Consider the following 121896-nt stretch of genomic DNA (forward strand, 5'->3'; position numbering starts at 1 on the left):
CAACAGTAAAGTGATGTCATTTTCTGAATTCACCAGACTGTTCTACTTGTTGGTATACTTGTCTTTATCCACTCCGCCATTATATTCACATTACCGATGATGATAAGTAGTGCCAATATTTATTCCTTCAATACTGAATACGTAACCCTAACCCATCTCCTCACTTATAGTTTGAGGCAAGTAGAACTCACCGCTGTCTGAATCAGCTGGTTGTTGTTGTCGAGGACAGCAGAAAAGAATGCCACAGCGCCGTTGTTGTTGGCACAGATGTAGGTTGTGTCGCTGCCACCCTGCAATGCAAAGCCAGAAATGGTAAATAAAACCCGCTTAGACATACGTCTTCAAAACAAATTGTGCGACTGACTCTGGGTTAGACTTCATGGTACTTTGATCTGTGCCAGAACTTGACATACCAACGTGCTGTCACTTGACAGGGTGACTGCGATGTAGCCATCTGACTGTCCCGAGAGCCCACAGTCAAAATTTCGACCGCTCGTCTGCCTAGCAGAAAGGAAGAGGCATGATCCTGCAACAGCGGGGTTGCACGAAGAAGGCTCAGCTGCACACAGCTGCACGGTCCCACATCCTGTGTTATCAATAGGTGTCTGCAAGGGAGACGAGAAATATTTCAATAGCATTAATAAAAGAGACCATACTTGAACCTATTCTGTTCTGTTGTATTCCACTATCCCTATCCCTCACCTGGAGATTTTGCACTGTAATGTTGGGTGTCAGTGGGGGAGCCGTTGTTGTCGGTACTACGGTCGTTGCCGGTGGTGTGGTCATGTTGTTTCCTGGTGGTGTGGTCATGTTGGTAGGGGAAACGGTGGTGGTGTTGGTTGTGTTGGCTGTGGAGACCTGATTGACGATGGTGGTGTTAGGGTTGGCCAGGTTTACAGCAGGACTCACTAGTCCGGGGGCTGGGGCTCCCAGAGTACCGGTAGCTGAGAGCGCAAGTGAAAGACAAAAAGATCATTTTTTTAAAAATGGCGACACATTATCTAGCATGGTGTTTGTTACAGGAGTCTTATGTAAATGTGTATCTGTGGGATGTTAGCTTACTGCTGTTGAAAGGTCCAGTGGAGATTGCGAGTGTAACACCTGATGATCCAGAAGTTCCACTAGCAGAATCTGGCACGGTGGCAGCAAATGTACACTGGATTCTATTTCCATCGACCCTGCCCCTCACGTTGTTCACATTCAGCTGGAGAGAAAGGACAAATAACAGATGACAAAGAAGACAATGAGTTTTCAATGTTGTATGATTACAGCAAATGTTCTTTGTCATGCAGATAGTGACTTGAATTCACGTTTGCTGTGATATTGCTTGTGCAGCAGGTTCTCAAAGGCTGTGTGAAGCATTCTGTGCATACAAATAAAGTGTAGACATAAAAAATAGGTTTGTAACCACACTAGATTGGCTGTATCTTGAGCCGGCTAATGTATGGATATTATATTGTTATGGTGATATGAGACCTAGCTCCTCAAAATCTGGATATTGTTATGTGGTGACATGTCTTTTCCTGCTTTTAAAGGCTGCACAACAGTAAAGTGATGTCATTTTCTGAATTCACCAGACTGTTCTACTTGTTGGTATACTTGTCTTTATCCACTCCGCCATTATATTCACATTACCGATGATGATAAGTAGTGCCAATATTTATTCCTTCAATACTGAATACGTAACCCTAACCCATCTCCTCACTTATAGTTTGAGGCAAGTAGAACTCACCGCTGTCTGAATCAGCTGGTTGTTGTTGTCGAGGACAGCAGAAAAGAATGCCACAGCGCCGTTGTTGTTGGCACAGATGTAGGTTGTGTCGCTGCCACCCTGCAATGCAAAGCCAGAAATGGTAAATAAAACCCGCTTAGACATACGTCTTCAAAACAAATTGTGCGACTGACTCTGGGTTAGACTTCATGGTACTTTGATCTGTGCCAGAACTTGACATACCAACGTGCTGTCACTTGACAGGGTGACTGCGATGTAGCCATCTGACTGTCCCGAGAGCCCACAGTCAAAATTTCGACCGCTCGTCTGCCTAGCAGAAAGGAAGAGGCATGATCCTGCAACAGCGGGGTTGCACGAAGAAGGCTCAGCTGCACACAGCTGCACGGTCCCACATCCTGTGTTATCAATAGGTGTCTGCAAGGGAGACGAGAAATATTTCAATAGCATTAATAAAAGAGACCATACTTGAACCTATTCTGTTCTGTTGTATTCCACTATCCCTATCCCTCACCTGGAGATTTTGCACTGTAATGTTGGGTGTCAGTGGGGGAGCCGTTGTTGTCGGTACTACGGTCGTTGCCGGTGGTGTGGTCATGTTGTTTCCTGGTGGTGTGGTCATGTTGGTAGGGGAAACGGTGGTGGTGTTGGTTGTGTTGGCTGTGGAGACCTGATTGACGATGGTGGTGTTAGGGTTGGCCAGGTTTACAGCAGGACTCACTAGTTGGGGGGCTGGGGCTCCCAGAGTACCGGTAGCTGAGAGCGCAAGTGAAAGACAAAAAGATCATTTTTTTAAAAATGTCGACACATTATCTAGCATGGTGTTTGTTACAGGAGTCTTATGTAAATGTGTATCTGTGGGATGTTAGCTTACTGCTGTTGAAAGGTCCAGTGGAGATTGCGAGTGTAACACCTGATGATCCAGAAGTTCCACTAGCAGAATCTGGCACGGTGGCAGCAAATGTACACTGGATTCTATTTCCATCGACCCTGCCCCTCACGTTGTTCACATTCAGCTGGAGAGAAAGGACAAATAACAGATGACAAAGAAGACAATGAGTTTTCAATGTTGTATGATTACAGCAAATGTTCTTTGTCATGCAGATAGTGACTTGAATTCACGTTTGCTGTGATATTGCTTGTGCAGCAGGTTCTCAAAGGCTGTGTGAGGCATTCTGTGCATACAAATAAAGTGTAGACATAAAAAATAGGTTTGTAACCACACTAGATTGGCTGTATCTTGAGCCGGCTAATGTATGGATATTATATTGTTATGGTGATATGAGACCTAGCTCCTCAAAATCTGGATATTGTTATGTGGTGACATGTCTTTTCCTGCTTTTAAAGGCTGCACAACAGTAAAGTGATGTCATTTTCTGAATTCACCAGACTGTTCTACTTGTTGGTATACTTGTCTTTATCCACTCCGCCATTATATTCACATTACCGATGATGATAAGTAGTGCCAATATTTATTCCTTCAATACTGAATACGTAACCCTAACCCATCTCCTCACTTATAGTTTGAGGCAAGTAGAACTCACCGCTGTCTGAATCAGCTGGTTGTTGTTGTCGAGGACAGCAGAAAAGAATGCCACAGCGCCGTTGTTGTTGGCACAGATGTAGGTTGTGTCGCTGCCACCCTGCAATGCAAAGCCAGAAATGGTAAATAAAACCCGCTTAGACATACGTCTTCAAAACAAATTGTGCGACTGACTCTGGGTTAGACTTCATGGTACTTTGATCTGTGCCAGAACTTGACATACCAACGTGCTGTCACTTGACAGGGTGACTGCGATGTAGCCATCTGACTGTCCCGAGAGCCCACAGTCAAAATTTCGACCGCTCGTCTGCCTAGCAGAAAGGAAGAGGCATGATCCTGCAACAGCGGGGTTGCACGAAGAAGGCTCAGCTGCACACAGCTGCACGGTCCCACATCCTGTGTTATCAATAGGTGTCTGCAAGGGAGACGAGAAATATTTCAATAGCATTAATAAAAGAGACCATACTTGAACCTATTCTGTTCTGTTGTATTCCACTATCCCTATCCCTCACCTGGAGATTTTGCACTGTAATGTTGGGTGTCAGTGGGGGAGCCGTTGTTGTCGGTACTACGGTCGTTGCCGGTGGTGTGGTCATGTTGTTTCCTGGTGGTGTGGTCATGTTGGTAGGGGAAACGGTGGTGGTGTTGGTTGTGTTGGCTGTGGAGACCTGATTGACGATGGTGGTGTTAGGGTTGGCCAGGTTTACAGCAGGACTCACTAGTCCGGGGGCTGGGGCTCCCAGAGTACCGGTAGCTGAGAGCGCAAGTGAAAGACAAAAAGATCATTTTTTTAAAAATGTCGACACATTATCTAGCATGGTGTTTGTTACAGGAGTCTTATGTAAATGTGTATCTGTGGGATGTTAGCTTACTGCTGTTGAAAGGTCCAGTGGAGATTGCGAGTGTAACACCTGATGATCCAGAAGTTCCACTAGCAGAATCTGGCACGGTGGCAGCAAATGTACACTGGATTCTATTTCCATCGACCCTGCCCCTCACGTTGTTCACATTCAGCTGGAGAGAAAGGACAAATAACAGATGACAAAGAAGACAATGAGTTTTCAATGTTGTATGATTACAGCAAATGTTCTTTGTCATGCAGATAGTGACTTGAATTCACGTTTGCTGTGATATTGCTTGTGCAGCAGGTTCTCAAAGGCTGTGTGAAGCATTCTGTGCATACAAATAAAGTGTAGACATAAAAAATAGGTTTGTAACCACACTAGATTGGCTGTATCTTGAGCCGGCTAATGTATGGATATTATATTGTTATGGTGATATGAGACCTAGCTCCTCAAAATCTGGATATTGTTATGTGGTGACATGTCTTTTCCTGCTTTTAAAGGCTGCACAACAGTAAAGTGATGTCATTTTCTGAATTCACCAGACTGTTCTACTTGTTCGTATATTTGTCTTTATCCACTCCGCCATTATATTCACATTACCGATGATGATAAGTAGTGCCAATATTTATTCCTTCAATACTGAATACGTAACCCTAACCCATCTCCTCACTTATAGTTTGAGGCAAGTAGAACTCACCGCTGTCTGAATCAGCTGGTTGTTGTTGTCGAGGACAGCAGAAAAGAATGCCACAGCGCCGTTGTTGTTGGCACAGATGTAGGTTGTGTCGCTGCCACCCTGCAATGCAAAGCCAGAAATGGTAAATAAAACCCGCTTAGACATACGTCTTCAAAACAAATTGTGCGACTGACTCTGGGTTAGACTTCATGGTACTTTGATCTGTGCCAGAACTTGACATACCAACGTGCTGTCACTTGACAGGGTGACTGCGATGTAGCCATCTGACTGTCCCGAGAGCCCACAGTCAAAATTTCGACCGCTCGTCTGCCTAGCAGAAAGGAAGAGGCATGATCCTGCAACAGCGGGGTTGCACGAAGAAGGCTCAGCTGCACACAGCTGCACGGTCCCACATCCTGTGTTATCAATAGGTGTCTGCAAGGGAGACGAGAAATATTTCAATAGCATTAATAAAAGAGACCATACTTGAACCTATTCTGTTCTGTTGTATTCCACTATCCCTATCCCTCACCTGGAGATTTTGCACTGTAATGTTGGGTGTCAGTGGGGGAGCCGTTGTTGTCGGTACTACGGTCGTTGCCGGTGGTGTGGTCATGTTGTTTCCTGGTGGTGTGGTCATGTTGGTAGGGGAAACGGTGGTGGTGTTGGTTGTGTTGGCTGTGGAGACCTGATTGACGATGGTGGTGTTAGGGTTGGCCAGGTTTACAGCAGGACTCACTAGTCCGGGGGCTGGGGCTCCCAGAGTACCGGTAGCTGAGAGCGCAAGTGAAAGACAAAAAGATCATTTTTTTAAAAATGTCGACACATTATCTAGCATGGTGTTTGTTACAGGAGTCTTATGTAAATGTGTATCTGTGGGATGTTAGCTTACTGCTGTTGAAAGGTCCAGTGGAGATTGCGAGTGTAACACCTGATGATCCAGAAGTTCCACTAGCAGAATCTGGCACGGTGGCAGCAAATGTACACTGGATTCTATTTCCATCGACCCTGCCCCTCACGTTGTTCACATTCAGCTGGAGAGAAAGGACAAATAACAGATGACAAAGAAGACAATGAGTTTTCAATGTTGTATGATTACAGCAAATGTTCTTTGTCATGCAGATAGTGACTTGAATTCACGTTTGCTGTGATATTGCTTGTGCAGCAGGTTCTCAAAGGCTGTGTGAAGCATTCTGTGCATACAAATAAAGTGTAGACATAAAAAATAGGTTTGTAACCACACTAGATTGGCTGTATCTTGAGCCGGCTAATGTATGGATATTATATTGTTATGGTGATATGAGACCTAGCTCCTCAAAATCTGGATATTGTTATGTGGTGACATGTCTTTTCCTGCTTTTAAAGGCTGCACAACAGTAAAGTGATGTCATTTTCTGAATTCACCAGACTGTTCTACTTGTTGGTATACTTGTCTTTATCCACTCCGCCATTATATTCACATTACCGATGATGATAAGTAGTGCCAATATTTATTCCTTCAATACTGAATACGTAACCCTAACCCATCTCCTCACTTATAGTTTGAGGCAAGTAGAACTCACCGCTGTCTGAATCAGCTGGTTGTTGTTGTCGAGGACAGCAGAAAAGAATGCCACAGCGCCGTTGTTGTTGGCACAGATGTAGGTTGTGTCGCTGCCACCCTGCAATGCAAAGCCAGAAATGGTAAATAAAACCCGCTTAGACATACGTCTTCAAAACAAATTGTGCGACTGACTCTGGGTTAGACTTCATGGTACTTTGATCTGTGCCAGAACTTGACATACCAACGTGCTGTCACTTGACAGGGTGACTGCGATGTAGCCATCTGACTGTCCCGAGAGCCCACAGTCAAAATTTCGACCGCTCGTCTGCCTAGCAGAAAGGAAGAGGCATGATCCTGCAACAGCGGGGTTGCACGAAGAAGGCTCAGCTGCACACAGCTGCACGGTCCCACATCCTGTGTTATCAATAGGTGTCTGCAAGGGAGACGAGAAATATTTCAATAGCATTAATAAAAGAGACCAAACTTGAACCTATTCTGTTCTGTTGTATTCCACTATCCCTATCCCTCACCTGGAGATTTTGCACTGTAATGTTGGGTGTCAGTGGGGGAGCCGTTGTTGTCGGTACTACGGTCGTTGCCGGTGGGGTGGTCATGTTGTTTCCTGGTGGTGTGGTCATGTTGGTAGGGGAAACGGTGGTGGTGTTGGTTGTGTTGGCTGTGGAGACCTGATTGACGATGGTGGTGTTAGGGTTGGCCAGGTTTACAGCAGGACTCACTAGTCCGGGGGCTGGGGCTCCCAGAGTACCGGTAGCTGAGAGCGCAAGTGAAAGACAAAAAGATCATTTTTTTAAAAATGTCGACACATTATCTAGCATGGTGTTTGTTACAGGAGTCTTATGTAAATGTGTATCTGTGGGATGTTAGCTTACTGCTGTTGAAAGGTCCAGTGGAGATTGCGAGTGTAACACCTGATGATCCAGAAGTTCCACTAGCAGAATCTGGCACGGTGGCAGCAAATGTACACTGGATTCTATTTCCATCGACCCTGCCCCTCACGTTGTTCACATTCAGCTGGAGAGAAAGGACAAATAACAGATGACAAAGAAGACAATGAGTTTTCAATGTTGTATGATTACAGCAAATGTTCTTTGTCATGCAGAGAGTGACTTGAATTCACGTTTGCTGTGATATTGCTTGTGCAGCAGGTTCTCAAAGGCTGTGTGAAGCATTCTGTGCATACAAATAAAGTGTAGACATAAAAAATAGGTTTGTAACCACACTAGATTGGCTGTATCTTGAGCCGGCTAATGTATGGATATTATATTGTTATGGTGATATGAGACCTAGCTCCTCAAAATCTGGATATTGTTATGTGGTGACATGTCTTTTCCTGCTTTTAAAGGCTGCACAACAGTAAAGTGATGTCATTTTCTGAATTCACCAGACTGTTCTACTTGTTGGTATACTTGTCTTTATCCACTCCGCCATTATATTCACATTACCGATGATGATAAGTAGTGCCAATATTTATTCCTTCAATACTGAATACGTAACCCTAACCCATCTCCTCACTTATAGTTTGAGGCAAGTAGAACTCACCGCTGTCTGAATCAGCTGGTTGTTGTTGTCGAGGACAGCAGAAAAGAATGCCACAGCGCCGTTGTTGTTGGCACAGATGTAGGTTGTGTCGCTGCCACCCTGCAATGCAAAGCCAGAAATGGTAAATAAAACCCGCTTAGACATACGTCTTCAAAACAAATTGTGCGACTGACTCTGGGTTAGACTTCATGGTACTTTGATCTGTGCCAGAACTTGACATACCAACGTGCTGTCACTTGACAGGGTGACTGCGATGTAGCCATCTGACTGTCCCGAGAGCCCACAGTCAAAATTTCGACCGCTCGTCTGCCTAGCAGAAAGGAAGAGGCATGATCCTGCAACAGCGGGGTTGCACGAAGAAGGCTCAGCTGCACACAGCTGCACGGTCCCACATCCTGTGTTATCAATAGGTGTCTGCAAGGGAGACGAGAAATATTTCAATAGCATTAATAAAAGAGACCAAACTTGAACCTATTCTGTTCTGTTGTATTCCACTATCCCTATCCCTCACCTGGAGATTTTGCACTGTAATGTTGGGTGTCAGTGGGGGAGCCGTTGTTGTCGGTACTACGGTCGTTGCCGGTGGTGTGGTCATGTTGTTTCCTGGTGGTGTGGTCATGTTGGTAGGGGAAACGGTGGTGGTGTTGGTTGTGTTGGCTGTGGAGACCTGATTGACGATGGTGGTGTTAGGGTTGGCCAGGTTTACAGCAGGACTCACTAGTCCGGGGGCTGGGGCTCCCAGAGTACCGGTAGCTGAGAGCGCAAGTGAAAGACAAAAAGATCATTTTTTTAAAAATGTCGACACATTATCTAGCATGGTGTTTGTTACAGGAGTCTTATGTAAATGTGTATCTGTGGGATGTTAGCTTACTGCTGTTGAAAGGTCCAGTGGAGATTGCGAGTGTAACACCTGATGATCCAGAAGTTCCACTAGCAGAATCTGGCACGGTGGCAGCAAATGTACACTGGATTCTATTTCCATCGACCCTGCCCCTCACGTTGTTCACATTCAGCTGGAGAGAAAGGACAAATAACAGATGACAAAGAAGACAATGAGTTTTCAATGTTGTATGATTACAGCAAATGTTCTTTGTCATGCAGAGAGTGACTTGAATTCACGTTTGCTGTGATATTGCTTGTGCAGCAGGTTCTCAAAGGCTGTGTGAGGCATTCTGTGCATACAAATAAAGTGTAGACATAAAAAATAGGTTTGTAACCACACTAGATTGGCTGTATCTTGAGCCGGCTAATGTATGGATATTATATTGTTATGGTGATATGAGACCTAGCTCCTCAAAATCTGGATATTGTTATGTGGTGACATGTCTTTTCCTGCTTTTAAAGGCTGCACAACAGTAAAGTGATGTCATTTTCTGAATTCACCAGACTGTTCTACTTGTTGGTATACTTGTCTTTATCCACTCCGCCATTATATTCACATTACCGATGATGATAAGTAGTGCCAATATTTATTCCTTCAATACTGAATACGTAACCCTAACCCATCTCCTCACTTATAGTTTGAGGCAAGTAGAACTCACCGCTGTCTGAATCAGCTGGTTGTTGTTGTCGAGGACAGCAGAAAAGAATGCCACAGCGCCGTTGTTGTTGGCACAGATGTAGGTTGTGTCGCTGCCACCCTGCAATGCAAAGCCAGAAATGGTAAATAAAACCCGCTTAGACATACGTCTTCAAAACAAATTGTGCGACTGACTCTGGGTTAGACTTCATGGTACTTTGATCTGTGCCAGAACTTGACATACCAACGTGCTGTCACTTGACAGGGTGACTGCGATGTAGCCATCTGACTGTCCCGAGAGCCCACAGTCAAAATTTCGACCGCTCGTCTGCCTAGCAGAAAGGAAGAGGCATGATCCTGCAACAGCGGGGTTGCACGAAGAAGGCTCAGCTGCACACAGCTGCACGGTCCCACATCCTGTGTTATCAATAGGTGTCTGCAAGGGAGACGAGAAATATTTCAATAGCATTAATAAAAGAGACCATACTTGAACCTATTCTGTTCTGTTGTATTCCACTATCCCTATCCCTCACCTGGAGATTTTGCACTGTAATGTTGGGTGTCAGTGGGGGAGCCGTTGTTGTCGGTACTACGGTCGTTGCCGGTGGTGTGGTCATGTTGTTTCCTGGTGGTGTGGTCATGTTGGTAGGGGAAACGGTGGTGGTGTTGGTTGTGTTGGCTGTGGAGACCTGATTGACGATGGTGGTGTTAGGGTTGGCCAGGTTTACAGCAGGACTCACTAGTTGGGGGGCTGGGGCTCCCAGAGTACCGGTAGCTGAGAGCGCAAGTGAAAGACAAAAAGATCATTTTTTAAAAAATGTCGACACATTATCTAGCATGGTGTTTGTTACAGGAGTCTTATGTAAATGTGTATCTGTGGGATGTTAGCTTACTGCTGTTGAAAGGTCCAGTGGAGATTGCGAGTGTAACACCTGATGATCCAGAAGTTCCACTAGCAGAATCTGGCACGGTGGCAGCAAATGTACACTGGATTCTATTTCCATCGACCCTGCCCCTCACGTTGTTCACATTCAGCTGGAGAGAAAGGACAAATAACAGATGACAAAGAAGACAATGAGTTTTCAATGTTGTATGATTACAGCAAATGTTCTTTGTCATGCAGATAGTGACTTGAATTCACGTTTGCTGTGATATTGCTTGTGCAGCAGGTTCTCAAAGGCTGTGTGAGGCATTCTGTGCATACAAATAAAGTGTAGACATAAAAAATAGGTTTGTAACCACACTAGATTGGCTGTATCTTGAGCCGGCTAATGTATGGATATTATATTGTTATGGTGATATGAGACCTAGCTCCTCAAAATCTGGATATTGTTATGTGGTGACATGTCTTTTCCTGCTTTTAAAGGCTGCACAACAGTAAAGTGATGTCATTTTCTGAATTCACCAGACTGTTCTACTTGTTGGTATACTTGTCTTTATCCACTCCGCCATTATATTCACATTACCGATGATGATAAGTAGTGCCAATATTTATTCCTTCAATACTGAATACGTAACCCTAACCCATCTCCTCACTTATAGTTTGAGGCAAGTAGAACTCACCGCTGTCTGAATCAGCTGGTTGTTGTTGTCGAGGACAGCAGAAAAGAATGCCACAGCGCCGTTGTTGTTGGCACAGATGTAGGTTGTGTCGCTGCCACCCTGCAATGCAAAGCCAGAAATGGTAAATAAAACCCGCTTAGACATACGTCTTCAAAACAAATTGTGCGACTGACTCTGGGTTAGACTTCATGGTACTTTGATCTGTGCCAGAACTTGACATACCAACGTGCTGTCACTTGACAGGGTGACTGCGATGTAGCCATCTGACTGTCCCGAGAGCCCACAGTCAAAATTTCGACCGCTCGTCTGCCTAGCAGAAAGGAAGAGGCATGATCCTGCAACAGCGGGGTTGCACGAAGAAGGCTCAGCTGCACACAGCTGCACGGTCCCACATCCTGTGTTATCAATAGGTGTCTGCAAGGGAGACGAGAAATATTTCAATAGCATTAATAAAAGAGACCAAACTTGAACCTATTCTGTTCTGTTGTATTCCACTATCCCTATCCCTCACCTGGAGATTTTGCACTGTAATGTTGGGTGTCAGTGGGGGAGCCGTTGTTGTCGGTACTACGGTCGTTGCCGGTGGTGTGGTCATGTTGTTTCCTGGTGGTGTGGTCATGTTGGTAGGGGAAACGGTGGTGGTGTTGGTTGTGTTGGCTGTGGAGACCTGATTGACGATGGTGGTGTTAGGGTTGGCCAGGTTTACAGCAGGACTCACTAGTCCGGGGGCTGGGGCTCCCAGAGTACCGGTAGCTGAGAGCGCAAGTGAAAGACAAAAAGATCATTTTTTTAAAAATGTCGACACATTATCTAGCATGGTGTTTGTTACAGGAGTCTTATGTAAATGTGTATCTGTGGGATGTTAGCTTACTGCTGTTGAAAGGTCCAGTGGAGATTGCGAGTGTAACACCTGATGATCCAGAAGTTCCACTAGCAGAATCTGGCACGGTGGCAGCAAATGTACACTGGATTCTATTTCCATCGACCCTGCCCCTCACGTTGTTCACATTCAGCTGGAGAGAAAGGACAAATAACAGATGACAAAGAAGACAATGAGTTTTCAATGTTGTATGATTACAGCAAATGTTCTTTGTCATGCAGATAGTGACTTGAATTCACGTTTGCTGTGATATTGCTTGTGCAGCAGGTTCTCAAAGGCTGTGTGAGGCATTCTGTGCATACAAATAAAGTGTAGACATAAAAAATAGGTTTGTAACCACACTAGATTGGCTGTATCTTGAGCCGGCTAATGTATGGATATTATATTGTTATGGTGATATGAGACCTAGCTCCTCAAAATCTGGATATTGTTATGTGGTGACATGTCTTTTCCTGCTTTTAAAGGCTGCACAACAGTAAAGTGATGTCATTTTCTGAATTCACCAGACTGTTCTACTTGTTGGTATACTTGTCTTTATCCACTCCGCCATTATATTCACATTACCGATGATGATAAGTAGTGCCAATATTTATTCCTTCAATACTGAATACGTAACCCTAACCCATCTCCTCACTTATAGTTTGAGGCAAGTAGAACTCACCGCTGTCTGAATCAGCTGGTTGTTGTTGTCGAGGACAGCAGAAAAGAATGCCACAGCGCCGTTGTTGTTGGCACAGATGTAGGTTGTGTCGCTGCCACCCTGCAATGCAAAGCCAGAAATGGTAAATAAAACCCGCTTAGACATACGTCTTCAAAACAAATTGTGCGACTGACTCTGGGTTAGACTTCATGGTACTTTGATCTGTGCCAGAACTTGACATACCAACGTGCTGTCACTTGACAGGGTGACTGCGATGTAGCCATCTGACTGTCCCGAGAGCCCACAGTCAAAATTTCGACCGCTCGTCTGCCTAGCAGAAAGGAAGAGGCATGATCCTGCAACAGCGGGGTTGCACGAAGAAGGCTCAGCTGCACACAGCTGCACGGTCCCACATCCTGTGTTATCAATAGGTGTCTGCAAGGGAGACGAGAAATATTTCAATAGCATTAATAAAAGAGACCATACTTGAACCTATTCTGTTCTGTTGTATTCCACTATCCCTATCCCTCACCTGGAGATTTTGCACTGTAATGTTGGGTGTCAGTGGGGGAGCCGTTGTTGTCGGTACTACGGTCGTTGCCGGTGGTGTGGTCATGTTGTTTCCTGGTGGTGTGGTCATGTTGGTAGGGGAAACGGTGGTGGTGTTGGTTGTGTTGGCTGTGGAGACCTGATTGACGATGGTGGTGTTAGGGTTGGCCAGGTTTACAGCAGGACTCACTAGTCCGGGGGCTGGGGCTCCCAGAGTACCGGTAGCTGAGAGCGCAAGTGAAAGACAAAAAGATCATTTTTTTAAAAATGTCGACACATTATCTAGCATGGTGTTTGTTACAGGAGTCTTATGTAAATGTGTATCTGTGGGATGTTAGCTTACTGCTGTTGAAAGGTCCAGTGGAGATTGCGAGTGTAACACCTGATGATCCAGAAGTTCCACTAGCAGAATCTGGCACGGTGGCAGCAAATGTACACTGGATTCTATTTCCATCGACCCTGCCCCTCACGTTGTTCACATTCAGCTGGAGAGAAAGGACAAATAACAGATGACAAAGAAGACAATGAGTTTTCAATGTTGTATGATTACAGCAAATGTTCTTTGTCATGCAGATAGTGACTTGAATTCACGTTTGCTGTGATATTGCTTGTGCAGCAGGTTCTCAAAGGCTGTGTGAGGCATTCTGTGCATACAAATAAAGTGTAGACATAAAAAATAGGTTTGTAACCACACTAGATTGGCTGTATCTTGAGCCGGCTAATGTATGGATATTATATTGTTATGGTGATATGAGACCTAGCTCCTCAAAATCTGGATATTGTTATGTGGTGACATGTCTTTTCCTGCTTTTAAAGGCTGCACAACAGTAAAGTGATGTCATTTTCTGAATTCACCAGACTGTTCTACTTGTTGGTATACTTGTCTTTATCCACTCCGCCATTATATTCACATTACCGATGATGATAAGTAGTGCCAATATTTATTCCTTCAATACTGAATACGTAACCCTAACCCATCTCCTCACTTATAGTTTGAGGCAAGTAGAACTCACCGCTGTCTGAATCAGCTGGTTGTTGTTGTCGAGGACAGCAGAAAAGAATGCCACAGCGCCGTTGTTGTTGGCACAGATGTAGGTTGTGTCGCTGCCACCCTGCAATGCAAAGCCAGAAATGGTAAATAAAACCCGCTTAGACATACGTCTTCAAAACAAATTGTGCGACTGACTCTGGGTTAGACTTCATGGTACTTTGATCTGTGCCAGAACTTGACATACCAACGTGCTGTCACTTGACAGGGTGACTGCGATGTAGCCATCTGACTGTCCCGAGAGCCCACAGTCAAAATTTCGACCGCTCGTCTGCCTAGCAGAAAGGAAGAGGCATGATCCTGCAACAGCGGGGTTGCACGAAGAAGGCTCAGCTGCACACAGCTGCACGGTCCCACATCCTGTGTTATCAATAGGTGTCTGCAAGGGAGACGAGAAATATTTCAATAGCATTAATAAAAGAGACCATACTTGAACCTATTCTGTTCTGTTGTATTCCACTATCCCTATCCCTCACCTGGAGATTTTGCACTGTAATGTTGGGTGTCAGTGGGGGAGCCGTTGTTGTCGGTACTACGGTCGTTGCCGGTGGTGTGGTCATGTTGTTTCCTGGTGGTGTGGTCATGTTGGTAGGGGAAACGGTGGTGGTGTTGGTTGTGTTGGCTGTGGAGACCTGATTGACGATGGTGGTGTTAGGGTTGGCCAGGTTTACAGCAGGACTCACTAGTCCGGGGGCTGGGGCTCCCAGAGTACCGGTAGCTGAGAGCGCAAGTGAAAGACAAAAAGATCATTTTTTAAAAAATGTCGACACATTATCTAGCATGGTGTTTGTTACAGGAGTCTTATGTAAATGTGTATCTGTGGGATGTTAGCTTACTGCTGTTGAAAGGTCCAGTGGAGATTGCGAGTGTAACACCTGATGATCCAGAAGTTCCACTAGCAGAATCTGGCACGGTGGCAGCAAATGTACACTGGATTCTATTTCCATCGACCCTGCCCCTCACGTTGTTCACATTCAGCTGGAGAGAAAGGACAAATAACAGATGACAAAGAAGACAATGAGTTTTCAATGTTGTATGATTACAGCAAATGTTCTTTGTCATGCAGAGAGTGACTTGAATTCACGTTTGCTGTGATATTGCTTGTGCAGCAGGTTCTCAAAGGCTGTGTGAGGCATTCTGTGCATACAAATAAAGTGTAGACATAAAAAATAGGTTTGTAACCACACTAGATTGGCTGTATCTTGAGCCGGCTAATGTATGGATATTATATTGTTATGGTGATATGAGACCTAGCTCCTCAAAATCTGGATATTGTTATGTGGTGACATGTCTTTTCCTGCTTTTAAAGGCTGCACAACAGTAAAGTGATGTCATTTTCTGAATTCACCAGACTGTTCTACTTGTTGGTATACTTGTCTTTATCCACTCCGCCATTATATTCACATTACCGATGATGATAAGTAGTGCCAATATTTATTCCTTCAATACTGAATACGTAACCCTAACCCATCTCCTCACTTATAGTTTGAGGCAAGTAGAACTCACCGCTGTCTGAATCAGCTGGTTGTTGTTGTCGAGGACAGCAGAAAAGAATGCCACAGCGCCGTTGTTGTTGGCACAGATGTAGGTTGTGTCGCTGCCACCCTGCAATGCAAAGCCAGAAATGGTAAATAAAACCCGCTTAGACATACGTCTTCAAAACAAATTGTGCGACTGACTCTGGGTTAGACTTCATGGTACTTTGATCTGTGCCAGAACTTGACATACCAACGTGCTGTCACTTGACAGGGTGACTGCGATGTAGCCATCTGACTGTCCCGAGAGCCCACAGTCAAAATTTCGACCGCTCGTCTGCCTAGCAGAAAGGAAGAGGCATGATCCTGCAACAGCGGGGTTGCACGAAGAAGGCTCAGCTGCACACAGCTGCACGGTCCCACATCCTGTGTTATCAATAGGTGTCTGCAAGGGAGACGAGAAATATTTCAATAGCATTAATAAAAGAGACCATACTTGAACCTATTCTGTTCTGTTGTATTCCACTATCCCTATCCCTCACCTGGAGATTTTGCACTGTAATGTTGGGTGTCAGTGGGGGAGCCGTTGTTGTCGGTACTACGGTCGTTGCCGGTGGTGTGGTCATGTTGTTTCCTGGTGGTGTGGTCATGTTGGTAGGGGAAACGGTGGTGGTGTTGGTTGTGTTGGCTGTGGAGACCTGATTGACGATGGTGGTGTTAGGGTTGGCCAGGTTTACAGCAGGACTCACTAGTTGGGGGGCTGGGGCTCCCAGAGTACCGGTAGCTGAGAGCGCAAGTGAAAGACAAAAAGATCATTTTTTAAAAAATGTCGACACATTATCTAGCATGGTGTTTGTTACAGGAGTCTTATGTAAATGTGTATCTGTGGGATGTTAGCTTACTGCTGTTGAAAGGTCCAGTGGAGATTGCGAGTGTAACACCTGATGATCCAGAAGTTCCACTAGCAGAATCTGGCACGGTGGCAGCAAATGTACACTGGATTCTATTTCCATCGACCCTGCCCCTCACGTTGTTCACATTCAGCTGGAGAGAAAGGACAAATAACAGATGACAAAGAAGACAATGAGTTTTCAATGTTGTATGATTACAGCAAATGTTCTTTGTCATGCAGATAGTGACTTGAATTCACGTTTGCTGTGATATTGCTTGTGCAGCAGGTTCTCAAAGGCTGTGTGAGGCATTCTGTGCATACAAATAAAGTGTAGACATAAAAAATAGGTTTGTAACCACACTAGATTGGCTGTATCTTGAGCCGGCTAATGTATGGATATTATATTGTTATGGTGATATGAGACCTAGCTCCTCAAAATCTGGATATTGTTATGTGGTGACATGTCTTTTCCTGCTTTTAAAGGCTGCACAACAGTAAAGTGATGTCATTTTCTGAATTCACCAGACTGTTCTACTTGTTGGTATACTTGTCTTTATCCACTCCGCCATTATATTCACATTACCGATGATGATAAGTAGTGCCAATATTTATTCCTTCAATACTGAATACGTAACCCTAACCCATCTCCTCACTTATAGTTTGAGGCAAGTAGAACTCACCGCTGTCTGAATCAGCTGGTTGTTGTTGTCGAGGACAGCAGAAAAGAATGCCACAGCGCCGTTGTTGTTGGCACAGATGTAGGTTGTGTCGCTGCCACCCTGCAATGCAAAGCCAGAAATGGTAAATAAAACCCGCTTAGACATACGTCTTCAAAACAAATTGTGCGACTGACTCTGGGTTAGACTTCATGGTACTTTGATCTGTGCCAGAACTTGACATACCAACGTGCTGTCACTTGACAGGGTGACTGCGATGTAGCCATCTGACTGTCCCGAGAGCCCACAGTCAAAATTTCGACCGCTCGTCTGCCTAGCAGAAAGGAAGAGGCATGATCCTGCAACAGCGGGGTTGCACGAAGAAGGCTCAGCTGCACACAGCTGCACGGTCCCACATCCTGTGTTATCAATAGGTGTCTGCAAGGGAGACGAGAAATATTTCAATAGCATTAATAAAAGAGACCATACTTGAACCTATTCTGTTCTGTTGTATTCCACTATCCCTATCCCTCACCTGGAGATTTTGCACTGTAATGTTGGGTGTCAGTGGGGGAGCCGTTGTTGTCGGTACTACGGTCGTTGCCGGTGGTGTGGTCATGTTGTTTCCTGGTGGTGTGGTCATGTTGGTAGGGGAAACGGTGGTGGTGTTGGTTGTGTTGGCTGTGGAGACCTGATTGACGATGGTGGTGTTAGGGTTGGCCAGGTTTACAGCAGGACTCACTAGTTGGGGGGCTGGGGCTCCCAGAGTACCGGTAGCTGAGAGCGCAAGTGAAAGACAAAAAGATCATTTTTTAAAAAATGTCGACACATTATCTAGCATGGTGTTTGTTACAGGAGTCTTATGTAAATGTGTATCTGTGGGATGTTAGCTTACTGCTGTTGAAAGGTCCAGTGGAGATTGCGAGTGTAACACCTGATGATCCAGAAGTTCCACTAGCAGAATCTGGCACGGTGGCAGCAAATGTACACTGGATTCTATTTCCATCGACCCTGCCCCTCACGTTGTTCACATTCAGCTGGAGAGAAAGGACAAATAACAGATGACAAAGAAGACAATGAGTTTTCAATGTTGTATGATTACAGCAAATGTTCTTTGTCATGCAGATAGTGACTTGAATTCACGTTTGCTGTGATATTGCTTGTGCAGCAGGTTCTCAAAGGCTGTGTGAGGCATTCTGTGCATACAAATAAAGTGTAGACATAAAAAATAGGTTTGTAACCACACTAGATTGGCTGTATCTTGAGCCGGCTAATGTATGGATATTATATTGTTATGGTGATATGAGACCTAGCTCCTCAAAATCTGGATATTGTTATGTGGTGACATGTCTTTTCCTGCTTTTAAAGGCTGCACAACAGTAAAGTGATGTCATTTTCTGAATTCACCAGACTGTTCTACTTGTTGGTATACTTGTCTTTATCCACTCCGCCATTATATTCACATTACCGATGATGATAAGTAGTGCCAATATTTATTCCTTCAATACTGAATACGTAACCCTAACCCATCTCCTCACTTATAGTTTGAGGCAAGTAGAACTCACCGCTGTCTGAATCAGCTGGTTGTTGTTGTCGAGGACAGCAGAAAAGAATGCCACAGCGCCGTTGTTGTTGGCACAGATGTAGGTTGTGTCGCTGCCACCCTGCAATGCAAAGCCAGAAATGGTAAATAAAACCCGCTTAGACATACGTCTTCAAAACAAATTGTGCGACTGACTCTGGGTTAGACTTCATGGTACTTTGATCTGTGCCAGAACTTGACATACCAACGTGCTGTCACTTGACAGGGTGACTGCGATGTAGCCATCTGACTGTCCCGAGAGCCCACAGTCAAAATTTCGACCGCTCGTCTGCCTAGCAGAAAGGAAGAGGCATGATCCTGCAACAGCGGGGTTGCACGAAGAAGGCTCAGCTGCACACAGCTGCACGGTCCCACATCCTGTGTTATCAATAGGTGTCTGCAAGGGAGACGAGAAATATTTCAATAGCATTAATAAAAGAGACCATACTTGAACCTATTCTGTTCTGTTGTATTCCACTATCCCTATCCCTCACCTGGAGATTTTGCACTGTAATGTTGGGTGTCAGTGGGGGAGCCGTTGTTGTCGGTACTACGGTCGTTGCCGGTGGTGTGGTCATGTTGTTTCCTGGTGGTGTGGTCATGTTGGTAGGGGAAACGGTGGTGGTGTTGGTTGTGTTGGCTGTGGAGACCTGATTGACGATGGTGGTGTTAGGGTTGGCCAGGTTTACAGCAGGACTCACTAGTTGGGGGGCTGGGGCTCCCAGAGTACCGGTAGCTGAGAGCGCAAGTGAAAGACAAAAAGATCATTTTTTTAAAAATGTCGACACATTATCTAGCATGGTGTTTGTTACAGGAGTCTTATGTAAATGTGTATCTGTGGGATGTTAGCTTACTGCTGTTGAAAGGTCCAGTGGAGATTGCGAGTGTAACACCTGATGATCCAGAAGTTCCACTAGCAGAATCTGGCACGGTGGCAGCAAATGTACACTGGATTCTATTTCCATCGACCCTGCCCCTCACGTTGTTCACATTCAGCTGGAGAGAAAGGACAAATAACAGATGACAAAGAAGACAATGAGTTTTCAATGTTGTATGATTACAGCAAATGTTCTTTGTCATGCAGAGAGTGACTTGAATTCACGTTTGCTGTGATATTGCTTGTGCAGCAGGTTCTCAAAGGCTGTGTGAGGCATTCTGTGCATACAAATAAAGTGTAGACATAAAAAATAGGTTTGTAACCACACTAGATTGGCTGTATCTTGAGCCGGCTAATGTATGGATATTATATTGTTATGGTGATATGAGACCTAGCTCCTCAAAATCTGGATATTGTTATGTGGTGACATGTCTTTTCCTGCTTTTAAAGGCTGCACAACAGTAAAGTGATGTCATTTTCTGAATTCACCAGACTGTTCTACTTGTTGGTATACTTGTCTTTATCCACTCCGCCATTATATTCACATTACCGATGATGATAAGTAGTGCCAATATTTATTCCTTCAATACTGAATACGTAACCCTAACCCATCTCCTCACTTATAGTTTGAGGCAAGTAGAACTCACCGCTGTCTGAATCAGCTGGTTGTTGTTGTCGAGGACAGCAGAAAAGAATGCCACAGCGCCGTTGTTGTTGGCACAGATGTAGGTTGTGTCGCTGCCACCCTGCAATGCAAAGCCAGAAATGGTAAATAAAACCCGCTTAGACATACGTCTTCAAAACAAATTGTGCGACTGACTCTGGGTTAGACTTCATGGTACTTTGATCTGTGCCAGAACTTGACATACCAACGTGCTGTCACTTGACAGGGTGACTGCGATGTAGCCATCTGACTGTCCCGAGAGCCCACAGTCAAAATTTCGACCGCTCGTCTGCCTAGCAGAAAGGAAGAGGCATGATCCTGCAACAGCGGGGTTGCACGAAGAAGGCTCAGCTGCACACAGCTGCACGGTCCCACATCCTGTGTTATCAATAGGTGTCTGCAAGGGAGACGAGAAATATTTCAATAGCATTAATAAAAGAGACCATACTTGAACCTATTCTGTTCTGTTGTATTCCACTATCCCTATCCCTCACCTGGAGATTTTGCACTGTAATGTTGGGTGTCAGTGGGGGAGCCGTTGTTGTCGGTACTACGGTCGTTGCCGGTGGTGTGGTCATGTTGTTTCCTGGTGGTGTGGTCATGTTGGTAGGGGAAACGGTGGTGGTGTTGGTTGTGTTGGCTGTGGAGACCTGATTGACGATGGTGGTGTTAGGGTTGGCCAGGTTTACAGCAGGACTCACTAGTCCGGGGGCTGGGGCTCCCAGAGTACCGGTAGCTGAGAGCGCAAGTGAAAGACAAAAAGATCATTTTTTTAAAAATGTCGACACATTATCTAGCATGGTGTTTGTTACAGGAGTCTTATGTAAATGTGTATCTGTGGGATGTTAGCTTACTGCTGTTGAAAGGTCCAGTGGAGATTGCGAGTGTAACACCTGATGATCCAGAAGTTCCACTAGCAGAATCTGGCACGGTGGCAGCAAATGTACACTGGATTCTATTTCCATCGACCCTGCCCCTCACGTTGTTCACATTCAGCTGGAGAGAAAGGACAAATAACAGATGACAAAGAAGACAATGAGTTCTCAATGTTGTATGATTACAGCAAATGTTCTTTGTCATGCAGATAGTGACTTGAATTCACGTTTGCTGTGATATTGCTTGTGCAGCAGGTTCTCAAAGGCTGTGTGAAGCATTCTGTGCATACAAATAAAGTGTAGACATAAAAAATAGGTTTGTAACCACACTAGATTGGCTGTATCTTGAGCCGGCTAATGTATGGATGTTATATTGCTATGGTGATATGAGACCTAGCTCCTCAAAATCTGGATATTGTTATGTGGTGACATGTCTTTTCCTGCTTTTAAAGGCTGCACAACAGTAAAGTGATGTCATTTTCTGAATTCACCAGACTGTTCTACTTGTTGGTATACTTGTCTTTATCCACTCCGCCATTATATTCACATTACCGATGATGATAAGTAGTGCCAATATTTATTCCTTCAATACTGAATACGTAACCCTAACCCATCTCCTCACTTATAGTTTGAGGCAAGTAGAACTCACCGCTGTCTGAATCAGCTGGTTGTTGTTGTCGAGGACAGCAGAAAAGAATGCCACAGCGCCGTTGTTGTTGGCACAGATGTAGGTTGTGTCGCTGCCACCCTGCAATGCAAAGCCAGAAATGGTAAATAAAACCCGCTTAGACATACGTCTTCAAAACAAATTGTGCGACTGACTCTGGGTTAGACTTCATGGTACTTTGATCTGTGCCAGAACTTGACATACCAACGTGCTGTCACTTGACAGGGTGACTGCGATGTAGCCATCTGACTGTCCCGAGAGCCCACAGTCAAAATTTCGACCGCTCGTCTGCCTAGCAGAAAGGAAGAGGCATGATCCTGCAACAGCGGGGTTGCACGAAGAAGGCTCAGCTGCACACAGCTGCACGGTCCCACATCCTGTGTTATCAATAGGTGTCTGCAAGGGAGACGAGAAATATTTCAATAGCATTAATAAAAGAGACCATACTTGAACCTATTCTGTTCTGTTGTATTCCACTATCCCTATCCCTCACCTGGAGATTTTGCACTGTAATGTTGGGTGTCAGTGGGGGAGCCGTTGTTGTCGGTACTACGGTCGTTGCCGGTGGTGTGGTCATGTTGTTTCCTGGTGGTGTGGTCATGTTGGTAGGGGAAACGGTGGTGGCGTTGGTTGCGTTGGCTGTGGAGACCTGATTGACGATGGTGGTGTTAGGGTTGGCCAGGTTTACAGCAGGACTCACTAGTCGGGGGGCTGGGGCTCCCAGAGTACCGGTAGCTGAGAGCGCAAGTGAAAGACAAAAAGATCATTTTTTTAAAAATGTCGACACATTATCTAGCATGGTGTTTGTTACAGGAGTCTTATGTAAATGTGTATCTGTGGGATGTTAGCTTACTGCTGTTGAAAGGTCCAGTGGAGATTGCGAGTGTAACACCTGATGATCCAGAAGTTCCACTAGCAGAATCTGGCACGGTGGCAGCAAATGTACACTGGATTCTCTTTCCATCGACCCTGCCCCTCACGTTGTTCACATTCAGCTGGAGAGAAAGGACAAATAACAGATGACAAAGAAGACAATGAGTTTTCAATGTTGTATGATTACAGCAAATGTTCTTTGTCATGCAGATAGTGACTTGAATTCACGTTTGCTGTGATATTGCTTGTGCAGCAGGTTCTCAAAGGCTGTGTGAGGCATTCTGTGCATACAAATAAAGTGTAGACATAAAAAATAGGTTTGTAACCACACTAGATTGGCTGTATCTTGAGCCGGCTAATGTATGGATATTATATTGTTATGGTGATATGAGACCTAGCTCCTCAAAATCTGGATATTGTTATGTGGTGACATGTCTTTTCCTGCTTTTAAAGGCTGCACAACAGTAAAGTGATGTCATTTTCTGAATTCACCAGACTGTTCTACTTGTTGGTATACTTGTCTTTATCCACTCCGCCATTATATTCACATTACCGATGATGATAAGTAGTGCCAATATTTATTCCTTCAATACTGAATACGTAACCCTAACCCATCTCCTCACTTATAGTTTGAGGCAAGTAGAACTCACCGCTGTCTGAATCAGCTGGTTGTTGTTGTCGAGGACAGCAGAAAAGAATGCCACAGCGCCGTTGTTGTTGGCACAGATGTAGGTTGTGTCGCTGCCACCCTGCAATGCAAAGCCAGAAATGGTAAATAAAACCCGCTTAGACATACGTCTTCAAAACAAATTGTGCGACTGACTCTGGGTTAGACTTCATGGTACTTTGATCTGTGCCAGAACTTGACATACCAACGTGCTGTCACTTGACAGGGTGACTGCGATGTAGCCATCTGACTGTCCCGAGAGCCCACAGTCAAAATTTCGACCGCTCGTCTGCCTAGCAGAAAGGAAGAGGCATGATCCTGCAACAGCGGGGTTGCACGAAGAAGGCTCAGCTGCACACAGCTGCACGGTCCCACATCCTGTGTTATCAATAGGTGTCTGCAAGGGAGACGAGAAATATTTCAATAGCATTAATAAAAGAGACCATACTTGAACCTATTCTGTTCTGTTGTATTCCACTATCCCTATCCCTCACCTGGAGATTTTGCACTGTAATGTTGGGTGTCAGTGGGGGAGCCGTTGTTGTCGGTACTACGGTCGTTGCCGGTGGTGTGGTCATGTTGTTTCCTGGTGGTGTGGTCATGTTGGTAGGGGAAACGGTGGTGGTGTTGGTTGTGTTGGCTGTGGAGACCTGATTGACGATGGTGGTGTTAGGGTTGGCCAGGTTTACAGCAGGACTCACTAGTCCGGGGGCTGGGGCTCCCAGAGTACCGGTAGCTGAGAGCGCAAGTGAAAGACAAAAAGATCATTTTTTAAAAAATGTCGACACATTATCTAGCATGGTGTTTGTTACAGGAGTCTTATGTAAATGTGTATCTGTGGGATGTTAGCTTACTGCTGTTGAAAGGTCCAGTGGAGATTGCGAGTGTAACACCTGATGATCCAGAAGTTCCACTAGCAGAATCTGGCACGGTGGCAGCAAATGTACACTGGATTCTATTTCCATCGACCCTGCCCCTCACGTTGTTCACATTCAGCTGGAGAGAAAGGACAAATAACAGATGACAAAGAAGACAATGAGTTTTCAATGTTGTATGATTACAGCAAATGTTCTTTGTCATGCAGATAGTGACTTGAATTCACGTTTGCTGTGATATTGCTTGTGCAGCAGGTTCTCAAAGGCTGTGTGAGGCATTCTGTGCATACAAATAAAGTGTAGACATAAAAAATAGGTTTGTAACCACACTAGATTGGCTGTATCTTGAGCCGGCTAATGTATGGATATTATATTGTTATGGTGATATGAGACCTAGCTCCTCAAAATCTGGATATTGTTATGTGGTGACATGTCTTTTCCTGCTTTTAAAGGCTGCACAACAGTAAAGTGATGTCATTTTCTGAATTCACCAGACTGTTCTACTTGTTGGTATACTTGTCTTTATCCACTCCGCCATTATATTCACATTACCGATGATGATAAGTAGTGCCAATATTTATTCCTTCAATACTGAATACGTAACCCTAACCCATCTCCTCACTTATAGTTTGAGGCAAGTAGAACTCACCGCTGTCTGAATCAGCTGGTTGTTGTTGTCGAGGACAGCAGAAAAGAATGCCACAGCGCCGTTGTTGTTGGCACAGATGTAGGTTGTGTCGCTGCCACCCTGCAATGCAAAGCCAGAAATGGTAAATAAAACCCGCTTAGACATACGTCTTCAAAACAAATTGTGCGACTGACTCTGGGTTAGACTTCATGGTACTTTGATCTGTGCCAGAACTTGACATACCAACGTGCTGTCACTTGACAGGGTGGCTGCGATGTAGCCATCTGACTGTCCCGAGAGCCCACAGTCAAAATTTCGACCGCTCGTCTGCCTAGCAGAAAGGAAGAGGCATGATCCTGCAACAGCGGGGTTGCACGAAGAAGGCTCAGCTGCACACAGCTGCACGGTCCCACATCCTGTGTTATCAATAGGTGTCTGCAAGGGAGACGAGAAATATTTCAATAGCATTAATAAAAGAGACCATACTTGAACCTATTCTGTTCTGTTGTATTCCACTATCCCTATCCCTCACCTGGAGATTTTGCACTGTAATGTTGGGTGTCAGTGGGGGAGCCGTTGTTGTCGGTACTACGGTCGTTGCCGGTGGTGTGGTCATGTTGTTTCCTGGTGGTGTGGTCATGTTGGTAGGGGAAACGGTGGTGGTGTTGGTTGTGTTGGCTGTGGAGACCTGATTGACGATGGTGGTGTTAGGGTTGGCCAGGTTTGCAGCAGGACTCACTAGTCCGGGGGCTGGGGCTCCCAGAGTACCGGTAGCTGAGAGCGCAAGTGAAAGACAAAAAGATCATTTTTTAAAAAATGTCGACACATTATCTAGCATGGTGTTTGTTACAGGAGTCTTATGTAAATGTGTATCTGTGGGATGTTAGCTTACTGCTGTTGAAAGGTCCAGTGGAGATTGCGAGTGTAACACCTGATGATCCAGAAGTTCCACTAGCAGAATCTGGCACGGTGGCAGCAAATGTACACTGGATTCTATTTCCATCGACCCTGCCCCTCACGTTGTTCACATTCAGCTGGAGAGAAAGGACAAATAACAGATGACAAAGAAGACAATGAGTTTTCAATGTTGTATGATTACAGCAAATGTTCTTTGTCATGCAGATAGTGACTTGAATTCACGTTTGCTGTGATATTGCTTGTGCAGCAGGTTCTCAAAGGCTGTGTGAGGCATTCTGTGCATACAAATAAAGTGTAGACATAAAAAATAGGTTTGTAACCACACTAGATTGGCTGTATCTTGAGCCGGCTAATATATGGATATTATATTGTTATGGTGATATGAGACCTAGCTCCTCAAAATCTGGATATTGTTATGTGGTGACATGTCTTTTCCTGGTTTTAAAGGCTGCACAACAGTAAAGTGATGTCATTTTCTGAATTCACCAGACTGTTCTACTTGTTCGTATACTTGTCTTTATCCACTCCGCCATTATATTCACATTACCGATGATGATAAGTAGTGCCAATATTTATTCCTTCAATACTGAATACGTAACCCTAACCCATCTCCTCACTTATAGTTTGAGGCAAGTAGAACTCACCGCTGTCTGAATCAGCTGGTTATTGTTGTCGAGGACAGCAGAAAAGAATGCCACAGCGCCGTTGTTGTTGGCACAGATGTAGGTTGTGTCGCTGCCACCCTGCAATGCAAAGCCAGAAATGGTAAATAAAACCCGCTTAGACATACGTCTTCAAAACAAATTGTGCGACTGACTCTGGGTTCGACTTCATGGTACTTTGATCTGTGCCAGAACTTGACATACCAACGTGCTGTCACTTGACAGGGTGACTGCGATGTAGCCATCTGACTGTCCCGAGAGCCCACAGTCAAAATTTCGACCGCTCGTCTGCCTAGCAGAAAGGAAGAGGCATGATCCTGCAACAGCGGGGTTGCACGAAGAAGGCTCAGCTGCACACAGCTGCACGGTCCCACATCCTGTGTTATCAATAGGTGTCTGCAAGGGAGACGAGAAATATTTCAATAGCATTAATAAAAGAGACCATACTTGAACCTATTCTGTTCTGTTGTATTCCACTATCCCTATCCCTCACCTGGAGATTTTGCACTGTAATGTTGGGTGTCAGTGGGGGAGCCGTTGTTGTCGGTACTACGGTCGTTGCCGGTGGTGTGGTCATGTTGTTTCCTGGTGGTGTGGTCATGTTGGTAGGGGAAACGGTGGTGGCGTTGGTTGCGTTGGCTGTGGAGACCTGATTGACGATGGTGGTGTTAGGGTTGGCCAGGTTTACAGCAGGACTCACTAGTCGGGGGGCTGGGGCTCCCAGAGTACCGGTAGCTGAGAGCGCAAGTGAAAGACAAAAAGATCATTTTTTTAAAAATGTCGACACATTATCTAGCATGGTGTTTGTTACAGGAGTCTTATGTAAATGTGTATCTGTGGGATGTTAGCTTACTGCTGTTGAAAGGTCCAGTGGAGATTGCGAGTGTAACACCTGATGATCCAGAAGTTCCACTAGCAGAATCTGGCACGGTGGCAGCAAATGTACACTGGATTCTCTTTCCATCGACCCTGCCCCTCACGTTGTTCACATTCAGCTGGAGAGAAAGGACAAATAACAGATGACAAAGAAGACAATGAGTTTTCAATGTTGTATGATTACAGCAAATGTTCTTTGTCATGCAGATAGTGACTTGAATTCACGTTGGCTGTGATATTGCTTGTGCAGCAGGTTCTCAAAGGCTGTGTGAGGCACTCTGTGCATACAAATAAAGTGTAGACATAAAAAATAGGTTTGTAACCACACTAGATTGGCTGTATCTTGAGCCGGCTAATGTATGGATATTATATTGTTATGGTGATATGAGACCTAGCTCCTCAAAATCTGGATATTGTTATGTGGTGACATGTCTTTTCCTGGTTTTAAAGGCTGCACAACAGTAAAGTGATGTCATTTTCTGAATTTACCAGACTGTTCTACTTGTTCGTATACTTGTCTTTATCCACTCCGCCATTATATTCACATTACTGATGATGATAAGTAGTGCCAATATTTATTCCTTCAATACTGAATACGTAACCCTAACCCATCTCCTCACTTATAGTTTGAGGCAAGTAGAACTCACCGCTGTCTGAATCAGCTGGTTATTGTTGTCGAGGACAGCAGAAAAGAATGCCACAGCGCCGTTGTTGTTGGCACAGATGTAGGTTGTGTCGCTGCCACCCTGCAATGCAAAGCCAGAAATGGTAAATAAAACCCGCTTAGACATACGTCTTCAAAACAAATTGTGCGACTGACTCTGGGTTCGACTTCATGGTACTTTGATCTGTGCCAGAACTTGACATACCAACGTGCTGTCACTTGACAGGGTGACTGCGATGTAGCCATCTGACTGTCCCGAGAGCCCACAGTCAAAATTTCGACCGCTCGTCTGCCTAGCAGAAAGGAAGAGGCATGATCCTGCAACAGCGGGGTTGCACGAAGAAGGCTCAGCTGCACACAGCTGCACGGTCCCACATCCTGTGTTATCAATAGGTGTCTGCAAGGGAGACGAGAAATATTTCAATAGCATTAATAAAAGAGACCATACTTGAACCTATTCTGTTCTGTTGTATTCCACTATCCCTATCCCTCACCTGGAGATTTTGCACTGTAATGTTGGGTGTCAGTGGGGGAGCCGTTGTTGTCGGTACTACGGTCGTTGCCGGTGGTGTGGTCATGTTGTTTCCTGGTGGTGTGGTCATGTTGGTAGGGGAAACGGTGGTGGCGTTGGTTGCGTTGGCTGTGGAGACCTGATTGACGATGGTGGTGTTAGGGTTGGCCAGGTTTACAGCAGGACTCACTAGTCGGGGGGCTGGGGCTCCCAGAGTACCGGTAGCTGAGAGCGCAAGTGAAAGACAAAAACATCATTTTTAAAAAAATGTTCTAGCATGTGTAAAAATGTCGACACATTATCTAGCATGGTGTTTGTTACAGGAGTCTTATGTAAATGTGTATCTGTGGGATGTTAGCTTACTGCTGTTGAAAGGTCCAGTGGAGATTGCGAGTGTAACACCTGATGATCCAGAAGTTCCACTAGCAGAATCTGGCACGGTGGCAGCAAATGTACACTGGATTCTATTTCCATCGACCCTGCCCCTCACGTTGTTCACATTCAGCTGGAGAGAAAGGACAAATAACAGATGACAAAGAAGACAATGAGTTTTCAATGTTGTATGATTACAGCAAATGTTCTTTGTCATGCAGATAGTGACTTGAATTCATGTTGGCTGTGATATTGCTTGTGCAGCAAGTTCTCAAAGGCTGTGTGAGGCATTCTGTGCATACAAATAAAGTGTAGACATAAAAAATAGGTTTGTAACCACACTAGATTGGCTGTATCTTGAGCCGGCTAATATATGGATATTATATTGTTATGGTGATATGAGACCTAGCTCCTCAAAATCTGGATATTGTTATGTGGTGACATGTCTTTTCCTGCTTTTAAAGGCTGCACAACAGTAAAGTGATGTCATTTTCTGAATTTACCAGACTGTTCTACTTGTTCGTATACTTGTCTTTATCCACTCCGCCATTATATTCACATTACTGATGATGATAAGTAGTGCCAATATTTATTCCTTCAATACTGAATACGTAACCCTAACCCATCTCCTCACTTATAGTTTGAGGCAATTAGAACTCACCGCTGTCTGAATCAGCTGGTTATTGTTGTCGAGGACAGCAGAAAAGAATGCCACAGCGCCGTTGTTGTTGGCACAGATGTAGGTTGTGTCGCTGCCACCCTGCAATGCAAAGCCAGAAATGGTAAATAAAACCCGCTTAGACATACGTCTTCAAAACAAATTGTGCGACTGACTCTGGGTTAGACTTCATGGTACTTTGATCTGTGCCAGAACTTGACATACCAACGTGCTGTCACTTGACAGGGTGACTGCGATGTAGCCATCTGACTGTCCTGAGAGCCCACAGTCAAAATTTCGACCGCTCGTCTGCCTAGCAGAAAGGAAGAGGCATGATCCTGCAACAGCGGGGTTGCACGAAGAAGGCTCAGCTGCACACAGCTGCTCGGTCCCACATCCTGTGTTATCAATAGGTGTCTGCAAGGGAGACGAGAAATATTTCAATAGCATTAATAAAAGAGACCATACTTGAACCTATTCTGTTCTGTTGTATTCCACTATCCCTATCCCTCACCTGGAGATTTTGCACTGTAATGTTGGGTGTCAGTGGGGGAGCCGTTGTCGGTACTACGGTCGTTGCCGGTGGTGTGGTCATGTTGGTAGGGGAAGCGGTGGTGGTGTTGGTTGTGTTGGTTGTCGAAACCTGATTGACGATGGTGGTGTTAGGATTGGTCAGGTTTACAGCAGGACACATTAGTTTGGGGGCTGGGGCTCCCAGAGTACCAGTAGCTGAGAGCGCAAGTGAAAGACAAAAAGATCATTTTTTTAAAAATTTTAGCATGTGTAAAAATTTTGACACATTATCTAGCATGGTGTTTGTGACAGGAGTCTTATGTACTGTAAATGTGTATCTGTGGGATGTTAGCTTACTGCTGTTGAAAGGTCCAGTGTAGATTGCGAGTGTAACACCTAATGTTCTAGATGATCCATAAGTTCCACTAGCAGAATCTGACACTGTGGCAGTAAATGTACACTGGATTCTATTTCCAGTGACACTGCCCCTCACGTTCACATTCAGCTGGAGAGAAAGGACAAGTAACAGATGACAAAGAAGACAATGAGTTTTCAATGTTTTATGATTTCAGCAAATGTTTCTTTGTCATGCAGATAGTGACTTGAATTCATGTTTGCTGCGATATTGATTGAGCAGCAGGTTTCCGAAGGCTGTATGAGGCATTCTGTGCATACAAATAAAGTGTAGACATGAAAAATAGGTTTGTAACCACACTAGATTAGCTGTATCTTGAGCTAGCTAATATATGGATATTATATTATTTTGGTGATATGAGACCTATCTTTTCAAAATCTGGATATTGTTATGTGGTGACATGTCTTTTCCTGGTTTTAAAGGCTGCACAATAGTAAAGTGATGTCATTTTCTGAATTTACCAGACTGTTCTACTTGTTGGTATACTTGTCTTTATCCACTCTGTCATTATATTCACATTACTGATGATGATAAGTAGTGCCAATATTTATTCCTTCAATACTGAATACGTAACCCTAACCCATCTCCTCACTTATAGTTTGAGGCAAGTAGAACTCACCACTGTCTGAATCAGCTGGTTATTGTTGTTGAGGACAGCAGAAAAGAATACCACAGCGCCGTTGTCGTTCGCACAGATGTAGGTTATGTTGTTGCCACCCTGCAGTGCAAAACCAGAAATGATAAATTAAACCTGTTTAGACATACGTCTTCAAAACAAATTGTGCGACTGAGTCTGGGTTAGACTTATTGGTACCAGAACTTGACATACCAATGTGCTGTCACTTGACAGGGTGACTGCGATGTAGCCATCTGACTGTCCTGAGAGCCCACAGTCAAAATTTCGACCGCTCGTCTGCCTAGCAGAAAGAAAGAAGCATGATCCTGCAACAGCGGGGTTGCATGAAGAAGGCTCAGCTGCACACAGCTGCTCGGTCCCACATCCTGTGTTATCAATAGGTGTCTGCAAGGGAGACGAGAAATATTTCAATAGCATTAATAAAAGAGACCATACTTGAACCTATTCTGTTCTCTTGTATTCCACTACCCCTATCCCTCACCTGAAGATTTTGCACTGTAATGTTGGGTCTCAGTGGGGGAGCCATTGTTGTCGGTACTACAGTCGTTGCTGGTGCTGTGGTCGTCATGTTTCCTGGTGGTGTGGTCATGTTTCCGGCTGGTCCGGTCATGTTGTTTCCTGGTGATGTGGTTATGTTTCCTGCTGGTGTGGTCATGCTTTGAGCGTAGGTGCCCACAGATATCCACGACAGTGTCACGAGCAGGACTTTGAGGACCAGTCTGTTGTCCATAGCTAGAGAAGGTCGGGTAAAATCCTGTTATGGTTAAATAATGTAATAGGACACTTCATCTGAATTCTGTGGCAACAAAGATTGTATCAGATGTGCTCTTCGAAAATATTTAAAGGTGAATTATTTCAGTAAACATAATAACTAATTAAAACTGTAAGCAGTGATGAACGGGCCCTCGCAGGGTATGCTGCCGTCGGGGCATGCTGCTGTCGGGGTGTGGCCTACATCACACAATGCAGCTGAATTCAGGGAACACGTAGATATAAGATTTAAAACTGTGCAACATATTATGTGGGAGTTATTGGGCCTATACGCTTTTGTCTTGATAATAGCGCCACCTGCTGGTCATTTTTGGTGTGTGAGTTACAGGGGCCAGTCTATACCACCCCTATGAATTTTGTTGACATAATTGTTAGGGTTAGGAGTTTTCAATTCACCGCTTAAGTAATCTGGTATGATTCCATAATACCACATTCTGTAGAATGGGATCGATGAGATTCCAGAACTCCACATTCCACATTTTGCTTCCAAGATTCCAAAATGCAGTCACATATCATGATCGACCACTAGATGGCGGCACCGTCTCATAAATCAAAATTTGGAAGCCAAATTCCAAATTCCAAGTCTCACTTGAGCCTATGGGAAAATTACTAATATACGTAATTTTGTCAATTTTATGCCAATTAAACCCAGATTTTGGCTGAAATACTGCACTTTTCATGGGCTTTTTTGTCATACTCATTTACATTGCATATTTTACTCTTGTTTTACTCTTGTTTATTGTATGGCACACGGACCTTGGAGACCAAAACAAATTGCTTGTATGTGGAAACCTACTATTCAATAAAGCTCTTGTGAGTGTCAGTAAGAGCTCGGGGAGCTGAACAAGCAGGCGCTTCAACCGAAGCTCTACGTCGCTACCGGGGGGTGCTAGAGGCCTCCAAAGTTTGCGCATTCCTACCTGGTTAAGGGTCGTATCTCGGCAACGCAAGCGCTCAGAGATGCGGTATGACCACCGGTGGAAAGCCCTTGCCGAGACCTACTGCATAGATCCGTCCCCAGTCAGCGGCACCTTCCTGGAGCAAACTCCGCAACGGAGGGGGCTAGTGATAAGAGATTAAGTGTGATTGTAAAGCACCCCAGACACTCCAACATATGTCAGCCTTGTGCAGAAAGGGTCACCTTTGGGACCAAAGTTTGTCGAAATGCCATGCCATGCCATGCCTCGTAGCCCCCACTTTGCTGAACACAACCATGTCCTCGTTTTCCTCCTACACCCTTTAGTTCAGGAGTTATGAAGGCCAAAGCTCCTTCCATATTTCCATCTACACTATCTACACTTCCATATTTCCATCTACTATATTGGGCCTGTCATAGATGGAAATGTGGAAGTCATAGATGGAAATGTGGAAGTCATAGATGGAAATCTGGAAGCCATAGATGGATAATGTGGAAGTCCATAGATGGAAATGTGGAAGTCATAGATGGATGATGGGTAAGTCCATAGATGGAAATCTGGAAGCCATGGAAATGTGGAAGTCATAGATGGAAATGTGGAAGTCATAGATTGATAATGGGTAAGTCCGTAGATGGAAATGTGGAAGTCATAGATGGATAATGGGTAAGTCCGTAGATGGAAATGTGGAAGTCATAGATGGATAATGGGTAAGTCCATAGATGGAAATGTGGAAGTCATAGATGGATAATGGTTAAGTCCATAGATGGAAATGTGGAAGTCATAGATGGATAATGGGTAAGTCCATAGATGGAAATCTGGAAAAAATTTCAGGTGCTTGTAACTCAGCAACAGGAGCTTGTAGGAACCTGGGAACACACTTTTCTGGCAGGCCAGGTCTTGTGTCTGTAGGTGCTTCCTGCAAGGAGTTATGAGGAAATTCCAGAATTCCATCTATGACAGGCCCATATGGTAGATGGAAATATGGAAATCCATAGATGGAAATCTGGAAGCCAAGTTCAGTAGCCATCTGACTGTCCTGAGAGCCTACAGTCAAAATTTTGACCGCTCGTCTGCCTAGCAGAAAGAAAGAAGCATGATCCTGCAACAGCGGGGTTGCATGAAGAAGGCTCAGCTGCACACAGCTGCCAGTGATGCAGAGACTCCGAATATGCAAACGCCAAGTCTCTATGATGCTCCTTCCAGAAGATATGACTGAGGAAATTTTTTGGAACTTGAATTTGGACTTTGGAATTTTGGAATTTGGAAGTTGGAATTTGCCAAATGCCACCTGGTGGCCGATGTTGAGAATGCAAGCAAATGAGCATTGACGGATTGGGACGAAAGTGGGATGGTTGAAGTCAGAAAAATCGGGAGAACACATTGGTGGAGTGTTTTTTTCACATGGTTTTTGTCTGGGACCCTTATTTGCAAATTTCAAATCATTTTTAAAATTGACCAGGACAGATTTCTGGGGTCAGCGTATCGAGACGAACATTTTGCACCTACTCCCGTCGTTCTACAACCTTCGGATCCAAATTAGCCTTCCCCTAATTATGGTGTTGGCACAGTGCCAAATATCAAATTAGACTGCCACCAAAGCGCCACCTAGTGGCGGATCGGTAACACCATGGTCAGCTATCCTCAGGGGGGCATTGGCAATGAGTGCACCAAGTTTTGTGTTAATCCGACCAACCGATGTCAAGATATAAAATACTTGAATTTAAAGAGCGCCACCTCGTGGTCATCTGTCAAAATTTTGTACAGAGCATTAGGGGCTCATGGTGAAGTAGTAACCTGAGTTTCAAGTCATTTGGACACACTAATGTGGAGATATGCTACACTTTCCGTTTTGACCCAAATCTACAGGAAGTTGTTATTTAATAACTTGAGTATTGTTCGGAATATCAAAAGTTTTTGTCAGAAGGGTCTACAGATGCTGTGTGCAAAGCTTCGTGCAAATTGGTGAAATTGCCTGGGAGGAGTTTGAAAGTAGGTTTGCAACATTTCGCGAGATTCAGCACAATTCACTGAACGCGTGGATATAAGGTTTTTGCATGTGCAACAAAGTATATGGGAGTTCTAAGCCAAAACTCACTCTCCGTGATTATAGCGCCATCTTGTGGTGGAACTTCATGTCGACCATAGATTATCAAATTTTTCGCCAGATGCGACATTCCTGCCGAGTTTCGTGAGTTTTGGGGCATGTTCAAGCCTCCAAAAAGCCTCCCAAGATGAATCCGAGCAAATACAATAGGTCCTCGCACAAGATTCGTGCTCAGGCCCTAATAAACCTAATCTTTAAGTTAATGTTATCGGGTCTCCAGCTTCTTAAGTGTAAGGAATTTATCCTAGTAAATGAAGAATCTTTGGCAGGATTTCTCACCAAGTTTTTACATGTTTCACTGGTGTGGCTGCCGTTTTCATTTAGGTGCACGAGTATATAATTTAGGTGCATTTCTAAGCACATTCTGTAAATGATTGTAAACAGGAATAAACGTGCAGGTAAATGTTTTTCATCATTTAAAGCAACATTATATAGAAGTTGTGTGATTTGGCGCCCCCTACAGTTTCCGAGTGCAACACTACTATGGTAAATACAAATCCCAGGTTTGTAACACTCGTCAGAGCAGGTAGGTACTAACTACACTACTGAAAATTAGTTAGGGACATTGGGATAAGGGTGCATATATGCATATGCATGGATATGCAATAAAATAGCATTATTTTAGAGGATCAAATATATATATATATTTGATCCTCTAAAATAAATAATGAAGCCAAACACTAAAATATCCCAATATCGCTCACAAATTTTGAATTGTGTGCAAACAAAACTTATAACCTCATAACATTATGTCTTGATAACTTGTATCTTGAAGTAAAAATGTATGTAATGCTGCGATCCTACACTCTCACTGAAGTTTAAAGCACAGCACACGCAACAAGTAATTGTGATAACCTCAATTGTTTAAAAGAGTCAAAAAAATAAATCCACCTCAAATGAGGTTGATATAGAAATGTAGAAAATAATCCACAGAAAATATGTTCATAGACTAATATTTGTTCAGAAGTAACTGTCTGCACACCCAGTTGGGTGTGTCGCACTTTTGGCACACTTGATTGTCTTATTGAGTCTCATGCGTGAACAAAGCTGTTGCACAATGGATTCCTGAGTATTTTGGTTTTGGACTGTTGGTTTGGTCAAAAGAAGCATTTGGAAAACGTTGCTTTGGGAAATTGTGACAAGCTTTTTCCACCATATGTGGACATTTTACAATCTAAGTGATTAAGCATAAAAATAATGCGATAATGAAAATAATCGCACTAGGCTTGGGCGGTTGGACGAATATATCGGCAATCGACATGAGGTGGCGTTCATGTGAATTATCCCATTCATAAAGTCATTTTTAGATTTTTATCGAATATATCGGCAATCCCCAATTGATGGGCTGACGATGGCCGTTTGGAAATTTTTAACATATTGCCCAACCCTAAATCGCACCGCAAGTGAAAACCAAATCTCCTCTTTTTTATTTAAAAAAAAAAAAAAATGAACCATTAATATATCATTTTGTAGTAAAAAAAAAAAGGTAAAGGTAATCATAACATATAATCTAACTCACTGTGGTTTGGGGAACAGTGTAAACTGAAAAAAAAATCTAATTTTAGTCAAACTTATTAACTGGAATTAAAGTATAATATAGGATATAAAATATACACATACCATTATTAAAAAGCTCACAAATATCAATTATATGTCATTAATTGTCGTTGACATAAATTATGCTTTAGTTCTTTTATTTTAAGTCTTACAATAGTTGGCATTTAAGAATTGCAAAAGAAAACCTTTCAGAAAAGTTAAATACTTGATTTGAGACTATGATTTGAAGAAAAACCCATATTCCATTGATTACATGCACACCATATGGTATCCCTCCATGCGTAGTTAATGAATAGACAATAATGTCTAACGTATAGATTGTTTTAGCCTACCTGTAGAGCTTGTCTGCAGTTCCAGTGATGGGTGAAATGAGGATCCTGTCAGGTGTGGCGTACAGGTGGATTGCTTGCAAGTGAGATGTTCTTAACAGGATCCCAGGTAGAGATGTGACACCTGTGTACTCTGTCTCACTTTTTAAACTAATGGGTTGAATCAAGACATCACAGCAAAAAAAACAAAAAAAAAACTTCTGACATCATGGATGAGGGGAGAGGTAAAGACTTTGTGCCTCTGTGTACGTGTCTAACTTGGCACTGGTTGGTATATTAGTGAGCCCGTTGATACAATGCCAAGAACTGGTTTGTCAGTGATTTATATTTGTTTCAGTATCACCATTGTGTTCAGCCGCCTCTTATAAACACGAACGCTCCCTAATAATCAAGCAGTAATTATAGTAGTAATAATTCGATTTTATTTATTGGTTTATTTGACAGGGAACACGGATCAACAGAATTTAAAAGAAACTGCAAGTGAGCCAGAGTTAGCAATTAAGGCTAATTTTCATCCATTGCTCTCAAATGAAGGGAGCGGTGGGTATTACACCCCTGGCACACCCGAGAATATGCATCCAAGTTAGTATGCGAAGACGTCAGATGTTGCGTCTGCTGCAAAACATTTATATATGAATTTCAATATTTTTTTAAATTTTCTTTTTTTTCAGGGCTGATACCAAATATTAGTAGTCAAGGAGGCCGATAACTGATATTTGGAGCCTTTATTAATTTGCAGTAAAAGGGAAAATATTGGCGTCAAAATTTTGAATAATACAAACTCCAACACTTAACTTTGTTTAAGTGCCTTTAAGCATATGTTTATTAAACAGCTTATCAGATTTTCAACATGTTAAAAGTCTAACAAAAAGTGCAGGGAGCTCCCAGGGTCAGCAGCTTGTCTTAGAAAGTTAAATGAAAACTTAAACAAATAAATAGCTCCCTAAAATTTTCTACAGTAAATAAAGTTTTTCAAAATATCAATATAACTGAAATGTTAATCTTTCACTTATCTTTGTTTTAAGTTCAAACAAAAACAAAAAGTGCAGGGTGTTCCCAGTGTCAGCAGCATCTCTTATAAAGTTAACTGAAATTTTAAATAAATAAATAAATAGTTCCCTGAAGTTTTATAAAGTAAATAAAACAGAGTTAAATAAAATTTGCACAGAAATGTGCACGCTCACTTGGGACTGATGAGGGTGGCGCACAAAGAAACTTTCTTGCTTGTTTTGCAAGTAGCTTGAAGCACCCTTTATTCTGTCTCCACCACTGGAGTGGGTCCATTTTACGCCTGTCGATCACTGGCTCTTTGAGGTACAGATGTAGCTCATCCTCAATGTAGCTACTGGCCAGCAGGTCACCAGTGTGAGGTGCCAGCAGAGAACTGAACATCTCATCAACACGGCTGCGGAAGGATGTGTGTTCTCTGCGTTGCCTTTTGTGGGTGTTTCCGTCATTCTCGTGTGTCCCATATGCAGCTGCATGCTCCTCCATACTGGCTCCTTCTGTGGCAGCATGCTCCTCTCGAGTGGTCTGTTGTGTGGCAGCGACCTCTTGCTCTTTCAACCATCCTTTGGCCTTGCTCAATGTCGTGGCAGAGGAGAATGCATGACTCTTATAATGAGGATCTAAGAGACAGGCCAGCACCACAGTTTTTGTGTCTTCTACTTTTGAGAAACGCTTGTCGAGGCTCTCCCTCATGGCTTACCTGAGCATTCTGATGCCTTTTGTGGATGGCCCCTCATCATCTTGAAGAAGCATCTTCAGCACAGTCAGGCATGGAATGATGCAGGATGCTGATGAGTTGCTGTGGCTCACCTGAAGTGTCACTTCCTCTATTGGGAGAAGAGCTTCAATTAAATTGGACACAAGGTCCCACTGGTGAGCAGTGGGACCTGCAAATCCTCCATGTTCACCACAGTAGATGGTAAGCGCACGCTTTTGCTCCAGCATTCTTTGCAGCATGTGGAGCGTTGAGTTCCACCTCGTTGGAACAGCCTGGATTATGTTGTGCTCTGGCAGGCCAAGTTCCCTCTGAATGTCTCGCAAACGCTGTTTGGCCAGAATGGAGTTGTGGAAATGTGTGGCACACTTCTTAAGTATTGCAATGACATCTGTGAAGGCTCTTTGACTTGCCAGACCGTCATTCACTACAAGTTGCAAGGTGTGCGCCGTGCTCACACACAAACACTTACTTTTATCACTGACTATTTCCCTATCAATATTATCAGCAACCTTGTTTCAAGTGATTAAACCGTTAAAAACACTAAATAGCCTGCAGCATCTTCACTTTAATAATCAGAGTTTATCATAGAAACAGACAGCTGCTGCTAACGTATTGGGCCTCACAATAACGTTAGTAGTCGTGAGTTGTAGAGTTTCGCTACAGTCTGCTGAGCGTCTAGAGCCAGAGAAGGAGAAAGCGGACCGGTTGGCTAACGTTACGCTAAAAGCTAATCAGCCTTCACCTCAACGTGCTTCCCTGCAATAAAACTGGACTGAATTGAGTTCATTAGGTTTTTACTCTCTCACTTACACACACACAGACTTCTACTATCACAGACTATTTCCATATCGATATTATCAGGAACCTTGTTTCGAGTGATTAACAAGCACGTCTGAAGGGACTGCGAGCGAGCAGAGCTGCCGCTTATGTTTATATAATGTTAATGGGCTCACAGTAATGTTAGTAGTAGTTGTTGAGTATAGAGGACTGGGATGTTTATTACAATTTTGGGAGAGTCTGCTGCCTTAACTTACCTTTGAAACCAAGTTTGGTAACGATTTGATTATTTTGTCTTAGTTAGGAAAGTAATGTTTAGTTAGGAAAGTCTGGTTCCTTTAGTCTCTTCCACATGGTGGAAGGAAGGTATAACGTGGAAGGTATACAGTTTATTATTAATTTAACAGCGGTATCGGATCGGTATCAGGTATCGACAGGTATCGGGACTGAAAAAGTCGGATCGGTGCATCCCTAGTAACACTGACAGGGAAGCGGAGCAATTGACTGCTTTAAACATGTTTGGTGCTTAACATTGCCTTCTTTTAGGTGGCTAAAATACACCTTGCTGTTAGTGCTACGCGGTGAGCTGACGGTCATCTACTGCAGGTAATACACTGATGATGAGGGATAAGTACCTCACACATGCCCACATCGAAAGACCCCATCTATCACTTCCATGTCGTTTGCAGTTTTGGTCAGGTCTCTCGTGTAAAGCAGACTATCTTTCTAAACTGTTAGTTGAAAGTTAGGCCATGGATATTTAAGGTTAGGTTTCATTTTAGGTTGAGCATCAAGAGTTATTTACCTTTCACATCACTTACATACCACACACAGGTTGGGCATGATGAATAACTGATAGGAGTCTGTTGCCAGGCTTTGCATAAAAATGTTGTTTAGATTCATTGAGGCATTCCTTTGACCTGTTGTGAGAACATTTTAAACTGCTTTGTTTTTTTAATGTTCTTGCACTCTCAATCGGCTTGTCTGTATTTGACACCCTGACAATCATTGCTCACTCCACCTTTAATACAAATAACCAACCGGTGGTTGAACGCCATTTCACTGACAGTGTATTGTTAGTGTGACAGTGAAATGGACGGCTGAGATTAGTGGTTTGTTTTCTTTCATGAAAAAAGAGGCCACAAAAATCCAGCTCCACTTGTTCATCTGCTACATGCTGAGGACTCTTTCTCATTTTGGTTAAGCACGATAAGTGTCTACGTGTCTTAACTAGGGGTGTCACCAAAAATTCAGTAGTCGGTGCCAATACCAGTAAAATTACAGGATTCTCGATGCCAATTTCGATACCACGGTAAAGAAAATGGATTTTCTAAGATTCCATGTACTTGAACTGAAACACACACACCTAATAGTAGATGCAGTCATTTGAAGTCACAGACAGGTGGTGGCAGGTAGTTCATTTTAAAACATTAACATAAAAATCAGGGCTGTCAAACGATTTTTTTTTTTTAAAAGCCAGGAATGGGACAGCAACACAGCACTTGTTTCCAATTGCAAATTTAACTCCAAATGTACTATCCAATTAGCAATTAGGAAGCAATGTTCAGTGTGGTCGCGGCGAAATTGCGGCTCTGTCACTCGCAAATCGTCTTTTACATCGAGTTCTGTTGGCATCGATACACGTTACATGATGTTTGGGATGGTGGGCACATTTGTTATGGCTTATGTTATGTACGTAGCTTATGCTGAAGTTTTAACATTAGCCTAACACTATAGCACTAGCTACCTCGTAGTAATGCAGCCTCAGTTAGAAGGTGAGAGAGAAAGAGAGCATGTCTCTTGCAAGTATCTTGTCAAAACTAGCGAAATTCACTGAATATCTCAAATGAATATGCAATTGGTTTGTCAAAACATGATTACCCCCCCCAAAAAACACATTTTTTACGATGCCAACAGAACTTGATGTAAAAGACGATTTGCGAGTGACAGAGCTGCAATTTCGCCGCGACCACACTGAACATTGCTTCCTAATTGCTAATTGGATAGTACATTTGGAGTTAAATTTGCAATTGAAAACAAGTGCTGCGTTGCTGTCCCATTCCTGGCTTTTTAAAAAAAAAAATCGTTTGACAGCCCTGATTTTTATGTTAATGTTTTAAAATGAACTACCTGCCACCACCAGTCTGTGACTTCAAATGACTGCATCTACTATTAGGTGTGTGTGTGTGCCCGCGGGCTGGAGCCAAAGGGCAGGGCAGGGCAGGCAGGTGCTTGTGCTTTATACCTGTGCTCTTTCTTTAGTCAATTAACTATATTAACTGAAATGTCAATTTTCCTTTTCCAGTTTTAACCAGGGGAAGACGTCCAGGACCAGGAGACAACTCGGCCAACTATAACCGAGGCTCTAGAGAAGCAAAGGAAATATGAGAAAAATTCAAATGAGGCCAGGAGATTGGATACAAGTGTAGCAGAGTTTATATGTATGCTCTGTTGCGCTGTTTTATATGTCTTGTTATGACATTTTGATATTTTTATCAAGAAGTTCATGTTTCAGTTCAAGTACATGGAATCTTAGAAAATCCTTTTTCTTTTTCTTTACCGTGGTATCGAAATTGGCATCAAGAATCGTGTAATTTTACTGGAATTTGGCTGGTACCTGTCAGAAGTTGTAAACAGCCTCTGAAACACAGGAGTTCATGTAAAAGGGACTTTCAAAGCCAGACAGGCAGGGTTTTCAACATTTTCTGTCCTCCTGCCAGCGCTGCCTGATCACAAGGCGAGGTCCACCTCTGAATCATCAGCTTAAAAAAAATATTTTCTTTTAATGACCAGTTTCAGGTTACTACATTTCACAACTGATACAAAACACAGGCAAGTAAGCAGGAAACTACTTTTTATTAAAGAAAGTCACATTAATTCAACAAATGACAAACAGACAATACAACAATTTTTGGTTTCGTACATTCACTTAAAATGTCTACTTTAAATAATATAAATATGTAAAATATATTTCTAAGAAAAGCTTTTGGAAGAAACGGTTACAGTAATAATTGATTTAACCAAAAACTACAATCACATTTCTGCTAAAACCAACATTTTGAATGAACCCAAAGTAGTTTTTGTGCTGGTAGGATTAAGACAATGAGGCTTTGGTTTGGTCTTCTAACAGTTATCCTTCATTCTTCAAGCTCGATAAGCTTCTTCAATTCAGACTTCAACAGCTCTTCATCCTCTTCCTCCTCTACCTCCACTTCTATCCCATCCATGGTTTTCTGCAGCTCTTCCTTAATGCGGTTCAGCTCCAGCAGCCCGTCCTGCAGGTCTTTGCAAACTTCTCGGATCTTGGTGGCGAAGTCTGTCTTTGCGCCCTTTTTGAGCTCCATGGAGTCTTTGGCCAGGAAGAAGACATCGAGAGCCAGGAAGAGCCCCGACATAACTCCAGTGGTAACGCTCATCACCTGGGCGGCCTTAGCAGCGCCTCCTGCGACACTGAGGACCTGAACGGTACTAATCAGGCTCTCGGTGTTGATCAGTAAGGCCTTGCCAGCCCGGCCGCCCTCCTTCATGACGTGTTTGACGTTCTGGTTGAGGTGCTTCTTTGAGATGCTGTCAGTGTACTGCTCAAAGTTCCACTCCTCAAGCGTCTCCATCCCCGCCTGTCAGGAAAATAAGAGGTAGAAGATTTTACTTTAGGATTCAACCCCATAGGATTTTGAAATTCAAGACGTTTTTCTTTAAAACTGCAGATAAGAAGTATTTTAAATTTACCAAAACATTTCACACTACATATCAGTAATCCTGGGCTAACTTGGCCCCTTTTCGCACTGAGATTGTTAACACGGCGTTAACCTGAGCCCATGGCTAAACTATTCACACCGCACTTCCTCTAGCCCTGGCTTATTAAGCAAACAAGTGCTTTGAAAATAAGCTGAACATTTTAAAGTGCTCTGGGGCAGGGCCAGCAAAGCCCTAGGTTAAAGTTGGAGTTAGCCCACTTTGAAATGAGAGTGTCAATGCTTTCTTAGCCCGGGGCTAAGATAAGCTAGTTTTTCCAACCATGCATCATCTGTAAGGAACATAAACATGACGCAGTGATGCACACCTTTTACATCAGTTATGTTTCACCATAGTGAAAGTGGTTCAGCTGTAAGAAACATACAGCCCAGTTTTACATAATTGTTACAGGTGATTCTAATGATGAGGATTTGGTTTTACAGTAAGAGATTTACTTTTCTGCATTCAAGAGATGATCCCCATGCATCTACAAATCCCCACCCGACTGCTAGTGTTGTGGCACTAGCTAAAATGATCATGATGTTATGTTTCAGCATTTGGTTTTTGAAGCTTTGCATGCAACTGAAACAAAATGGCTTAAAAACCCATCTTCTGTCTTCTCACCTGCAAAAACTCCAGGCACTCCTTGATGTCCTTTATCTCCTCCTGGTAGTCTTGGATCATCTTCTCCACCTTCTTCCGGTCCGTCTTCGAATGGACCGTGTCCGTGATGTTGGCCGAAGCAGATGCCAGCCCACCTGCCGTAGCCACGCCAATGCCCACGGCAGTGACGATGAGCGACGTCCCTGCGGTGAAGGGCGCCAGAATGAGGCCGGTGATGGTGGTGATGGACCCTGCGACACTGGCTACTCCGCCTCCAACACTGGCGGTGACGGTTTTCTTGTGGAACGTGTCAGCTGAGTCGGCCAGAGAGAGCAGCTCCAGGATATGCTGCTGGAGCGAGGCGCCACGCTGGTTGAAAAAGCGGACGAAAAGACGAGCCGCCATGAAGACGCGATCGGCCGCGTCTCCCACCACACTGAGACAATGGAACAAGGGAGAGAAACATTGGATTGGAATGCAACTTTCAGTTCAATATAAGTATTAAGTAACAGGTAATATGTCAACCTTACTTGTAAAGGAAGGGAAAAAAATCTTTTTTTTTTAATTTTTTTTTTTTAAAAAGGCATCAACCTAACCCTAACCCTCTATGGCTGCAACAAAAGACCCCGAAAGCAAATGTATAATGTAAACATGCTACTTACTCTTCAGCGTCATCATCCTGGTTTGCCTCGTTCCACTCGTCCCAGCCTAACACACAGAAAAGAAACAATTACAACTACAAGTTTAGTAACGCTAAATGATCATCACTAGTAGATGTTCAACTTTAAGTTAATTGTTATTTCACTGTTAACAATGAGATGCTTTATAAACCATTAAACAATTGTGTATTGTAAAGTTGCAACCGTTTATAAACCTTTACAATTGCTTGAAAAAATGTATGAAGTATTTCATTGTTTACCATGAAATAACTATAACAACCAACATTCATGAATGGTAAATTTTAAGTGTTGCCAAAATTTCAACAGAAATAAACAAGATCACCAATAAAAAAAAAAGTTAAAAAAATACCCTCTACGGATTTCCACCACGCTAAAAGGCCGTCCTCGTCCTGAAAGTGAACAAATTTAAACTCTTTGGAGTGATTCTGCATGTACACGCACATTAAATAAGGCAACATACGATGTAATAGTATAATAATACATAAAATAAAAATAAGCTTACATCTAGAGGGTCCAGGAGTGTTCCTTCACCGGGCACTGGCACTTCAGCCATCTCTAGGGTCTGAACTTCCACCGTTTCCTGGATCAGAAAAATGCAGAACACTTTTTACACAGACAGATTTGTGTCAGAGTAGTTAAATGCTACCAGTTACATTTGGAAAAATCCTTTCACCTCGCATCATCCTTTGTTTGCATTTCAAGATGGCTAAAGAACCCAGCGAGTTTTAATGCAGCAAGGACTGCAACTGCAGCGAACTGGCTACTCTAAGGCATGTGTCAAAATAACATTGTATTATACTGGTGTCCTGGTGTTTTCAACTAAAATTAACATTTTCTTCACTTTGTTTTATTCTTCTATATGCTTATCTAAACTTTAGGATTTTAATCCTATGGTCTGTTTTAAGGTGACTTTGTAACATAAAATATAAAACTCCTAATGTAAAACATTAATGGCTTTCTACATGAGAATTTGGAGAAAAAACAGCAACATAATAAATTGTAATAACGTTGGTAGCAATAAGTAAACCATTTGTAATATTGACAATAAAATTATGTCCTTGTCAACAAGTGGTTTTCAAAATGTAGTTCCAGGAACATGAGTAACGCCCCGTGTTGATGCTTACTGGCAGTGAAGCCACAGGTGGTTAAAAGAAAAATGCCTCAAGCTAGGAAGAGCATGCTGGCCTCAAACCAACTGCCTATTCAAGACCAACCCTTTTCCAAAAGCAGTTAGTACTTGTGGTTTGTTCATACCTGTCCAATAAATAACCATAATATGGGATGTTGTGTGAGATGTCTGCTATCTGGTAGTTTACCACACGTGGTCTGTCTTTTTGATCACCACCACCACTAATCACTTGTTTCATGATTAAATGACAATTCCATTGTTAAAAATAAATTTCTTTCCCTCTTAGAAGTCACTGTTTTTTGTTGTTTTTTTTTACTTCCAAAAGCACCATTCGATATGAAAAAGACGAAAGATGTTAAACTGGTTGGCCCGACATTTAAGCTCAGAGCTGCCAGGTGATGAAGGGATCGCCCTAGCAACATGAAATGAAAGACAGTCATGGGAAAAACACGACACAAACGTCACCTGAAAACCACAAATGGCTGTGCTATGGTGAAGTTACAGGACATAAAATATTCCAACAAAGGGAATAGAAATACTTTGGGCAAACACGCCCTTTCATGAGATAATATTCACTGTCTGGTTAATTGAAGCAGCCATGTTGAGCTGTGAATGGTTTTATTTGCAAAGCTTTCCACTGCAGAATGATTTGCATGCGAGTGTATGTGTGCTTGAAAAGCACCAACTGTAATTATCGACGTGGAAAAAAGCTATACTGCAGCTCAGCTGGGTCAGATCTTGATTTAAAAAAATAATAATAATACGGCTGGTATGTATGAGTGAGTACGATTTGATGCAGATAAAGGGATCTGGCGGAGGTTCTAGATGATGATTTAAATAGTTTTGTTTTTTAGTGATGCAAAAATTATCATTCCCACTAATCGTGAATCATATCACAGCCGTAATATCCATCTAATTAATCGCAGCATTATTTTTTTTATTTTTTTGTACAATAACCTGCAGCCCCAACTTGCTTGTATTATGTGTATTAAAGGTGCTTTACACATGAAAGCTGCCTTACTCACTCACCTGGGGAGCTGCTGCTGCTGCTGCAGAGTCCTGTGGAGCAAAACATTCACAAATGTTCAAAAAACAAAAACTGAAATATGACTCCATGAAGGAAACGTTCCCATTTTAAACTAGAAATTAAAAAAAGACAAAATAAATAAGACTTTTCATTAATTGTCATTTGTGTTTTTACACAATACCAGTGGATGGAAATGTGTTCAACGGTACCTTTGATCCGGACCCAAAAAGTGCACCGGGCAGAATCCTCTTTATTCTGAAAGTCTAGAGAAGAAATAAATAAATGTTACTCTCATGCCTTTACACCCCTTCAGTCAAAAGGAGAAACTGAAGGAGAAATAATAGACTTCAAATTAAGTCTGTTTAACAAAGATCTCTTTTACAAACCATCGTTCTTTTCTTCGGGGCCTCTGTTGGTTGGCTCTTCACCTCGCAGCTCGTGTCATCGACATCAGTGTACCAAATGGACTGGAGAGATTGAGGATACAGAGGGTTACGTGGTTCAATAACGCCTCACGTAAAGCATCAGGGAAAATAAACATCGGCTCTTATGTGGCTGCAACTTTGAGACGTAAGCACGAGCCATCATCTCGCTCTCCAATCAATCACACTGTCGAACCAAGTAGCAGATAGTTTATTTCAGCGTTACTCCACAGACTGCTCTGGATGCACTTCTGTCTCTGGACTTGATGTCACATTGCATTTCCTGTGGGGTTTTTTTATATGTCAAAAACAGTTTAAGGCTGGTACATCTGAACACAAAGGACAATATAAAAAAGTCTTACATGTCTCTCTATGGTGTTGTCGTCCAAGCTTTCAGAGCTGGTGGAGTGCTCTCTTTGAATAGTTTTGTTTTCCTAAAAGAAATAAGAAAAAAAACAATTGCGCTGACGTGTTATGGCAACGATAAAAAGGGGCACTTGAATGATAATTTACATGACGAGGAGTTAAGGAACAGATGAAAGGAAGACATTAAAAATGGGCTCAAGAATCTTCAACGTGGTTTATGATTAATGGGATATCACCATGCATGTGGATAACCCCTGAAATCATTTTACCCCTTTAAAAACACTAAAGCAAACACCTCCTTCCAAAGAAAAGTGACCTTGACCCCACCTGTGACTTGAATGAGGAAGCTGAATCTGTCTGACATTCCTCTTCTGTCATCTGCATTAACAAAACAAAGGGATAAAATTCCACTGAAGCTGTCATCTGATCAAACAAAAGAGCTCAATGTTCTGTTCAGTACCTGTGTGTACGACCGGAAGGGGTTAACTTTCTGCATCATCCCTTTGAACACGCCAGGGGTCTAAAACAAATGCAAAAAATTACACAAACACAGAAAAAGGCTGTGAAGTAAGACAAGTTTTCATCGTATTCTGATATCTGTGAGGCAGCAGAGGAAAGATACGACTCGAGATGTGGTCAAAACAAAAGTTGTAATCACTCTGAGGCCTGAAGTTGTTTTCTTTGACACCATCTAGTGGTAGGAGCAAGAACAACACTGGTATAAACACTTACTAGAGCCGTGCACAGATGAGAAAAAGGATGTAAATGCACAGTAACCGGATTACTGGTTTTCCAGCTGATCCAAACACGACCGCACGAGGCTAAACTAAAGCTCGAGTGACGGATCTACCTGCTTCTCCAGCCGGTTGTTATTGTCCTCCAGGCTTCCGCTGCTGGAGGAGAGGTCATCGTGTAGAGGCTGTGTGAACAGTAGCACAGACGATCAGAAAAGGTTTTCTCTCCCAAAACATCCGTTCAGTGTCAGAATCAGTATTCGGGCCAGTACCTTTGGCTGTGAGGATTTGAATGGGTTGACTTTCTGCATCATTCCCGCCATCATCCCTGGTTGCTGAAGAAGAAGTACTTTAGTCCGACTGTTGAAGTCTCAGCATGACAAATTGCTCTGCTGTACGTAATCTGTGGATCTACAAGTCTTATTAGCTCAAATCGTGTTTACCTGTTTGCCTGTTTGAAGTTCTTTGTCCGTCTCAGATGGATCTGCAGAATCATTTTGAGGATCGCTCTTTGGCACCTATAAGAAATTAGTTTACTGATTTTATGACCACTGTACACCATTGATCCTCGTCTTTTATCGTCCTTTATTGATTCTGTTCTTTTATTTATTTTCGCATTATATTTCTCTCTCTTCTGTGATTTTGCCTGTTTTATCACTTTTATTCCTTTGACTTGTAAAGACTCATATGGACTTTTTGTGTTTTTATATTTTCTGTTCTGCCGTGTTGTTTTAAAGAGGTCATATTATGCTCATTCTCAGGTTCATACTTTTATTTGGAGGTCCTAGTAGAATAAATTTACACACTTTTATAAATAAATGCCAAGCAAGGTAGTGTGATCCAAAATAACACCGCTACAGCAGTAGCCCTTAGACGAGGCCTCATTGTGTTTGGCGTGATTATCGAGTTTGTTCTGTAATATTGTCTTCCTGAGTTTCCTGCTTTTGCTCGACTGTCAAAGCATTTTGTAAACTGTTTTTAAAACGGTGCTTTAAAAATAAAGTTATTATTTTACATTGTATTCTTGTGTTTTAACATACTGTAGCATTGAAGGAAGGATGAGAACAAGAATTGTGTTGTGTGCTGAAACCGTTTTGAATTAAAGAGACAAATGGGAAATCAAAAAAGCAGAACTCATGTTTTTGTTTTTAAACTCTGGCTTAAAATCCTTTTGAGTCCGTTTCAGAAAAGTGTAGTAGTGTAGTGACGTGATGTCATGTAGACGTCATCGTGAGTCAATAAAAGGTGGTACTGATCACATTCAGCCACTTAAAGAAAGGCTGCCATTTTAAAAGTTAAACCACCTCAAGTGTAAGTTCACAGGGCCTACAGTTAAAACTAAACTGTGGTTCACAGAGGGGTTTAACTCTAATCTTTTGTTTTAAAGTTTGATGCAACTTCATTTAAAGTTAACTGGGTTTAAAAATAATCAATCCAGCCTTTAATTGGATTTTTCTGATACTTTGCAGGTCGTTGGTTAAATCATGTTAAAAGTACATAGAAGTCCGACACAGGTCGTCTTCTATGACTCGCATAGAAACAATGTTGAAGTTACCTGGGAGGTGGACTTGAACGGGTTGACCTTCTGCATGACTCCTTTCAACACGCCAGGGTTCTGAAAACACAACACCACCATTGTCCACCATTTCTGCATGCCGTTACTTTTTCTATTCTTGAATGAAACAACTGTAACACGAGCCAGTTCCTTCCCTTGGATCAATAGAAGGAGCCCATTGTGAGATGGCAACTCACAATCACTCTTCTTTTGTTAAGACATTTTCTCGTTTGTAACCAAATGAAACCAATTATAGCCCTGAAATAAGGAAAAGTAACTGCACATATGTTAAATCTGAGTTCCTCTCACCTGTGTGGAGTCTGATCCTCGCTCCAGTGACTCTGACGAAGGAGCTTTGCTGACTGTAGAGGAGGCCTGAACACAGAACCAAAGTTCAAATCATGATTTTACATCAAGTAGTCAGAATCAGAACAGTTACTCTTTAAATTTGTCATGTTTTACCTGCGAGGTGGACTTGAAGGGGTTGACCTTCTGCATAACGCCCATCACCCCGGTCCTCTGATGTTGATACGACACACACAACATACATCAAACAGCCCTTGTTAATGCATTTTTTAATCTGATTAAGACATTTTGTCAATTATCCTCAGGAAATGACAACACAGGACTCAACACAGAGCGATGCTGCACCTGAGGGGAGTGTTTTTTGTAAGCCTGCATTGATGCCGACACTGTTTGAGGGCTTTATAACCCAAGAAAGTGTAGGGGGAGTGTGTAGGGGCCGGTCTGTAATTGTGGATCAGGGAAACAAATCAGCTTTCACCCACCTGATTAGAGTCGGCGCCTCTTCCCTGCTCCAGTGACTCTGATGATGGAGCTTTAGAGACCTGCAGGAGAAACGCAGCAGACAGGGCGTCCTCATTGTCTGACATATCATTACAATCGCTACGTTACCTCTGTAACATGCAGAGAATGTCGTGGCTACCTGGGAGGTGGACTTGAACGGGTTGACCTTCTGCATGACTCCTTTCAGCATTCCTGGGTTCTGAAACACGAGATTCAAATTATTCGTCAACTGTTGCATTTCTAGTTCAAGTCCTCCAGTCTGCAGCTGGGACACTGACTGGAGGCAGTAAACCACCTTGTATAATAAAAATATACATCTGTTTAAAATTTCTTCCCCAAAACTACATAATGCACCTTTAAATCTCTTCTGGATTTTAATCAGAAGAGACTGACTGATGTTTTAATGCCTAAGCAGACTTAATAAACAGACAGTCTTTGTTTTCATGACTGAATAAAGTGAATAAACAAACCCACCTTAAAAAGGACAACAGAATTGTTGATATGTGGCGGACCCTGCCACCTTTCTAGCTTCAAACATTTCTTCTCATTAATATTGTAGATTAAAACAATTTATGAGTTTAGATTTCTTCTCCAAAACTACATAATGTCCCTTTAATGGTGCTTTCACAGTGCAGCTAAAGGAATAGGTCTTGGCTTTTTGCTATTTTATATCAATAGATAATGAGGACATTTTTATTTCTGTTGTATGCCAGGTTGATATAGCAAATCATGGCGCTCAGGTTACAACTTCGGACGATATTCAAGTCTTGTATTTGTTTAACTATGTCACGTTTGTCAGGAGAAAATAAAAGTTAAATGGCAAAATAACAAGAACAACTAAATATTCAATCTGATACTAAATGTTTAGTACGAGTCAGGTAAGAGTTTACTTGAGTTTTTAATAAAAAAGAAACCAAATATAACCCTGATGAGGCAAAAAAATACTTTGTCATGTACAGTAACGTTAAATGTGAGTTCCTCTCACCTGTGTGGAGTCTGATCCTCGCTCCAGTGACTCTGACGAAGGAGCTTTGCTGACTGAAGAGGAGGCCTGCACACCGAACCAAAGTTCAAATCATGATTTTACATTCAGTAGTCTGAATTTTAACCTTTAAATTTGTCATGTTTTACCTGCGAGGTGGACTTGAAGGGGTTGACCTTCTGCATGACTCCCATCACCCCGGTCCTCTGCTGTTGATACAACACACACAGATTAAGAAACATCAAACAGCCATTGTTGAGATATACCTGAGGGGTGTACATAAGGCGAGGTGTGTTGGGCCTAAAGCCTAAAGAGTTTTCTGTGTTGTGACAGTGGCCATCTTTTCACCTGGCTGGTAACTCATGCTGCAGACCTTACCTTGCCCGGTCCGGTCGATATTCTTTGTATTTTGTGCTCCTCAATTAGATTTTTTAGCTTTACGTCTGTCTTTTTTCACGGCAGTTTTATTTCTATGCTGACAGTTTGAGCGTTTTAATGTTCCGTCACTTGTTTTAGTGCCAATACAACCTTTTCCAGTACAAATGTTTCTAATGTTGTCGTTTTCAGCTCAGGTTTTGCTTTCAATGCCAAAAAAAGTCACTGTTTTAGGCAAATTGGTCTGATCAAGTGTGTCAAAGTGGTGGAGAAGATGAAAAAGTCTTAACTCGTACTTGTACCTTGGTCTTTGGGTTGAGCTCACTCGTGATCTCACTGTTGTTTTCCTATGAGATGTAATTACATTCAACAAACAGGGCGGCAACTTTTGTTGCTGGGTGTGACCGTGTGAACGCTCACCTGCGAGTCCGTGGTCACATCTGAATCCCGGCTGTGCGTGACGGGATTGTCAAGTTCCTGGTGATAGACGACAGCCTGGTTTTAGAGAACAATACATGTGAACTGAAATGACTTTCACTGCTCCTTTACATACCTCCTTGCTGGGTCGAGGTGGGACCACTGGAGCTGGAGCTGTCGAGCCTTTATCTCTTCTGAACATATTCATGCTGAGGAAGTGTACATGGTTCAGATATCAGGAAGTGATGAAATAATTCAATACAACCTGACAGCCACACAGGCCGTGCTACTTTTTTTAATAAAAAAAACAAACAAAACAAACATTTTTAAAGCTTTCATTTGCCAAGGTCATCCTTGCCCTCTTTTTCTGGACAACACTCCATACCAGATTACATTCAAATATTTCACAATTGAACGTGCACTGTATAAAATTAAAACTTACAAATGTTTTTTAGTGGAAGTTGAGCACTTTTGTGAAAACACACATTTCACTGAAAAATTCGGCTTGTATCAGATCCCTCATACTGCGCATTTCCAGTAGTATTTGCACTTTTATTAGGCCACATCGCCTGCTAGCGCACACCCACAGGTTTGGAAGTTCGTGAGCCAGAAATCAATGCAAGCTAGTTTTAAAAGTTACAATACGTTGGTTAAAGTGATGCTTTGGTGAACGGGATTAGGCCGAATTAAAACATGAGCCCAAGTAAGTGGGAATACGTCTTAAAAGTCGGTTTTTATAACAGGAAATTAGCAATCAGGCAACAAATGTTTAAATTGGCAGACTTTTGAACGGAGTCCGGCGCGTGTCGTTCTCAACGCAAAACAAAAGTCACATGATGTTCCGGACAGTAGCGTGCATTGTGTGAGCCTCTACAGAGGAATGTTTGACAACACAACACGCCGATAACAACACAATGACAAGTGCAGGGTGCCTACCTACCTCAGTGCGGCCGCAGTCAACACAAATGGGCAGAAAACGCCGAGTTACAGAGCAACAGCAGCAGATTGACACAGTTTCACAGTCACAGCTGGGTCCTTCACTTCCCCTTCATCCCGCAGAGACGTCGAACCGGTTGAGGCAGACCGCACAGAGCTGGGTTACTGACACCTGCTGCTGCCTGCTCTGATTTCAGGGCAACTTTTTAAGTTTTAAGGCGAACAATGACCGAGTATGAATGGGAGAGGGATCCACTCCCTCACAGGAATGTTTGGGAAAATGACCTCAGTTAGATCACCTGTGTCACCTGGACAGGGGCGTGGCCTCTGTCCTGCAGGAGTTTAGTACTGGTGCCAGTGCAAAAAAATCCATGGGACAAAAGAAATAAATTAAATACAGTGTTCAGGAGCTAATTCATGTCATTTAGTGCTCCTGTTGAACCATTTCTCTTTTTATTAACAATACTCAAAATTACTTATATTAGATATTGGGATTGTATGTACAAGTTGAGTTAAACTAAAATTCCTACATATTGCACCTTCAACTTTGACATCATGTTTGACATATGCTTTAAGAAGACCGGCCGTATCGATTATAATATTTTTCAGATGTTAAATAGTGTTTATTCATTCAGACCTTTATTCAAACAAAGATTATCTTATTGTGAAATTACTATTAAATACTTAGTGAGGGAGTTTTTGTTCGCTTCAGCTTGAAAATAATGCAATAAATTCTGTTGGCATTCAAAGTACACATTCTCGTTATTGCAGCTTGTATTAGTTTTCATAAAAGAGCCTTTACAATTCCTTTATATAGATATATTCAGATCTCTGAGTAGTTTGAATTACATGGTAATCAAAACACTCTGCTCTGTTTTCTCTTTGACGCATGGAGGAAGGCTGAAGAGCAAAACCTGCACTCGGGACACATTGACAAACAGTTTTTATTCACAGAATCAGTTCCATTAAAATGTCTGAATATATTAAAGTGGAATATCTATTACAGGTACATTATGTTCAGGTTAAAATAATGCAGCGACAAAGTACAAACATACAGAAACAGGAATCTTTCTGTATTCAGAATATACTAACACATGAATAGTTAGCTTTGTGTTTGGCAGATACAGGCTTATCAGAACAGCATCTACACATTTATACGTATGCAGCATGGCGACACCGACAATGTCTCCAAATCTTGTATAAAACAACACACATATAGCTCACATACATGTGCACACAGAAGCTGGTTTATAAGCATGGATATATCTTCTGTGCAATTACTTTACATGGTGACGTGTGTCGCTTAAAGTGCAGAAATAAAACACTCCTCGTCATTACCCAGATGTAAATTAGTGTTTGCAAGCGATGTCATAGTGATATAATTAAAAATAAATTACCTTATGTACAACACTCATTGTCACATTTTTCTCTTCAAAGATGAAACACTGCAAATATTATATCTTGACTAGATAATGTGAGCAGAAGAATAACTTTACTGAGCCTCACTGTGGAGTCTACAGACAGTGCCCCTGTTATTAATTTATGTACAGTGCGTGGATACATTTTAGCTGAAAATCAGTTCAGTGTTGAACTTCAAGCCCTCTGTGACCAAAGTTTCATTTTGATTCACCTTATATTTAAACCTTTTACCCATATATCTCAATATATACTGTACAGTGTCTGTTTTCCTGTTACTCTGACCAATAACATCTTACAATATAATACAAATGCAACAGGAATAATCAAGGGCCCTGTGACAAAATTACTACATAAATAAATAAGTCCACCTTGTAATGTCTGAATCAAACAAACAGTTCTCCCATTTAGCCACTAGAGGGGGCTGGTGTTCCTCACATGCTCCCAGTAGCATCCTGCAGCTCCTCTCTGATGGTGTTGAGCTCCACTATGCCGTCATTGAGCACATTGGCCAGCTCCTTTATCTGACCCACGATCTCCTTCTTGCAGCCCTTCTTCAGCTCCCGGGAGTCCTTGATGAAGTACTTGTCCATGCCTTTGAAGAGTCCTTGGACCGAGGCAAGCGCTGCGTCTGTTATGTCGGCCGCTCGCATCACCGGTGTGTCCACCAGGCTGATCATCTGGACGGCCCTGCGGATCTCCCAGTCCTCTGAGTAGTGTTGGGTTCCCGACCTGAGGAAGGGATGGCCGCGGAGTTTGTACAAGCCCTGATTGATAAAGTGGAGGATCTTGCCGATGTCGATCAGGTGGACCTCGTAGTCCTGTAGCACTACCTCCACCTTGGGAAGGAGAGGGAAAGAGCACGAGTATGAAAAGGTCAAAGGTTAAGTTCAAGCATGAAATGTGATCGCGTGTCAAAGTCAAGTGGACACATATTTATTTACCTTCTTCCGGTCGTGCATGTTGTTGACGTTATCCGAGATGGCCGCAGAGGCCGAAGCGATTCCGCCTGCCGTTGCCACACCCACACCGACAGCGGTGATTACGAGAGAGGCCCCGAAGGTGAAGGGCGCCAGAGCCAAACCGGCGATGGCCGTCACACCGCCCACAGCTGTGGTGGTGCCGCCGGTGATGCCGGCGATCTTGGCCTTGTGGTGGAAATTGCTGATGTCGTCGGCGATGGCGTGGAGCCTGATGATGGCGTGCCAGAGGACCTCGGCCCGCTCGGTGAAGACTTTGTTGAAGACGCGCAGGCCGCGGTGGACCTTGTCCGCCAAGATGGTGAAAGACCTGGGATTCATTAAGGAGGGAAAGGGACAGTGTGGTGTGAGAAGGCAGCACCTTAAAATGATGTTCACTGTATTTACACGAGCAGATAATCAGTGAATAGTTTCATCATTTTTCTATCAAAAATGCTGAATATTAACTGATTCTAACCACTGAAATGTGAGGATTTGATTCTTTTCTTTGTCATATTTGGTGCTAAACTGAATATCCTTTGGTTTTGGGTCATTGGACCCCTGATTAATGGTCCAATACCAAAGAATATTCAGTTCAGTATCTTATACGACAAAGAAAAGCATCAAACCCTCACATCTGAGAAGCTAGAATCAGGTCCCTTCTGGCATTATTGCTTGAAAACTGACAGCTAAATTCATACACACAGACGTACTTGGACTCATCCTCTTTTATGACTTTGTCCTCATCGTCTGACGGCACCTCATCCCATTCTGAAAAATCAATCGAGCAGCAAACTTAATGACGTATAATGTTCAAGTTGTCGGAGTCACTAAAAAATATGTGTGATTGTGACTCACGCTCCACAGTGTTCCACCACTCCATCAAACTGTCGGTGTCCTGTGACAAAAGAAAACAAAAAGGATGATGGGTCACACCTGCTATAACAGCAGAAACATTATGCAGTTGTATAAACAGGAACTGCAGGTGGTAAGGCGTCTGTTTAACCAGTTTTGAAGAGAAACTGACCCCGTCCTCGTCGTCATCCTCCAGACCCTCCAGAGCTCGCTCATCCATCTGAGCAGCCAGCCACTCCGCCTGCATGAGGGAGGGTTATATATAATCCAGTGAACACATAAATAGGTTTTGGCAACATACTTCACCGTTTTCACACAGATTAGTCATCAAAGCCTTTGTACATTTAGGCTCTTGTTGCACCGGCTGGTGTGTCGCTGTGAGTAACAACGGTATGCTGCTGAGCCGGTCCGGTCACATGTCAGAGGAATGCGTCCCATCAGGAACACAGAAATCAAGATAAAGTAAAGGGAAACAGCAACATGTCATAATGTTCCCAACTGTCAGTTCAGGTAAACAAAGCGCAGCTTGTAAAAGATTCAGGATCGTCTTTCAGTGTGCAGCAGTGAAACAGGTGTTCACTTGGGTTTCCTCAGGTTCATGTGAAAGTTTGAGGACACGTGAGAGCGTTCAGTTACACAAACTGGAGGATGTATGACTCCACCAGCCACGTCCGTCCAGAGCAGAGGTGGCAAAACTACACTCATTATTTACTCAAGTAGAAGTAGAAGTACTGATTGAACATCTTTACTCAAGTACAAGTGATAAAATAGAGGCTCTGAAATGTTCTCAAAGTATAAAAGTAAAACGTTTCCCTCTGAAGGACATTTCTGTTCAATTCTAACTGAACCTCACATCATAGTTATATAATTCAAAGAGGGAATGTCTTCCTTCTCATTGTCTGCCTTTGTCACCAACATACAAGTCATTTACGTTTACCATACACACTGATAGAAATTTGAAATCAGTCTTGTGATGTTGGGACGGCGGCACGCAGTGACGCAAAATAAAAAATAATGGATAACTCTCTTCAAATGCATTAAAACTGAAGTAACGAGCCTGTTGTCAAACACATATTTGTGTGAAATCCAGTCACAATTAGGGTATGAAGTCTTGAGTTACTGCTAAAAACACATTTTATGACGTCATTGTGTTCTCTGACTCCACGTGGATGTTTGTGCCAAATTTGAAGACATTCCTTCAAGATATCACGTTTACAGGAATGGGATGCACAACTCAAAAAACACAACGCCGGTGTGGAGGCATAAAAACTGCCACACCAAGCTCAACATTATCTTTAATAACTGCAACATATTCTTGCTGGACTTGACTGAAGGTTTGGCTTACGTGAAGGAAGTCTCACAGTTACTGAGAACAGGGACATTCATGCAAACCGGATAGAGACGTGTAAAGGATTAAAGACATTCTGTAACTAATCTGTCAGAAGAATTGCAGTTTGATGCCAACGATGGCGGATTGTTTAAATATCTTGCACTATTTTCCAAACTTACCCGAGCGGCCTCTGACAGGAAGTCACTGGACGTGGCTCCGGGCAGATCGTCAGACTCCAGATACATGGATTTATTCTGGCACGACAAAGAGGTGATACAACGTGAGCAGCGTAAAAAATAGCAATAAGAGCAAAATCCCTTATGTTTTTAGAAGGAAGTGAGACCGCACTGACTCACCTTGGACTTGAGTTTTTTGAGGCCTTTAAGTTTTGATCCCTTCTTCTGTTAAAACGAAAAAAAAAAACAACATGTATGAGAATCAGATATTAAATAACCCGAAAGTGAAGCAGTGAAAGTCAACGTGAGAGCGTCAGAAATACCGGTTTGCAGATTCCCAGCTCGTCTTCTTCGTAGTCGTACGTCCCGGGACTCGTGACATCATCGTCAGCGAACACATCCTGACAAAAAAAAAATGCCACAAGTACAATGAATACCACAGCAAACAATTCAACTGTATCCTTGTAGCTTGATTAAACGTACACTGGATGCTTGCTGAGGGATCTGGTGGCTGAATCCGATCACTTCACTTTGTCCGTAGGCGGAGTTGGATTTGCGTGGGACGAGAAGAGGGCGTTTGTGTTTGGATTTTTTCTGACAGAAGAAACAAAAAATATTGTATGTTTCGTAAAGCTTATGATGACATCTAGCTGGAAAAGACTCTTCAAAATAATGAAGGCTCGACACTTTTATTCACAGAGAGACATTTAACTCGACGATGCATCTGACAGCACGAGCACTTATGATAATTTTCTCTATTGTTGCTACTCTACTCTGTCAAAATGATCCGTGCCCTGGTTGCTCTTTTCATTGCATCCCACTGTGTTTCCCCAGAAAAGTCCCTGTTACTGGTACCACTGGTTTCAAATAGAAACACATACCGGTTCGCTGTCACCCATCCAATTCAGTTCATCATCGTCCAACTCCTCTGCTGAGAAGCTGCTCTTCTTCTTCTGAAGACCGGGATCACCCAGCATGCCCTCCTTGGAGCTTCGACGGCCAATGTGCCGCATCTTCATCTTTGTTGGTTTCTTCTGTTGATGGAGGAGAAAACGCCCATTAAGTGAGAACAGGTGACAAAGAATTAAAAACAAAAAGAAAAACTGAGTGTTGAAAGAAAGTTACAGGTTTGCAGTCCTCCATTCCATACAGAGCTTCGTCTCCGTTGAATCCAGCAGACGTATGGAGGGCTTTCTGGAAGTGCTCATCATCCATGAAAGCAGCCTGAGTAACACATTCAAAACAGATGGGAGAGTTGGATGCTGCATATTTGTTATTGCTCAAGTAAAGCCAACAAATAACTATCACGATCACATTAAAATATACATAGATGTAAAGTCAAACAACAAATATAATAGCAACAAAAGATAAAAAAGTACCTTGCTGGTTGACTGAAGTCTTTGGCTCTTCAGCTCCTCTACATCCTCAAAAGCCTCCTCCTGAGAGTGAGAGAAGTAATACTGTATAACTTGCGTGTATTAAACCATATTGTTCGAAGTCATTTCATGTTATCGAAGTGGATTTTCTACTAAATTAAAAACAATCGCCTTCATATTAAACAAGGGGATGAATTAAGCCACGTTTCTTCCCAATGTACCTGGAACCTACAGACCCAGGAACTGTTCCTTCAGCCTGTTGTTGTCTGCGCTTCCTGCTAATATTACGTATACTCCGCTAATGTATGAAAAGCGATGGCTGTTTTTACGTAGAATTTCTGCACATGACAAGCGATCAGGAAGTTTCTGGACAAAGCACAATGAACCAAAACAACCTGGTTTGCAGCTGCAGATGTTTCAAAATGGTGGCTGGGATATTCACGCGAGTACTCGAATAATCAGAAATTATAATGGGTGCAAAGTTTATGTACTTTTAGAACGTACTACCCCCAAAGCATGGACCTATTTTGGGAAAAGTTAAGTAATGTCCCTGGAACTTCAATTAGACCCAAATCCTTGCAGAGTAAAAGTCCGTTTTCCACATTTAGATGTCGTCTTGTGAGATGAAGTTTGTTGTTGTTCACATGTTGAGTAAACTGAACCGAATGCGACTGTTACCTGGTACTTCTTATGAGGTGTGTAGCCGTGTGCCCCGAAAACTTCTTCTTGTGATTTTTCCTGCAGGAAAAACAAAAGTCCAACTATGTAACGCCACCTAAACCATCACCGAAAATACATATGAACATAGAACAACCCTACTAAATTCAAATGTATTTCGTCGTACCTTTGAGCCTTTGCGAGGTGTGTATCCGTGTGCTCCCTTCGGCTCATCATGAGTCTGGAGAGGAAGTTTCAAAATGATGGTCCGACATCGAGGTCTCAACAAATATGCAGTGAAATAGTGAAGGTACAGCAGAGGGTTGTTACCTTTTCTACAGTGATGGCAAATCCTCTGTGTGGCACAAACTTGATTTTCATCTTCTTTTTTTTCTTCTTCTGGAGAGACAAAAGATTCAATTAGCCAAATCAAGAAAATTCACAGTTGTCGCTTTAAATTAAGTCTAAAATATCTAAAAGTCTGTGGACCTCATCGTGCTGGGCTTCCCCTCTGTCCTCCTCCTCCTCACCACCAGTGCTGCCATCCAAAACGGTCCCCTGTCGAGAAATGAAAATCAGTTACTTATCCTGCACCCTTTGCTTTCTTTCCAGCACTTTCAATTGTAAAAAAAAAAGAATTTGAGCGACTCAAGATAATCTGATAAATCGTGGTAGACTCCATGTACGTTACCTCTGACCATCGGCGTATCGAGTCCTTCTTGCCGATGTCACCATGCTGTTGTGGAATTAAGACAAAGTCATCACAACACGGTGTTGATGTAAGACGTCATGTGTTTGTTTGTTTTCACACACACACAATAAAATATGTCTGTTTGCTTGGATGAAACCTTAAATGTCCTTCAGCATTAACTCACCTTTGATTCTTGAGGTAAATGTCTGTTCACGTGTTTCCCGTCTGGCATGAAGGAATTAGTGGATGCTCTCCTGAGCAGCTGGTTGACTTTGGTCTTCAGCGGTTTCTTCTGCAGACAAAAGAAGACATTATTAAACTGCTCACAATTCCAAAACAAGATAATTTACACCAAAACAAACGAAAAAACACATACTTTGTAGTCCAACTCATTCTGCTCCCCATCTTCATTTTCTCCTGCAGACTCTGAAAAATACTCCTGAAAAACAGGATATAACCGTCATCACACAGTAAACACACCAGGTTGTTAGGATATCGCATAACAATTATTTTTGTCCCAATTTATTAGAGCAGATTTGACTTCTTGATCAACAGCAAGCAACTGGTGACTTGTTTTTAAATGTTTGTTAAGCTTCAGTCCAGCTGACCGACTTTCTGGCATCACAGATGTGGAGTCAAGATAGACACGACTACAGGTTTGTCCTCCATGTCTCAAAGTTATTCAAAACTGATAAGAGTGAGGCTCAAACCTTTAAGATTCTCACACACAAGACAAAGTTGCCTTTGTTTGCTGCCTCCTCTATTTACTTCAGTTTACTCCTCTAGTAGTGCAATATGTAGAGGGAATGTGAAGACTAGGCTTATACTGAGACATGCTAATGCTTTTTTAAAAAAAATTCAGGGTTCCCACGCCTTTGTAAAACTTCAATTTAAGAGTTTTTTCAAGCCCCGTTCCCTCAGATTCAAGGACCCAACATGACATAGTGTAATAGTGTCATGCGCACATGTGACTGTGGCACTTTGTCGAGGCAGGTGGCACATGAAACAATGACAACTATGGGCGATACACGTGCAGACGGTGGAATGTGGCCTGTTTACTAACAAAATCAAAGGAACTTCCATTTTTATTTCTTTAAATAACCTGTGGGAAACTTGTCTATTTGATTTTGAGACACCTTTGTTGTTACCTTTGATGATTTACGTGTGGTGGGTAGCGTCCTACTCCTCGCCTCCTTTGTGTCATCGCCAAACTTTTCCTACAACGTGACAATCACCGTTACAAAGGACACACAAACACAACACAAAGTGGTGAAAATGTTATTTTGAATTGTTTTTTCTTGTAAATTCACCTTTGATCCTCGTCTGGAGAGAATGGACATTCTGAACTTTTTGTCCTTTTTCTGTAAACAAACAAACAAACAAACAAACAAAAAAAGGATGTTAACTATATGCTGGAAAATATATTGATAACTACTACATTATGCCAATTATGGCTGAGGAATGAGACTGTCACATTTGTACCTTGCTGTGACTCCCAGAGCCGTCCTGATCCTCGCCACTTCCTCCATCAGAGTCCCCCTTCATCTACAAGGAAATGTTAGCTTTTTTAGCATCTTTAGCTTAAAAACAAACAATGTGAGCTAGAGACATAGCTAGTCTCTTACCTTTATTGATTCTCGTCGCAGTCTAAATGTTCCAGACTTGTAGAGAAAACATAAACATGAATCATTAACGGAAACATCTTTGACATTCATTTTGCATACTGAGCACTGCTGAGAGTTTGAGGTAGTGTGTTAACATATTTTGAGACAACATGATGACAGAACTGCAGTAAGATTAAAAAATGTGTCCTCACTGGTTTGAAGTCGGGCTCAAGCTCAGGACTGTCTTCAGGCCAGTCTTCAACACACCTTTCCTATTTAGAAAAGAAAATATTCAGACAATTTTACCTCTTCTGAAATGTTTTCATAAGAATCCAACATATTTTTGCCTGAATAGCAGCATTGGTAAGGGTAAAGGCCTACTTTTTTCTAACTTCTAACTTGATTTCTTTTTCCTTGATTGCTATTTTTTGCTGGGTTGTGTCCACTGATCTAAATCATTTGCCACAAGTTTGTCATAAAGCTGGAGGATGGACAAGTTGATGGACAAATTATTTACCTTATACGTAACAAAAACAAACCGTTTTCTCCAAATAACTTCATGACATTGTCTGCATGTTAATTAACATCCTTATCAACCATAAACCAATATTTGGTAACCTCAGGCCAATATGTCAGTATTCATATTTGTAGTCCAACCATTACTGAATCTCAGAGAAGTGCAAATTTGGTACCATCCAACTTGTTCATACTATTGGTTGTAATGAGCACTATAGTCTCTACAGCCACAATGAGCTCAATGCTGACCATCTTTTTGTGGCTTTTTTTCCTCTAATAAATTTGCTGATACAGTAAAAACTACGAATTTTTGACTTAAAAACACACCTGTCCAATAAGCAAGATGTCCTGATAGACGATATGGTCCTCAGCTTCCAATGGTTTACTCTCCTGTAAAGAAAAATACTTGAAACATGCCGACAGAAAGATAATGTTCTGACCTCAGTGTATCACAATCAATCCATGCATGACCTGTAATTGGAGATATCTGGAGCGATGTCCTCGAATACTCCCTTGCCTAAGCTAATCGAGGTAGCTAATTAGGTCAAATTCAACAGCTTGCATACCGGAGTTTTTGGTTTGTGGGGAAGAACTGGTTTTGGGAGCGGTCTGAGGGCTGGTTTGGGAAGAGTTTTTGGCACAGTTGGTCCAGTTTCAATCTAAATACAGTCCAAAGGAGACAAGAGGTGAATTAACAGCACGGCAGTTACAGTAGCAAGGAAATTAAACAAGCAGAGAAATAATAATGTTATGCTAAACTGTGTTCATTGCATACAGGTTTTGCTGGTGGGGGTGGCCTTTCTGGTTTTGGTGGCTTTTCTGGGGTCGGAGGCTTTTCTTTCCTTGGTGGTCTGGTCCGAGGAAGTGGCTTTGGCGGACGTTTGAAGGTTGACACCTGAAGTGTACATAATATTAATCACAATATATCTCAGAGTACAATATTTAAGCATTTAAAATTAATATAATGGTTGTCCAAATATCAAAAGGCACTCGTTACATACATGAGTCATTTCAGCTGGAGATCGGCCTGGTGTCATGGACAGATTCCTGGCCCGCCTGAAGGGAGTCGGCTGCAGAATATCATGTTCAGTTCCCTGAGGAGTCGTCAAGATAACATCATGTTGCCAGGTGGAAGACCTTGGTTGGGTGGCTGGATGAGATTCTGATGGCATTGCATTGAAGAGATCTGGTGACGATGACATGTCAAACTTCCTTTCTGACGAACTGTTGAGTGAAGACGTAGAGTTTGTGGCCTTGGAAGCTGTATTGTCGGGGATTATGTCAAACACATCCTTGCTGTTCGTCTTGGAGGGAAGTGGTTGGAAGATGTCTGGAGTCCCATTTGAAAGATCCTGGAATGGGTCAAACTGCTTTGAGGGAGTGGTACCAAATGGGTCATCCAAACTGGAAACGTCTTGGAATAAATCCCTTGTAATCGGACTTGGGAACGGGTCGACTGTATTTGCAGATGACGATGAAAATACATCCAGATTTTTCTGGAAAGACATGCCAAAAAGGTCCTCTTTCGTAGAGGGATCTTGTTTTGGGAAAGTTTCCCCACTTTCAGTTGGAACTGCTTGAAACAAATCTCCATTGGTCGTAGCAGTACGAAACGGGTTCCCCACTGTAGGCTGTGGAGACAGGAACAGATCATCCTCCTTGTTTGAAGGAGATTTGAACGGGTCTACAAAAATACTGGGAGATTTCTCCAAGAGGTTCACCTCCCTAGGGCGCCCAGCGTTGAGTGAATCCTCTCCTTTAGCAGCTTGGAAAAGATTGACCCCTTCATCTTTAAACAGGTCAGAGCTTTCTGATTGCAGGTTTTCAGAGAAGTTCTGTCTTTGAGCAGGAACTGGCTTAAATAAGTCTGGTGAGTTCAGAGTCACATCATGAAAATGGCTATTGGCAGATTTGTTTTGGGCCAGTGTTGATGCCTGGAAGTGGCCCTGCACACTGGGTGTGAGGACCTGGAATAGATCCTTCTGAGGTTCAGAAAATTTTGCTCCATTTTCCACAGTCTTAATTTCAGTCTGAAGATCCAGAGGTGAGCTCTGAAATTCAGGTGGAGGGACAAAGATGGTACTGAAGTTGACTTCTGAGCTTTTCCTCCCTACCTCCTCTTGACTTTTGCTGCCTGATTCCTGACAACAGAGCAAAAAATCATTACGGATGTGTTCAGTGAAAATGATGGCACTTAAAGTAATGTTGTGATCTGATTTTAAAAAACATAAATCCTTGTATGTACCAAGTAATGCGTATAAAAAGGGTTAGTTCTGGCCAAACCCCCGTTGAATCCATTCTGTTAAACAAAGAAAGGGAAAACAGAGTGGTTAGATTTCACTTGGACTGCTGACAGATGGCTCAAACAGAGTGGAGCTGGCATCAAAAAACATACCTGAGTACTTGAATGTAGCTGTTCTGGCACTCCATTCTGAAACAATTAGACAATGACAAAGCAGAAATGCTCAGCAGCGATGCTAATATCGGGGATTGTGAACTATAGTTTTCCCAGTAAACATATCTGACTCTTCAGCCGTGCAACCATCAATAGATAAGTAGCCATCCATGACAACAGCACACTAAATCCTCTTTCCTGTTGGGATTTGTACAGAGTATCATTCATTCATGAAGATCTAAGTTAGCAACTTTGTTGAGTGAATACTACAAACACTACTATTGTTGCTAAGCCCACTAAGCTAACACCTCTAAAGCCTAACCCTAACCTGCCAGTGCTTTAGTTATTATAACACTCTGTTGAGCACCTGAGGTATCACCCAATCATTTCTCCAGTGACTTCCCTTGGAAACTTCTGGATAGGAACCACAACTTTCTATCTATGAGGCTGAAATTTGCCATCGAGGTCGAGTGTTTGTGACACGTAAATGCCTGTGCATAATCGGTCACAGCTCTTGCAATTTTGTGATTGTTGTCTTAAGGACAACTTGATCTTATATATAATGTTAAATTTTCCAAAATAACTTTGTATTTTGATTTATTTGGCCACAAGACAGTGTAGGTGCCCTGTACGACCCAGAAAATGGGTTACAAAGACTCTCAGATAGCATCGTACTACCATCTAATGTGTCAGATGCCGCTGCTTTGTTTTGCTGTTGATTTAAGAATCTAGACTTATTAATAGAAAAGTCTAGTCAGACTACTTGCACGCAATCACGCCTACACATTGCAAGGTTCTCATAATAACATCTGAAAAACAGAAGAAAACAAAAGAAAGGGCGTGGATTTAACCTTCGCCGCAGCAGGAGCTGGATGATTATCCAACATCCTCGCAGCTTTCTGAATGCTCAACTAACACTCCCTCGCAAAATACAGAAAATAAAAAATGATCAATTGAAAGCTGCAAAATCAGAGCATTTCAGCTAAATCTTGGGTGTGATTTCTTCTGATGATGTTTCTTCTCACCTGTCCTACGTGGAGCTGCTGGTTGTCTGACACATCTGTCGCAGCAGCCGAGAGATCACTGAGGAACTCACCGTCCTGTGGACCAAGTAAAAGTTAATGAAGCTAAATGGAGCAACAAAACATATTTGTGGAGGGATGCGTGGGAATTCAGTTGTTGTGCTTATCACGCATTCCGAGTCGCTGAGGGAGTCATGCGTCAGAAACATAAACACAAGTTTGACATCACTTCCAACTGTTGAAATGATACAGCAAGCATGTCTACACTTCCTGTTGGGTTTCCAGCAACTAACTATTTGTTTTGGCTGTTACCTCAGTGTTAAAAAAAAGGTGTACAACTGGGACTATCTTTGAAATACACTTGGAAATACGCAAGTCAAGTATTGCTTTTTAGCATAGATCCCCAACCTGTGTTTTTGTGCATGCAGAGGTGAAAGCTGATGTTATCAGCGGCCTCTAACCTGTTTGTTTCGAGAGTCACTGGAATCAGATGTTGATGAAACGAGAGTCTATGATGGGACATAAAGAAAACAAAAATATATTATCATGCAGGAGGTGAAACTATATGTTCCTTTTTTTTAAATACTCATCAACAAACTAAAAAACGAGGGTCACGACTGTAGAAGGGAAGATACTGTACATTTGTGTGTGTGTTCTCACCTTGTACTGATTTTGGAAAGGGCTCAGGGAAACTTTCTTTAGCATACTTTGTAGCGTCACCAGACTCTGGAGAAAATACACACAGAGAGATTGTGAAATCATGTGGTTGTTATGCGATTGTGGTGACAATTCACACACAGAAAATCCATCTCCTTGATTTCTAATAAACGGTATCGGCCTTGAAAAAGGAATTTTAAATACTTTTGGGCAGTTTAATCTACAGCAATGCATCATATTCTGTAAGATCATCATGTGTTTGTTGATCTTCTTTCAACACATTGGGAAATACGTGGTTTTCACTGCACAGGTAGGGGATCAAAAACTGTAATCTGAATATTTGTCTTGTAAAGATATAAAGCTGTATCTCAAATTGGATTTAATTCAATCCTCACTGTAACAAGTCTAGATTCTCTGTGTTATGTAAAAACATCCATCAGTCAGAGGCATGACAGCGAAGACATTCACTACAGCTAACATCATCACACTCCAGCCTGTTTGCCCTGACATACAGTAGATGTCAACCAGCAGCACAGATACAGTCTACACGTCCTGAGCTGATCAGAAGTACTCACAGGTCGTCTTTCTCCAGATGCTGCTGCAGCTGCACTCTCTCCATTATCATCCGCCTCCACCTCATTCTCCTGATAAACATTAACATTAGATATGAAGCAGGAAAACAACACAGCAGACAGCTTCGCATCAATCACACACACAACTCAACACTTACCGTAGTTGTGTCTCCTCTCATAATCTCCGAAGTTGGTTTGATGGTTTATTTTGAAGGAAAAAAACAAATTATTATTAATATTCCCACGTTTAATCCACGGATGATCCGGTTTGTTTCGCATGAAGACTCGTCAGTGTGTCCTCAGGTTTGGCATAACGCACGCTGGTAATTATCTCCCAGGTTGACGCACCTGTGTCAGGCCTGCAGCGAGGCGTACCTGAACATCCGGAGGCACACATTTCAAAATAAAAGTATTTGCGCATTCTCGCTCTGGCATTAAATGATTAAAATGTGTAGATTTCTTACTTTCTTTTTTTAAATAATGACATTTTATCTTCTTTTAGTCCCAACATATACACATTAGTTTTAACAATATACATATTTTTAACAATATACTTATTTTTGTTACAGGTCTGAGCTTGGTAGATTAATAAACTTTTAAAGACAATTTAAAGAAAAAATTAAAACACACATTTGTCATAGAAATAAAAATTTTAAGCACATGTACACATTTTTCTTAAAGGAGAAGTCCACCCAAAAATTAAAATTCAGACATGCGGACATCATGTGGATGTAAAGTCAAATGAATTTCGTAGTCAACTAAACATTTCTGGAGCTTCACTAACATTTTCTCCTGAACAACTGAAGTAGATTGTTTTGCAAAACTTAAACTGAACTTATCCTTTAAAACTGCAGGCATTTATGTCTTCCACTATTATTTTGAAAGCTACTTCCCATCGCTTCCCTCCTCTTTCTGACAGTGTAAGCATGACACTGGAATTTGTTGTTACCTTTCCACTGAAAGTCTATGCTCATCTCAATGCAAACCGACCGGTTGTCCTCGCCCAGCTCACCTGGGCGGTGTGGTCCAGGCGGGTGTGTTGACGTGCTGAAGCTCTGTGTGGACAGATGATGAAACTCTGCAGTGTTTTGGTTATTGAGCACCACCTACTTCAGACAGAAAGAAGGACTTAAATTATAAAACAGACCACATCCTCACCACGTGCAACAATCAGACATGTCCACTTTGTCTTTAGAATGATGTTTTCCTTAAAAATTTAAATTGTAGATTTTATCAGTGTGATTAACAGGAATTAATTACTTAGATCAACTAAGACTAGTTTTTTCGAGGATTTCTCATTGGATGAAATCAAAAATTACAATGTAGTTGCAATGAAAATGAGGTTTTGTCAGTTGGGGAGTACAATGAGGCGATGAAAACAAATCTTGGTGGAACAACAAAGTACAAAAGTTGTGATCCTGATGTCAGGTTTATCTGTCACACCCAGATGAGTGGGTACCTGATGTACAGCCTTTTTAAAAACCAACCAGTTATATAACTGGACAGGATGTAGGCAAATGTTGAGTCCTGAATCATAAATCATATTGTTTGTATACAGTGAGAGGAACTTGAAGTTAGTTTCACCTCTATAGGCACATATTTAGATCTTCTGGATCATATTCAGCCTATAAGCCAATCACTGTAGGAGCAGTAGAAGAAGTAACTTGTAAACTGTAAATATTTTTTTTCCAGTTTTTGACTTTAGTACACAGAAAGTGTTGTGACAGTTTTTATCCAGCAGATGGCAGAAGCTCTGCAGAGACTGAATGGAAATCATCTTTTGTTTCTGGATCAGTAGGTCTGGTAGTTACTTTAAAAAAACTATATTAATATTACATTGACTGAAAATAATATATTATCAAAATTTCTACAGTACCAAACATGTAATTCACGGCTCAAATTCAATTATTTCAATCTGACTTGTTTAACTATTGCTATTTGCCATATTTGAGGAATAATGATACTTCAAGATTTTTAAAAACACCAGGCACATTTAACCTAAAGTACTTTTACCTCATTTAGAGATTGTTAAAAAAAGGTTATACATAATATTTTAGCAATTCTAATTCAAAAGGAATAAAGGGAGCCTGACATTAAAATAATACAGAGAGGTTTACAGTAGGCGTCACATGTCCCCATCGTCAACCTCAAAATGATGGGTTTCTGAGAAGTCATGCCATGTCAAGAAAGCGAAAGACAGATCATGGAAACATTGATGAAGAGATGTTTGACACGGCATGATTTTTGATAAACAATCTTCGCACGAGATCTATTTATGGGTTCGAGACCTGGCTGGGGCGGGCCTCTCTGTGCAGAGTTTGCATGTTCTCCCCATCTGTGTGGGTTTTTTCCAGGTACTCTGGCTTCCTCCCACAATCCAAAGACACGCAAAACTTAGGTTACAAAACTTAAATTGTCTGTAGGTGTGAATGTGCATGTGAATGGTTGTTTGTCCCTATATGTCAACCCTGTGATGAAACAACAGGATAGATATTTGGATCAGACTTAGAGTTTTTTTCCTCACTTGTCACTCAGGGCTTCCATTAAGTACCATTTTGCCTCTTAACAATACAATACAATCAGTGTTTGCTGCTGGCCCGAGGTTCACCATTAAATTTTGGCCCTCCAAGAGAAAAAGTTTGGGTACCCCTGCCCTAAACGGGCAGCGTTTTTACATTAAAAACATAAACATTTTGTCTCAGGTGTGTAAAAATGGCTTAACATGATGGAAATTGAAGGGACATTTTTGTTTTTGAGAGGAACTCACCTGAATGTTTGATTGCCATCTGCAAGTACAGAAAAGTCACACGGTTTCCAATAAGTCAGACGGTTTCAAATCAAAGAATGGTAGGAAATTTCCTGAGTGCCATGGCAGGGCGGGGCTGTTACAAATATATAAAGGCAAGATAAAAAATGCACTGCTGCAGATCATCTTGGACTCACATCACTTCTCTTCTTCCTCCTCACCCTGTTAACAGGTAAGTGCACGACTGCTACAACAATATATTTTATATTAGTTGCTGTAAGCTACAAAATGCAATGAATAGTTATGATACCTGTTTTGATGCGTACTCATGAATATTTGCTTCTTAGAGTAATTAGACTTTCAGTAATGGAATGTAAGTAAGTAGATTCATTCAAGTACTGTACTTCACTACAATTTTGAGGCACTTGCACTTTACTGAGTATTTCCATTTTGTTACCTTATATTTCCACTCTATTTTGGAGGCAAATATTGTACTTTTACTCCACTACATTATTTTAATAACTTTAGTTGCTGGTTATTTTTTAGATTACATGCTACATCAGAACCAAATGAGTGCATGTTTAACTTATTATTTTATCAACAATCTGACAAAAAACAAAACAAAACAAAAAAAACCCACTGATTCCAATAATCAGAAAAATGCAGCATAACATATCTGATAATCGTCCAGGCCGATAATTGGTTGACCCGTAGTATACAGAATATGCATACATGTAAATATATGTATATATATTTACTTTTTATACTTAAGTTCACTTAATAACAGATACTTTAAGACTTTTACTCAGGTACTTTTTATATGAGTAACTTTCACTTCTACCAAAGTAATATTTTAATATATCTTTACTTTTACTCAAGTACTACTTTTGTGTACTTTTTACAACACTGATGACTTTACAGCATAGAGAATAAAAAAGTGCTAAAAATGTAGATCTTGAATGAGACCTGTTGAATATAATATAATTAATTCAAATGTGTGCTGCAGACAGTGTGAACAACAATCAAACACAGCAATATCTAATTCTAATACTGAAGCAAGAATACACATTTTTCTGACAGCATTACCGGATCAAAGTTATTAACTGTGTAAATCGTGCACTGTTTTAAAGACACAATTTCAAACTGTACTTTTGATTCCATTTCTGTTTTGAACAGATTTGACTGTTTTTCCACAAAATGGATGAATCTGACACAGATACCAGTGATGAAGAACTGGATAACACACTCACATTATTCATTGCTCACTGTTTGTTGTCTCCCAACAACAATGAAGAGCAACTTCTCAACAAGCTGAGAGGACTGGTTACAAACATCAAATGGAGCCCAGCTGATGTTACAGAGTTGTTTGTTGCTCTTCTGCAGCGATTTGAGTCAACAACAAAGGACAGATCCCATCTCCTGTCATGGCTGTTGGAAATGTTGCACTGTATAGAGATTAATTTCATTACTCCCAGCTGGACATGTCGAAGTGAAAAGACCCTCATCGACCTGGTTCGAGATGAGACGGTAACAGACGAAAACTTCAAGAAGTGTTTAGCTGATGACGCAGAAAAGACACTGGATGAAATCCTTGATGAAATCCGACAACAAAAGTTAAACCAAGTTGATGAGCAGCTTTTACAAAATGTGAGAGACATTGTGTCATCAGTTGTTCAAGATCTTAGGTCACACAATGATGGATCACAGCGGACTGGCTTGAAAAAAGACTTGCTGAGGCTCTGTCAGGTAGTGGAAAAGACTCACTTCAGACCACGACTGACACAGATGGTGAGCTGGTGTATTATGGCTCTTTCTGAAACAGGGCGGTTAATTCAGGTCGGCACTGGAGAGGGGAAGTCGTGCATTGTGGCAATGTTTGCAGCTTATCGAGCTATGAGAGGAGAAAGTGTAGACATCATGTCCAGCTCATCCGTTCTTGCAGAAAGAGATTTGGATGAATGGAAACATTTTTATAAAGTTTTTAACATCAGTGCCTCCTGCAACACCAACAAGCAAGACAAAAGCCAGTTAAGAAAGATCTATGAGTGTCAGGTTGTTTACGGTACTGTGGAACAGTTTGCTGGAGACTGGCTTCGACACCACTTCGAAAGGGAGGACATATTTGGGAAAAGAACATTCCAGTGTGCAATCGTGGATGAAATGGACTCCTTGATGCTAGATAAGGGCCATCATGTGGTCTATATAAGTAGCAATATGCCTGCTTTGCAACATCTCAATCCACTCTTGGCATTCATATGGGCCACTGCTAATCAGTACAGTAAGATTGGCAAAGGGACAACTGTGGGGCCAAAATCCCCCTTCCCTCATGTTGTGCTTAAAAAGATAACAAAGGGCAAAGATATGGATCAGTTCACCATCCTTAAAATGGCAGAGGACACAGGTATTCTGGCAAAAGGTTCAGTCAAGGACCTTAGAGAGAATCCAAGCCTTTTAACTGAAAAGACTAAAGGTGTTACTGTTAACCAGTTAGCCAAGTTCTTTAAGACAGTAGAGAGGAGATTCCCATCCTGCCAGTTTGTTCTGCACTGCATGAATAATGATGGAACTATAGAGGAAGTGAACAAAGGGCCACAAAGAGACATGGCTGAAAGACAGAGAGTGCCACTGCTTTTAAGCAATGGAGGCTTCTGTCAGTACATGTACACTAACAGAGAGAGTATGCTGAGTGATGCAGAAGCAGAAATAAAACGTGCTCTGCATTTCACACCGTGTGAACTGAGCCAAGACAAATGTAAGTGCTATGTCCCTGGCTTCCTCTCAGATCTAGTCAAATCTAAACTAAAGGTTTGGATTAAAAATGCATTCTACGCACAAACCATGACAGAGGGTCATCAATATATGATTGAGAAACATGGGATAGTGCCTGTCGACTACAGCTGCACAGGTGTTGTTGAAAACAACATGAAATGGACAGATGGGCTGCAGCAGTTTCTTGAAATGAAACATCAGCTCAAGCTGAGTGACATGACAGCCATCACAAACTACATGTCCAATTTTGGTTTACTTCAAAAGTACGGAAACCAGATCTTTGGAATCTCCGGGACTCTTGGCCAACAAGCAGAGACTGAGACCTTGCAGGAAATCTATGAAGGTGTCAAGGTCTGTCAGATACCTTCATTCAAACGCAGAAAGCTGTTTGAGGTTGAAGGAGTGATTGTCGATGATGAGATACAATGGACTGAGAAAGTCTGCCATGTCGTCACCAACCACGCTCAAAGAGCTACGCTGGTCATCTGTGAGACCATCAGTCGAGCAAAGGTTCTCCACGATGCTCTAGGAGATGAAGTCCTGAACAAAAGGCTTTACATAAGCAACAACATGGACAATACTGCAATCTTTGCGAAGAAGCTTGACGCAGGAGAGGTCATTATAGCAACAAACCTTGCCGGTCGAGGGACAGACCTTCAGGTTTCTGACGAGGTGAAGGAGGCTGGAGGTTTGTTTGTTGTTCAGACCTTCTTGCCGAAGAATGGTCGTGTAGAGGCGCAGGCATTTGGTCGCTCTGCTAGACAAGGATCTCCGGGTTCTGCTCGGCTCATCATCTGCACCAGCCATCTGCAACAACAACTCCAACTGCTGGTTTTAACAAAGAAACTATCTCCACTTTATCGAGATCTTTTTATGATGCAGTTCAGGTTGTATCAACAAAGCCAAAGCAATGTACAAACTGAAGAAATGTCCTTGACACTGTCACATATTTTGACTGAAAACTCCAATTCAGAAATAAGAACAGTCAAGAAGATCAGAGATGACTTAGTAGCTGAAGAATTAGCCAGCTACTTAGAGTGTGAAATCCCAAAGATAAAGAAAAAGGAAGAGCTATTCAGTCAGTATCTGACTGTACTAGATGAACTGTACAAAACCAGTAACAACAAGCCATCAGATACAGATTTGTCTGCACTGAATGAGTTCTGGGGTATGTGGCTACTCACAAGCTTCAGTGAGAAAGAGTCTATCATGGACTTAAAAAACAAACTAACTAAAGACCTGAAGACAGCCAAGAAAAAAATTGAAAAGAAAGAATCACCCTCATCAAACCTGCACCACTACACTGCATTTGGCAACAACCTGCGCAAAAAGGGACATCTTGCTGAGAGTCTCAAGATGTACACTAAAGCCATACAGGAGGACCACTGTTGGGCAGCAATTGCATATTACAACCGTGCATTTACATCTTTAGCCCAACAAGACAGGGATCAGCGTCTAGACTGCATTAGTCAAGCTCTGGAGGACTTGCAAAATGCTCTCAAGTCAGTTCAGCTCTACTGCGAACAGATTGAGGTGGTTTGTAGATATTCCAAACAACCAATCAAGGGCCACAGTGATTCTGTCACCAGATTTGACTGTCACATGATAGCCAGACAAGAAGTGTTGCTGTGTTTTAAGGAAAACATTAATGAGGCCATTGGGAAGCTTGAAAGGGCCAGGGACACCGGTGGGGATGTTGAACTAAATGAGAAGCCAGTTTACTTTCTCATTTCAGCAGTGCATTTTATTCCCATGTTAGCACGTTCTTTACGATCATTGAATCTAATCCGCTCCAGAGACGCTGTGAAGATGCGCCAACTCATCAGCCATCCCTCCTTTGACATTTCTATTGAACTGTCTTGTCTGAAATCTCTGGGGCTCACTCATGTCTATACCTTAGAGAAACTGACCTTTCTCTCTAGAATTTTCTTGACGATAGGCCATGCCCTCTATCCAGTTTGTTACAGGTTACGGAGAGTCTTTACTTGTATTTTCAAATGATTTGGGTATTGCCCTTGTGCAATCTGCAGCATGCGCTCATGCAGCAAGTGGAGTTGAAAAACTGTGTAAGCCACAAACCTTCAGGAATAGGATTGGGCCGATGGGCGATGCCATCGCTGACAGCCATTGACTACTAACCCCTGACCATCGTAACATCGTGATTTAACAGGCTCTCCACCAGAGAGCACAATAAAGTGGTTCGTCCCCTCAGAGTTGCCGTAGGGCAAGAGTCATTGTTGTTTGTGATAAGTGGGGAGAGGAAATGAAAAAAAGTATGGTGCTGCTCAGTGCACTTATATTACATCTCCATGTCCCATTTGTTATTTTCTCATTAAACCAGCTCTGTTAGGCGACCCCTAGACACTTAATTTGTGGCAGCAGTGTTTCTTTTCCGGCGGGCAGCTTTTTCTCTCAGTCATGCTGTTTTTTTACACAGTTTACTCAGCTTAGCTTCCTTGGCTAGTCAGCTAATGTTGCTTTATGCATATAAAGCTGAACAAAGCAGACATCGCCCAACCCCATTCAGGGACTACAATTTAATCTTTCAGTTCATCATTTTTATTTAAAAGTCTATCACTTTTGCATACTATAGGAAACTGAAAAAACAAAGAAGCATAACTTATGGTAAAGTGTGCATTAAAGAAAAGGTTTCACTTGTTAATTGACATGGTGATAAGCAGTGCAAGTTCCTTGTCCATGACTAAAGTACGTGATATGATAAAATATTTTTCATTAATTGCTGTCAGTTCAAATGAAAAACTGCTCGACGAATAAATCTTAATATTCATGATGTCTTTTATTTTTTAAGTACTTTTTATATTTTGACCATAGTGTGTAACTTTAAAGGCTTTCAGCTTAATCTATTTTTTTTGTCTTTTTTTTTTTTCCTATATCACAGTTATGATTGGTTGTTTTTATTTTATGGATTTAAATGACATTAACAAAGTAATGTTGTGTCATTATATAAAACTAATGTTGTCTTTGATCTGTTGTGGTTTGGAGTAACCATGAAAATAATACCCAAAATGTGCCTTATCTACAAAATAATGTTGGCCGTATGTTTATTCAGTGAAGGTGTCTTTACTGTACCTTAATTTAACTATAAAATCTCTTGTATTTTGTAAAAAAAAATGTCTTAAGTAATTCTGTATAATAAAAATCAAGTTATCAACCACATAAATCTGGTGGTTATTGTCCAGTTTGTTTAAAAACATGATACTTACTACACCACATAACATTTACATATGTGACAAATTAATTGCAAAATACTATTGTCTTGAACATTCTTTTGAGGAGTTACTTAAGAACTTTTAATTGATGGGGAAATATTCACAGCAGGAACGCAGCAGTGAAAGGTGAAAAGGACTGTTACTAATCACTTCATTACTGCCACTATGTGGTGGAATGTGGACTTGACATCTGCCTGCAATAGACGCTGGATTAATGACACTGTAGGTTGTTCAAAGTTATATGTTGAGTCCAGCATCACACATTTTGTAAGATATACATTAATATTGAATTTATCTTACAATACTGTATACATAAACAGTTACAGTTAGTTTGTTTAAGGTAATAAGTCAGGTAAAGAGAGGGATTTAGTCAAGGTTAAATAAAAACTTACAGTGAAAAAGGCAGTTTTCTTTACTGGTGGAATTAAGGTAAATAATGTTCCATCTCATTCTATTCAATTATTTAATAATATTTTCACCTTTTGTTTGTTGAGCAAAACATCAATTATTTGGATATTAAATGTTGAGCTAATCTGATAACACTGTGTGAGAGCAGCAGTTGTGAGTTGCCGAGGGTATTAAAAATTCACTGCAAATGCATTTTTTTTAGTTAAAAAAATATATGAATTTACAAAGGGCCAAAATGAAATCCACGGTAGCATTTAGGTTTTCTTTGTATTGGTTGCGAACGCTGAGTCAGCAACATATGTTCAACGATTTTTGTCTTCTACTTTCTTTGGCACCTAACTCCTTCAACATTTTTTTTTTTCTCAACATAGAAATTCCATTCAAACATCTAAATATTTAGCTCAATTAGCAGATGATTGGTGTTAGTGTTCTCATTGATATCTTTCATACTTTCTGAAATATTTAACATTTTCTGTGAACATTTTCCCCATTTAAACCCTTTTTCAAGCATTTTCAACTCTTAGCTTCTCATTCATGCATTCAACTAGAAACGTCATTCAAACTTTGACATATTCTACAACTTGTCTACATTTAAACTTTCGTTCAACTTTCAAATCCCATAAAAGCTTTTCAAATTATTCATCCTTATTTGAAGCTTAGTTATAATGGACGTCAATTAGAAATCACTTCAAACCCACTCATTTTCAAGCTCTTCCCAGTCTTTCTATACATTCACAAATAAACTCCATTCAGCTTTCCTCACATCAACCCCTTTTGAAAAGACAACACAGGAGACAGAACATTTCTCTTAAGCTTTTATTAATATTTAAGTTTGCTTTTTTTTAGGATGTCCATTGTTTTACACAGAGAAATTAGCCACACACAATTTGATTGTATTCTCTTTACCTTTAATCTTTTTTTTATTATTATTGTTAATTATATTATTCTCCCTTATCTGCGCTAATGCTAAAAAAGTTACACAAGAACTATCACACGGTTAACTAACTTGTGAGCACATCGGGACGGTAAACTAACACTTCACAGAGATAAAACAAACAAACAAAACAAATTAAAATAAAATTCCAAAACATAGAGGGGAAAGAAAAATATGATCGAAGTAAAAACCAAGAGACGAACAAAACACGAAATGGACAAGCATTTACAATCACACAGCCCTGCTCTAAACTCTTCACAGAGAAGTACCACTCCTTTTTCCTTATTTGGCAATTTAATGCTCTAGGCTCCACCCATTTCCCTTATTTGGTAGACGTTCCCATGCCCGATTGTTTAAATTTAAGTCTGAGACGAGCCAAACATTTACAGTCTACACTGGACAGCAACACAAGTGCCTAAAACATTTAGCACAAATCATTGAAACATCAAGATTTGCATTTGCCTGATTAAATGCAACAATACTTGCATTTTAGCAAGTTGCAGCAAGTGATGGTCCAGAGAAGAAAGTGCCTTCAAACAGATGACTGTCGCCATCGTCACCACCATCATTTACACCTCCCAAGTAACCGGTCTATTCAAAGCTCAAATCTGAGACCCTCTGCTGACTTTCCTGTCACTGTCGTCAAGATCACTGCTCCGTCTCTGCTTCATCAAACGGGTTCGGGGAAGGAGCGCTAGACAGCATGTGAAAGAAACCTGCAACTGACTCGTAAAACTGATACTGCTTGTTAAAGAAGAACAAAATCATCGGAATAACAAACGCGTGCACACAAGTGGCACGCTTACAAATGCACATGCGCTCCAAGGACATCGGATCGGGTCCAAATACGGGTCCTTTGTACGGTCAGTCCAATGGCTACACGTCGCAGGGCAGTGGCGAGCTTTGTGTTGAAATACGAACTATTTCGAAGGAATTTAGACTTCACAAATTTTGCTTACAGCATTTCTGAAGGCAGAATTTTGACAAAAAGGACCCCGTCGTATTTTGAGGCTCTTAGTTTTGGCAGTACGAATGCTTATTGGCTGCATTTCCAAATCAGTCGATTGAAGGTGCAGATATTGGCTGATCAGTTTTCACTCTCAAAACTCAAAGGCTGAGGCTTTACCAAAAAGGTGCAACACCTTTTTTTGTTTTTCTGAGCGTGTTGGCAGTGAAGGGGCTGGTACATTGTCATCGATAAGTCACAGGGGGGTTTCGTTGGTCTCAAAAACTGAAACTTTTCCAATAGGACCCTGGCCCTCCGTGCTGCATTAATTGTGCTTACAGGATACAATCGCTTCCATACACCTGGCGTTTACTTCCTCAGACACACACAAACACACACACATGCAAACGAAACTCTCTTGTCCCTCGGGCGCGCGTTCGTTCTTACCTCGCATCGCACAGAAACTCAAGTATGCTAGCTGGGTTTGTTAGGAGGTATCCATGCATGGGCAAGGCTAAGAGCTTACAAACCCCAGATGATAAACACAGTGATCCCTTCTGGCCACGCCGAACACTTAAGCGCAATATCCACAACTTAGCATGCTACCGATGGAGTAGTACACCAGCGTGGATATTACGCAGTGCGAGACCGCCAGCAGTATTGGAAGCACTATTTACTGTGCGACTACTGTTAACGATCGGGTGCTAGCTAGCGAAATCGCGCAAACACCCGCAATCTTACCTACGCTCACCTTCTGACCGCCGCGTTCGCCAAACGCTCCGAGCGAACAAAACAGCACACGCGCGCACGCCCAAATCCACACAAATCATTAGCAGAATATAAAAGAAAAAATAATATCCAGTCAATATTCACATGGGCTGAGTCCAGGCATGCAACTTCCAAACAGTCCAGAAGAAAAAATAAAAATAAAACTATAAGCTTCCTGCCCACTTCCTCAAATCCAATGGGAAAAACAAAAACAGTCACTTAGAGACGGGGCAAATGGAAGACATAACGACCCGGCGACATCACGGAGGAAGTAGTCACTAAAATGGCTCTCATTGGCTGTTACTGTAGCACGTGACGGTTCAACCAATCAGTAGCTGCAGCCCCTTCGCTGAGGCAGGCAGGTTACGAATAAGAAAATAAAAATCAGATTAATGAAAAATAAAAATAAACACAATAAAAACTAGCTTAAAAAGTAGTAGACACACATCGTTATAAGTATCTCTGCTATAGTACGTTTTTTTTTTTTATCTATGTCGTTTTAAACTCGTCGCGTAATAAAGAGAAAAGTGTTACTGTTTTTTTTTTCTATTATCATCATCATTAGCTTCATCATCAACAAACATAATCATCATCATCAACAACAATTACCGTTTTTAATTATTACTATTGGTTAACGCAAGGTGTGTGTGGTCTCTATAGGCCTCCGTATCTAAATTAAAGGGCTCTATTGGCTGACACAGGCGCCAATGGAGGGAGGGAGAGAGGACTGGACGCCATTTTTCCCCCACGCCCTCCCCTGTTTAAATCAATCTCTTTAGCTTATACATCTAATGTTTAATGTAGAGCAGCCCGATCCACTTTGTTTGCAGCTGGACGGGGGGATGTGAGGAGAGGGGCTGGGCTTTAAATGTGGAGGATCTCATCTTCCTCTGTCTCCCTCCCTCTCGTCCTACTCTGCTCTCGTGGGGAATGATGGGAGTTGTTTAGTGACAAATAAGTAACCCATTCGTCTTGTTCCTGCATTATCGTCACGCTGCATCTTTCCCTTCCGCTCGCCCTCTTCTCTTTCACTCTTACACTCGCTCTCATCTCTCTCCTGCTCTCTGTATCTATGGTTTCTCCTTCAGCAGGACACCTCCATCGTCTGGGAGGGGCTGGGCGGCATCTGGCCGCCCTGCGAGCCCTGGGACAGGGTGCGGGAGCGAGAGCGCGAGCCATCCATGGAGTAGGAGGAGGAGAGGGAGGTGGTGCGGGAGCGGGACAGGCGGGTCATGCAGGACGAAGCCACTGTGGAGAGACGGAGAGAGAAATTAGCGTATTAGCTTCAACATGTCACGGATAAGGCTTCTGCTATTTTGTATCTGTCCTATTGTCGACTACGGTGGCCCTGCGAGCTCAAATATTGATTATTTTAAACATACACTAAAGACCAATCTGTTCAGTCTGTCTTTTATGTAGTGTTTTTATACTTGTTTGTACATAAACAACCTAAACACATCGTCCACAGTCTTGTATAGGTCTCATTTTTCATGTAACGTTACAATCTGCTCACATGTTGCCAATAAAAAAGTGATTAACACGTGAAATGACACATTTTGGCTCAATGTGTCTTAGTTTCATACTTTCTTTGCACATGTTTTCTAAAAGTTGTACATTTGTTGATAAACTGGTGAAGACTTGCTTGTGTTCTGTCTGTTTGCACCCAACAATGTGTTCGCTTGTCTCTCAGCTATCCTGCTCCAAGCTGTTCTTTAATAGCAGTAGATGAGTTCCTCTGAAACAGCTGGTCATCATAGTTGTCAGTAAACATTACTCAAACAAGAGCAAAACAGTGACGCATCTGTCGGCGGGTGTTTTCAGCTGCAGATTAAAACACACTCGGTGCTCTGGCGAGCAGCAGGATGGAGTATGTGGGACCGAGTTTAGCTCAGAAACAAAGGAAGCTCTTTGGCACAGAGGGATTAAGCTATATCGGGCTTCGGCTACATGAACAATACTTGCTAGCGGGACAAATTCATTGTTGGTTTTGGTCGTTTGATGGGATTTGTTGACAATAAGAGAAAAATAGAATATCAGCGGCCTCATCCGTTCAGGTTGGTGACACATAAAACGCTTGTTTTGAGCAAGACTACAAAATAAAACACATTATTAACAGTAATGACGCATGTTTGCGATAAAATCCTTATTTTTTGAGTGGGTGAACTTACTGTAGCCCATTCCCTGGATGAAATACTTGAAAGCCTCAGTCAGTTTGGCCGGCTGCAAACACAAAGAGAAGATGCTGTTTTACATTCAGTCAACACAAACCACTTACCATGACCTGAAGAAGGTAATAGTGCAATCTGGCGACCCCTGATGGCCGCAAAGGGTTACAGTTTTAATTTAATTCCTGCTAAATCAATCATATTTGTGGATTGAGGAGATAAATATGACCTCAGTAGCGACTTATGTTTGTTATTCTGTGTTTTTGATTCATCAACCATGTCCACAAGAGAGAATTAATGCATTAATTTGGACAAATTGGATGCTTAAGTGAGATTGAGAGCACCTTGTGATGGTTAATTCATCTTTTAACACAATAAAACGTGCTTGTTGCAGCGTTAACATCCGTGTTTGAAGCATCAGTAAAGGGGTTGTTGGTTCGTGGTTACCTGGGTCAGCTGAGGGAGACCACCTGCATCAGCCATCTGTGGAGGACGGAGAGAGAAGAAGAAGAAGAAGAAGTGTGTGAGAAGATAAAATGTGAAGAGAAATATGAATTAAGACAGAAACGAAGGGTAGTTACCTTTAGGAATGAGGTTGTTGTCGGGTCCATTTTGCTGTTGCACTCCACCTGGTGGTCACAGAGGGAGAAACAGTGAACGTCACAGCAAGACGCTCTTGAATAGAAACGACAAAACAACTCGTACTGTTTCTTAATGAACCAGAAATAAGAAAAAAATCTAAAACTTCCAAGTTAAGAGACATTTTAGACTTACAGCAGCGTCCTCATATGGAGCCTGATCGCCCACCACCAACATTACTGGACACCTGAGGTCAGAAGAAGTAGAGATAAGGACGGTGGCATTTAGAGATTTCAGATAAAGAATATAAGAACGCTTGAAGATGAAACGTCTAGAGGATATTTACTTGAAGGTGTTGTTGCGGTCAATGTTCAAGTCTCTGCGACTGAAGGGGGGAATGAAAAGAGAAGATTATGTGGGCTGTTGTTTGATGCGATGTGCTCATGCTGTGCGTGGTAGGCGTACCTGTTGTAAGTCTTCCAGAGGAGCTCTATGTTCACCAGATTAGAGGCTTTGGAGATGCGCTCTCTGTGAGACTGCACGAGGTCTGTGTTTGACGACAGCTCCTCCTGCGAAAACAAGGAAATACAACTTTTTTAATCAACTGCAACCCAAAAAACTAAGAAAATGATGCAGAATAAGTGGTCAGGTAGGAGTTTTTTCTTTCTTAATCTTCTAGATCTGAATTTTTTATGTGAAAAAATTAAGGAACTAAGAAAGATTTACCTGGCAAAACTTTTTTTTTTATACCTCAGTCAAATCATAGTCATTGTTTGTAACTATAAATCTGAATTTTGGGAATGATTACATCTTCTTTTCTTTCAAAAATGTTTGACTTTCAGACTTTAAAACCCTCTGGAGTTGTTAAAATGTCTGATAATATTTGTGTAACCTCAACTTTATCTGCAAGCGTGCAGAAACACCAGGTTTAACATTCAAATGTTGGTGTAAAATTCAAGTGAAAACACCATGAATGAAACTTTAAAGCTGGTTTTGATACAATTCTGACACACATGTTGCACTTAAAAAAACAACACTGTGGCTGTACCTGACTGAAGAGGTGGGACAGGATCTGCTCGGTGAGGGAGGACGTCACAGAGCTGAGCTGGAGACGCAGAAATCAATAAGTCAGTTTAATATGACGTGATCAATACTCCTCAGGGACCGTGCGTGCAGTCACATAATTTCATATCCACAGCTAATCTTAAACTGATGGAGAACCCCCAGCAGGACTAAGCAGATTAAAACATGTTCGTGTGACTCAGAGGGAGAGAAACGAACCTTCTGAGCGGCCCAGTCTATCCATCCCCGGGCGTTAGTGTCGATGTTGACCAGAACCAGACCCTCCACTGAGTCTGGGTTTGCGAGCTGGAGGCGGAGAGGAGGAAGCAAAAGTTATAGACAGAAACGTGTTGTGCGGCGCAGCGCGATCAACAAATCAATGAAGTGCCATTAAAGCTGCTGAGAGCTTCGAACCGACGGTGACACTCACTGCGAACTTGGAGAGGATGTACGCTCCGGCTCCCACGCCCACTCCGATTACAGTACGGAAGCTGACAGAGGGACAAAATTAGACAGTTATTGATGCAAACATTAGATATAAACACAAATGTTGTTAGCATGTTGCTAACGTTAGACCCAGTCTGGGAGGAGCGGGAGATGAAAACATGGTGCCTCAAGGGGGAACACAGCTGCAGCGGTGGACAGTACGAGACACCTGATGTGTGTTTTGAGCATAATGTCTCCGCACTGACTGATGATATCTGTAACATGACACATGATATCATAAATACTGTTTACTCACTTGAAAAACTGCAGGACGGCAGGGATCATCTCTGATACGATGTCCATGGAGGGATACTGGTAACTGCAACACAAGCGTTTACATTTTTTTAACGTGTGTTCACTCGGCTGAAGAGGCCTTCACACCCATTTTACAACCATTGCAAATTACAGAAACTTTAATTTCTACAAGCAAAGAGGATAAACTTCAACTTTCCAGAATCACCAGCGGGAGTTAAGGGTCACAGTGGAGATGCTGTGACGATAGGTGCAATAAAATCCTCCTGAGCTCGTAGAAATAATCATGCGAGTGCTCGAGAAGTGCAGAGGAGGAAGGAGTGAGACGAGCGTAAAGAGACAAAAGGCCGGATTTTTCTTTAAACCTCTGACAAGAGCGTATTAGAGGCCGGAAAGGAGGGAGATGTGGGAGATGGGAATATTAAGTATTTTGGGGAGAGATTAGGTTTTAAGCCTGCCGCAGAGGATTGTTTCCATTTCTGAGAAAAGAGATGGAGGTTACTTCAGGGCGGCGGACACATATATAATGTCGTACCCAGCGGGGTAGGCGGCGGCCCCGTCCTCCTGCCCCGGAGCGTCGATGTGAATCAGGGTGAAGTTCTTCACGATCTCCTGCATCTCCTCGAACTTGAACAGAGGGGAGAAGCAGCTCTTACCTGCCGGACGAGGAAGAGATTCAGTCAAACGCAGCAGGTGAGAAACAGTCGTGAAGAAGAGGAAGAGTTGAGAGGAAGAGAGAGAGAGGGAGTTACTCACTGTCCAGACCCACGTCGTGGAAGGTGAGGATGGCGGGCCTGCGGGTGGTTCGTGTGCCGTGGAGGGTCACGTGCAGGACGCCGTGTGGGGTCTCGATGCTGTGCTCCTGAACGCAACACAGGCAGAGGGTGATGTTGACATTTGTGTGTCATTGAATCATTATTCTCCTGCTTATTTTACATGTATGAAGGCATCATATCTACATCTTTTCATTTTTATTCTGAACCAGTGTTAAGATCTCAAAGACTCCTTCAGTCGTTGTCAAGTATTTTTCCTCCTGCTCTGTGCACGAGTGCCTGAAGCTTGTGTTTTCTGACCCTTTTCTTCAAGAGCACCTGCGTTTACCTCGAGTCTGATGGCATAAAGACCGTCCCCGAGCACCATCACCTGTTTCTCAAACCTTTTTTTGCATCGAGGTTGTTTCCATCAAGATGAAAAAGATGATTTTTTCCTCACAGGCTTCACAGGTGGGTCTGTCTGGTCACCTTGAACATACAGCTGCTAACATCTGCCAAAGCTAGACTTACTGCCACCATCTCAAAGCTTACTCCTGACCATTCTGAGACCACAGTCACACATGAGCATATATATATATATATATATATATATATATATATATATTTCTACTACTTCTGAATGATGAAAAAGTCAATAATAATCTTGTAGTTAGGCAGCAAATAATAAAGAGATGTGTTAATTAGTTTTAAGATGAAATAATGAAAAAGTGCAAAATATCCAAAATGTCAACAAGCAACAAAAATCAATTGATAAAAATCGGAAGAGATAAAAAAAAAAAATCAAAGCCGATACATTACATCACTTTCATTATTATTAATTAGTAATAATAATTTTTGTCAACTATTTTTGTAAGCACTACTCTTGGGGACAAGTTACTTAAATTCATCATTTATAACACATAATGGTGATTTAGATTTAAGATGGAAAATTATATAAAAAAATGTGTCTGTTTTATAAAATCACGACTGTTTAAAACAAATGAATCAAATAACTTGATCACTTATAACTCCATTTTTCATTTCACACGCGTTTTTACAACTGAAACTTTGATCCACACGCAATTTCACTAACTTTTTAAAATAAAAAATAGACATCTTCAGTCTGTAAACCAGAATCATGAGAGAGAAAACCCTTTTTTTAAATTGATTTTTTACCTGTCCTTGGTCCAGGAGTATCCTGGCAGCCAGCTCCGCATCCTGTAGGAAACAAAGAAATGAAGTGTTATTATTAATGAGACTGGAGACGCCACTTCATTTTAGTCTTTTGAAAACATAAGAAATGACTAGTAGGTCTGCAGCTACCAGGTAAAACTCTCTGTGTTTTCTATAAAACACCACAAAGCACAAAGAGGAAAGCGTCCAGAGCTCCTGTTCTGTCAGATCAACAGTTCATCAGAATTAAAACATGACGCACAACTCTTCTGCAGCACAACATGCGTTATTCACCAAACAGTTTCAGCTTTCTTTCCTTCATCAGTGTGCTGCCCAAGGCCAAAGATAATCACTTTACTGTTATGTATCACATGGACAAGCAGCCCTGTCTGGAAACCATCAATGTGTAACCTATAAAAATCTCTACATTTGTAATCCGAGTCGTTTTATTCACTCAACGTGAGCGTTAAAATGGATTTCGTCTCTTCCTCTTCTCTTTTTATTGTCTCCAAATGAACAACAAAAAGCACATGTGACAGAAATTTCTCCGCCTTTTGTTCCTTCGCAGCACTTTCATGTTAAGTGCGGCCTTGTTTCCTAATTAACACCCACAGAGTGAAGACGGGGCGACGTTGCGCTGCTGATACAGCAGCAGAGGAGCTCTTCAGAGGGAGCAGGTGGTTCTGGCTGCTGAGGATTATCTGGAGGAAGTCTGTCAGTGGGAGGTTTTAAATGGGACATTCATTCACAGCCTTGGATCCATTCAGCTCGTAATGAATTAAAGGCATCGCGAGCTTTAAAGGAAATTAGCACTCTGGAAAGTTGAAGTGGAGGTGGGCGTGTGGAGACGGGTGAGGAGGACACGGGGAGTCCTTCTGAGGGCGATGGCCCCTGGCTGGATTAAAGATCACCAGTTTATAGAGTCTAGCAGCGAGAGGATGGATGTTAAATGCACGAGGGTGGAGTCCGGAGGTCGCAGTGAATGATGGAGGTTCAGGATCAAACGGAGAACCTCCCGATCTTTATTACATTTCCTCCTCAGAATCAGCCTCCACGCCCCCGTGGGTCGTGTTGCAGGCGAGGGTGATGAATTGAAAGCGGACATGATTATTTGTCACCGTCACAGATTCACTGTTCCCTTTTCTTTATCTACATACATAAGATAAGAGGTTTTAATGTTCATCATTCAACTGCCGCTGAAGGAATCCTCGACCATGTGTTGCAGAGATGTTGTGCTGTATGAGTGAACGCCATCTGGAGATGAAGCACCGCTGCAGCCTCGCTCGACAGGCGACTACTCACGCAGCCTGTTAGAGGATAAAGATACGATATTCTTCATATTTCTGTCAACGAATCCCATGAAAAGGGCAAATCCTAGTGATCTCTGTGAGAATTAAATCAAATTTAATCTAAAAACAACTTCTTTTGCAACTAAAATTGAGATCTTATGCATCAAACGCTCAGTTCCCCCCATATAATCTCATTTTCTATTGTATAACAAGCTTATACAGAGGCTACTTCTACTGCTACGTCTATCGAATCTTCCAGAAAACACCTCAAAGACGACTGGATAATGTTAAAAACTTCACCCTTGGACACAAAGGGTTTTTATCCCATTCATCATATGACATTGCCATTCAATAAATCAAGACAGTAGTCCAAAGATGAATCAATTACGTGCAGTTATAATAAAATGCTGTGCTTTTGTTCCTCTGTAGCTGTGCTGTTTTTGTCTCGGTGCTGTGTTCCCCTGTTTGTCCAGCAGGTGTCAGCAGTGAGCGGCGCACCGCTCCGCTCTGCAGCGCTGCATCTGCACGGCAACATCAGCGCAGCAGAGCAGAGGAGCTGCTCGCTCCCTCGGGGCTTTGACGTCAACCCCAACAGATCTGAGCCGGCGCTGCAGCTGTGCACTGACACACACACACATGGTCGTTCACACACACACACACAAACACACATGTGTTTGAGACACATGTTGTCACATGTAGGCTTTGCTCAGACTCAAAAGTGCACACGCACACACACACACACACACACACACACACACACACACACACACACACACACACGCACAACAAGGACTCAAATGTTGACACGCACAAACCGACCCTTGTGTTTTGTGTCTCCTGGGACACATGGACACACACACACACACACACACACACACACACACACACACACACACACACACACACACACACACACACACACACACACTTCTGGCATTCATCCGTGGTTTCAGATTATTCACGTCACACACTGACATCCGTGCAGTTAATGTACTTATGTGTGCTCATGTCTGTTTCTCCACGCTTGGAAACATTAAAGTCAGCCTACATGTGTGTGTTTGCATGCATCCGAGTGTGTGTACAATATATAGCTGTGTGTGTGTGTGTGTGTATGTGTGTGTGTGTGGCAGTCTGACCTTGGTATCAGCCTGACCCGTGAGTAAAGGCTTCTCCTCCGTGATGGCGATCTCCTGCATTTCTGTCGTCATGGTGTCACCTCCTGTACAGGTGGAAGAGAGCGGAGCATGAAGGTCTGCTGTGTGTCTGTCCTCTAACAGCGACTGCATCACATTCCTACTGACATGTCACGAAAAAACACGTGGGAGCAGATGCTTGTATGCGCGTACACACACACACACACACACACAGTGATTAAATACTGTATGTTTTTCCTGTGGGACTCTTGCTCGAGCTGTGGGACATCATGGAAGTTAATTAGCAATTAGTGCCAGCAGAGACAGGCAGGAAAGGATTGCGGGGACAGAAAAGTAAAGCGAGGTAGAAGAGACACATTTATACTAAAAAACACACGACAGATGCATAAATCACAAATAATGAGACGTTGACACTGAGCAAGATTAAAGTGTGATAAAAGTGCAGGAAGATGAAGGTGGGTGAAGCAGGGAAGAGACATGATTGTGACAAAATGGCAACCGCCCGAGGGGAGGACTGACCGTGACAAATAAGAGGCAACAAAGACGACACTGTGTTGACATGGCACCTTATTTTCACACACCTTTATGCCCACAGGGTGCGTTACTGCGAGTGCATCAGAGGGGCTAAGAAATTAAATTGCTGTGCCCGAGGGCAACAAGGGTGGTGGTTCAGAGAGGTGGAGGTAATTTAATTTGGCCACATTGATCCCTTCACAGGTCGGAGGGAATTCAAACTGGAGCCTGAACTCCTGCAGACAAACCAACCGACCAACCTGCACACACACGGGCGGAAACATACAACCAAACAACCAAACTTCAGCAGATTTTGCTCCTTCTGGAGGCACAAAAGGCTCTGCAAAACTTTTTTCACACTTTCAGGGTGACATGGAAAAACACTGTCATTCAACAACAAGAACGATGTGAAGCAACTAGATTATGGAGGAATTTCTGATTTCTTCATTCCAACACTTCAAAGTGTTATTGTGTAAAATCCCTAAAACCGAGAATCCCAATTGTCGTACAGTGGCCTCTTCGAGCCAAAAAGACCATATTAAACCTAAGTGAGCAGCGCAGGTTGTTACTGTGTCCAGCTGACAGCCCGATCTGACATTTAAAGCTGAAATACGGGCCCGTCTGACATCACGAGTAAGTGTGTGCACAATTCATGCTCCCATAAACCGATGACTGTATTCTATCTGCAGATTTGGCATCACAGGATTACATCAGAGGTGTGTGTGTGTGTGTGTGTGTGTGTGTGTGAGTGAGTGTTTGGGTGCATGTGTGCACTCATCAGAAAATGAACTGCTGCCCCAGGGGGCCTGTGTCTCTCTGGGTCCCAAACGGAAATGATTAGTCACCACAGCAACCCCCACCCCCTCCAACACACACACACACACACACACACACACACACACACACACACACACACACACACACACACACACACACACACACACACACACACACACACACACACACACACACACACACACACACACTGCTTCCATTGTTCGCCATCCATCAGTCCTGCCCTCCCTCTATGTTGTATTTTCCAGCGTCTGTCTGTCATGTGTCTCCATCATCTTCTCTGTCTTCTTTCTGTCTCTCTCTCGGGTTTTTCTGTCTACTTCAGGGTTCAACTCTCAGTGAAAACAGCAGGTGCGTGTCACGTTGTTGGTGCAGGATGTCGGACTTTCCCCACCAGCACAGAACCGAAAGGAAATAGTTCGGGCAAGCAAACAGAAATAAACAAAATTAATCATCTAATGGCGGAAATCCTGCAGCCAGATTGCACCCGAAATTTAATCAAGTGATCTTTGGGGCGGACGGACATCAAGCCAAATCCATTTTAGTGCAGAAACTAACTATTTCATTATCAGTTCATCCATTAAATGGATCAAAGCAGGCACGGAGGAATCATGTCTGTGATGTGGTGCTTTTAGAAATTAAGATATTTAGATATTTATATCTGACCAAGAGTCCAAAACTTCAGGATATTGGTTTTATGGATCATATGATGAAAGAAAAGGCAGCAAATGATCACAGTTAAGAAGCTGGAGCGTGAAAGTCTTTGGCCATTTCGCCTGAAACAAGAATTACTTGATGATCTGATTCATGGCGGATGAATTTACCGTCAACTGACAAACTGATTAAATGAGCATAAAGTTGCATCGCTAGTCGACTGAGAAGGGTCGAATCGGAGGTGAAGAAATGGTATCTGTGAACCTCTAATTGTTGGACTGTCATTAAAAATTGACTGCCGACACTCAGAACCTCGTGAAATCAATACACCAAACACTGACGGGTGAAGAATAATTCTGTAGCTCGACACAGAGGTAACACAAGAGGCCACAACAGCTGTTTACAGGGATGGGGTGTCTTCGCCTACAGAGCCTCTTCAGGAATGTGCTATACATAGCCTGAGAGCACGTGACGCCAAATCTCTACTACTATCACAGTTACAAAGCATTTGGGAATAAATACAGGAGGATAAATGATGCATTTTGATCCGTCGTCCTAATTTTCCTTCATTTTCAGATGAATCAATAATGACAATATAAACATCTGAAATACTACAGGATCTTTGACAACGCGAGTACGCACAATCCCGATGACAAAAGACAATAATAATGAGGCAGATATAAAATCTTTTGGTTCTGATTGGTGTCTCCTCCTCGCCCTCCGCCCCTCCCCCCCGTCTCCTCCATGACCAGCAGGCTTATCGAGCCTGTTTCTGGACCGTGGCTTTGCCAAGGACTTTGGTGGCTCCGCTGCAGTTAACATGCCTTCAGGATCTAGCACATTCAAACATGCACCAATGCAAAATGTGCATGCGAGCACTCGCGCCGGACACCCCACACATGCAAACACAACTACGAATGAAGTGACATGCATTTTCACTTCAGGCATTATTAAATCACGGGTGACTGAAATGAGTGAAACAAGAGGCTGATGAACTAGAAACTTAAACTCACACATTTATTAAGAGCTTTTTTAGTTAGACAGTGAAAATGTTGTTTTTTTTTGCAGCATTTAACACCAGAAAGCACCAAACAATCCTAATGTAACTGAAATATCAGTTTTCTGATTATCTAGAGCTGGTCTGACTTCAGTATCTTGCTCAAAGACACTTCGTCAACAGACCCGTCAGCTGATGACATGCAGTCTTGAACCTGACCTCTCTGGTTAACCGTCACTCTCTCCCTGACAATGTAGACCTTTGAGCCCCCTTGCCCACTTTTTTTTATAGGTCTGAGATGTCCTGACTTGACTCCAGAATAAATGTGTTTATAGGCTCCTCTGTGTATATTAATAGGTCTCTGGTTTAACTCCATGAGGATGTTTGGGAAGGTTCAGCTGCAACAGGATCTCTGGAGTGTTTCTGTTTTTTAACATGATATCCACCAGGAATCTACACAATGAAATGCTTCTCTATTCAGCTTTATTTAGCTTAGTAAGACCACCCGATATAAATACCGAAAGTTACATATCATTTATGATTACTGTTCTTTTTTATTCTAGTCTAGTGTGAAAAATGCCACTTTTCTCAGATTTTGAGCATTGTTTTCTCCAACCAGCAGTCCAAAACATAAACATATTTAATTTACAATGATTTTTAAAAAAGAGAAAAAATAGCAAATCCTCACATTTAAGTATCTGGAACCAGTAAGTATTGAGCAGTTTTGCTAAATAAGTTAACTTGTTTGATACAGCAAACTTATTAAGAACTTCACTTGGAAAATATCTGACTATTCAGTTGCTTAATGCTCCAAAATATTTGCTAGCTAGCTGCTAACTTTGTCTGTCTGCAGTTTAGCTCCTAGCAGGTAGCATAAAGTTATTTTATTAGTACTTTTTCACCAAAAGCAGCTGCCTGCTATTGGAAACAATGCTAACGAACTGGTAAAAGCAAAAAAAAAAAAGAAAAGTTGCGGGATTTAAAACCAAAACAATTTGCTTAAAGAAGCTAAAATGCTCAGTGGGACTGTGAAGTTGGGTATAGTTTACTTGGGCCGACCAAGAATATTAACATTTTTATTTTTTAATCCATCCATGAGAATAACGCCATCTGCTGTTATGACTACAGAATCGCGGGTGAAAAAAACCCCCAAGCACGGGATGTGTTTGTGGGCCACTTACTGCTCTGGGAAAACACTGTAGAGTTTGAATTATTGTATGAATATGGGACATTTTATGATTTGTATGTTTGTATGTTGTTCTATTGACTTCATCAATGCCCTGTATGATAAATTATTTAGTATTGTAGGCTGAATATTGGTGAAATATCACAAAGTGGCCAAAGACGTCTGCTGCTAAAGCCTGCAAACAATGTGGTAGAAAAGTACAGTCACGTGACCAAAACCCTGCACTAAGCAGCATTGATATGGGTCTCACATAACTCAACTATTTTTCTCAATCTGCTGTCTCTTGGTTACGTACACATACAGTACCCCCTCTCTCCTCCACATACACAGTTTCCTGATGCTGTAACGTTTTAATCGGCCTAACTCCCTCCATCATCCATCATCCATCTTTCTCTATCTCTGCCTCTCTGCGAGCCAGTGTGTTTTTGAGCGTGTAATAACTGCTAAACTGCACAGGAGGCACCGTCTGTCACCATTGGAAAGAGAAGCGCAGAGATGGAGAGAAAAAGACAGATTTGCATGGAGAGCAAGAAGGGAGGGAGGCTGCAAACCGGGGAGGAGAACGTGCTCCTCGCTGAGAAACGGAAAGAAATGAAATGTTTCTGATTTGAATCTACTCTGCTTCCACGTTTCAGCTGTCGGACAACAGTTGTTCAGTTCATCTGTTGCACCGAAACAGGTTCAGTGTCTCAGATATCAGGCTGCGTCGGATAATCACTCCAGCTAAATTAATCCAAGCTTGTTTTATGCGCATTTGTAATCATGCACAGCACTGGCAGTTCAGTCGTCCATTGTTATCAGGCCGTCTCATTCCAACATGTCACAATCTGTTTTCGTCAATCCTTCCCATCATTCCTCTACCCAACCCCCCCCTTTTTTTCCCTCCTCATCCTCATCTCTCTTTCTCTGTCACGCTGACTCCATCTCTTCATCCTTTGATGCGCCGCAACGTCACCACCCAGCAGCTCTGGGTTCTGGCTGCCAACAGCCGCTCTCAACTCTCCGCAAGCTGATTTGAGCAACGTAAGACCGAGCTGCAGGTCTGGTGATGTTTCGATGAAAAGCCAGAGCGGGATTGGCTGCTGCATGATGATGATGATGCTCTAATGTTTGACTCAAGCTCATAATTTCATGCTGGTAAACATAGAAAGTTGAGGTTGTGAATTATAAAAAGAGAGAGTGCTGTTCACTGTTCACTGCACCCGACAATAGCAGAGTGATGAAGCCAAACTTCATCATTAAAGATGTGCACTTTATCCTGCAGCATACTTAATTAAGGGTTTATAAAATGGATTTTTGATGTTTAATAAGTTATTTATGCTTTATAGACACATCAGAGATCACTCATGAGGATTTAGTAAAACATTTATGCATTTTATAAACTATGCCTGATGAAAGCTGTACCAAAAAGGACGTTCTCGGAGGAACTGGTTCGTGATACGATAAATCCAGAGATCCAGACAAAAACACGAGTATTACTTTCTCCGTTCAAGATTCTTGGTACCTCTGTGAACCAGCTTGCATTTCTACTGGTTTTGAGTGCATCTGTTGTACTTAAGGATGCGTCATCATTGCACAATGTACAGTGACATGTACAATAAGGCACACAAACTTCAGTTCGCACTCCATGTCAAGAAAAACCTGCTTTTTTTGGGTTCCAGCTGAGAAGCAAACTTTTTGGGTTCCCGAAACAATTCATTTTTGGTTGAGGCAAACTTGGTTGTGGATTTATAATCGGTAACTAATGGACTGTTTACTTGTTAAGTAATTTATTAATGCTCTATAGATCAATAAGAGACCACTTATGGGGATAGCCTTATGTAAAAGGCTTAAACATCTTTTACATTTTGCCTTATTGACTTGATAACAGTGGTACCAAAAGGGTCTTATTGCCAAAATGACCTGTAACATATGGCACACCCACTTTGGTTTTCACTTAAGGTCAAAGAAAACCCTTGTTTGGGTTCTAGTTGGGAACCAAAATTAGGTGCGTGAACTGAAAGTGAACCATTTTGGTGGTAACAAGGTAAAAGGGGGTCACTTGGAAAAAGTAGCATGAAACTTTTGTTGGGGATTTGAATTCCTTCAGTGTATTATTATATTTTTATGACCAAGAGTATCTCATGCATCTCCTCGTTGATGCTTTTTCCATCACAAGGAGGCATTTGTTTAAAATTTAAAGTGCTGTCGGGTTTGATATTGGATTAGACTTGACTGTTGGGAGTGTTGGGCCTTGGCGGAGGAGAGAATCTTTTGGACCGTTCTGTATGAAGCAGCGCTGCACAAATACCTACAGCTTCCAAGAAAAAGCCACAAACTCCATCTCAGAGTCTGACACCGACTAAAGCTTGTGCCTTCTCTCACCAGATTACAACCTTCAACAGCCTTAGGAACTCATTTGAGTATTTTGTGAAGTTTAGCTTGCTTTAAACAGTGCAAGTGGTGACTGACTGATTCATGTTGAGACCATTCTACACTGCAAACCTGAACTCAATGCTCGACTAAACTGGTACAAGATACAAACCCTGATATATACTCACTGTCGAAACTCCCTATATGATACCGAAGATACCACTTGGAGCTCAATATTCGTAGGGATATGTTTGACCTGCAGTAGATGAACCTACTGTAGTATAAGACTACATATACCATGATAGAAGATTGGATCCATACTGCCAACCCCATGAGCCGACTGCCATGACCTTACCCACAGCTCCAGTGATCCGAGGGGAAGATTGGCGAGAAATTGAAGCCGAGATATTTCTGAACAAACTGAATCAAAGCAGAGTAGCGATAACTGTTACAAAGAGGCAAATAGCGCCTTCCCTGCTGTTACATTTCGATCGTGTTGACCCTCCTGCGCAAACAAAAATAGGTGTTCAGTGTCTTGCAACAGTAAAAGAAACTCCAGCGAGGCCAGACAAGTCAGCCAACAGCAGTGCATTTCTATCTATGACACAGCCCGCTGCAGCAAGAGGAAGAAGCATCTTTTTACTTGTGCCAGTAGTCTGTTGCCAGCAATGTTTGAGACATCAGAGCTTGTATTCCTGCCATCACGAAGTGGCATTTGTTACTATTTTTTCTTGCACGGGAAGAGAAACGGCTCCCTCCGACTGGAAAATTGCAAGAGAGAACTCATAAAAGGGCTTCATCTTGAAATTGCACCTAGTGCACCTTGTTTTTCTCTAATCAACCTCTAGATTGTTGTTGGCGGAGCTGAAATAAGAAGCGGCCGTCAAACAGGAAAACTTTCTCTCCCTCCGTCGCCATCTGCCCTCCTCCTCTTTATTTTAATCTCTTTCTCACAGCTCCGCACTCATCCCTGTCTCTCTCCATCCATCTTTTGTCACGCTGCTGACTTTTCATTCTCTCTCTCTCTACGTTTCTGCTAGTCATCGCTCCTCGTTCTGTCTCACTGCGGGTCTTTGTCTCATTTCTGCCATCCTCTTTTCTGTCTCTCCCTCTTTCTTTTTCCCTCCACCCAACAGCAAGTGAAAAGGGAAAATGGGCAAACAGTTCTGCTGGCAGACTTCTTTCATTTGCTCTCTCTCTCTCCGCTGCCAACCAGTATTTGCAGCTCTGAACAAAGAGTCGCACTCAGACACTGAGATACACACACCCAGACACATAAACAGCGTGCTAAAGTAGGGCACTGAGCATTAAGGTCACCTATATCGAGAATGTAGGGCTGAAGGCTGAAAGGTTAAACTGGTGGCATTCAGAGGACAAGTGAGTGGTTGTGTCAATGTGTGAAGGCGTTGGTGTTGAGGCGTTTACGGCTGGATGACATCAGAGGGAAAACAGAGCAATATATTTAATGGTTGACCTCATCAACACGTTTCAAACTAGTTGGGGCATGAGCAACGAAAGACTGGACAGTTGTTGATCCAAAAACACCTGATTGGGACATTCCACAGGTAAACAGGTTCATTGCTAACGGATGATAGTGTCATGATTGGGTATGAAAGGGGCATCCTTGAAAGGCTCAGTTGTTCACAAGCAAAGACGGATTGTAGAAAGGATATTACTACATGGGCTCAGGAACATTTCATAAAAAACGTTGTGGTTAAACACAACTTGTTTGCAGATGATTACATTCTGTTTTTATTTATGTTTTAAACAGCATCCAAACTTTTGGAACAAAGATTGTAATTAAAAAGTAAGAAAATTCTCACCAGGACCGGTGTTATATGAAAGGTTTCAACAGATTTTTCAAAATGATACTTTACTTTCATAACCCTCTTTTAATTATTTAATATTGATTGAGAATAGTTCAGATTTTGGCCACCTTGGGGCAACACAACAAGCTGTTAACAGTGATTTTAGCTCAGGATTGAGGTAATGTCACACCGGTAAAAACAAGGGAAAATATATGTTTTCAGACAAAACCATAATCGCATTTAACTATGAAAAATGTATTTAAAAAATCTATAACTGAAGGCCAGTACTGTACATCTGTATCAGATACCAGTTCCAGCTCGGGCTATAATAGCATCTGTATGACTAAACAATTCCAGCAGACACTGATGAATCCAATATTTACTCTCCTTTTGGCTCCATTTTTGGTCTCCACCAACTCTTCCCCCCCAGAAAAATAAAAATACCTGTGTCTTTAGCATCTAAATGCGCCACAAGTTTTCCAAACTTGCTGCAGTGGGCACATCTTAGTCAAAAAGTGATGAGATTCAATACCCTGCCCAGATGATACCCAGGAGTCACTGGAGATTTACATGCAATCGCTTCCATCACACAAGTTTATCACCCTGCTGACACACAAACACACACACATTCATACACACAGCAGAGAGACCCAGGTGTTGAGGACGTAAACACTCTCAAGACCGGATCTGTTCTCTGTCCTGAAGCAAATCATGTTAGTCTGCAGAGCTTCACCGCTGTAACACCTGGGTACCCCAACGTCAGCTTGATATGCACAGCACAGTGATGTGAGGTCTGCATTCAGACTTTCTGCTGAGGCTGACTTTTCTTTTGACAGTTCAGCACTGTGACACTGGATGGTATACACATGGAAATGGACAGAAAGTCAGGCTTTTTACTGCGAGCTTCTTAGCGCACTGGCTGGAGGAGTATACAGTTAGACTTGCATACTGCCCCTTTAAAGGAGTTATTTTGCTTGAGTGTTTGGTGGTAAATTCAATTTGTGGTTTAAAATGTCAACAAGAATCAGACCTCACATCAACAACTACTGAAGTGCGGTCAGTCAGAACGTCAGGGTGTTTTGGTTTGGGAATCTGTTGCCACGTCTGCTGGACAAAACAGTCCGAGAGCAGAAAAAGCGAGAGAAAAATGAGCGACAAACGTCTGGTGAGAAAGGAGACACAACAGCAGCCGCCATGGAGACCCGGAGAGAGGCCAAAGCTCCCCTCGTCTCGTCTCTGAGCCAAAGCCTTTGCTCACTCACCCCCCTTCAAATCTCCCGTGCTGCTTCCCACGGCGTTGGATGGGCATACGTGGATCACCTTGGCTCTCCCCAAGAGACACAAACAAATGAAAGAGCGGCTTAGAAAAAGCCTGTTTTCTCTGCCGGTCTCTCAGCAGATCACTCTGGCCTCTTGTCTCCTCAAATCCTCCGTCGTTCATCACTCAGCGGCTCAGCTCAGTTCTCCTTTTCATTTTCCGATCCGCCTATTATTCCCTCCATCGTGATATCACCTCCACTCAGACATCCAGTCTCTGTGTGTCTTGAAAAGTGAGTTCTCTTTGATAAAAGGTCGTTTGTTGGAAGAGCAGATGACCCATCGCATCCTCAGAAAGATCATTATGAAAGGAGAGAGAGTCAGGAGTCTGTAGTTATTAGTTATAAGTCGATCAAAAGAAAATAGATTACCTGTAGTTTTATAGATTCTACTAAAGTTGATATGTTGTATTCTAGCCCTCAAATGTCCAATGAACATAACCCATAGACTTGAAGCTTAGACCCTGTTTATACAGATGTCACAAAATGATTTTATCAAATAGTTCAAATTGCCAGCTGTTCCATGTAAATCCAGTCTTCTATCTTTGAGTTTTGGACTTGGTCAGACACAAAAAGCAATCTACAGACATCACCTTAGACTTAACTGAATCCTAAAATGGGAACTTGTGCAGGGCATTTTTAAATATTTCTGAATGTTTGAAAGACAGAAAAAAGACATTCAGCAGTTCAACATTCAACAATCATCTGCTCCCTCAAGTGGTTGCCAGTTTCTTGCACTACGTAACGTTGCTAATGCTAGCTAGCTAATGTTAGGCAGTAAGTAAGTCTTGCGCATACTGTAGAACTCAGGCATTTTTATCTTTTTTCTACAAACTAGCAACTACCAAGACTCTTGATGCTGACAAACAGATACCACACGATGATGACGTTACACTATTGGCTCACAATAAAAACAAAATAATCATTTTTAAAAGATAATTTGTCTACATAAAAACGTTATCAATATGGCCTTTAAAGAGGTTATAATTTGCTTTATTTCTTCCTTGATTTACTGGCAACTACGTGCAGCACAAACATGGACTTCCAGGAAGTCCAATCCACAGAACAGAAGAGCGAATGTGTTTCTTGTTTGCTGCCTTGTTCTCTCTGTTTATCTATGTAATTCAGATTCTCTCTCCTCCAGCGCGATCGGCCCTCGCAGTCTACAAAGGCTTTTAGTTTGCTCGCTCTATAGCTTTGAGAATGCATCAGAGTGAAGCACCGAGCCAAACCAGTAATTACCTCGACTAATTATGTAAAATGTACAGAAGACAGCGGTTCAGTTGTTTCAGGTCAGATCTGTTGGAGTATATTCAGCTACATGAAAACCATCGACCTGAAAGGGACTCAGACGGTTGAATCGATTGTTTCGATTCAGCTCGCAGACCAACAGCCGAGCGCATGATCACAGACGCACAGAGATCCATGCAGTCACACACACACTAACACTAATTGACCTTCAAGCTAGGGTGCATTTACATGCTGGAGCCATTGGCTAAAAGCTTATAGAGATAAATGGCTGGGTGATGGGGGTTGGATTGTCGCTGCAGCTTCTCTCAAGGCAGCAACCCCCAAAACATACAGTTTTATTGTAACGCAGTGCCTGCATTAAACATACATGCTGGATTGCTATTTTCCAGTGGTTTCTTGTATGCATATTTACTTTTTCCTTAGGTTTCTGGGGCATATATACTCTTATCAGCAGCCCCTTAATCTTGTACTGTGGGTGTTTTCTTGACATCTATATATAAATGTCTATAAGTCTATAAATGTCAAAATTGCAAAAAGTTGCTTATTTTGTCCTACTAATGGTCCAAAAACCATAAAAGTAATACATTTATCTATCGCTACATGAGCCAAAGTATGTGGATAGCCAAACATTATACTCATGTGTGATTGCTGAACATCTCATTCCATAAACCATGGGCATTAATACGCTGCTGCAGCAATCTTCTTTAGGTTTTATAACCTAGCTGCAGGGATTTGCTCCCATTCAGCCACAAGAGCTTCAGCGAGAGCGGCCACTATGTCCTGCGATAAGGCCTGACTCACAGCCGGTGTTCCAGTTCAATCCAAAGGTGTTAGGATGTGGATGTGACCAGGCCCCTTTGCAGACCAGTCAGGTCATTCTACAACAAACTAAGAAACCTAGAAAAGAAAGGAAGGCTCGTTACGTCACTGAATCTCGCTTTGGTGCCAGACGGAAGTGTAGGCTGTGTTGAAGTCTATGGGGGACACAACATGATGAAGAAATGCCTCCAGAAAATGAGAGGACACACTTCAGAGAGTAGGTTATTAACTCCATGCATCTCCCAAAGACTTGTTCTGTCAGAACAGGAAAGGGCCTTCCCAAATTGCTACGAGCAGAAAAGTTGGAAGAACATTAGAGTTCAACAGACAATGGGCTTTTGAGGGAGATGGAATAAGATAGTTTGGAGCAGGAAAAGGGGTTATGGCCTACTCCAGCTGCACCTCTAGGTCCAGCCCCAACCCCAACCCCTAACCATTAGGTCCAGAGAGGAGGAATTGGACCACCCATGTGGCTCTGCAGTGAGCACTACTTGAACTAATTGTACCATATTGCCCCCACAAAAAAAGCAGAGCACTTTTTGACTTTATCAGAAACTGAATAACTGAACACATCAGTCAAGTAATAATTGCCTTAATAGATAAACTAGATGCCTAGATGTTGTATGCCTCCGCGCACCAGTCAAGTTCCTGTTCCTGAGCTGTGACTGACCCTTTTTTGCAGAATATAACCTCCGACCTTTAGGATATCAAATGTCATAACTTCATCATTTTATCCTATTAGACATTTGTGTAAAATGTTATCATAATTAGCGTATGAATTCTGGAGATATGGAGGAAAATATGTTTTGTGGAGGTCACAGCGACCTCAACCTTTGACCACCAAAATCTGATCAGATTTCCCTCAAGGCTTCCTTGAGATATTGTGTTCACAGGAATGTGACGGACGGAGGGACAACTTGAAAACATTATGCCTCTGGTCACGGCTGTCGCTGAGCATCAAAATCAAAGACATAAATACTTAAATAAATATATAAATCGATCATGTACATCCCCTTGTGACTGGTGCAGGCTGTGCAGCCATCTGTCACTACCGGAGCCAAGATCTGCCATAAAATATCATTATATACTACAGCATTAAGATAGCCCTAGTCGGGGGTGTCCACATAATTTTGGCCACATAGTGTACAAAACAGAAAAGCCCCAAATCCTCACATTTTAGAAACAGGACCTACTCTGTTAATTTTACTTGGAAAATAACTTGAATTTCCGCCTGCAAGCTGCTCCAAGCGTCTATACATTATCCCTATGAGTCACGCGGATGGTCCCACAGCATGTATAGTGCTGTTAAATGAACCACATGAAGATGGCCGCCTCATGCTGCCACCATTCAGCCTCACTGGTCCGACCCGAAATGTAACAGACGTCCTCTGTTTACACTTCCTGTCTCTACCATCAAATGTTATACCTGCTCCATAAAAAACACTTACAGGACTGAATTAAGTCAAACGTTATGAGCTCAAATATGAACAGCTAATGAGGGGATTACAGTGTGGGTGATAAATTAAATACGTATAAATGAATAATAGATCAGACGTCCAGACTCAAAGCTAAATGGACACCAAGTATCTGCTCCTCACTGCTACTGTGTCTGATTGTGAGCTCACGGCTGATAGAAATGAAGCCATGTGGAGTGAACGATAGGAGCTATTATTACAGCAGGCGCCTAATTGCTTTGATTACTGTGTTCACTAAACAGCTGATTGATAACTGTGAAAAATCAAGTAGAAATGAGTCGATGTCGCTCATCCCCTTCAGTTTATTAAAGGCTAATTGGTTCTTCTGGATGTCTGACTGTAAATACAGATTGGCATTTCTGCTTATGTAAGGTTCAAAATACGCCGCCGACACAGGAAATATCATTAAAACACAACGTAACTTCAGTACCAGAGCTCCATTCATCCTGATTAGGTCTCAGATCAGATCAGTTATCGATTTAGTTCGTGTCTGATGAAAGTGCTGCTAAAAGTTTTGAGATTTCAAGGCAGTTGGACAAAAAGCTGAACAATTCACACATTTTCAAAAATAGATTATTTCCTCTAGTCTCTCAGCCAAGAAACAAATCCAACTGAGCCAAAGTCATCCTTTAATTCTCTTCTTTAAATATTACTTTTATCAGAGTGCTAGTCCAGACTCTTATTAGAAACTTGAGTTGCTTGTATTATTGTTGGTTTTTAATTTATTGTATTGTGTGAAGCAATTTGTAATTTGTAATCCATCCACCGTCTCCTCTAAATGGACTTTAATCATCTCTTTATATAACAACTTCAGGACATCTACATCGAGTCTTCTCGTAGAACATTACGTGTCCTTTTTGCAACAGCTGAAGCTGTAGTTGTTCTTGGGAGGGCAGTCTAACTTTCAGGTATCTGTTCGTACATATTTATCGATTAGTAGCCTACAGGCATTTTATTTTTTTTGGAGTGGACCTCCATCGTGGCGGCAGCCCGTGTTGCTAGGAGATCTGCAGACACACTACTTTGTATAAATACGCTTCACATGGATATTGTGCGTACCAGCGGGGGACCAACATGTTTTGTTTTTTGCTGCCGTTTATGTTCTGCCCCGCTCAGCTCTTCCTCTGCCTGTGGATCTATTGACAAACACTCAGGATTATGTAACCGTGCGCTGAGGAATGCTCCCTCGGTGAACCAAAGCGAACAATGTGAACCATCGCCTCTGACAGCACCAGACTGAATGCACATTCGGATGCGTTAAGGGTCGGTTTCGAGTCAAAATCACAGTGACAGAGTGTAACATTTTCAACGCAACGTTTAGCTTTAATTAAAAAAAAAAAAAGATACATGTGTGTACTCCACTCTACACTTCCAACCTGAGAAATATGAATGGAGTTTGGGCAGAGCGTTTGTCTATAAATAGGGTGTTGTGAAGAGCTGGTGGACTCGTGGGAACAGACAGGGCATTGTGCTTCCCGGCCTATCTGCATCTGGCCTCTAGCCATCGGGAAAAGGACTAAACACCCCCCCGCAAGCACACACTGGCCTAGATGCTACCGTGTACTAGCGTAATCTCAAACACCTACACATTATAAAATCCATACGCACCGACCCAGATGCTGACACTCTTACGCTCCAGTACACCTACACAGAACATTCAAAAGTAAAAAAAAAATTCACATTTTAACAAACGCCCAGACTGATATGCACTAGACACTACCACTGGCCAAGAGTCTGATGATGACAATTCAGATGGAAATTTTACTCACTTTTACTGACTAGACTGATCTCGAACACCAACGCAGGGAGCAACATTGTTCACTGTTGCATCAGTCATCAGCTAACCTGCTCTTCTTCACTGTACGTACAGTAAAAAACACATCTGAGCTCATGTTGCTGCCAAAAATAACAGGACTCTTATCAAAATAAGTGACCTGCCTTCAGTTACAGGCACAGTGCTTTCATTTCCCCTGTGTATTTTTATTCACCGCTTCTAGGAGTCCGTCTGATTTGTTTTGTCAGTCACATGCTGGCAGAGATGTAAATGTAACTCTCTTTTTTACTTCTATATACGCTATTAACAAAAATCCTCTTAACTCAGCCAGGAGATGCAGGTCTGAGTGGGAAAAAAAACCATTTCAGCTGTTCTCGCTGTGCTTTGGTTTCCTTCCAAACAATTCATTTTAAGTAGCCTGCGAGCACAAATTTCAGTGTTTGTTTTCTGTTTTCAATGGTCTCTCGTGTCATGTTGGCCAGGGTTTGAACACACCGGGCTGAATCCACTGTCAACAGAGAAGAATCAATGTTTCTGTTGGTGCCAACATTAGAAAATGCTACACTGGCTACATTCAGATGGGCCAGCATGGATACAACTGGAGCATGTAAATAAAGGCCAGGAGGAGGGTTTTTCCTAATATATATATATTCACCAATGCATTTCTATATATCTAGACATAATGTAATTTATTTATTAAATTGAATTATAAATAAAATGTCAGAAAATAGTGAAAAATGGCAATCACAGTCAAAGGCAGCGTCTTTAAACCCTCCCTTTTTGTCAAAAAACGTTCATATATGACAAGTAAAAGAAAATTGTTGATCAGTGTTTCCCAAAGTCCAAGATGGCCTGTCTTGTTCATCCACAAACAAGACATTGCTGTCCTTGTAGAGTGGACAGCAACTAACGGAAAGAAAATACATGAGTTAGATGAGATATTTATGAGCATTAACCGAGATAACAAGTCAGGTAAAGCAATAAAATACCACACATCGTCTGTAGCGTCCATAATGTTTCCAAATTACGTCTTGAAAGCCCATGAACACGACAAAGTCTGAAGAACGACTTCCTAACTCAGGAAATTTGACCATCAGAGGAGCATGTGAATGCACTTTTATCTCTGTTTTGGTCTCCTCCAACTCCTGGGTATAAAATGTGGCTGCTAAATGTCGCGCTGTGTTTACCAGATAACTTTGTCTTTGCCTTTAATTACTGGACAAGGAACAACATTGATTAGAGCGGAGTTTGCAGGAGTTAAAATGTTTCAAAACAAGAAGCTAAAAGACATTAAAGCGCCCGGTTGGTGTTCACTGATAATTTCCTGTGGGTTTCTCGTGACTAGCGACACCTTTTCCATTACATATGGTGATTTGATCCATTTTCAATACAGAAATATGGAAAGGGCCTGTTTCAAGAATGTACTTTTCCCTCTTTTTTGTTTTAAATCATCACTGTTGATTCAACTAATTAAACTGCCTATCAGCCCTCTATCACGTTTGAGAACGTCTGCTGTTAATGAACAGCCATTCTCAAACTGAGCTGTAAACAAAACTCTAACTCTGGAGAGGCAATCAGCTCCAAAACACCATCAGCACTGAAACCCCATCAAACACAATAACACAGTCCACTTATACGACAACAATGCTTCACATTTAATCAGTGGCTTGCTGTTGAGATGCAGAGCTCGAGTCACAACACTGACAAGTTCTCACAAACCCAACAGCTGGCGCGCACTTAGAGAGGAGACCATTTCAGCGTCGTCAATACCTCAACATAAGGATAAAGACTATTTCCAAGCAGTTGAGATGACAACAGTGTTTGATTCCCTGATATTCTGGGACCTGAATCCACCTCTGAAGTATTGCTTGGAGTCCAATTATAGCTGTTTACTGGCCTAGTTTGCTAGTACCCACACATTCATCTACCTTTCAACAGTGTTATCAGTGTCTTTTATTTCCTAGCAGCTATCAGACCTCAGTGCCATGCACACTACGATGATAAAACATGTAGAATGTGTGGTTAATTAATCACTGTAGCTCATTTAAAGTCAAGGAAATCACTAAATTTTTCAGTATTTTGTATAATAAATTGTTAAACTGTCAAATTCAGAGTGCGCTCATAAGTAATTACATCAATAATCGTGAGGAAAGAAGTGTTGTTGTTGTTGAAACAAAATCGACCAGAAATCCCCGTTCTCCGACATTGAAGGTCAGAATCAAACTATGATTTGAACTCTAGTACCTCACCACCGTACAACCATGACCGCTCTAACAGGTCAAGCATATCGTCTTTCCCCTGCAGTCACTACTGATGGATAAGCAAACACTGCGGGAGTAAATGTTAATATTGGTAGAGTCAACAGACAAGGTGACAGTCTGAATACGCTCAGGTAAGTTTCCCCCCTCACGTCAATAGAAGAGGAAGTGCATTTGTGCTTTGGCATATGGAGTAAATATGCAATTGCAATGCTAATGTTATGCTACAGTTTCTATTTTTCCCACTTTAATTTCCTCCTCACACTTTGTATGTTTTGGAAATGATTCTCCTGCCAAGACAAGAACCATGGAGGTTGTCCTCATGTACAGTAATATCCAGCTACAGCAAGTAACTCGGCAATAGGACAATAAGAAAAACACCATTCGGAATAAAGACAAATCAGTTTAAACAACACAAAGTGCTTTACAAGACAACAAAAAAAAGGAGTTGACTCTGCCTGTGGTGCAAAAGGTCAAACTGTCAATGGCGATCCGAATGAAAACAGACAGTGTCCAATGATGGTACAACGAGTCTGTAATGAGGTCACATTGGTCAATAGCCACCATAGCAACAAGGTCAGTGGCTCAGAGTAAGATTGGGGCATACGCCAATGGCTTACAGTCGTCAACCACTGGTTTAAAAGCCCCACCCACTCCAGGTCCACACATCCTGTGTCTGAAATTTTCTGTTCGCCGATTAAAATCTTGTTTAAGAAAATAGTAGTTACTGGATGTAACTCCAGTTCTATGAGTACATGCGTAGTCCTCAAAAAGGCTTTACTATTGGTTAAAGCTCCTGTTGATAAGTTAGATTTTTGAGTCTCATTCCTGACTTGTCAAATACAGACGCTTTGGGTTTCTTGTAGAATACTGGCCGCCATCCAAATGTGTCAGTATTTGATGACTTGGGAATGAGACTCAGAAATCATTTATCTTACCAACAGGAGCTTTAACCCCATCGAAGTTCAGCTGAAATGATACCGCTCCAACAAAGATATCATCATCCATGGCAATGTTTCACTGTGGACATATGCCATGAAAGATGGCTTATTGGGTCACCATCTACAGTTTTCACTCAGACAAACTTTCTTTTGTCCAAAGAAGTGACATGCAGATCACACTTTATCCTTAAAGTCATCATGTATGGATATTTGTGTTTGTCAGTGGGTTCAGAAATGTCTGCAAGCTCCATCAGAAGTCTCTGAAGCAAACTGTTCCAGTCTGCCACAATTTAATGATGTCAACAAGTTGATCTCTTTGGATTATTAGTCTGGCCAGAACACAAACACTCGGGGATGTAGCATCAGACCGAAGGACAACTGGTACAGCTGAGGGGTTTATTTTTGGCCCTGACAAATGCATATGACAGGACTGCAGAAAAATGACACAGATCACCGCTGTGACACCTCGCTCGTTCAAAGGAACAATGTCCTCGCTACAACCTCGGAGTACTGGATTGTCCACAAGACTTTCAAAGACTTGTGATGTGAGCAACTTGTTAGGTCTTGTGCACACAACTGCCTCATCCTATTGGCATCCTTCTGTATTTTAAATACATTTACTGTATTGTTTCTGTGTTCAAACTGCTTATTTAGTCTAATCAACAGTACAAAACCCCAATGGGAAAACCATTCATTAATCTTTCCATTGCCCTAATAAATTCATTAACAAAGGGTGGAGAACAATAATGTTTTTATTGATTGAGTTGCTCATTCTTATACTTTCTTAATGCTGAGAACCTTACTAGGTCTATGTGAAGAACAGGCTTTGCTGGTGAGTCAGTGTTACACGAGACTCTGCTCATCGATCTGAATCAAATTAAAATAAAAAATGCACAACAGGACAATCTGATCTCGAGAGCGACCTATATAAATACCCCATGATTTGTGATTTCCGATGCTGGAACAGGTCAGAGGGAAATCTAACATGTCTTCCCAACAACATGATAAGCTTGCAAACATTAAAACAACAGAGACGCTGTTTGTACATGAGTGTCAACCAGTGGGAGGAGGGGGTTCAGGTCATCTTAATCAAGTAAAATGAGCACTACAATGATTTCAAAAATATCTATTCTAACGTAATTACATCCTGCAGTCAGAGTCATACTTGTAAATACAGACGAATACAGAAAAATGTAAGCTTAAAAGTTCAATTTAGAGCATTCATTTTCAGGGTTTCCACTGTTGGTTCATGAAAGTTATCAGCTGGAATGCATTAATAAAAACATATTGTCATACATTTTCTGTTGCAGATTGTTCTGGCTTTATCTGCTGAGGTAAAAAGATATCTGCGTCTGATATGTCTGTCTCCATCTCCAATACAATAGAGGTGAAAATTATTTTCTTTGTGCTGCACAGGGCATTGAAAAGTGACATTATGAAACTGGCATTCCAAATTGAAGTTCACATTTGGGTTTTCTGCTTTCTGCAAAGAAACTGTCCCAGAGGAAGCTGCCCACAGTCGGTTTTTGAAAAGACACTGTGCCTACGAGATTCTTTCAAATATCATTTTTTAACCCTTGAAAATCCATTCACCACGGTTGCATAGATTGATGCAGGAGTCCTGAAACCTGGAAATAAGTTATTATTTTTGCACTTCTGGTTCCCTTGTCTCGAGGTTAATAGGTTATGGGTTAAATGCCTGAAATGAGGTCTGTGGTTAACAAAAGCTTGAGGGATCTTCACATTTTGTTTAATGGCATAAATTACATCAGTAAATACGACACTTTTAAAGCATTTATGGGTCTCAAAAACGGTAGGTGTTAACAGTGACAACAATGGTGGCTGAATGAGACTACAGAGGTTGTTGGGGACATTAAACATCATCACACTGAACACGGAGACTCATTACACTCACTAGTCCGTCTTTAGAGGCTGACTTTAGTTACAAACTATTCTAACTCTGACTTTACAACTTGTAGATTGATCAATTTATAGTAAAATGTGTATCGTATATTGTAGCAGGAAGATAAGTGGTGGTGATGATGTTAGCCTAATGTTAGCTTTTTACTTCTGATGAGTTCATTAACACTTAAACGATCACAAAAGTGGTGTTCATTTGTGAAGATTATCTTGGTGAACATAACATGTAAGTATCATAAACTTGACTTTGCCACAGAGCTTATTTTATGCAATAACCTAAAATCCAAGGAAAGACCCATAGGCTTTTCGTCGAGGGAACCAGGGCGATGCTACCAACTGAGCAAAAACATATCCAAAAGATGTCAACGTCTTTGCTGACATTGAAAAGACTTCCACTGGAGAGCGGCGATGAAAGGTTTTTTAGACATCTTCTCAATTTCAGTCGCAGACTTGTGGTTCAAAATTGAAGTTTTTATGACGGCCAAATTTTACTCTATGCAAGAAAAAGCTACAGGTTGGATTTGAAGACTGAGCCTCAACCACAGTAGCCTGCATGAGGCATGTACTTTACCAGGAGAAATACTCATTCATGTGTTGTCATCCAACCGTGGAATATTAGCTTACCTGATAAAAGTTGGATGACCAAAAGAAGCTATGTAATAAAGCTGATGAGTAGCTCTCCTGGTAAGGTGCATGCCTCATGCTGTATGGAGTAAATTCTAGCTGTCATAAAAACCTTTCTTTAGATGCCTGTCACTGTAAAAACCCTGTAAGGGTCAATTTGTCATCATGAGTGAACGCTGAAAAGACGTCTAAAATACACATTAAAAAACTTTTGTTCTAGCTCTGCAGTGGAGGTCTTTTCAACGACAGCAAAGACACCTTTCGGATATGTTTCGTCATCCTTCAGCACTCTTTAAAAGGTAAAAGCAGAAATCTCAGAAGAGGCAGACATCTCAAAACCTCATCGGATAAAACCACAATCACTGGTGGGCGAGCTGACCCTTTAGTATCCCACTGAAAAACAATGTTCCTGAAGAGTTATTCAGTGTGTGGTCACCCATTGTGGTGCGATACTGAAAATTCATTTGTAATTAACAGCCACAAAATGATGGTAACACCACACCCACCAGCAACTCCAACCAAGAAAGACAAACAGTAGACTGTGTGTGTGTGTGTGTGTGTGTGTGTGTGTGTGTGTGTGTGTGCATTCCCATGTCTCACCACAGTCTATACTTCCAGAAAAAAAAAAAAAAAAAGCTTGTGGAGAGCCTGTGCGCGCGCGCTTGTGCACGATCCCGGAACAATGTCTACTTCAGAGGGGCGTGCGCGCGCGTCTTATCAGCAGGGGCTCCACTTCACTCACAGAGCGGTGGGGCCGCGAGTCTCCGAATGCGGTATGACTCACGGAATCTGCGCGCGGGAGCTTGCTTGAGTGCGTGCAGCTTGCAGCACAGTGAGAGAAAAAAAACCTGTCTCTGGAGCAGAGTGTGTAAGAGAGAGAGTGTGTGAGTGTGTGTGTGTGTGTGTGTGTGTGTGTTTGTGTGTGTCCTTGGTCTGGCACGACACACTGAAACAAAACATTCCCCCTTTGCGCGCCGGGCTATAAGATGTTCCATAAGGGAGACTCTTACGAAACGCATCATTTCAGGACATTGCTGCATTTTGATTTTCCTCTCTCGGTTTTTTATCCGAGCCAGCACAGGGCCAGTGAATGCACTCACACACACACACACACACACACACACACACACACACAACGGACACACCTCCATTTGACATTGACACACATTACATCCCCTAGTCTGGCGCGCCAAGAACCACAACACCCCCTTTTCTCGACCCCCACACCCACTGGGCAGCTCCCCCTCCTGTTGGAGGGAGACAAAAACAAGCCTTCCATGAGGAAAATCAGAAGTATCCCCTGTTTTAAACAACACAAAGGAAGCGCGGTGATGCGTCTGGGATGGGAACACAAGGATGGATGGGTGGATGGGGGTCAGGTTCATGTATGATTCAAGTTCATGTGGCAGGAGGATGTCAATAATGGCCTATATTTCTGCCCCGCACGGGGTTTTTAGCCATGCCAGTGAGCTGTCATGCCTGGGTTGGTTATCATAGATGGAGGAGGGGTGGTGGTAACAAAGACCCGCTGGCTGTGCCACATGTGCGCGTCAATAACATGCACTGCCCCCCTATCACACCAGACTCCATGCACGCATATACTAATTTAAATCATGATTTCTATACATTGGTGCTTCTTAACATATATAAATATTAATTTCCTGCAGAGTTGAGTGTTTTGGGGTGTTTCTGGGTTCAATCAGTGAGGGGGGAAAACACGGGGGGCACTGATTACTTTGCATTATGCGTTGCTAAACACGAGGAACAGCCTTTTTTTCATCCCTGCACAGAACTCCCCCGAGAAAAAAGCACATTTATTTCTTCATTGTATTGCCTTGTTGCATGACTGTTGAGACAATGACAAATCCACACAGGCTACTCCCTGCACTTTTCTGCAGCAGGACACTAGAATTAGACATAAATCACAGCTCAGAAGGTTAAAAATGAGGGTGAACTCACCTTTAAATCGGCGGATGGGGAAACAAGAGAAATCTTCACACAACAGCAGGGACTTCTGCAACAAAAAAAATAGGATATGGCAAGTCTCGTTCTCCACTTGCGAAATGCCTTCTTTCCAACCTGTCCCTCCAAAATCTTTCCCGCTAGTCTCCTGTTATTTCACTTTTTTTTCCCTTGCCTCCACCTCCTGTATTTTCCGCTGTGCCTTCCTTCTCCCTCTCAGTTTCCCCCGGTGTTGTTTTTTTTCTGCTCTCTCCAGCAGGAGCGACACTCAGCGCGGAGGGGGAAGAAAATATGGAGCGGTCAATCAAAAGGCAAGATGGAGCGGTGGAGCTTTTTTTAGGGGTGGCGGGAAGTTATCACCCAATGAAGCACTAATAAACACGGGCGAGGTTGTTTGCTTTAATCCCAAATACACGTATGATGTTATCTGATACACCTTGCAACAACTCCGGTTTGGATCAAACTAAATCCCGACGCGACAGGGAGCAAAACAGCGTTGCCACCCCCCTCCTCTAATGATTCGCATTGGTACAGTCCACCCTCGTAGAGCTCGTGCAGAGCGTCGAGCGTAAACAGCAGGTAAACAAACACACCTGGAGCCAAAAACAGGGTGAGGGTCCAACATGGAGATGGCCTAGTGGTCCAAGCCCTGGCTGGGGGTCACTGTGAGGGGGGAGTCCAGGTGCCAGTGTCCCCTGGAGGAAGGAGGTCCTCCACCAGTCAGCTACACCCGGGGAAAACATGTTCAACAATCACAAATCTGATTGTTTTGCTTAAATCAGATCTTTCTTTCTTTTCTTTTTTTTCAAATTGATCTGTGCTCATTGAAAATCAGATTTTTTTCAAAAGGGTAGATTTTGTTGTTTTTTTGTAGCTAGAAAGCATTAAGTTAATTCATTGTATTATTTGCGTTTTATAAGTTGGAGATTGACAGAAATAAACTAAACATTTTAATCTGAAAAAATGCTAATTAATAGCCTTTTCTCCCTCACATACAAGATAAGATAAACTTTTTTAAGTCCAGGTGGAACATCAAGAGAATAAAATGAAATAAAATCATGTCATTAGAGTAAAACAGTTAAGAAAATACCGTTATGTTGACTCCAGTGATGTTGATAGTGGGGCCAAATTGACCCCTATCCCCCCCCCCCCCAACTCCCTTGCATATAAATTCCCATGAAGTTCAGTGCAAGAACACCACACATGGCCGCGCAGAAACCCAAAAGTTCCCATGCTCAAGTAACACCACCGGTCCCAGTGGTTTTAGTTTGTGGTAATTTGACAAAACCTTAACTTTATTTAGAGACCTGCAGCATGTGAACACAGTATAAACTCACTCAGGTCCCCTATTCAGTTTATCTAGCCTACCATATCTGGTAGGCTAGATAAATATCAAGAAACAAGAAAGTCCATACACTTGGGATGATAATACAGATAACTGGCCAGTATGTTTTAGAGTTAGCTGGCTAGGTACCGTGCAGTAATTTAGCGTACGGTTAGGTTAGCTTGCTCAAATGTTTGCACCGGGAATTATGGGTAGACTATCATCAATGTTGTTTAAATTAAATGTTAATGGGTGTTTTTGGACATATTTGAAGTTTTGAAAAACATCAAACTTTAAATAACCATTAAATAGATTTAATTTGACCTGTGGACGTGTGTTCGATGTTCCCCTTTGGCAAAAGTTGAAAGACACCCGAGGCTTTAGTCGGTACGTTCAGTCTGATTGCTTACTTAAACGTGGATTAACAGGCGTGATAAAAGCTTTGGGTGATGCACTGTGTATATACAGAGAGTTAAAGGTAACCCAAAGAGACATACGGTATCTCCATCTTTATACCTTGAAGCAGCGACCTTCTGTTTTTCTATGCAGGAATACATAACGAGCTCTTTAACACAGCAGCAGAGGGGGGGAAATAAACTTGACACTTGTAATCCCAGCTGGAACCATACCACACTGTACTCCAAAACCCAGAGCAGAGCTGCTGAGAACCAGAACATCACTCATCGGCTCTGTGGTTATATAAGCCTCACTTCTCCCAAGTGACACACATGCTCTCGTTTGTATTGCCGCTGGATGACCACACTTTTTCCCTTATGTGCCTCTCAGCTGTACTTAGACTGGAAAAAGACAACAAAATGAATTCATAATGGGCCGTGGTTCTCGGCAGTGATTATAGTGACCTCGGCATTTAAATACTGTGTTTAAATATATGGATTGAGCAGGAAAGCTGCTTATAGTCAGAATCAATGCGGGGTTGGACTAAAACTCATGTTATCTGCATCATAGTTGGCAGTTTAAAATCTCTCCCCAGCCCCAAATTATCCACCTTACATAATGATCCTGCAGCTCGTGCCTCTGCCATGTTGCGGCGAGCCAGATATTCGTCCCACCCGAGCACACTGACGTGCATTTGAACAAGTTACCGTGTCACCGTGGATTCAGTCCAAATCAGCGCATACGGTACGAACACCCTCGCTTACTTTAACTCACGCTCGCAGTCTTTGCACACACGGTCACGCTTAAAAAGCAGCTTTCCCTCCAGCTAAAGTGATTTGTTGAATTATGTGCTCCATTAAAAGCAGAAATGGTCCATGCATAGAGAGACTTGCAGACATGCAGCCACTGCTTGAACAGTTTCACTTCTCTATCAGTGGTGGTCATCGCTTATCTTGGCCCACCAGCTGTGCAGCCCGGCGGGATTAAAGGGCTTTCAGGTGACGTAACGCACCCTCTGGCGGCCGTACTGGAAGTCCAGCATAAGCTGTGAATGTCTGATTGCTGTTGAGGACAAGACATGACTCTGCATCTTCGACGGGGATTTTTGATCTCGCTTATGATTTTTGACCTGAAACTGATCCTTTCATTCAACCGATTATTTTTTAATTAGCTTGTTGGCTAGCTGTTAGCTAGCTGCAGTATCGCTACGTCAGATTTTGATACATCTTATTTACACATTATTTTGTTGAGTGAATCTCTTAGATACCTATATTTACTCAAAATGCTAATGTTTTCCTTCATAGAAAATAGCCTTTATATAGTTAGTTTGCGATATAGGTTAAGCTTTCTACCCAAACGCCAAACTATGTGGAAGTTGCGTAAAATAATTAAATTTAAACAGTGAGTTTAGTGTTTTTATCAAGAGTTTAAAATAAGTATAAAATCATGTACAGTACAATTTGCTTAAGTTGGTAAACATTAACTAAAATAATCAACAGAAAGTGAATGAATAACAATGTTAACATTGTCATGGACGTATAAAAAGAATACAGTTAGCAACAGTTGGCGATTAGGCATCCATTAGGGTGAAGACCTTTAAAGATGTAGAAACGTACTCTGTACATGCCACTCACATGTCTGTACGGCAAATATGAAGCCACCGCAAGCAAGTAGCCTAGCTTAGCATGAATACTGGAAACAGGTAGAAACAGCTAGCCTGGCTCTGTTCAAAGGAGACCAAATCAGCAAACAAGCACCCCCTAAAGTTATCTTGTCTCGCTAGCTAGTTTCGCTAGCTTTATGGGGGCAGTAACTCCCTTGAGTCTCTGCTGGTTGACTGGAAACACTCCCTGTCAAGAAATTGTCCAAAATGGCGGATGATCAGCTAACCCTGAAAGCAATTAAGCACATTTTTGACACAATTTAGAAATTTTCAGAATACAGGTATAGTATCCTTTATGTGTTTAAATGTTTTTAGTGATTTTAATATGGACTCATGGGAGCCTTGAGCTAAAACAGATCCACAAAAACAACGCAGGAAATGTGCTTCAAGTCTCCGCTGAGTAAATACACAGTTGTAGTCAGACTGAAACAAAATTAGAAGTGACGTGCATTGTTAAATTTAGACATGTTGTTCCTGCTCGGCTCTGCCTCCTGATGTGCATCTTCAGCTCCGACACATTTCTCAAAGCCACAACGAGCCGCGCCATCATCGCTGGATGGCTGCGAGTCGTTTGACAAAGATTTGTGAGAGTTTACCTCCGTCTGTCCTGAACTCTGCGTGACCTGGAACAACCCCAGCCATGAAATCGGGCCGTGGTGCACCTGTGCTCCACCGAACAATAAGTCTGCCGGTGAGGTCATGGCAGGTTGAGCGGCTGATGGAAAGCTTTTTCTTTGAAACTACAAGTCCTGAAATATAATGTGTGTGTTTGTGCGGTCTGTGGGGATTTTTTTTGGCATGCCTCGAGTCAGTTAGCGCTGGAACAAACAGACAAATACCTTCAAGTGTAAACATGTCATTTAGAGGTACAGAGGACTTTGTTTTGTACTGCTGCCAATAAAAAAGGTTTGCAAGAGGAATAAAGTAAGAGCTACCGTAATAACTTGGAAAAACAAAATGTTGGACACACAATGAATCACAGGACACGCAGAGAACAATCAGCCTGGGAAGTGTTTGTTTTCTGATAAAATATTGGCTGCCGAGCTACAAAGATAAGCCAAGGATGTGACATTACACTTAACTGGCAATGCCTGCAATGTTATACTGAAACAAAAGCTAACACTGAGTAACCCAAACACAGGAGTTCAAGCTGCACCTGATTCATTTTTGCATTTTGAAAAAAACACTTTATATCTCATTTGGACTTCCAATCATACAGGATGCACCTACCGCCCACCCCTCTATTATAATCAGGCTCACCCTCTGCATCAATCAAATCCTGGCGCGCGTGGTGTAATTCGCTATAGTGCTGTTAAAGTGATGAGATTTGAGATTAATCACAATCGATCCTACGAGACGGCGCCACGGGAGGTTCAGGTGGCTGGTCATGTAATCAACCGCAGGGCAGGAAAAAGTGACCGTCGCATGTTTAATTTCAGCACCAATCCAGCAGTGGGTGTATTAAATGAAGATTGAGCACTTTCATCACCTGGTTAACGAGCTCAGTCTCTCTCATGAGATTCTCTGCCCACATTTGTTACTCGTCAGCAAAGGGAAAACATAAAATATTCAGATTTTAACAGTTTTATTCTAACAGTTTAAAGCTGCAATAACATTTTATGCCACTAGGGAGCAGCGGGAAGAAACTGTTAACACAATATTGACATATTCTGTGTTGTGTTTCTGGCCATCGGACAACAGTACATCCAATATCCACTCTCCTTTTTGCTCTATTTTTAGTCTCCACCAACTTGGAAAGTTTCTGTTTCTTTAGCTGCTAAATTATCCACCATGCTAACTAGGTATAACAACATCTTCTGTTGTTATTGTTTTGACTGAGCCGCCACTAGCAGCGATCCAAATGTGTATTCAATGTCAAATTTAAAGATTATGACAAGAAAAACGGGATCAGCCTTTAAAAATGTGTAATTTTGGAGTAGTTGTAGAACATAATGTCCTCCTCAGGTCGTCAAAACCCCCAAATTCTCTCAAGCATTCCTGATCACATGACCTCCCAGTCTGCAATAGTACATATGGCCATGCATATAGTATGCCTCTCCTTCAGGATGCAGCTGTTGTACAGATGTTGTCCATCCATGTCAGCTCCTCTTCAGCATTTCTTCCCCTCCCTCTGCTCTTGTTTTACAAAAAGGTCTTGGTGAATAAAGACGCTTTTGATCTGCCTCTCCCTCCGCTCTCCCTGAGTTCAAGTCAGACTGGGTAATGTGCGGCAGCTCCACTGGTGGCCCTGCTCGGCTGAACCAGGCTCCTTTTAATAACTGCAGTTGACCTCGTGACCGTCTTTACAAACAAGTCCTCCCCACGTTTACCCTCCACAGCCGACCTCCTGCTGGCAGCAGGCCACCAGGGTTAATGCTGAACTGACGAAGGTGGGGGAAAAAAAACGTTGATGTTAACGATCCAAAGCCAGTCTGGTTTTCTTTCTGTTTTCCAAATTATGAGTTAACTCCTTCTAAATGCATATAACAGCTTACATATGGCCAGGCATTCCATCGATCTCAAGAGAAAGAACAGATGTAGAGCTGAGGAGATCTCAAGGTATGACTTTTTCTGTAAAGGCTTTCTGTGAGCTCAGTAATGGCACATAAAGACATCACTTTTCTCTTAACTTCGTTTTGTTCTCCACCAACAGCGCCATTATCTGCTGCTTCTTTAGCGACTAAATGCTCCACTGTTTCCTCCAGCTAGTCATGAACTCTGTGTGTCGGCCTACTGGGCAGGTAGTGTGGAGGTTTTTCACCTGAAAACGTTGGCATCTGAAGAGAGGGCACATTAAAGTGCACTTCACCATGTTTTCTCCACTGGAAGGGTATATTAAAGGGCTTTTCACCATGTTTTCTCCACTGGAAGGGTACATTAAAGGACACTTCACCATGTTTTCTCCACTGGAAGGGTACATTAAAGGGCATTTCACCATGTTTTCTCTGCTGGAAGGGTACATTAAAGTGCACTTCACTATGTTTTCTCTGCTGGAAGGGTACATTAAAGGGCATTTCACCATGTTTTCTCCACTGGAAGGGTACATTAAAGGACACTTCACCATGTTTTCTCCGCTGGAAGGGTACATTAAAGGGCATTTCACCATGTTTTCTCTGCTGGAAGGGTACATTAAAGGGCATTTCACCATGTTTTCTCCACTGGAAGGGTACATTAAAGGGCTCTTCACCATGTTTTCTCCACTGGAAGGGTACATTAAAGGGCATTTCACCATGTTTTCTCCACTGGAAGGGTATATTAAAGGGCACTTTACCATGTTTTCTTTCTCCAGTGCACCCTAGAGGGCACTTGATGATGTTTTAACCACCAAGGGGCATCCAAGAGGGCACTTTCACAGTGTTTTTTCTAACATGGGACTACCCCCTTCCCCGCCCCCCTTGAGTGCACTAGTGGAAGCACATCGCTGTCACCCCACAGTCCTCTCACACATATACATTACAACACAAAACTTGCCTTTTAGGTGCTGAGCTGACATACTCCAGAGTGATTACCAGCGTCCACATTTACAGACCCATGACACATCCCCACACCACACTCTGAGAATGGTGGTGAGATTAAGCCATTAGCCAGAGTGAGTTGTAATTGCAGTAACATGCTGTTGCTGGAAGGTGAAAACCTCGTATATCCAATTTTGGTGATTTGCACGTTTGAGCTTAAACAGAAGGATTCCTTCTTATCTGTAGATTAAGAGAAATCCAAACTCTCCGGTGCAGAGAGGCTGTTCAAAGCTCCATAGAGAGCAAATATTAGGAATATAAGATGAACTTTTAATGAACCAGCCTGTAGACTCTGATCTCATCATTATTAATAGGGAAGTGTCACTTAACAGAATCATGCAGCCGCCTTGTAACTGAACTGGAAATAGACACAGTCACTGTCAACCAGAAGGAAGATAATCACGTGTGTTGCTCAAGGACACTTTGACTCGGCACATTGTCCTCTGATGGACACATTATCTGTTCCCTGATCGATCCTGTGATCTGATGTGTACACCACCAACACTGACAGACTTCTTTTTACTAAACCCAGCATCCGGTCTGCAAGTCTCTCCACCGAACTTAATCTGATGCAAAAGAAATAAAATAGCGCAACAGAGAAAAATAAAGCTGCGGTAGTTGTGCGTCTTAAAGCACAAGTAGGTTTCATTAATGCTGGTGGAACTAAATAGTGAGGAATGTTATAAATGCTCTAACTGCGTCTTTATGTAACAGGGTGAATTTGCAGTGAATCACTTATGTGACCTCAATATTATGAGTTTTGTGTCTTTCTGATTTACACGCCTTGTTTTCGCTTACAGAAATATACGCACACATGTCCAGACATTAGATAAAGTACGTGTAAGGTTTCAATTCACGCAGTAAATTATGTCATAGGTGCCACCTTTGATTCGATTCATGGTAACTTGTATCAAGTTAAGGACGTGATAGTGGACAAACGGGTGTCGGGGAGACGCACTGGCAATCGATCCACTCAACCATCTTCTCATCTAATTTACAGTGCCTGTTCCATGTTGATGTAATTAACTGGACAATATCACTGTGATTACTGCACTTTTACTAATCACCTGATGTTCATTATCCTGATTATTCTGCATTTGAGGTGGATAAAAAAAAACTGTGCATTGAGAGTGATACCGTCTCATTATTTTCCTCTTTCATCTGAGGATACTTAAAATAACGCTCTCAGCTAATTTGGCCCAAACTGAACCAAAAGCCGGTCCGCTCATCTCACATATTATATTTACGTTTTACGCTTTTTCTAAATGTTTTCGCTCCCTTTTTCTCGTCTTCCACATCATCGTCTCGTTACTACCCCCTCGCCTCATCCTCAGGGTCTGTATAATCTATCTACCACTGCTGAGACACACACTCTCACAAACAGACTCATCGTTATCAAGTGTTGATGATTTGTCTGATGTTAAAAAAATCAAAGGGAACATCAGAAATAGCTCCGGTGCAGCGTGCGAGGCAGACGTCCTCTTCAGCACCGTCTGAGCGAGCAAAGAGGCTTTGGTGAGAGTTGACGTTTGTGAGAGGAAGCAGAAGATGGGGGGGAGGAGGAGGAGGACAGAGGACGAAGATGAAGAGGAGAGGAGGAAACAAGCAAAAGTTACTGCATCTCCCCGGGGATTATAGTAGTCTGCTGTTACTGTCTGTCAGCCTCTGTAGCAGCAGCAGTGTGTGCATGTGTTAGTGACTGTCTGTGATTTGAGACAGCTGCAGAAAAGGGGGGGCTGCAGTTTTATTTTCCTGTGGCGGTGTGGGAAAAAAAGGGGGTGTGTCCCTGCACGCGATTGGCCCAGTGGGCCGATTCCAGTGTACGTGACATCACAACTTCCAACCTGACCTACTTAAAGTGGCCGTGACGTCACTGCTGTCTCTTTCACTCTGTCTCTCCGTCCCCTTCCTCCCTCTCTTATACAACTCCTTCCTTTGGCCTCTTTTCCTCTTCCTCTGCCCCTCTCTTTCCAATCCCTACTTTTTTTTTTTTAAATGTATCTTCTTCTTTTCTTCTTTTTTCCCCATCATACAGAGACACAGGAATAGAGTTGAATAGGAGGGAGAGAGCGAAGAGGCAGAATCATCCGCCGTTGCCAATAACCCAATTTCTGCAGATTAAAGCTATATCGATGAATATTAATGTGTTGGAAAGCAGCTCTGGCCCCGATGACATGACAAAACGGGGGAGGCAAGCTTCCACCATATGGACAGAAAGGCTCCGTGGGACCGAAGAAGAAGAGTTTAGTGCTGATCTTGGTGGATATTTGCAGATTGCTGGTGTGTGAACTACATGGACAAGTGAATGAGTGACTTCAAACCACATAATGTCTATCAGTATATGTATTATCTGTTGAGTTTACATAACACATCTATTATAGCTCAGCTGGTATGCACAGCTCAAACACTGACTGTATAAAAACAGGATTTCAGAACGTGTCCTCAGGCTGTGAAAATGTGGAGTTGATGCTGAATATCGGCCCCAGTAAGCAGAGATTTAATGACTTGCAAGTCTTAGTCAAAAACTGGGCCAAATGTGCTTCAGTTGTGAAGAAGCTGGCTGTTTTACAGACTCTAACAACATCCAATCTGCAGTTTTAAACATGAGATAATTTCCTTTCATGTGAAATTTTGAAGTGTTTCACAAATTCAAACTGAGGCATCTAAAAACTAATTCGTTATTTGATTTTTCCGTGGGAAAAAAGAGGAATTGTTTCAATGATACACTGGTCCTCCACAGTCACACTGCCATCACTGTCATTTAAAAGTGAAAAATGATTAAGTACACCAACACAACATTAAGTTCTTACCACACTTATTTGACAGCTAAAGTTACTTTACAGATATTACATGCAGAACATGTAAAAATCATGCGTTATTGCACATTAAAAATATCTCAACATTTGAAGGCTACTTACATGAAAAACATTGAAAAAACAGATAAACGTTTTTGCGAAATGTAGGATGTTTTTTTTGCAGAATTTTGCCGTTTTCATCAACCTTAACTTAATGTAAAATGTGCATTAATGGAAACATGGCTCCTACTGTACATGTAATGAAGCAACTTAATATGCAGAATACAGTCAATAGCAGGTTAGCGTAGCATAAAGCATAAAGACCTAAAAGAGGTGGGAACAGTTCGTCTGGCTCTGTCCAATGTTTGTTTAATTTCTACAAAAAAATGATGTGTTAACATTAAAATTTGCTGTTTTATAAAGTGTCTGATTATTTTTGTTGCCAGTCCATCAATAAAGCAACATAGTGTACAGAATACAGTCAACAACACGTCAGCGTAGCTTAGCATAAAGACCTGATAAAGGCGGGAATAGCTCGCTTGGCGCTGTCAAAACAGTACAGACACTAAAGTGGCGTCAGTTTGAATAAGCCAAAATGTTTCTATTCCATTAAGTGAGATTTTGAAAGCAGGATCTCTTTTCCTCATTCAGTATTTATATGATATCGCTACTCTTCTTAAGTACCTCTGATGTATTTGCCACCAGCAGCTGCAGCATCAGTGTGGTGTACATGTGTAAATGTATTACGGTGGAAAACAGATGTAGCGGCAGATTTTTTTTGTGTTCCCGAAACGCGAGCAGATTATCTGCGAGCAGCAAGGGACGCTGAGGGCTGATTACAGCAGCGGGATCGGATCTAATCTGAGGCTCCAGTCAGATCAGACAACAATCGGCCCCGAGCGAGAGGCAACGGAGGGACTGAGGGGAGAGTGATAGCGTTTAAGAGCAGGAGGAGGATGGAGATGGAGGCGGAAGAGTTGGGAAAAGCAATGAAGTGTGGCGAGAATGGAAGGATGGAGGGTCACGGGCAAGGGGGAAACAGTAAATGGAAAAGAAATAATCGAAGGTTTTACAGATTTAAAAAAAAGATAAAGGAAGACAGTGAGAGGAACACATGAGAGAGATAAGAGAAGGAGGGAGGGAGGGAGTCCAACTTCTCCTCCCCGTGGTGAACATGGCCAAAGGGGGAAAATGAGGCAGGAGGCAAAACAGCCGACGGCAACAATTCCTCCTCTCATCCTCCTCCTCCTCTTCCTCTCTTCTTCCCCCTTTGTGTTCAGTGGAAACCCTCTTCCTCTCTCATTTATATTCACACCAGCTATGGGGCTAGTCACAGGGCAACCACTGCACAATACTATTCACACACACACTGTTACAGTCAGGCTCTTCTTTGTTACGGTTAAATTAAGTGCAGCCGAGTGCAGCCACTACAGGCTGAACCAAAAACGAGCAACTTTGTTTTGGTGTTTAACACATTAGCACATTGCATAAGACAAGAGGACAAGTAAAAGTCATTGAAAATATTGATTGAATGCACCACAGGGAGGGAGTTTAAGGTCGCAAAATTTGGCAAACAGCTGCCAGAATCTGATGCTATTAGTCAGAAATGTAATCAACA

The 121896-nt window shown here is 42.2% G+C and overlaps 3 protein-coding genes across 3 annotated transcripts; 1 reads left to right on the forward strand and 2 right to left on the reverse strand.

Moving 5' to 3' along the window:
- Positions 1–42070: 42070 nt before the first annotated feature.
- LOC311251232 (uncharacterized protein) lies at positions 42071–67523 on the reverse strand. The gene is made up of 59 exons (XM_084343610.1): positions 67386–67523; positions 67231–67299; positions 66659–66724; positions 66460–66507; positions 66002–66076; positions 64977–65012; positions 64827–64880; positions 63583–64722; positions 63357–63476; positions 63148–63240; positions 62909–62971; positions 62278–62337; positions 62087–62122; positions 61944–62006; positions 61772–61822; positions 61610–61678; positions 60838–60900; positions 60646–60753; positions 60462–60506; positions 60260–60328; positions 60101–60169; positions 59958–60011; positions 59792–59851; positions 59117–59176; positions 58863–58961; positions 58619–58771; positions 58221–58331; positions 58061–58138; positions 57918–57962; positions 57741–57815; positions 56404–56472; positions 56235–56274; positions 56090–56147; positions 55362–55707; positions 54856–55256; positions 53006–53029; positions 52202–52274; positions 52069–52125; positions 51423–51482; positions 51277–51342; positions 50431–50490; positions 50273–50332; positions 49947–50003; positions 49794–49859; positions 49485–49544; positions 48373–48447; positions 48202–48264; positions 48046–48114; positions 47656–47715; positions 47523–47573; positions 47192–47263; positions 46794–46874; positions 46617–46670; positions 46410–46439; positions 44754–44831; positions 44601–44640; positions 44234–44279; positions 43593–44007; positions 42071–42850 (listed from the first exon to the last, which is right to left on the reverse strand). The coding sequence occupies exons 1-59, from the start codon at positions 67404–67406 to the stop codon at positions 42371–42373; spliced, it is 6264 nt and encodes a 2087-aa protein (XP_084199736.1). The 5' UTR covers positions 67407–67523; the 3' UTR covers positions 42071–42370.
- A 3647-nt stretch (positions 67524–71170) lies between these two features.
- Positions 71171–74549, forward strand: LOC311251233 (protein translocase subunit SecA-like; the record flags this gene model as incomplete). Its single annotated transcript, XM_084343611.1, has 2 exons — positions 71171–74429; positions 74539–74549. 2 exons carry the CDS (start codon positions 71171–71173, stop codon positions 74547–74549), a joined length of 3270 nt encoding a protein of 1089 aa, XP_084199737.1.
- A 2631-nt stretch (positions 74550–77180) lies between these two features.
- ndrg2 (NDRG family member 2) lies at positions 77181–110982 on the reverse strand. Its single transcript, XM_084343361.1, has 16 exons — positions 110583–110982; positions 87923–88005; positions 85501–85542; positions 84329–84434; positions 84108–84228; positions 83577–83639; positions 83265–83325; positions 83054–83140; positions 82821–82877; positions 82238–82341; positions 82119–82157; positions 81968–82019; positions 81775–81822; positions 81641–81676; positions 81197–81248; positions 77181–80276 (listed from the first exon to the last, which is right to left on the reverse strand). Exons 2-16 carry the CDS (start codon positions 87992–87994, stop codon positions 80113–80115), a joined length of 1104 nt encoding a protein of 367 aa, XP_084199487.1. The 5' UTR covers positions 87995–88005; positions 110583–110982; the 3' UTR covers positions 77181–80112.
- Positions 110983–121896: the final 10914 nt, after the last annotated feature.

Source organism: Pagrus pagrus, assembly GCF_965226575.1.
Source record: "Pagrus pagrus genome assembly, chromosome: 22".
Taxonomy (NCBI): Eukaryota; Metazoa; Chordata; class Actinopteri; order Spariformes; family Sparidae; genus Pagrus; species Pagrus pagrus.

Coding starts and splice junctions, on each gene's coding strand:
- ndrg2 (XM_084343361.1), bottom strand. CDS start 87,994: ATGACGACAGAAATGCAGGAGATCGCCATCACGGAGGAGAAGCCTTTA. Junction 83,640..84,107: donor GCCGCCGCCTACCCCGCTGG/GTACGACATTAT, acceptor CTTGTGTTGCAG/TTACCAGTATCCCTCCATGG. Junction 82,342..82,820: donor TGTCCCACCTCTTCAGTCAG/GTACAGCCACAG, acceptor TTGTTTTCGCAG/GAGGAGCTGTCGTCAAACAC.
- LOC311251232 (XM_084343610.1), bottom strand. CDS start 67,406: ATGAGAGGAGACACAACTACG. Junction 64,881..64,976: donor AGCTACATTCAAGTACTCAG/GTATGTTTTTTG, acceptor TTTGTTTAACAG/AATGGATTCAACGGGGGTTT. Junction 55,257..55,361: donor ACATGCACGACCGGAAGAAG/GTAAATAAATAT, acceptor CTCCTTCCCAAG/GTGGAGGTAGTGCTACAGGA.